Here is a 144,179-nt window from a genome sequence, read left to right on the forward strand (position 1 = left end):
AAATCAAAGAACAAGTCTAGGAGTTCTGAAGCCGATAACACTGATGTAGGTGAAGAGACGCTCTCCAAGGCAGGGTCTCGTCGACTGCCGGAACTTAGGGTTCTTCGCCGTGTAATCAATTTGCGATGGGCTCTAAGGGTTTGAGAGAACAGATTAACGGAGAAGCAAAACATACATAGCGGTCGGGGTTAAAATGGGTTTGAACATACATGGTTTTCACCAAGAGACCTTGGCTCTTGTAAGGGAGGAACTGGAGAAAGTTTGTAACCCATGCATTATTTATCTGTTAATATCAAAGGGGCAAGGGGTCTTGATAAGGCTCAGTGGGTTAGAAGGTTAGTTTGTGAAAACAACGTCTCGTTTCTCTGTGTTCAAGAGACATAGATGTTGGATCTCAGCGTCGAGTATTTGAGAAGTTTATGGGGAAGTTCTAATGTTGATTTGGTCTCGGTCAATGCCCACAGAAGGTCAAGCGGTCTATAATCTGTTTGGAGTTCCAGTTGTTTTTTTTTTTAAACTAACGTTATTTTGGATGATTTTTAATTATCGATTCGGTAATATTAGCGGGTCGAACTTTGTATTGAACGCTGTCAACATATATGCTCCTATGGAAGTCCAACAAAACGCAACTTGTGGTTGAAGTTACTTAACCTTCGCCAGTCTTTTCCGGGTCTTTGGGTCCTTATTGGGGTTTATAATGAGGTTAGGTTTCTAGATGACAGGTTGTACTCACACTTTGATAATAGGGGCTGAACTTTTTAATGATTTTATAAGAGGAACAGGTCTCAAGGAGTATGGTATGGGCGGGTGTAAGTACACGTACATGTCGTCTAATGGTTGGAGCATGAGCAAGATAGTTAGAGCTTTGAAGTGCGCCAATTTTCTGGATTTTTGGCCTTTTAACAATTTTAACGCGCTCTCGAGATTTTTATCGGATCATTCCCCTATTGTATTATCCTGTTCGGTGGTGGATTTCGGCCCCCTCCATTTTAGTTCTTTAATAGTTGGTTGGAAATCCTGGGAATTGGGGAAGTTGTGATTGAGGCGAATAATGTTTTCAAATGGGAAGGGGATGCTTTCGTTAATTTCTTTAGATTTCTTAAATTATTAAAGGGTCATCTAAAGAATGGAGGTCCAAAAGAAAGATGGCAGAGGAGTACGGAAATTGAATTCAGCAAAGGAAGATCGGAAAGCTCTAGATTCGGTTGAAAGGGATAAAATGTTGAATGTAATTTACGGATTAGAAGTTTTGATAAAAAGTGGATAGCCAATTTGCAACAGAAAGCTAAGTTACAATGGGCGAGACGGGGGATGAAAATTCCCTTTTCGACTATTTTTGAAGGATTTTTTTTTTGTATTTTAGATTTATTGGCCTGTTGTTGATAATCATCATCATTATCATTATGTGAAGTAGAACGTTTTTTCCTTTTCTCACCCTCTTTTAGTTTCTTCTTTTTTGGTACAGGCTCAACAAAGTCATCATCATCATCAGTAGTTTCTTCTACAGCCTTTTTTTCTTATTATTGTTCACTTTCTCAATGTGGATATAGACATCTCAAGTCACCATCATCATCAATTTCTACAAAATCGCATATTACTCTAAAAAGACTTCGCATATTATAAGAAGCAGACTAATGTGTACACAGGTATTTTGCATGTTATAAGAAACCACACTAACAGTTTCACATGTATTTCGCATGTTCTGTAAAAGCATGTTTCAAAGCACACATATATGCAATGTATAATCAAATTCGCATATTAGAATAACTCAAACATAAATCTTACATCTATTTTGCATATTATAAGAATCATAACCAAGATATATGCAATATATAATCAGAATTCGCATATCAGAATAATCAAACATAATTCTTACATCTATTTCGCATATTATAAGAATCATAAACAAGACATAACCTAATAGTTTCACATGTATTTTGCATATAGTGTAAAACCCTGTTTTCAGAATTCGCATATTCAGACAAAACCCTGACCAAACACAACTAATTTTTACATCTATTTCGCATATTATAAGAATTATAACTAAGACATAACCTACTCAAAACCCCCTAATCATACCAAATCACATAAATCACACTAAACCATTATCCAAACCCCCTAATCATATAAAATCGCATGTACCAGACAAAACCCTTACCAAACACAACTAATAAATCAAAATCGCTTGAGTCCTACAAAACGCTTATCAAAACCCATTATAAAATCGCATGTATAATCAATAACCTGGATTCATCTTCTTAGATTGTGGTCGATCGTTGTTGGTCTTGCTCTGTTCCTCCTTTATAACTCCCAAATCAGTAGTCCTCATTAACGTTTGTTGAAATCGCACCGGAAGAGTCGAACGGAGGTTGGGGAAGAAGAATGTAAGGTTTTTGATTTAGATTTAGGGTATGATTTTGAAGTATCTTCGCTAATTTACAGGGATTGTGATTTCGCAATGACGATTTTAACCTTGGCGGTATGATTTATATATATTAATTTGATTAATTTAATCATATAAATTAATTACGCCCGCGTTTAAATTATGGATGATCATACGACTGTGGGCATCGCGTACATATTGTACTATAAAGGCCATTGTACAACAACCGGCCTCTCTCTCTATATATATATATATATATATGTGTGTGTGTGTGTGTGTGTGTGTGTGTGTGTAGGGTAAGGAGAAATCCCATATTAGTTAAGAAAACTAAGAAACCTAAATGAATGGACCTTCTATTGTTACGTCTTACACTTTTTTGCAGACGTGTTACATGTAACAATCAAAGGGGCTGCCACGTGTTACGTAACGACTTTTACTTTTTCAGAAAAAGCTAAAAGTCTGCAAAAGCTGTTACACATAAAACGTGGCAGGCTCTTATTGTTACACATAACACAGTCTGCAAAAAAGTGTAACACGTGGAAAAAGGAGGGGTCTATTCATTTAGGTTTCTTAGTTTTCTTAACTAATATGAGTTTTCTTTCAGTCCCTCCTATATATATATATATATATATATATATATATATATATATATATATATAGGGCAAGGATAGTGTAAAAATGGCCTAAAGTGTGAGAAGTGTATTATAACACTATATATAATATTATATAACACCATATAAACACCGTATAACAATATGTAACACCATATAATACCATATAACACTATGTAACACTATATAACATTATATAACAAATATAACACTATACATCTATCATAGACATGCTATCAGACAAACTATAGTGTTATATTTGTTATATAATGTTATATAGTGTTACATAGTGTTATATGGTATTATATGGTGTTACATATTGTTATACGGTGTTTATATGGTGTTATATAGCAGCCAGAGCAGCCGGAGGGATGGGCTGAGCGGTCTTGCCGCTTCTTAACGTGATGGCCTTTGCAGTAGCATTTGGATTTGGCTCTGTGTTGCTCGGAAGGCCCCTTGTTGTCTCTCAGACAACATCTTGGCAATCTGGCCAACTTGGTTCTCAATTGTCTGCTTGGAAGCCTTTTGGCTTCTCAACTTACTCTCGTGCCTCGTGAAACGGCTGTCATACTCCCTAAAGCGCTTCTCATTCTCCGCTTTTTGAGTGTTTTGACCAGCTAAGATTTGACTAAGCATATCATGCACACTAGGATCGCTAGAGGAAGGTGCCTGCTGAGGTCGAGGTGGACCATATGCTCCATGAACCGGAGCTGTGGGACGAGGAGCAAATCCGGGTGGATGCTGGTTAGAAGCATCGGGCTTCCAACTAAAGTTTGGATGATTCTTCCACCCCGGATTATAAGTATTGCTGTAGGGATTGTTTTGAGGACGGTATTGGTTTCCCATGAAATCAACATGCTCGTGTGACATCTCTCCCGTTGGAAAATCACCTACCTGATATGCTCCCCCACTCGAAGAACCTCTCGAGTGCATTTCCATCACTCGATCAAATTTCGAAGATAAGGCATCCATACGTGCTGTCATGGCTGTGTAGTCGTCCACATGATGAACTTCCTGCCGAGAACTCTTTCCCCTCAGGGGCTGTTGCGTCCGGTTTTTCGCGGCACACTTTTCAAGAATCTCAAATGCCTCGGTGGCATTCTTCGTGCCGATATCACCACCCGAGTATGTATCAACCATCATCTGTCCCTGACTGTCTAAACCATGGTAGAAGATCTGACATTGTTGCCACTTGGGCAACCCGTGATGTGGGACCTTTCTCATAAGCTCTTTAAACCACTCCCATGCCTCGTAAAGGGACTCGTCCTCGTCCTGACGAAAGTTCAGAATCTTGGTTCTCAACCGAACAGTTTTCTCTGGAGGGAAATATTTCTGAAGGAACTTCTCAGCTAATAGATTCCATGTAGTGATAGATCCAGCTGGAAGTGAAAGAAGCCACTCCTTGGCTCCATCCCGCAAAGAAAATGGAAAGATTCGAAGGCAGATAGCATCCGGTGATGCATCACGAATACTAAACGTGGCACAAACCTCTAGAAACCCCGCAATGTGAACACTAGGATCCTCGTGCTCCTTGCCATAAAACTGTATCGCATTCTGCAACATCGATATGGTGCCAGCCTTGATCTCGAAATTATTATTGTTGATTGTCGGTGCATTGATGCTCGCAGGCAAACCATCGAGTGACGGTTTTCCAATTTCATTCAAGTTCCTATTCTCTTCCGCGTCCGCTATGTCGACTTGAACCTCGTAGAAAGTGTCGTCTCCTCCCGCGTCTACTTCGATCGCCTCGGCTACCACGCGGAACCGCTCCCGCAGTCTCCGGCGAAGATCACGCTCCGGCTCCGATGAAGGCTCAACGATATCAGCAGCGGGGGTTGAGGACATGCACGGCCTGTAGGGAATAAGGAGGAGCACAATGCACTATATATATATATATATATATACAAAAACAAAAACAACTAGCAAATAATCATTTTTTTTCAAATACTCAAGCAAAGGCAAATAAAACAAGTAGACAAAAACTTTATACAATTTTCACAAGTGGCTAAATAAGTAACTCAGATCGTTTTCAAGAAGACCGCATCCCCGGCAACGACGCCAAAAACTTGATGTGCGTGAATTAAATATATTTTTAATTGAGTTTTTCTTCACACAAATTTAGTTTTAAAAATGGTTTTTCACCTAAAAACTAACTACACACACAAAAGGGCAAGTGTACCCGTCGGGTGGTAATATAGCTAATCGGTAAGAACCGGATATCAATCTGTGGATACGGTGTCTCGATACTAAACTTTTGCTACTTTAAAGCCTTTTCAAATGATTGGGTTGATTTTTTCTAAACTAGCATGCAAATAAATAAACTACTAAAAATCCTAACAAAGAACAATATCTAAGAAAGGGTTGCCTAAACTAAGTCTCCACTAACAAACATATGACAACAAGGTGGAAGGTTTTGTGATGATGCAAGCTCTAAAATTTAACTAAGTCCCCAATCAAGGCTTCCTAGTCTATAATAGCTCTAAATTTAACTAAGTCCCCAATCAAGGCTTCCTAGTCTATAATTCTTAGGAAAACTAAAAATGAATTAACATTCTAATCACCTAAAAATTATTCTTTTAAGCTCACTTGCTAAGTTGATGTTAATCTTTAATCATGAGTTATTTGTTTGTCAAAACTCCTAACTCTACAAATTAGGGAAAACTAATATGAACAACACACTAATCACCCTAACTTGGTTTCAAGTAGTTGGCACTATCATCATGTTCTTGATATGAACCACAAGCATGGTCATGCTAGCTAACAACTTTGGCCTAAATCATCAAACTATCATGAACACAAACTATAGAATTCATAATAACAACTTTTGATCTTTCCAAATCTAGATGCAAGAATTCACACATAAGCTCAAATCATTGTTCATATCACATTAGCACTCACCATTCCTAGTTTCATGCTATGAATCATACTAACAAGTTAACAAGATTCAATAATCATAATCTCTACACGGGCTTTCCAACACAACTTGTAAATACTTATGAGCAAACATTCAAGAACAAGAACTTTAAGCATGCATATGAATTCCAAGAACAAGATTAAATGACAACATGAAGATTAACAAGAACAATCATCACATCTACTTCCATGTTATTACATGTTCATAAGCTTCAACAAAGTTTAGACAACTCAAATGTTTAGCCCAAAAGGCTCATGGCTACCAAATCAAGTGCAAAGAAACATAAATTGTTCATAATGTAGTAAGCTAACCAAGTTAAAGACAAGATTAAAATGGTGTTTGAGTAGATCTTCAAGTGATTTAGTCCTCTTCAAGGCTTCCTCTTGGCTCCAACAAGCTTCCAAGACCAGATTCTTGAGAGAAAAAGTCACCAAAATGCTCCAACTCCCTTGCAAATGAGCTAGGAACTCGTATTTAAACTCTGGGCGTTTGGCACTACCATGCCACCTTTTGGCACAGTCGTGCTTGGCAAGTGTCAGAACCACTTTCTTGATTGTTGACCCTGTTTGCTACCATTTTGGGAAAAATCCCGCTCAAATGTTCCCGAGGTCGCACGACCGTGCTCGGAGATGATCTGGTCGTGCGAGCCAATAGTGCTCGATAACAACTGAACCGATCTCGGAAACGAGCTAATCAGGGGTTGGTTTTGGCTTGGCACGGTCGTGCCAGTGGTTGCCACGGTCGTGCGTCCCCTGATTTCGATGGTTTGGCTGCTGGATGCTAGTGCTGGCTGAGAGTGCTGATGTCGGACGGCTTGGCACGGTCGTGCCACTGTTTGGCACGGTAGTGCCATATCTGGCAGTTTGCTGGAATGCTTCATTTTTGCTCTATTTTGCTCCAAAAGCCGCCAGCCGAAGCCCGGACCTGTATTTTCACAAACAACTCAAATGAGTACCAAAATCAATGAAAATACAAAGAGTTTTCGCATAAACGGGGTATATTTGACGTTTAAAAGATGTATAAATTCTTATACATCAAACATCCCCACACTTGAACTTTGCTTGTCCTCAAGCAAACTAAAATTAACGAAACTCTCTTAATGGCAATCATTTCAACTAGCATTTCATAAGCACAAATAAATAACTCGGGCTATACAATCAAGGAGTGCTCGAAATAAAGAAACAACCGAAAAGAGATATGTAAAATAAGTTTATGAGCAATGGTCCATCTTAGAAATCCCTACCAATTCACCAAGCATCCTCACAATGTTCACACACACTCGGCTTAATATAGGTGCACATACAATTCATGGAGTATGTTTAAAACACTCGATGCCAAGACGATAACTATGCGATATCATAAGCTTGTGGAAGGATCAAATCTAATCACTCGGCAAAAATATAGCATAAATCATGAGGTCTTGGTTGGGTTGTAACTTGGCTTGGGCTAAGGGTATGGAAGTGGATTTTGAAAAGTGGCTAAAACGGTTGTAACCCGACGATTTGACCAACTAAAAGCATAAGAAAAATAGAACTATACAACTAAATGATAACTAACCGAGAGCTAACTAACGAGTATTTCTTTTCGCTCCCAAAATCGCTCTAACAAAGCCATTTGATAAGGCTTTTTCAACTATATTTCTTTGGTTTTTTTTTTTTTTTATAACCCATGCTTTGGAGAGAACTAAGTACGTCTACTTAGCTAAAAACTCTTGATCATGAGGGATATAACAACTAAGAAGAAACTATACAAAAGCTACAAGTTAATCATTAACGAACCGGGCTTCCAACCAAAAATGGGTTAAAAATATAAAAGGCTAATTTGGCTAAGTGGCTATGTTTTGGGGTTTTCAAGAAACGAACGGGAAAGGCTCAAATTGGTTTGACTAGGGGAATAATTTGGGTAGGGAGGTAAAAAAAATGGCTAAAATGAAAAGGTTTCCTAATGCCTCAATCATTTCTATGCTTGTATTCTCGCTTTGTGGCCTCGAAATGTATACCTAACACAAGTTCTAAATCGCAAAAGTTATCCGGCACACTCAATCTTTGCCCGCAAAAACATGAGCAAAAATAATCCTAAAGCTATAAGGCTCAAAAATAACTCACGGAAACGGGCGTATTGGGTAAATATGCAAGGCAAACAAGTAGGTCAATCGCTTGATTTCTCATGCTCAATTTTATATAAAAAATTATTACTTGACGTTTTTTTCTTTTTTTCCTTACACGAGTGAACCCCCTTTTTGTGTCAACCCAATTTATTTATCAAAAATTTTGGTGCTTATTTAGATACTTATGTTGATTTGATTTATATGCCACAAAAATTGTTAAAAGAGAGCTTTGCATTATTATTATTTTATTTTATTTTATTTATTATTATTATTATTTGTTTTTTTTATTTTTTTTATTTTTTTATTATTATTATTTTTATTTTTTATTTTTTATTTTTGCTACTTTAAAGCTCAAGCGATAGACCACCTCCCCACACTTGAATTGTACATCGCCCTCGATGTACAACAAAAAATTGAATAAGCAAAAGAATTGCGAATTCAATACAAATAAAGGAAGGCGGGAACACGAAAAATCCCCTGAAACATAAGGCTAGGATCAGAACAAGATGAAGCAACAAGGAGCATCCACAACGAACCACCAAGCCAACACCTCATTGTTTATTCACCCGAATTTGAACCAACACTGCACATTTAGCAAATAAGATCAAATACATAAGAAGTTTACCCAACCCATTTTTTTCCTTGCCTTGTTTTATTGATTTAACCCACTAATAAAGCGATAAAAACTAAACACCTACGACGAAGGGGTGTACGTACGACAGAAAATGGCACACCCCTCAAACACGAAATGGTAATAAAAATACGAGATGGAAAGCGGGACTAAAACCTTTCACCGGTTCCCGAAGGACCGGCGTCGTCCCAGCGATCAAATCTGGATCTACGCGCAAAATGCGGTGGCGGCTGTGTGTATGGATGGTTGATTGAGTTCGCGATGTGCTGCTGCGAACCAAACAACCAATCCATGCTGCGTTGGGTCTGCTCGTACATTTCCTCCATAAAGTTGCCCTGCTGGTGTTGCTCCGCGCGTATGAGACCCACATCTCGCCTCACTTCTTCTTGGTCCAATGCCAGCCCGTCCATGCGCCTCCAGAGATCCATTGATGACGGCCCGGAAGGACCGTAGGCGCCATAACCACCATGCTCATAACCTCCACCACCAAAGCCACCATACACGTTTTTCCAATTCGGGCTATCAAACCCGTGAATCACCTGTCCAACCTGCATTTGGGGGTCCGCTCCTCCAGCGCCCCCATCTTGCCCCTGAACCGGGATATCGTGCATGTGCACATCATGATCGCCACCATCACCACGATCACCATCATCACCACCATCACCTTCCTCAACTACAGGTAGCGGGTCCAAATCCTTCCCATTCGGTCAACAAGCTTCGGAATCCCGTTCACTTTCCTAGTCAGATGCATCGAGTTCAACTGTTGCAAATCGAGAAGGCCGTAGTCGCAAGCTTCGATCAGGTGGTCTAACCGAACCCGATAGAATTTGGCAAGTCTAGTTGCAAAGGCTCCTCCACAAATCCGCGACGTGGGTGTCGAACCAACGCCTCGAAATATCGATTCTGCAACGCTGACAGCTAGCTTGCAGTTTGAACCAGAAATGATGCAGTATAGGTGAAAGAGGTCACGGGTGGTGATGTTCCCTGTGCTATCACCCCGACCTCCGATCACGTGGAAAATGGCGCGCTCGATGACTCTATGAAGCGGGTCAAGTATCCATGTAGCCTTGGCTCTACGAGGGTCCCAAATCCGACCCGGCACAGTGATCTCCTCCCAAAAGGCTGCCTTGCTTGTGTCTGGCTCCCAATCTTGCAGGCTCCCATGAAACAGTTCCGAGTCTATTTCATCGTCTTCGTACAACCCCAACACCGTCCCGAATCGACTCATTCATTGGTGATGCCATTTCCTCCCCAACCGGTATTTAACACCAACATTTTTGTCGTAGACATCCGGGCATGGGAAAGTGAATCGGAAGGATGCGAAAAACTCGATAACTAGCTCCACATACTGAGGTTCCGCGATCTCAAAAAGGCGGGACCAAGGGGGAGTCATCAGATCATTGAACCTCTCGGACTGTCCGAGAAGATCCAAATCAACCATCTGCAGCCTCCTCATGGGCTCAATAAGGTGTCTCCTAGCCCATAACCTCTCCACCTTCGGGATGCAATACCCTTCCCTGGCATTGTTGTGGAACCGCAAGTGCGGGTGATCCATTTGCAAGATTGAGACAAAATTAATCAGCAGCCAAAACAAATAGGAAAAAATTTCGGGACTGGACAATATGGCACGGTCGTGCCACCATATGGCACTACCGTGCAAGACCTGCAAATCAGTGAGTTTATGAAGATTTCTGGGAAAATTATGAAGTCTGGGTTTTTATTCCCCAGGAGCACGACCGTGCCATCCCACGGCACTATCGTGCTCGGCCGTAAACGACTATGATTTTTTTGAACCAATTTTTGGTGAAGCACTGTCGTGCCACCTAACGGCACCCTCGTGCCTGACCGATATCAGAGAACATTTACGAGCGATTTGAGCGATTAACAGGCACGCACGATCGTGCCATATGGAAACACGACCGTGCCGTTTGACTTTCTGGGGAACTTTATGAAGGTCCGACGAGTTCATGAAGGGCACGATCGTCCCGTTTGGAAGCACCCTCGTGCCATACCTGGGGTTCTGGAAAATTTATGAAGTTTGGATGAATTTTTGAAGATCACGAGCGTGCCATAGCAGGTCACGACCGTGCACGTCGGTACCCAGCCTCGGAAAATCGCCAAAATCACCCCCGAAACCCCGATTTTTTCAACTTTTTGCTTAGGGGTTTTGTAAATCGGTCCATTGTGGTTCAAACCAACACAAAAAACACGAAAAACGGGCTTGAATCGGGTGATTTAGACCAAGCCCTAAAAACCTAAAGAACTAACTATGAAGAACATGAAGAACATGATACCAAAACACATGAAACTAACTAGAAAAAGGAAGGATTCGTACCTAGAATGATGTTGGAATGCAAGAATTTCTTAGAGGAAGCTAGGAGATGCAGAGGATTCGTGAGTGCTTGAAGTGGGTTCAATGGAGGAAGAAGGTGTTTATGAAGAAAATAATGGTGGTGGTTGAGTTTTATTGAAGATGGCTCTATTATTGGCTGGAAAAGGGGCTGACACTTTCTGGTAGTGCCAGATTTTGTTGGTAGTGCAGCATTTTCGAATTTTAATTAATTTAATTTTTTTTGAGGGTTTAGAAAATAGACATCTTTATAGACAACCTCCTTGAACCCGGGGCACTCACGAAGCATCTCCTACCAAGAAAAAGAACCGAACTAACATACCTGAGAGCCGGTAACAAGCTCTAACATCCCTCACGACCAGAACGAACCGCAACCTGAAAATAAAAAGACAACCACACACAAAAATAAAAACAAAAATAATAAACACACAAACATGCTAAGTTTATTTACGAGTCTTCAGCTAGACTCACCACCCCGAATTCATTTGTTCTTGGGGTGGAGGGTAACAACCTCCTCACTCGGGTCAACGGGCCTTCCAACATAAGCCTTTAGCCTATGCCCGTTGACTTTGAACAACCGGCCATCCTCTTGGCCTATCTCCACGGTCCCGTAAGGAAACACTGAACGTACAGTGTAGGGACCCGACCATCGAGATTTAAGCTTGCCAGGAAACAAGTTGAGACGTGAATTATACAACAACACACGATCACCCACTCGGAATTCTTTCTTGTCCTTCAAGCGGGCATCATGGAGCGTCTTAGTATGTTCCTTGTACAACTTGGAGCTTTCATACGCATCGTGCCTAAGTCCTCAATCTCGTGAATCTGCACAAACCTGTTTTCACCCACAGCAGCCATGTCAAGATTAACTGTCTTCAAAGCCCAGTATGCTTTGTGCTCGAGTTCAACAGGCAAATGAAAAGACTTCCCATAGACCAATTTAAACGGTGTGGTGCCAATAGGAGTCTTGTAGGCTGTCCGAAAAGCCCATAGTGCATCGTCCAATTTCTCGGACCAATCCTTACGGCTAGAATTAACCGTTTTCTCCAAAACCGCTTGATACCCCGATTAGTAACCTCGACCTGTCCGCTCGTCTGCGGATGATATGGTGTAGAGAATCGATGTTGCACACCATATCGGGACAATGCTTTATCAAGCTGAGTAGTACAGAAATGCGTCCCACGGTCACTAATCAATGCCTTCGGGGCACCAAAGCGAACAAACAACCTTTTCAAAAACCTCACCACCGCCCTAGCATCATTAGTGGGCAAAGACTGTGCTTCGGCCCACTTTGAAACATAATCAACAGCGACTAGGATGTAGCGGTTACCAAAAGAGGTCGGAAAGGGGCCCATGAAGTCTAGCCCCCACACGTAAAAAACCTCACAAACTTGGATGCCGTTTTGTGGCATCTCATGGCGTGCAGAAATGTTGCTCGCCCTCTGGCAAGCATCACAGGACCTCACCCACTCATGGGCATCACGGAAAATAGTAGGCCAAAAGAATCCGACATCAAACACTTTCCTTGCCGTGTTGTTCGCTCCGTGGTGGCCTCCCGTGGGTCCTTCGTGACAGTGGCATAAAATATCTCTCGCCTCGTCACCATGCACGCATCGCCGGATCATCCGATCTGCTCCTACCCTAAACAAGTAAGGGTCATCCCAGAAGTAATGCTTGACATCTGCAAAGAACTTTCACTTCTGCTAATGGGTCATCCCTTGATCAGGATGCCAATTGTAACACCCGTGTTTTCGAATGTCAAAGTCCAAGTCAAGTTTGACTTCTTTGACTGTAATTAGTCAATTTTATGTTTTATTGTTTGTATTATGTGGATTAAGTGTTGTTTATCAAAGGAATCGAAGTAATCGAATGTTTAATCGATGCGAAACGCTTTACGACTATGAATAGTAGGAAGTAACAATGCGATAAAGTTAATCAGTCAATAATCAAGCTACTCGAATCATCAATCAAACTCGAAACTCGAATTATGCGAATTTGGTGTTATATTACGTGTGTGTGTATGCCTTATGTGTTACCTGTGCGTGTTTACTTTATGTTATGTGTGGTAATCAAATCGAATCGAAACTCGAAACTCAATCGAACTCAATTGAAATCGAATTATGATGAATGGTAGCGAAAGGATAGTGTGAAATATAGATGCTTGTATGTAGATATAGTGGTTGGGATTAAAAGTAATTTGAATTGGAAACTCTATCATACTCGTATCGTCTCCAATCGAAATCGAAATATCAGAAATCGTCGCACCGAACGCTCAACGCAGGCTGTGGATCGATCAGGCTCCCAGCCGATCGAATAGCCCAGCCGGTCGGACGGACTGTCCGATCGAGCAGGCTGTCCGGTCGGGATGCCTGGCCGATCGGCCAGCCCTTTCCCCTTTTGGAAGCCTATAAATAGGCCTGTCATTGTCATTCTTTCCACTTTTGGAAACCCTCTGACCGACTAGCTCATGTTCCTCACCATTTCTCAGAATTCTCTCAATCCTAGTAAGATTTCATCCTAAATCTTGTACTTTCTTGATCAATACACACTCCTACACCTTTCTATCTTTCAAATCTTGATTTCTAACCGTGAAATCATCAAGATCTAAGTATTCTAGGATGATGTCATCATGGTGTTCTTCAAGAACTTCATGTTTTGACCTCAATCCACCAAGAATCACTTGGATCTAGCCGATTTCTACACAAACAAACTAAGATCTATCACAGATCTGAACATTTACATAGTGTGAAGGATTGAAAGAAGGATTTCCAACTTTCTTTCAACTCTTTTACACTCAATGCCTTCAAAACGGTAGAAACGGAGCTTGAGCCAACTCGCCAATCATTCTAATGGTTGCATGGTTCAAGATTCGGATGCTATCTACAAGGTTCACCGATTTCGGGTTAAACTATAAACTCTGTTCCGAACCGTTCACCGGCCGGACTTGGGTGATTCCTGTCCGAGCAGGAGAAACAAGTAAGAACAAAGGTTCCATGGTTCAGCTCGTTGTCAAAATACCTCGATATAACGTCAAACAATCAAGACAGCCAAGTGTTAGGCGAATAGGCCGACCAGGTCAGAATGCTGACCGATCAAACAGGCTGTTCGAACGAACAGCCCAACCGATCGGACATGTCAGCCGATCGACCAGGCCAGCCGATCGGCTAGCATAGAGATGGGCATAATCGGGTATTTTTAAAACCCAGAACCGGTTCCTACCCGTACCCGGTCCCTCTCAAAGTTGACAGTACCCGGTTCCTCTCAAACCCGGTTCCGGTTCATACCCGGGTATTTGCCCAAAAAACCATAACCCGTTGTACCCGGTTACGGGTAGTATGGAACCGGGTCGAGTCGGAACCGGTTCTGTCGTATATGTGAAGAAAAAGCCGACATGATGCATGGAAGAAGGAACCGGATGCTCTCTGCATGTCCAGTCAAATCATATTAAAAGCAATATGTTGGAATTCGTAATTACAGGAACCGGTTGTCGTATTATAACCGATTTTTTTTATTTAACTCAATGTTTCAACTTTCATTTTTCATACTTTCAAACTCTTCCAAAATCATAGTTTCAACTTTCATTTTCATACACAGTTTCAACTTTCATTTTCACACACAGATATGGCATGCAACGATGAAGTAGTTATGGTGTTGGAAACAAAAAGGAACTCGGCAATATGGAAAAACTTTGATTTATGTTTAATGTCCGATAGCCACGAGATGGCAAGATGCAAAGGTTGCGGAAAATTTATGAAGGCGTCGGCTAACTCGACGCTAAAGAAGCACACCGAGAAACATTGTCCGTTGACAAAGGCGAAAAAAAGTGAAAATGGTGAAGGCTCCGGGACCGGCTCGTCTAAAGTTTAGGTGTTTTATGTAACCGGTTTGTTTGGTTTAAGATTATGTATGATGTTTTATGTTTTATGGTTTAAGATTATGTATCATTATGGTTGATGTTTTATGGTTTAAGGTTTTGTATCATTATGTTTGATGTTAAACAGTTGAACCGATTACATTAAAAAAAAATCATTGTGAAAAACATTTGAACCGATTACATTAAAAAAAACAGAACCGAATTACAAATTAACAGGAACCGAATTACAAATTAACAGAACCAGTTTATTTTTTCGACCGTTTAGTAGTGGCGGGTGCTACACTTTCACTTGCGGGACGCTTTGGTACGGGCACTTCGGTGCAATCGTCGTCCGAATCGTTACTCTCTACTTCGGTTGAATCGTCCTCCTCTTCGTCAATAATGTTGTGCTCCAATTCCACTTCGTCTTCTAGACTTGTTTTATCTTGTACACGGTCAACGGCGTCCAAATGATCTTTTAAACAAATTGCCATCTCTAACGATTCCGGTGTTAGTCTTGTCCTTCGAATAGATAACACCCTACCACTAAGAGAAAAAACACTTTCCGAAGCTACCGTGGAAGCTTGGACCGTCAGTATATCACGAGCCATGGTGGCTAAAATCGGGAATTCTGATTCTTTTGATTTCCACCATGACAAAATATCAAAGTTATTGTATTCCTCGGAGGTCATAGTATGCGAGTAAGAAGTTATTTTGTATCTACCGAGTTCGCTTGATGGTTCACTACCCCTTTGTTGTTTTGCCGTTTCATCTCTCACGACATTCAACATTGTTATGATAGGGTCGCTAACCGTTTCATCGTTTGAGGTCGAGGACCGAGAGTTAAACAAATTCGTATGATTTTTGTCACCATACTTTTTTAAATAATGGTCATAAAGTTTAGACAAATTCGAATTGAAAGATTCTTTAACTTTATCTTTTAATGTTGGATCCTCCTCGTGCATATCCAACTTGTCGTAAATCTCTTCAATAATAGCTTCAACACCCGGCACGTTTAAAATTGGATTTAAAGCGGCGGCACATAGAAAAACCGGTGGTAAATCCAAAAAATATTTTTAAAATTTTTTAATCATAGGTTTCAACATGTTCCTCAACATGTCGCTTGAATTTTCAAAGTTTTTAAAGTTCGTTGCTATCAAATACAATTCGGATAAAACTCTAGAACTTGTAGGATAATACACACCCGAAATCACCGTTGTTGATGTTTTAAAAACTTTTAAAAAAGTACTTAATGTTTTAATATTTGACCAAGCCGTGTCGGGAAAAGGGTCGACTTGGTAATCATCACTTAAAGTTGTATGAAATGTTTTTAAAGTGCCCATTTGTTTTAAAGCCATTTCAAACATATGACAAGTTGAATTCCAACGAGTTGGTATATCCCAATTAGGTCCAATCATTTTTTGGTTAACATCTTTACAAAGTTTTTTATAATCTTGATATCTTTCTTTTCCACTTTTGAAAACATCTTGTAGCATAACTCTAAAAGCTTTAATAAAATCCGAAACAAATTTATCTTTTAACCCGGTTTGCAAAACTAAATTAATAATATGTGCAACACAACGAGTGTGATAAAATGCACCATCAACAATCGGTTTATACTTCAACTTTAATTTTTCGATCGCCAATGTGTTGTTTGAAGCATTGTCAAATGATATTGAAAAAATTTTATCTTCCAAAGAATATTTTATTATTGTGGTGTTTATAATTTTATAAATATTTTTCTCCCGTATGAGGAGAAGGAAACTCGTCAAAAGCAATCGTACGCTTCATCATTTGCCATGTATCGGGATCTACCCAATGGGCGGTGACACAAATGTACGATTCGGGTAAACCATGTGGAGCCGACCACACATCACTAGTTAAGTTAACACTAGTTTTTAAATTTTTAAAACAAACAATTAAATCTTTTCTAGCATTTTCCCATAACTTCAAACAATGGCGTTTTAAAGTACGACGACTTACGTGTTTATAGCGTGGTTGAAGCATCTCTCTAATAAGATTGGTAAGATCGGGGTCGTCGAAGTGTCCAAACGGCAACGCTTTTTTAATCACCAACTTGGCCATCCTATCGCGAGTTACGTTATGTTCATAACGGAATATCGTACCGTCTTTTGAGAGTTGCACTTGACCGGGTGTCGCCTCCTTTAATGCCTTACAATACTTTTTAACATGCTTGGTTAACGTTGAGTTAGAATCCTTGCTTAACAAGGAGCCACAATGTTTGCATTGGGCCTTTTGCGAACCATCACTCAACTCGACCAAGTCCCAATTACACCACACCTCAATACTGCGATTGTGGGATAATGTTCCAACGACAAATGGAGCGGATTGATCACCATTGTTGACGGATTTGGAGTTTGTAACTTTGGAATTTTTGGTAGCCATTATAGAATAAGATAGAAGATTACGGAGAATTAATGTGTGATAATATTAAAAAAATTACAAACATTTTATAGGCAGAACCGGGTACTGGCTATTGGCTGAATTGTGATTATTACCGTTAGAACCGGTTCCAACGGTCAGATTTGTATTAAATGATGATTATTACCGTTAGAATCGATTAGGGAGATATGGGCTATGCTTTATGGGTCTGGCAGATTCTGTTAGATGGGCTATGCTTGATGGGATGGGTCTTGTAAACTTGAAAAATCAAGCCCAGCTTTATTAAACTTCAAAAATTATAGTGGCACCGGGTAGGCATGCAAACCAGGTACGTATAGGAACCGGGTACGGGTAGGAACCGGGTACGCATGGACACCGGGTACGGGTAGGAACCGGGTACGGGTTGGAACCGGGTACGGGTTGGAACCGGGTACGGGTTGGAACCGGGTATGGAACTTATTTTTTTTAAATATGGAACCGGGTAGGAACCATCGGGTTTTTTAAACCCGGAACCGGGTATGCTTTATACCGGGTTGGGACTGGAACCGGTTACGGGTAGGTTCTAACGGGTTGGGTTTGGAACCGGTTATTATGCCCATCTCTAGGCTAGCACATGGCCCCACACATTAACAATTTTATGCAGTCTAGTATTGAACGAAGTGTTGTTCGATCGAACTACGGTTTGGGTTGAATTACTCTTCGGATCATGAGATACTATGCTTCAACACTTAATCGATTTTTCAACTCGTTCGATGTATTGGAGTGCCACTCGATCGAACATGCTGTTCGATCAGGTGACATCCTGCTGAGGACTTGCTACTGAAGTGTTTAACCGATCGGTTAGGCCGTGTCACACCCCGATTTCCACGTGTCACCCGTGGGCCCGGCGTGGGGTACAGTGACGTAGTTGGCATCATCATAGACAATCAACACAATATAATAATGCACAGCGGAAGCAGAATAGATACATTTCAACTTTAATTAAAATGACATAATAAACATCATAAGTAGTTGAAACGGATCCACAGGCGGATCAAATAAAAATAAGAATAAAATTGTTCAACAGTTTATTTTGTCGTCCGAGCTTGCGAGACTATAGTGGACGCTCTTAGGAAACAGCCAGCCTAGTTCGTATAGTACCTGCACTTAACCTTTTGGGAAAAATACGTCAGTTTACACTGGTAAATACAAATCGACTGACTCATTTTGAAAATGATTGAAAATTGATTTAAATGCACAAGGCATACATATTTTTATTAACTTGGGATATTTATGCAATATAAACTTGTGAACGATTTACATGTACCCGTACTTATGGTGGCCCGGGATCTGCTGTCCGGGCTAAAGATTAAATGACACACCACATTAAAGAGTTATACACGCCGGGTGTACGCCTACACCCCGTGCTCTGGTCGTGGCCATCTCGTAAGATAATGCCAAGGATATCCGGGACACGGTCAATAACCCCCCAAAGCCTAAAGTAAGACAAGACTGTTTAAACGAGTCGCACAAGCTATTCAAGACTGTACACCCATAAGGTGCAGGACTTGTGCGCCCGATCAAGCGGTATTTTAAATACCGTACCCCAAGCCCGTATAGGGAAAATAAGTCAAAATGTATTTACCTGAGCAAGTATGAATCACAAACAGTAAGTGTAGGTAGCTTTTACTGGGCCTCCTAATCTGGAACAAAGGTTTATAATAACCTATTAGATTTCTAACGGGTCTTTTATTTAAGCCTAAGCTTTGACCGGTTAGTTTAAGGACGATACGGTACAAGCGCACGATTAAGCGAAAGACCGGATAGAATGTAATTTAGACCCGACAAGTTTGAATACTTGTATAATATGGGTATACTAAATACATTCTGGATTTTGAGTTAAAAATGATAACGTTTGACCCGTTTCGGTCAATTTACGCAAACTAGTTACGTAAACCGAACCGAACGCTAAAAGGGCGTTACGGGTAGCCAAAAGAGTCAAATGCAAGCTCCCTGAGATAATATGCTTGAAATATGATATAACATCAGTAAGTTATGTTCTATATTGCCCGGAATAATTTTAAACTCAATTTATGCCTTATAAGGGCATTTTGGTCATTTAAAAGATTATAAAAGAGTCATATTAGAAATCTGAGTTTCGGGTCTGGTTTATACAGTAAATATACTTTATTTAACATATTATAACAGTAGGGTATGACCCATATACCAAACTCACCATTTAAAATCAAACTATGCACCGTAGGGGTATTTTAGTAATTTCACAAGGGCTAAAACTGCCAAAACTGGAAACCTGAGTTCAAACATTTATACTTACTGTTATTATATGAAAATATACTAATTACATCAGTAGGTATGAGTCTTATATGTTCAAAGTGAGTATAACGCTTACTATGCGTTAAAAATGCTAAAAATGCGATCTAGGGCCGTTTCCGGGTTTTCAAAAGAAAGCTGAGATTTTTATATTTCCAGAATGCTCAAAATAATTTATTTAACATATAAAATCAGTGGAAAAAGGTTTCGGGTCAAAAGGATGTATAAAACTCATTTTATGGCTTAAACGGTTAAAACCGGCATAAACCGAAATAACTTAGCGATCTACGATATGATCAGCCAAAAATTAAATAAAAATCATCTAAAATCCCAAAATATTATATAACATCAGTGGGTAAAAAGTTTTGTATCAAAACGTGGCTTGAAATGGGTTATATGCGGAATACGCCGTTTATTAAACATAAAGCTTTATTTTTACGCTATTGGCCATAAGTCAAAATCTGGACCACCAACTGATCCGAAATTTTCGGTGCAAGTTTATATATTAGTAATAAAGATTTCTACTCTTTCACTTTTCCAAAAATCATGTTTTATATCAAAAAGGGCAAAATAGTCAACTTTTAAGCATAATCGGAAACATGCAAATGAATCGGCTAAGTATAGACTCAAGCAACAAAATTCCAGAGAGTCCTACCAAAATAAAAATGGTTCAAAATACTCTCCAATACAGATCTCAAACATGCATGTACGAATCCGAATCGATAGTCTACGAAAAAGTCGTTTTACAAGACTTTCGGTTCCGATTCGTATTTATACTAAAGATTGTCGAGTTGATGATGATAAAATACATTCTCATATCCATTATAAGTTATTTTTGATGATCAAATGGATTGCATGTCATCTACATTACCATTTAAGCTTATTTTTGCAAAAACAACTTCTGTTGACTTTTTAGAAACAAGTTTGACTCGACAATTAGCATGCATAAAGTGGGAATCAGAGAATACCCTTTTGAGGGTTTGTTTCCCACATAAATACCAACATATATGTGGTTTCAATTTGAGAAATGACTGAGTAAAACTCGTTTGATCAGAAAGTCAAAGTATAAGAATAACAGTTTGACTTTTAGCAATAATCAAAGCAAGAACGAATTTGAGACTGATATAGAAGCTTACAAAGGTCCTATTGATGCTTAGTTAACACTTAGAGGTGGCCTTGTCGTTCAGATTTGCTCCAGAAAGTCTTGAGAGTGTTCTTGAGAGTTGAGAGCTTCTTGTTACTATCACAAGTGCTCATGAATGAACAAATGATCTGAATTTAAGAGGAAATCAGATGTTATAGTGAGTTCTCAGTAGGCTAGGCATGCAAGACCATCCATTGGTGCATTTAGGAGGTGGTATGAGCTGTTATGCACTTCAAATTCGGACCAAAAATGCAATTTTCGCGAATTTCTGTTACTGGGCAGGCCATGCGGCCCGCTTAAGGCAGCCCAGGCGGGCCGCCTGGGGTTCTGCAGGTCCAAACATTTTCAAATGTTGGCAGTTTTGGTCCCTGTCTTCGCACGCGAGGTTTTGGCTGCTTATCTTGACTCGTAAACCCTAAATCTTGGTTTTTAAGAACCTTGGGACATTTACCAACATGGTAATGTCCTCGGTTAACTTTGCGCTCAACCGAAAAGCCATGAAATTCGACGTTGACGCTTTTAGCCCCTCAAGTACGGTTTTGGCCATAACTTTCTCATACGTTATCAAAACTTCACGAAATCTTTACCACATATTCTAGTGAGTATATTTTAGCTTTATAAAGCTTCGGGTCTGCCAAAAGTTCACTCAGAGGTATAATTTCAACATGTTGACACTTTTGGCCCCTATAGTTTGTAATTCCTCACTTTTGGGCATTTTCCGCTTCGTATGATCCATGAACCATCCGTTTAAGGTTATGAACATTATGTAGGGTTATCATAGAGTCTATTTATCCATTGTTGACACTTTGGACCCTTACGTTCCATAGTTTTCACCGTTTGTCACTTTTAGTCCCTCTAAAGTTTGTTTTCACATACCGGAACCTTATGACACGTGTCAAGACATTATTGGACGGAATTTTTCGAGGTGTTACATCCTCACCCCCTTAAAAGAAATCTCGACCTCGAGATTTACTGAAACAAATGAGGATATTTCTCTTGCATCGTGGATTCCACTTCCCACGTGTATTCGGGACCTCTACGGGCATCCCATTTGACCTTTACAATAGGTATGTACTTCCTTCGAAGCTTTTTCACCTGTCGATCCTCAATCGACAAAGGTTTTTCCACGAACTTCAAACTCTCATCTATGTGTATATCCGTATGCGGTATAACCAGTGATTCGTCAGCGAAACACTTCTTCAAATTACAGATGTGGAACACATTGTGAATTGCACTAAGCTCTTCAGGCAAGTTTAACTTATAAGCGACTGACCCGACACGTTCGATAATCTCGAAAGGTCCTATATATCTCAGGCTTAGCTTGCCTTTCTTTCCAAATCGCATCACACCCTTCCAGGGCGATACTTTAAGCAATACGTTATCACCTACATCGAAGTGAAAATCTTTGCGCTTAGGATCCGCATAACTTTTCTGCCTGTCCCTGGCAGCTTTCAAACGATCGCGAATCTGAACGATCTTGTCCGTCGTTTCAAAAACGATATCTGGTCCTGACAACTGGACATTTCCAACTTCTGCCCAACAAATGGGCGATCTACACTTTCTACCGTATAAGGCCTCAAAAGGCGCAGCCTTTATGCTGGAATGGTAGCTATTGTTGTAGGAGAATTCAATCAGTGGTAGGTTCTTATCCCAACTACCACCCAAGTCGATCGCACATGCGCGAAGCATGTCTTCCAAAGTTTGAATAGTACGCTCACTTTGACCATCAGTCTGAGGATGATAAGCCGTACTAAAATTCAAACGAGTGCCCAACGATTGCTGGAAACTCTTCCAAAAATGCGACGTATATCTAGTATCTCTATCGGAGATAATAGATATAGGTATACCATGTAACGCGACAATCTTATCGACGTATAATTGGGCTAACATATCGGAGCTATACGTCTCCTTGATGGGTAGAAAATGAGCTGACTTAGTCAGTCTATCCATTATGACCCATATGGTATCATTTCCCTTTTTCGTCTTCGGCAACTTGGTGATGAAATCCATTGTCACCATTTCCCATTTCCACTTGGGAATCTCAGGTTGTTGGAGCAAACCTGACGGCTTCTGATGCTCAGCCTTGACTTGCGCACAAGTCAAACATTTAGCTACATGCTCAGCTACTGACTTTTTCAAACCAATCCACCAGTAGTTTGCTTTCAAATCCTGGTACATCTTATCAGCTCCAGGATGAACGGAATATTTAGAGCTGTGGGCTTCCTGGAGGATAACATCCCGAAGTCCTCCATAAACTGGAACCCATATTCGTCCGTTTAGTCGTAGCATTCCATCTTTGTCGTAGGATAACTGCTCCTCAGTTACTCCTAACTTCTCTGCAGGATAGTTAGCTTCCAACACAGCTTCCTTCTGTGCAGCTAACACCCTTTCATTCAAATTATTTCTTATTTCAATGCGCTTGGCATTGATTCTGATTGGTTTCACCCTTTCCTTTCTGCTTAAGGCGTCGGCAACTACATTTGCCTTGCCTGGATGGTATCTTATCTCGCAGTCATAATCATTTAAAGTTTCCATCCATCGCCTTTGACGCATGTTCAATTCCTTCTGATTGAACAGATGCTGAAGACTCTTGTGATCTGAATATATTATACACTTGGTTCCATACAAGTAATGTCTCCATAGCTTCAAAGCAAATACAACTGCACCCAATTCCAAATCGTGGGTGGTGTAGTTCTTCTCATGCACCTTGAGCTGGCGAGAAGCGTAGGCAATGACTTTGCCTCTTTGCATGAGCACACAGCCCATACCAGTGTGCGATGCATCGCAATACACTATGAAATCTTCTATGCCATTGGGCAATGTCAACACTGGCGCATTGCTCAGCTTCTTCTTCAGAATGTCGAAGGATTCCTGCTGCTTAGGGCCCCAATCAAACTTAATCTTCTTACGAGTCAGCGATGTTAGGGGCGCAACAATTCTTGAAAAGTTCTCGATAAATCGCCTATAGTATCTTGCCAATCCAAGGAAACTGCGAATCTCGGTAGGAGTCTTCGGCTCCTGCCAGTTCATGACTGCTTCTACTTTAGCGGGATCTACTTGGATACCACGCTCACTTACTACATGTCCAAGGAACTGGACTTCTCGAAGCCAAAATTCACACTTCGAAAATTTGGCATAAAGTTTCTCCTGATGCAGAAGTTTGAGAATACAACGAAGGTGTTTCTCATGCTCAGCTTGGCTCTTCGAGTAGATAAGGATGTCATCAATAAAGACGATGACGAACTTATCTAAATAAGGCTTGCAGACGCGATTCATGAGATCCATGAACGCGGCTGGTGCGTTTGTGAGCCCAAAAGGCATCACTAGGAACTCGTAATGTCCATAACGAGTCCTAAACGCTGTCTTGTGCACATCTTCATCTTTGACTTTCAACTGATGATAACCTGACCTCAGGTCGATCTTCGAGAAATAACTTGCTCCCTGCAATTGATCGAACAGATCGTCGATCCTGGGTAACGGATATCTATTCTTAATCGTGACCATGTTAAGTTCACGGTAGTCGATGCACAGACGCATCGACCCATCCTTCTTTTTAACGAACAGGATTGGCGCTTCCCAAGGAGACGAGCTAGGTCTAATAAAACCTTTAGCTAACAAATCATCCAACTGCGTCCTCAACTCCTTCATCTCCGTTGGTGCCAATCTGTATGGTGCTCTTGCTACAGGCGCAGCGCCTGGAATGATGTCTATCCGAAACTCCACTTGCCTATCTGGTGGCAAACCGGGTAGTTCTTCAGGGAATACTTCAGGATATTCCGAGATAACAGGGATATCTTCAATCTTCGGCTTCGGCTCATCAATGGTAACTTGTGCCATATAAATGACACATCCTTTCTGCATGCACCTGGATGCCTTGAGCATGGAGACTTGCTCCGGCAATCCATGCTGGGTGTCTCCTTGAATAGTAAGTGACTCACCAGACGGAGTCTTAACTATTACTTGCTTTCTATTGCACAGAATCTGGGCTTGGTTACTCGATAACCAATCCATGCCTATCACTATATCGAATCCAGCTAGCTTAAAAGGAAGCAAGGATAACGGGAAAGAATGATTCCTAATGGATATAACACATCCATCTAGAACAGTCGAGGCGGTTTCTATGGTTCCATCGGCTAATTCCACCTCATATTTCACGCTTAAGGTTTTAACAGGAAGGTTCAACAATTTACAAAACTTATCATCTACAAACGACTTATCAGCTCCTGAATCAAACAAGACTCTAGCAAAAACATCATTTACAAGAAACGTACCTGTAATGACGTTGTCGTCTAGAACTGCTTCCTTGGCGTCCATTCTGAAGACTCTCGCATTAGTCTTCTTTCCCTCGTCAGCTTTCTTTGCATTCTTTGGGCAATTTGGCCGGATATGCCCTTTCTCGTTGCAACCAAAACAAGTTGCATCCTTCATCTTCTTGCAATCTAGAGCTTTATGGTCTGTGGACTTGCAGATTCCACATCGCTTTTCTTGAGACTGGGATTTCGCTTCCAAACGACATTTCCCAAAATGGTGTCTCTTGCAGTTCTTGCATCTGGGTTTTTCACCCGACTGATCTCCTTTCTTGAACCCTGACCCTTTCCTATGGTCGTTGTTTCCCTTGTGTCGTTTCTCAGATCTTCGTGAGGTGTCATCCTCACGTTTCCTCTTGTTTTCCTCTGAGCTCTTCATAGCTCTCAGTCTGACTACATCTTGAGTGAGGGAGAGGGATAGATCAGCTACGGATCTAAATGTCGTAGGCCTTGAAGCCTTGACGCTTGCCTTTATCTCCGGTGCCAAACCCCCAATAAATCGAGCAATCCTTCGCGGCTCCGGGGTCACCAGATAAGGCACTAACCGAGATAAAGTGTTGAACGTAGTAAGATACGCTTGACAATCGAGGTTCTTCATAACCAGAGATACGAAATCCGATTCAATTCTTTCGACCTCATGCTGCGGGCAGAAATTCTCTTTGATCAGGGCCACAAACTGTTCCCATGACATACCGTACAGTGTGGCCTTACCGGCAGCTTGTAGGAGTGACTTCCACCATGCTAACGCATCTCCCTTGAACGACTGGGACACGTACTTCACGACGTCCCTATCAGCACACCCGCTGATATCAACCACAGTATCCATCTCATCCAGCCATGTCATGCAGTCAACTGCTCCTTTTTCCCCAGTAAAATCCCTAGGTTTGCAAGATACGAAATATTTGTATGTACAGGACTTGCTGTGCGTATCATGCTTCAGCTTGACTTCTTGCTTAGGAATACTACTGTGGTTGGAGGAGTGATTATCCTCCTCATCCTTCTTCGGCTCACTCTTTCTAGAAGGTGGCTTACTATGAGCCTCAGAATAAGTCTTGGGCTTTACGTGCGATACTGTTCGGGTCCTACTCCGAGTACCGCTAGATTCTCTGAATTGCCTATCCATAGCTTTGGCAACAGCGTTATCTATCAGTGCTTGCAATTCTTCACCAGTGACGTGAATCCTGGTATTATCTGGGTGTTCTCCAGAATGACTGTTGGTCTCCTCCGATTTGGCCATGTAGCTTTAAGCTACATAAAAGGACAAGGTCTTATTTAGAAACCTAACAGTATTATCGTTCTAGACGATTTATTAACCATGCTATTAAGAATCATAATAGTTAATTTATTTAATTTCATTCAAGGCTTTTATTAGCAACTATATTATGGAATGAAATATATATTGGCACAATGGGCCTAGTCACTTCGGACAATTACTAAATTATAAATTTAGATTTCTATAGGATTAGAAATTGTATAATTAAACAAATAATCCTTTACTAGGCAGGGAGTCATAAACCACAACTGCCACTATATGACATAGTCATAACCCGTAGGTATCAAGTCATTACCAGACTTGTATACAGATATAATCTGTAGATAATTTATTAAAAAGGGTGGCTTGTGTGATTTTACAGATCACGCTTGGCCAGGAATGTTAACATGTTTTCAGATGTTAACAGAGATTTGAATCTTTTCAACCAGGTTTTACCATATTGGCTAGGCCTGTAAATAAGGCATTCAAGCTAGGTTCTACCTTACTAAGATTCTTATTAAAATGGCAAATCAATTAAAAACTGATATTTTCCATTTATTTTAATATTATATTCATGCACATAAATAAAATGAGAAATTCAAATTAACCATTTCAATTTTTAAATAAAGTAACTAGTACATCTTTGCCCTAAACGGGACTTTAATTCAAATAACATGAATAACATGCCCGCGCAGGGGCTAAACCAATAACAAAAACAACAAATAAAACAAAACAAACCCACGCAGGGGTTAACAGAATAACATACCCACGCAGGGGTAGTATAAGAGAAATATACCCACACAGGGGTAGAATACAGGAATAAATGTCCACGCAGGGACATGAGTAAAAGAGCTGACAACACAGGATTTAATAATCCTTCTCACTCTTACCCTTAATCAAGTCAACCATCTTTTTGAACATACCGCGGTTGTGTCGGCGATCATTTTGTAATTCCCGTCGCACGTCGTGTATCCCTTGCAGGATTTCTTGGACTTGCGGTGGCGACATCATCGGCGCCGGCGGCGGTGGCTGATACTGCTGTGGCTGTGGAGGCTGCGGCTGCTGGTATCCCTGCGGTGGGAATCCAAAAGCTGATTGTCCCGTAGCCCAGGGACCTCCAAAAGCACTCTCCTGGTTGAGAGGGTTGTAGCCTAAAGCTAACCAGTAGGGATCTCCCGTATAATCATAACCGGGAGGAAAAGTCGGCTCGAAAGGGTTGAACTGCGCTGCGCTAGCATACGCAGGGATGGGCTCTCCAAAGTTCTGCGGCGGTAGTGGCGCAATAGTCGCAGAAGTAACCTCTGAGACGGGATGCTGAGACTCTTCCATCTCTGACTCCTCGTGGAGCGGCGAGTAGCGGCCGCTACCTGAATGTCGAGGGGTGGCAATGCGAATCCCTCCTCGCGTAGACATACGCGCGTTCATCCTTGGCCTCTGAGGCGGAGGAGGTAAAACCGGTGGTGGTGGTGGCGACGGAGTAATCACGTCGCGCCAGAAGGCCTCAGATGGGTCCTGCTGTAAAGGCGGCTGCTGAAGCTGCTGCTGCTGAGAGTGGTGCTGAGAGTGCACGGGAGAACCGTGGTAAGACTGGTGCATGGGAGAGTTGTGATGGCTGGGGGTGTAAAACCAATCATGCTGCTTAAACCTCTCCTCGTAGCTGTCAACACCATTGAAGGGTGATCCCCTGTATGGTGACCCATCCGATATCTCAATGGGATGGTTAGGCGTGCCGGACGGTGGCAGGGAAGGGTCAGTGTCCTCGTCAACCTCCATCTCGTTACCACCAGAGAAGTGGTCTTCCGGTCCTAGTGGGTTATGACCCACTGGTTCATCCAAGTAAGCATCAGGGTTGTATAGGCCCTGATAAGCTGGTGCTGGGTAGTGGTGAGGTGACTGGTGTAATGGAATGAAAGATCCATGGGAGTCATGGGGCCCATTTTCAGAGTGGGGCCCAAATGAGTGGGGTAGGGATGGCGAGGTGCTCAAAGATACCGAGTGCCTGGCTGGCTCGGCGAATGATCTCCAAAGATCATGGGCTGCAGTGTTGTGCGAAGCTGATGGGGCTCGCCTGTGTGAGGGTCCTGCCTCGTGGTCATGTGATGTGGCGAATCCTCCTCGTCCTCGCATACGTGGCGGCATGATGAACCTGTCAAAAATTAAACAAGTTGCACAACAAATATATAAGACAAAGCTAATAATAAAAATAAAGATAAAATAAACGAAATGTCGAACATTTCCTAAGTTCTTTGTCTAGACTCGAAAATCGAGGAATGTGCAATTGTGTAACTGAGATCAAACACAAAAGGCTAGTGTTTAATTCACTCAGCGTTGGCTCTGATACCAACCTGTCACACCCCGATTTCCACGTGTCACCGGTGGGCCCGGCGTGGGGTACAGTGACGTAGTTGGCATCGTCATAGACAATCAACACAATATAATAATGCACAGCGGAAGCAGAATAGATACATTTCAACTTTAATTAAAATGACATAATAAACATCATAAGTAGTTGAAACGGATCCACAGGCGGATCAAATAAAAATAAGAATAAAATTGTTCAACAGTTTATTTTGTCGTCCGAGCTTGCGAGACTATAGTGGACGCTCTTAGGAAACAGCCAGCCTAGTTCGTATAGTACCTGCACTTAACCTTTTGGGAAAAATACGTCAGTTTACACTGGTAAATACAAATCGACTGACTCATTTTGAAAATGATTGAAAATTGATTTAAATGCACAAGGCATACATATTTTTATTAACTTGGGATATTTAGGCAATATAAACTTGTGAACGATTTACATGTACCCGTACTTATGGTGGCCCGGGATCTGCTGTCCGGGCTAAAGATTAAATGACACACCACATTAAAGAGTTATACACGCCGGGTGTACGCCTACACCCCGTGCTCTGGTCGTGGCCATCTCGTAAGATAATGCCAAGGATATCCGGGACACGGTCAATAACCCCCCAAAGCCTAAAGTAAGACAAGACTGTTTAAACGAGTCGCACAAGCTATTCAAGACTGTACACCCATAAGGTGCAGGACTTGTGCGCCCGATCAAGCGGTATTTTAAATACCGTACCCCAAGCCCGTATAGGGAAAATAAGTCAAAATGTATTTACCTGAGCAAGTATGAATCACAAACAGTAAGTGTAGGTAGCTTTTACTGGGCCTCCTAATCTGGAACAAAGGTTTATAATAACCTATTAGATTTCTAACGGGTCTTTTATTTAAGCCTAAGCTTTGACCGGTTAGTTTAAGGACGATACGGTACAAGCGCACGATTAAGCGAAAGACCGGATAGAATGTAATTTAGACCCGACAAGTTTGAATACTTGTATAATATGGGTATACTAAATACATTCTGGATTTTGAGTTAAAAATGATAACGTTTGACCCGTTTCGGTCAATTTACGCAAACTAGTTACGTAAACCGAACCGAACGCTAAAAGGGCGTTACGGGTAGCCAAAAGAGTCAAATGCAAGCTCCCTGAGATAATATGCTTGAAATATGATATAACATCAGTAAGTTATGTTCTATATTGCCCGGAATAATTTTAAACTCAATTTATGCCTTATAAGGGCATTTTGGTCATTTAAAAGATTAAAAAAAGAGTCATATTAGAAATCTGAGTTTCGGGTCTGGTTTATACAGTAAATATACTTTATTTAACATATTATAACAGTAGGGTATGACCCATATACCAAACTCACCATTTAAAATCAAACTATGCACCGTAGGGGTATTTTAGTAATTTCACAAGGGCTAAAACTGCCAAAACTGGAAACCTGAGTTCAAACATTTATACTTACTGTTATTATATGAAAATATACTAATTACATCAGTAGGTATGAGTCTTATATGTTCAAAGTGAGTATAACGCTTACTATGCGTTAAAAATGCTAAAAATGCGATCTAGGGCCGTTTCCGGGTTTTCAAAAGAAAGCTGAGATTTTTATATTTCCAGAATGCTCAAAATAATTTATTTAACATATAAAATCAGTGGAAAAAGGTTTCGGGTCAAAAGGATGTATAAAACTCATTTTATGGCTTAAACGGTCAAAACCGGCATAAACCGAAATAACTTAGCGATCTACGATATGATCAGCCAAAAATTAAATAAAAATCATCTAAAATCCCAAAATATTATATAACATCAGTGGGTAAAAATTTTTGTATCAAAACGTGGCTTGAAATGGGTTATATGCGGAATACGCCGTTTATTAAACATAAAGCTTTATTTTTACGCTATTGGCCATAAGTCAAAATCTGGACCACCAACTGATCCGAAATTTTCGGTGCAAGTTTATATATTAGTAATAAAGATTTCTACTCTTTCACTTTTCCAAAAATCATGTTTTATATCAAAAAGGGCAAAATAGTCAACTTTTAAGCATAATCGGAAACATGCAAATGAATCGGCTAAGTATAGACTCAAGCAACAAAATTCCAGAGAGTCCTACCAAAATAAAAATGGTTCAAAATACTCTCCAATACAGATCTCAAACATGCATGTACGAATCCGAATCGATAGTCTACGAAAAAGTCGTTTTACAAGACTTTCGGTTCCGATTCGTATTTATACTAAAGATTGTCGAGTTGATGATGATAAAATACATTCTCGTATCCATTATAAGTTATTTTTGATGATCAAACGGATTGCATGTCATCTACATTACCATTTAAGCTTATTTTTGCAAAAACAACTTCTGTTGACTTTTTAGAAACAAGTTTGACTCGACAATTAGCATGCATAAAGTGGGAATCAGAGAATACCCTTTTGAGGGTTTGTTTCCCACATAAATACCAACATATATGTGGTTTCAATTTGAGAAATGACTGAGTAAAACTCGTTTAATCAGAAAGTCAAAGTATAAGAATAACAGTTTGACTTTTAGCAATAATCAAATCAAGAACGAATTTGAGACTGATATAGAAGCTTACAAAGGTCCTATTGATGCTTAGTTAACACTTAGAGGTGGCCTTGTCGTTCAGATTTGCTCCAGAAAGTCTTGAGAGTGTTCTTGAGAGTTGAGAGCTTCTTGTTACTATCACAAGTGCTCATGAATGAACAAATGATCTGAATTTAAGAGGAAATCAGATGTTATAGTGAGTTCTCAGTAGGCTAGGCATGCAAGACCATCCATTGGTGCATTTAGGAGGTGGTATGAGCTGTTATGCACTTCAAATTCGGACCAAAAATGCAATTTTCGCGAATTTCTGTTACTGGGCAGGCCATGCGGCCCGCTTAAGGCAGCCCAGGCGGGCCGCCTGGGGTTCTGCAGGTCTAAACATTTTCAAATGTTGGCAGTTTTAGTCCCTGTCTTCGCACGCGAGGTTTTGGCTGCTTATCTTGACTCGTAAACCCTAAATCTTGGTTTTTAAGAACCTTGGGACATTTACCAACATGGTAATGTCCTCGGATAACTTTGCGCTCAACCGAAAAGCCATGAAATTCGACGTTGACGCTTTTAGCCCCTCAAGTACGGTTTTGGCCATAACTTTCTCATACGTTATCGAAACTTCACGAAATCTTTACCACATATTCTAGTGAGTATATTTTAGCATTATAAAGCTTTGGGTCTGCCAAAAGTTCACTCAGAGGTATAATTTCAACATGTTGACACTTTTGGCCCCTATAGTTTGTAATTCCTCACTTTTGGGCATTTTCCGCTTCGTATGATCCATGAACCATCCGTTTAAGGTTATGAACATTATGTAGGGTTATCATAGAGTCTATTTATCCATTGTTGACACTTTGGACCCTTACGTTCCATAGTTTTCATCGTTTGTCACTTTTAGTCCCTCTAAAGTTTGTTTTCACATACCGGAACCTTATGACACGTGTCAAGACATTATTGGACGGAATTTTTCGAGGTGTTACAGGCCGACCGATCGAACAGGCTGTTCGATCGATCGACCTGAAAGGTAAGAACACTTCAGTGTTCTCAAATACTACAACGAAAACTTCAAAAGGACAAGCCATCATACACAAACACATCCTACTCAAAGGAAGAAACAAACCACTTGAACAGTCCAACCGATCGAGCCTACCGGCCGATCGAACAGGCTGCAGAACGGACTGTCTAACCGAACGAACAACCCATTCGATCGAACCTACAGTTCGATCGACCAGGCTATTCGACCCATCAGCACTTGTTTCCGTTTAACGCATTACTCATCGTCATGCTATCGAGCTATTCAGGCTAACCCTACTCTCAAGCGCTCCCTTCAATCCATCAATCAATCGCTGTAAATATACTCGAACCCTTTTTGCCTTAGCACTTTTGGGTGTTACATACGTTACTTAACTAAATCACAATCGAACACACTACTCAATTATTTTAACGCTAACCGTTATGCATGTATTACGTGACTAAATGAATGCTTGTTGTTATGTTTACACGTGGAATGCTGTCTACCTCCCTTAACGACGTAGTACTATAGTTTGGACTCAGCACCCATTCACACGGGGGTTGGTAAGGACAATTACTTGCATGGATTACGACGGTAATCATGTATTGCGAACTGCCTCGGGCAGTCAACCCGCAGTCATTGGTATCGATAGATCCATGTCGATAATTAACATGCTTCGTTTTCCTCTGTGTACGTGCTGGTTATGCGTAAACTATTTCGAACTCTATATGCTAGCATCAAACTTGTATGCTCATCTTTACATTTTATGTATTGACTTTATTTTAACGTATGTTACAGGCAATTAGGATGCTTATCTGCTAGGAAGGCGAGCTAGGAATAAGCGTCTAGAGCATAGTTGTCTGTAGATCTTGCAGATCGAGTCTCTAGAGGCATTTGAACAATATTTATATTTTTATTTAAATCTGAGTTGTCGGAACAGTATATTTGACTAGATGCTTATCTGTAATAACTTGTTTTATTATTTGGGATACGGTATGGGACGTATTATTTAAACTAAATAGTAATGATAGTTGTTGTGGAAACTTCTGGACAATCTGTTTCCCTTAGTGCCATGCCCCGATGATTCCGCGATCGGTTGGGGTGTAACAGATTGGTATCAGAGCCATAACTATAGGGAATTAGGCAAGACACGACCTAGTCCGGGTCGCTGTCTTAGAGACCTAGACTATAGTTAGGAACCAACAGACCAAGTTTATGTGCTACCTCTCGCTTATTCTACACTATCACTACACTCGAATTTTCAAATAGAGTCAAGCGATTTAGTCGAGATTAGGTGTGAAAGCGACAAACTCTCGACTGAATTGTTTGGTCAACTCTGATTTTATCAATTCATCAATGATTTCCTCATTATTTTCGATAACAAACGAGGAGAATTATACCAAATCAGGAGTGAAATCCATATTTTGATGAATAATCTCCTCAATTTTGCTAAAACAAGGAAGAAGTTGCTAAGCTAGGGGTGGAACCCTAACCTTGACAACTTGTTCCGATTTTTATTTCATCTCACCAAAGCCTCGATGGACTCCAACGACCTGAACGCATGAGTATGACCTAGGGAATGCGTGATTGAATGCCCAAGAATCGAGGCAGAAACACGAACCTGAAGTTCGAAACGTGACGACAAGTCTATTGTGAATAGTCGAATCGCTTTGGGTAGTCGACGTCTAATAGCCGCAGACAATCCATTTCTCGATTATATGTGTTTCGATTCTGAGCCCGCAACTGCTGACTTTGATGACTCGTTTATGTGTTTATGTGAGTTTGACTGTTTATGTGGTTAATTTTGATATTCACTCGATTTTTGCTATCACTTCGATCAACACACACGACTCGCATTGCTCTCCTACCTCGATACGCTAACAAGTCGCTGCGATATCTAGACAACATTATGATATAACATACGATTATACTATACTACTCGACCCGCTATACGACTATACGACGCTACTCGATATGCTATACGCGGTCGCTATATTCGAATAACTCGCAAAACTTAGATGCAGTCAGGATACTGTATGTGCTACTATGTGCGGATAGGAGAATTACGTGACATTAAACTGCATCTGTGATTAAATATGTATGTGCTTCTGTGTTTATATTTCTCTGTGCCCTACGTGTCTACGTGCTTATGTGCTTCTGTGATTACGTGAATCTGTGGTTATGTGCCTATGTGTTTATGTGATACGTGTTTCGACGTGTTCCTAAGCTTTAGTAAGTAGTAGACGTGTGAGGTGAGATTCGATTTGTTGTGTCTGAGACCTACGATGATGTCTGTTGCAGACCATGTCGACATCTGGACACCGAACCCCTCTTACTCGCCAAGAAAAGAGAGAGGCGTCTCGCTGCTATCATCGCCAAGCAAGTGGCAAAAGCTATGAGCGAGGTGTATGAAAACGTCAGCAAATCGTCTGAGGAGTCGCGAACTGATGCTCCTAAAGACGCTAACAAGACTGTTTTCAGCTTCAAACAGTTCAAGGCATGCAGACCAAAAGAATTTACCGGAGAAGATGGCCCTACCGCCATGTTTCAATGGTTTGATTCGGTTGAAGTCACTATGCGCCAAAGCGGCTGTCCTGAAAATCTCCGTACCCTCAATGCGACCAGTGTCTTCCTGTCCCGAGCTCTAGACTGGTGGACAGCCGAACGAAACAAACGCGGGAATGGTGCAACTTATGAGCTGACTTGGGAAGAGCTGAAGGCCATCATGATGGACGAATTCTGCCCTCCCCATGAACGCCAAAAGCTGGAGGACGAGTTTTGGAACATCAAGCAGAAGGATGGAGACAACGCTGCTTTAACTGCTCGCTTCAAGCAGCTTAGTATTATCTGTCCCAATCAAGTCAAGACGCCAGACATGGCCATCAAGAAGTACATTCGAGCTCTACCCGATTGTGTTGCCGACTTTGTTCATGCCGCCAAGACGTCATCAATTGAGGATACCTACTTGCTTGCCGCCGAGATCAATGACAAGCGAGTAAAAGCTGGTTTCTAGGATAAGCCATCCAAGTCTCTGCATCAAGCTACTACTGCACCAACCACCAACTCCACTGCTCAACCCTCCAAGTCATCACGCCGAAAGAAGAAGCACAACAACAGCAGCTCCAGCAACAAGAACTGTGCAGTCACAACAACTGCTGCCCCTTTGCAAGCCGTACCGGCTCAGCAGCAGTCTCATCACCGACCAGCTCCAGTGACCAATGCACCGCCAGCAAAGCGTGCTTACACAGGTCCCCACCCGCTCTGCCCGACGTGCTCATACCATCATCCGGTGGGAATCGCCTGTCGTTTCTGCGCTCACTGCAACCTCTACGGCCATTTCACTACGAACTGTCGCTATGGTCCCCGCAACACCGCAGCTCCTACCGCCGTTCATCAAGCTCTACTCCCAGCCCCTCAAGGCCAACCCGCAGCTCAAGCACCCACGTTCAATGCTCGAGTCTGATTTGCATGTGGTGACCCTAACCATTTTGCAAACATGTGCCCGAACAGGGTTGTGAAACAAGAGCCCCAGTAGCAGCAGCAACAGCAGCAACCTCAGCAGCAGCAACAAGTAGGACGTGCCAGAACCTTCAACATCAACGCCCGTCAAGCCCAAGCTGACAACAATGTGGTTAATGGTACGTTCCTTGTGAATGGTATTTATGCATCATGTTTGTTTGATACTGGAGCCGATAACTGCTTTGTGTCGTTTGAATTCGAGAAGCTCCTTAGTCGTAAGCGCTCTTATTTCCCCTCGTCATTCGAAGTCGAAGTCGCTACTGGAAGAACTATCGCCGTTAACTCTGTTCTCCGTGATTGTACTCTCGAGCTCAACAATCACATCTTCCCAATCGACCTTATTCCTATGCAACTCGGATGCTTCGATGTCATAGTAGGCATGGACTTTCTTCGCGAAAACCATGCTGAAGTTGTGTGCTTTGATAAAATGATTCGATTCTCGCTCGCGAATGGTGATTTATTATGTGTGTACGGTGAAACAGCTTCGAAAGGTCTCAAACTCATGTCATGCATCCAAGCTAGCAAGTATCTCCGCAAGGAATACAGAGCTTTCTTAGCCAACATTGTAGTAGCGGAGAAGGAAAAGAAAAAGAAGGTTGAAGTCAAAGACGTTCCAGTGGTCCGTGAATTTCCTCAGGTGTTCCCTGACGATCTTCCTAGACTACCGCCAAGTCGTGATATCGACTTTCGTATCGACCTCATTCCTGGAGCTAACCCTGTTGCCAAAGCCCCTTATCGACTCACGCCATCCGAAATGCGGGAACTTTCGAACCAACTCCAGGAGTTACTCGAAAAAGGCTTTATTCGCCCGAGCACCTCTCCTTGGGGCGCACCAGTCCTTTTCGTTAAAAAGAAGGATGGGTCGTTCAGGATGTGCATCGACTGTCGGAAGTTGAATAAGCTAACCATCAAGAACCGCTACCCTTTGCCTCGAATCGATGACTTATTTGATCAACTACAAGGTGCCAAGTGCTTTTCGAAGATCGATCTACGTTCAGGCTATCATCAATTGCGCGTTCAAGGGGAAGACATCCCTAAAACCGCTTTTCGAACTCGTTACGGCCATTGTGAATTCATTGTTATGCCTTTTGGTTTAACTAACGCACCCGCAGTTTTCATGGATCTGATGAATCGTGTGTGTAAGCCATTTCTAGACCGTTTCGTCATCGTGTTCATCGACGATGTCTTGATCTATTCTAAGTCGAAAACCGAACACGCGCAACATCTACGTTTGGTTCTCGAGTTACTCTAGGGGAATCAACTCTACGCCAAGTTCTCCAAGTGCGAATTCTGGCTGGAGGCGGTTCAATTTCTGGGTCACATCGTTAATAGTCAAGGAATTCATGTCGATCCCGCGAAGATTGAAGCAGTTAAGAGCTGGATTACGCCTAAGAACCCGTCTGAAGTTCGTTCTTTCCTCTGACTAGCGGGCTATTACCGACGATTTATCGAAGGATTCTCTAAGATCGCTGTACCGCTTACCGCCCTTACCCATAAAGACAAGCCTTTTGTTTGGGGAACCGAACAAGAGTCTACTTTTCAAACCCTCAAGCATATGCTTTGCAATGCTCCTGTTCTCACATTGCCCGACGGAAACAACGATTTCATTGTCTATTGTGATACTTCCAACCTTGGTCTTGGCTGTGTCCTCATGCAACGGGACAAGGTTATAGCCTACGCATCTCGTCAACTCAAAATCCACGAGAAGAACTATACAACCCATGATCTCGAGCTAGGCGCAGTTGTTTTTGCATTGAAGATTTGGTGACACTACCTGTATGGTACCAAGTGTACGATCTTCACCGATCACAGGAGTTTACAACACATCTTTAATCAGAAAGAACTTAACATGCGTCAACGCTGATGGGTAGAACTTCTTAACGATTACGACTGTGAGATTCGTTATCACCCAGGAAAGGCAAATGTTGTTGCCGACGCGCTCAGCAGACGGAGTTATTTGCTCAGTATTCGCAATACCCAAGCCCAGCATGATCTCAAAACCCTCATCCGCGAAGCCCAGCATGCTTGTTTAAATGAACGCACTTTGAAGAAGGAGAGGATTTATCACGATGGAGCTCAGCTTGTAAGCAAAGCAAATGGGATCTTCTATTATCTGGACCGAATTTGGATCCCTAAGCGAACCGATTTGCGAAAGATTATAATGGACGAAGCCCACAACTCCCGATACTCTATTCATCCCGGTGCCGATAAAATGTACCAGGACCTTTGTTACAAGTACTGGTGGTCGGGTATAAAGCGGGATATCGCTCTTTATGTTGGAAGTTGCCTGACTTGTGCGAGAGTTAAGGCTGAACATCAACGACCTTCTGGCTTACTCGAACAACCTCCAATCCCCATATGGAAGTGGGAGAGTATAGCTATGGATTTCATAACCAAACTTCCGCCCACGCCTTCAGGTCATGACAACATTTGGGTTATAGTTGATCGTCTGACCAAATCAGCCCACTTTTTGCCCATACGGGAAGACTACAAGGTAGAACGACTAGCCCGAATCTACACCAACGAGATCATTTGTAATCATGGTACGCCTCGTGACATCATTTCAGACCGTGACGCTCGGTTTACCTCGCGATTGTGGGAAACGTTTCAAGCAGCTCTTGGTACGTCGCTTAACTTGAGTACCGCATTCCATCCTCAAACCGACAGACAGACTGAAAGAACGATCCGTACTCTTGAAGACATGCTCCGCGCGTGTGTCATAGACTTCGGTGGTAGTTGGAACAAATACCTACCGTTAGTCGAATTCTCGTACAACAACAGCTATCATGCCAGCATACAAATGGCACCATTCTAGGCCTTATATGGAAGAAGATGTCGTTCACCTATTGTGTGGCACGAGATCGGTCATTCGCAATTAACCAGTCCCGAGTTACTACAAGAAACGACTGACAAAATCCTTCAGATTTGAGACAACTTGTCGAAACCCGGGGATAGACAGAAAAGTTACGCCGATAGAAGACGCAAGCCCCTTGAATTTGACGTTGGCGACTACGTACTCCTAAAGGTATCACCTTGGAAGGGTGTGGTCAGATTCGGCAAGAAAGGGAAACTAGCGCCTCGATATGTTGGACCTTTTAAGATTCTGGAAAGGATCGGCAAAGTCGCCTACAAACTCGAACTACCGGAGGAACTTAGTAACGTCCACCCGACTTTCCATGTGTCAAACCTCCGAAAATGCCTAGCTGATCATGATCTAATTGTACCTCTCGACGACCTTCAAGTCAACGAAACGCTACACTTCGTGGAAAAGCCTGTCGAAATCATGGATCGCCAAACCAAGCAACTTAGACGCTCGCGCATCCCTATCGTGAAAGTCCAATGGGAAGGCAAACGAGGCACGGAGTTTACTTGGGAACTCGAAAGCGACATGAAGGCTAAGTACCCGCAGTTGTTTGAATGAAGATCTGAAGCGAGAAATTGGTAAATCATACACGGTGTTGTGCAGCTTTCAGCCTAATTTCGGGACGAAATTCCCTAAACAAGGGGAGGCTGTAACACCCCGTGTTTTCGAATGTCAAAGTCAAAGTCAAAGTCAAAGTCCAAGTAAAGTTTGACTTCTTTGACTGTAGTTAGTCAATTTTATGTTTTATTGTTTGTATTATGTGGAGTAAGTGTTGTTTATCAAAGGAATCGAAGTAATCGAATGTTTAATCGACGCGAAACGCTTTACGACTATGAATAGTAGGAAGTAACAATGCGATAAAGTTAAGCAGTCAATAATCAAGCTACTCGAATCATCAATCAAACTCGAAACTCGAATTATGCGAATTTGGTGTTATATTACGTGTGTGTGTATGCCTTTTGTGTTACCTGTGCGTGTTTACTTTATGTTATGTGTGGTAATCAAATCGAATCGAAACTCGAAACTCAATCGAACTCAATCGAAATCGAATTATGATGAATGGTAGCGAAAGGATAGTGTGAAATATAGATGCTTGTATGTAGATATAGTGGTTGGGATTAAATGTAATTTGAATAGGAAACTCTATCGTACTCGTATCATCTCCAATCGAATCGAAATATCAGAAATCGTCGCACCGAACGCTCAACGCAGGCTGTGGATCGATCAGGCTCCCAGCCGATCGAACAGCCCAGCCGATCGGACGGACTGTCCGATAGAGCAGGCTGTCCGGTCGGGATGTCTGGCCGATCGGCCAGCCCTTTCCCCTTTTGGAAGCCTATAAATAGGCCTGTCTTTGTCATTCTTTCCACTTTTGGAAACCCTCTGACCGACCAGCTCGTGTTCCTCACTATTTCTCAAATTCTCTCAATCCTGGTAAGATTTCATCCTAAATCTTGTACTTTCTGATCAATACACACTCCTACACCTTTATATCTTTCAAATCTTGATTTCTAACCGTGAAATCATCAAGATCTAAGTATTCTAGGATGATGTCATCATGGTGTTCTTCAAGAACTTCATGTTTTGACCCCAATCCACCAAGAATCACTTGGATCTAGCCGATTTCCACATAAACAAACTAAGATCTATCACAGATCTGAACATTTACATAGTGTGAAGGATTGAAAGAAGGATTTCCAACTTTCTTTCAACTCTTTTACACTCAATGCCTTCAAAACGGTAGAAACGGAGCTTGAGCCAACTCGCCAATCATTCTAATGGTTGCATGGTTCAAGATTCGGATGCTATCTACAAGGTTCAACGATTTCAGGTTAAACTATAAACTCTATTCCGAACCGTTCACCGGCCGGACTTGGGTGATTCCTGTCCGAGCAGGAGAAACAAGTAAGAACAAAGGTTCCATGGTTCAGCTCGTTGTCAAAATATCTCGATATAACGTCAAACAATCAAGACAGCCAAGTGTTAGGCGAATAGGCCGACCAGGTCAGAATGCTGACCGATCGAACAGGCTATTCGAACAAACAGCCCAACCGATCAGACATGTCAGCCGATCGACCAGGCCAGCCGATCGGCTAGCACATGGCCCCACACTTTAACTCATGCAGTCTAGTATTGAATGAAGTGTTGTTCGATCGAACTACGGTTTGGGTTGAATTACTCTTCGGATCATGAGATACTATGCTTCAACACTTAATCGATTTTTCAACTCGTTCGATGTATTGGAGTGCCACTCGATCGAACATGATGTTCGATCAGGTGACATCCTGCTGAGGACTTGCTATTGAAGTGTTTAACTGATCGGTTAGGCCAGCCGATCGAACAGGCTGTTCGATCGATCGACCTGAAAGGTAAGAACACTTCAGTGTTCTCAAATACTACAACGAAAACTTCAAAAGGACAAGCCATCATACACAAACACATCCTACTCAAAGGAAGAAACAATCCACTTGAACAGTCCAACCGATCGAACAGGCTATCTGAACGGACTGTCTAACCGAACGAACAACCCGTTCGATCGACCAGGCTGTTCGACCCATCAGTACTTGTTTCCGTTTAACGCGTTACTCATCGTCATGCTATCGAACTATTCAGGCTAACCCTACTCTCAAGCGCTCCCTTCAATCCATCAATCAATCGCTGTGAGTATACTCGAACCCTTTTTGCCTTAGCACTTTTGTGTGTTACATACATTACTTAACTAAATCACAATCGAACACACTGCTCAATTATTTTAATGCTAACCGTTATGCATGTATTACGTGACTAAATGAATGCTTGTTGTTATGTTTACACGTGGAATGTTGTCTACCTCCCTTAACGACGTAGTACTATAGTTTGGACTCAGCACCCGTTCACACGGGGGTTGTTAAGGACAATTACTTGCATGGATTACGGTGGTAATCATGTATTGCGAACTGCCTCGGGCAGTCAACCCGCAGTCATTGGTATCGATAGATCCATGTCGATAATTAACATGCTTCGTTTTCCTCTGTGTACGTGCTGGTTATGCGTAAACTATTTCGAACTCTATATGCTACTATCAAACTTGTATGCTCACCTTTACATTTTATGTATTGACTTTATTTTAATGCATGTGACAGGCAATTAGGATGCTTATCTTCTAGGAAGGCGAGCTAGGAATAAGCGTCTAGAGCATAGTTGTTTGTAGATCTTGCAGATCGAGTCTCTAGAGGCATTTGAACAATATTTATATTTTTATTTAAATCTGAGTTGTCGGAACAGTATATTTGACTAGATGCTAATCTGTAATAACTTGTTTTATTATTTGGGATACGGTATGGGACGTATTATTTAAACTAAATAGTAATGATAGTTGTTGTGGAAACTTCTGGACAATCTGTTTCGCTCAGTGCCATGCCCCGATGATTCCGCCATCGGTTGGGGTGTGACACCACTAGCTAGGTAGTTTGCAAAGTCAACAAACCATGGGGAATCATCACTAGTCTCAATCCTCATGAGGAACTCGTGGGGGAAATTGTCATTGATGTTAGGCCCACGAGTTTCCTTTCCCTCGGAATGCTTAAGTCGAGACAAATGATCGGCTGCCAAATTCCCAGCCCCTTTTTTATCACGGATTTCAATATCAAATTCTTGCAGCAACAAAATCCAACGTATCAATCTCGGTTTAGCATCCTGCTTGCTGAAAAGATAATGAAGTGCTGCATGATCCGTGTACACAATGGCCTTGGAAAGGACAAGATATGACCGAAACTTATCGAAGGCAAAGACCACAGCTAGGAGCTCTTTCTCTGTCGTGGTGTAGTGCTCCTGAGCGTCATTCAAGGTCTTGCTCGCATAGTAAATCGGGTGAAAGTGCTTATCTTTCCTTTGACCCAAGACAACCCCGACTGTGAAGTCACTCGCATCACACATCAACTCAAATGGCAGCTCCCAGTCGGGAGCAACCATGATCGGGGCATTCACCAACTTCTCCTTCAACAACTCAAATGCCCGAAGGCACTCATCGGAGAAAACAAACTGGGCATCCTTCTCAAGGAGCTGAGTCATGGGACGGGCGATTTTGGAAAAGTCCTTTATGAATCGCCGGTAAAAACCTGCATGACCCAGAAAACTCCTAATAGATTTCACGGATATGGGAGGCGGGAGCTTCGAAATAGTCTCGACTTTGGCTCGGTCAACCTCGAGCCCTGCCTGTGAAATCTTGTGCCCAAGCACAATGCCCTCCTTCACCATGAAGTGGCACTTTTCCCAATTCAACACAAGGTTGGCTTCTTCACATCTAGCCAACATCTTTTTTAGATTCCCGAGACACTGATCAAAAGAACTACCAAACACAGAAAAATCATCCATGAAAACCTCCATGGAGTCCTCGATCATGTCGTGAAAAATGGCCACCATACACCTCTGAAATGTGGCTGGGGCATTGCACAGTCCAAAGGGCATCCGCCGGTAGGCGAATGTGCCATAGGGACATGTGAATGTCGTCTTCTCCTGATCCTCAGGAGAGATGGGAATCTGAAAATATCCTGAAAAACCATCAAGGAAGCAGTAGTACATCCTTCCCGACAACCTCTCCAACATCTGATAAATGAAAGGGGGTGGGAAATGATCCTTCCTCGTGGCATCATTGAGTTTGCGGTAGTCAATGCAAACTCTCCATCCGGTGACAGTACGAGTAGGAATCAACTCGTTTTTCTCATTGGTCACCACTGTCATGCCTCCTTTCTTCGGGACTACCTGTTGATGGAGAGTGTGAAACATGGGTGCTAAAGTGTTTATCTTACATGATTTAATCCATTTTATGTGATTATATGACGTGAATGTGATAACTACGAGAGCTTATGGTTTTACAGGTTAATCACTTTATTTGGTGAAGTTAAGATGTTTAAGAGAGGAAGTTGAACAAGCAGGATAATAATCAAGTGAATGGCATTAAGTGGGACTTGTTCGGATTGAGAAGCACAACACATCAAGCCAACATAATCATCATCATCATCAGACATGGGAATTGGATGGCATTTGGTATGTGTACAACAAACATCACGTGACATTGGGAGGCTAGCACTTGAATTGGCAAGATCTCTTTTGAGAAGTAAAAGATAAGAAGGGCAGACTTCTTATACGTGAATAAGAAAAAAAAAAGAACAGAATGATTGAGTTGTGGCTTTGTGATTCATGGGGTTTACGGCTTATATCTCAACTACCAGGGTGTAAAGTGTAAACAGAGTGATCACCTTTTCTCATCATTGTTTATTACAACTCAATCTAAACCTCACTTTTAGTTCGTAATTTTTAGATAATCAATCAAATCCAACAACTGAGTTTTATTTTTTTTAATAGTAGTTAATCAAAACTGAGCATCACACACTTTCCACAATCCTCCTCTGGTTCGATATCCGACTTATCCTATCTACTGGTTTAGTTGGTTTTTACATGTCACTAACGACAGACATCAAAATGGCGCCGATGCCGGGGAGCTAGTGCGCTTAGTATTTCATTGCTTGTTCGATTTTAGTTTAGTTTTTTTTTTCTTTCTTGTATATTCGTGATTTTACTTTGGGTGGTCGAGCTTGTTTATGCAGGTAGATGTTTTGCAGGTACCATCTTTCAATATGAATTGGGTAGATGATGATCCGTGTGAGTGTTGCGGAAGCGGAGAGCACTATTTAGAGGATTGCTCTGTTTTCTACGAAAAAGTTCAAGCCAACAAGGAACGGGAAGACTACCTCAGCGGATTGTTTGAATATAGGAGGGCGGATTATGAAGATTTCAATGGTCCATCCTCATATTATCCATACACTAGACCACCTCTACCACCGGAGCAAGAAAATGAATGCCCTTGTTGTGGAAAAGTTCACATACATGAAGATTGTCCAGTGTTTTGGAAAGATCCAGTGTTTTGGAAAGGAAAAATAAAGTCCGGTTACAAGCCATCTTCATATCAAGAATACTACCATTTAGAGATGAATTGCCACTATGAGCAAGAGCGGGATTACAACAATTATGAACCCGAATTGCCACATTTCTCAAGTTACCGGGAGGAGTATGATGATTATTATAATGAATACCCTCAACCGGTATCCGAAGAACCTCAAGATTCAATAAGTTCCAAGTTCGATGCAATCATGAATGCTATCATTACTTCAAATCAAGAGATTAAGATGGAACTGAAGAAGGAACTTGAGGCGAAAGATAAAGCTAATGAAGCCTTGGCAAAGAAAGTGGGTCAACTCGCCGAAGAATTGGCTCAACTTAGACGAGACCAAGAGGTGTTGACTAATGGTACAATGGTGGATGGTGATGTGGTGGAAGAGGTTATTGAACTTCCGAAGCAAGTAATTGAATGTTTGAACTGAGCGGAAGACGTGACACCACAAGACGAATCGGATTTGAAGGAAGCTTACGTTCATATTCATCCTTCTTCCAAACGTATCACTCTAACCAACAAAGTTGGGGATGCGGGTTTGTGCATAAGGATTCGAAGGGTGGCATTGCAAGACATCGGCCATGTTGTTAAGAAACGACCCCGAAGTTGTACATTACGCATGCCGAATAGAAGAAAAAGAGAGTGGATTCGGCATGCCAACTACCGAGCGTATGTTGGAAACTCGGTAGGCAAATGTTCACTTCGACCTCCATGAGAGGCAATTCAGGTATAATTGTTGTAGAGTTTGTATTATTATTCGTTTTATTTTATTTTCTTAGTTAAGTGAACGTTGTGGGTGTGTTCCCTATATAACCCTCACGAGACCTACTCGTCCTCCCGAGCTATCGGTAGGTTTAAAAGGGCTTGTTGCATAAGCTAAATGCAACCGTGATTCCTACGAAAGTGAGTTAGGTTTGTTGTTATTGTAAATTATTTTTCCACACAAATTAAAGTAAATTAACGTATGACTTGGTAATATTTTCATAAAAGTGGTAGAACTAGGTAACTAACAAGTTTTAATGGTTGTGAGAAGCATGCTTCTACACAAGGGTTGAGATTTGTAGGTACATTATGTTCGTGAGACGACCGCTTTGTCGAAAAGATGAAGAGTAGACGAGGCACTAGCAAGAAAACCAGGTGCATACGTTTCTTTTTGTCTTTGATTTTTTTTAGTTAGCAAATAAGTGGATTGTAAATTGTATTTTATTTTTCGGGTCAAAATTTTGGGGAGGTTAGTCATGTCACATCCCTTGTGCGTTTTGAAAACTCTAGTTCTTACAAATTGAGGACAATGTTTACCTCAAGTGTGGGATGGGGGAGTAATAAAAGTTTTTTTAATTTTGACCCGCTCATTTAAACATTACACATTGAGGACAATGTTTACCTCAAGTGTGGGGATGGGAAAAAATTTCAAAAATTTTTCAAAATGTCTTTGTTTGAAGCAATCTAAAAAGCACAAGTAACTAAGTTAACGAGGGATGTCACAACCCATTTGGTCTTTTGTCATGGTCAAGTTCAAGTTAATAGCATGAAGGGTATTTAGCGGGTGGTTATTTGGGAATAATTCGCCTAAGAAACTAGCTCATCACATATCACATACCATACCCTTTATATATGTGAGGTTTGAGCCACTTTTACATCATAGAGTTACATATTTATGTTTCTTTTTTTGAGTGGACCATTAGTCATGTATTGTAGAACTTGCAACTTTTGATACGTTTGAGACCATAGACCGAATACAAGTACAAGAATGATTAAGGCATTAGGTAAACCTTTTCCTTTTACACCATTTTTTATCCTTACCCAAAAATTACCCCTAGTAGCCAATTTTGAGCCTAAGCCTTTCGTTTGACCACCCTATAGCCCATAACCTTAAACCTTTTTCTTTCAAACCTGTGTGATGGAAATTCGATTATAGGAGTAAAGTTGTATAGTTGTGTTTGTTTGTTTGCATATATATATGTTTGAAAAAAAAAATCAATCAATCAGAAAATGTTGCGAAAAAAAAAGAGAATAGAAAATCGTTGAGAAAATACAAAAATATGAGTTATTAGTTGTTGAATAAAAGGGCGAAAAAAAAATCGTTGCCTCGTAGTTGATGTCTATAATTAGTTTTGTTTAAAGTAGTTGCTTTGTAATAAAAAATCGAGTTTTCATCACCTTAGCCACTTTAAAACATCCTATTTCCTACCATTCGCTTAGCCCCATTACAACCCTTCAAAGACCTTTTGACTTGTGCTTAGTATTCGTGTTCGGTAGTGGAGAATGATTGAGTTGCAAACCTATGCGGGTACGTGTTCTAATCGGTTTGAGTGATTATTTCAAAAGCGCTAATGCATCAATTATTAGCCAATTTTAAACCGAATTGAGAGAACATTGTGAGGGATGTGCATGATTTGTTGGTTTCAAGGGCGGGTTAATCTTGGATAACCATTTTATATGTGATTATTCACTTTACCGTTAGATATTTTGTACATTGTAAAAAAATTGAACCGGGTATGACATTAGACCTTAACCTTTGTCTCGGGAATGAGAAGTGTGTTTCTTGTTCGACCCACGTGAAAGTGAAAGACAGATTTGCTTGAGGGCAAGCAAACGACAAGTGTGGGGATGTGATGGAGAGTGTGAAACATGGGTGCTAAAGTGTTTATCTTACGTGATTTAATCCATTTTATGTGATTATATGATGTGAATGTGATAACTACGAGAGCTTATGGTTTTACAGGTTAATCACTTTATTTGGTGAAGTTAAGATGTTTAAGAGAGGAAGTTGAACAAGCAGGATAATAATCAAGTGAATGGCATTAAGTGGGACTTGTTCGGATTGAGAAGCACAACACATCAAGCCAACATAATAATCATCATCATCAGACATGGGAATTGGATGGCATTTGGTATGTGTACAACAAACATCACGTGACATTGGGAGGCTAGCACTTGAATTGGCAAGATCTCTTTTGAGAAGTAAAAGATAAGAAGGGCAGACTTCTTATACGTGAATAAGAAAAAAAAAGAACAGAATGATTGAGTTGTGGCTTTGTGATTCATGGGGTTTACGGCTTATATCTCAACTACCAGGGTGTAAAGTGTAAACGGGGTGATCACCTTTTCTCATCATTGTTTATTACAACTCAATCTAAACCTCACTTTTAGTTCGTAATTTTTAGATAATCAATCAAATCCAACAACTGAGTTTTATTTTTTTTAATAGTAGTTAATCAAAACTGAGCATTACACACTTTCCACAATCCTCCTCTGGTTCGATATCCGACTTATCCTATCTACTGGTTTAGTTGGTTTTTGCATGTCACTAACGACAGACATAAAAAAAACCCTGTTTATAGGTAAAGTTAGGTTATTATTTTTGAGTGGCCCACGACAGCCTCATCAAATGGCGTCGTTGCCGGGGAGCTAGTGCGCTTAGTGCTAGTTTACTTTTGTTTGTTTGTTTTCCTTTTGCATAAAAATAGATTAAAAAAAATCCAAAAATATTTCTTTCTAGTTAGTTTTTATTTATTTATTTTTTTTTGTTTGTTCAGTACCACTGTTAGCTTGTTATTTGTGCAGAAATAATGGCATCAAAATATGATTATGACCCATGCTCATGTTGCGGGAGCTATTATCACTGGGCTCAAGATTGTCCACATTCTGAACAAGGGTACTACCAACCGGATTATGGCTCCAGAGGATATCAAAACTACAATCAATCCGATAAAGGCAGGGACAGGCACAATCGTAACTCAAATTCAGATTTCTTGGAAGAGTATGGTTACGAGCGCAGTGATTATTTTCAAGAACGTGATCAAGTAGGTTTCGCTAAAAACTCTCCAAATGAGGTAGATAAGATATTACAAGTAATCAAAACCATCGTCAAGCGTTTAAAGGAAATCTACCAGTCTTTCGATGAGCAACAGAAGATCAATGAATCACTTGCCCATCAAATTGGACAGCTAACTGACCAGTTTAATGAATGTTTAGAAAGAAAATCTGAGAGGTTGGAGACATTAGAAGAAATGCCAGTTGAGGAAGTAACTCCGGTAATAGTAATGGTTGATGATGTTGCTTCAGGGTTCAAAGAGAATATTTCCATTGCTACAGTTAGTATGGTTGAGGATGTTAGATTGGAGAAAGATAGAGAGTTAGGAGCACCGCTTATCCCAATCCAACTTGGGGATTTCAAGACGGATAACGCTTTATTGAATTATGGAGCTAGAGTGAGTGTTCTTCCAGGGTGTGTTTATGACAGGTATGAATTGGGTCCATTGCAACAGGTTAACGCTTCTATGGTGTTAGCTGAATACTCAGGAAAGAGGGCCCGAGGTATTTTGAAGGGATTGACTGTCAAGGTGGGTGATTTCTATTACCCAGAAGATTTTGTTGTGTTGGATGTTGAGCCGTATATAGAGAAGGAACAACCGAGGGTGATACTTGGTAGACCGGGTTCTTGGGCACTGCAGATGCTCAAATCAGTTGCAGGAATGGTACAGTTGATATGACCTACGGGAGCCGTAAGCTTTCTATTGATTTTCTTTCACATTCTTTTGATTATTCTCTTACAAATACTTGTCCATGGTCTTTTATTACTAAAAAGAGCCATTCTCCAATGTGTGACGATGTCCCGAAAGAGAATGTTGCCATGATTGACAGGTCGAAGGATGAAAAGGTCATGAAGGATAAAGTGGTCAAATCACCGTGGTGGCTCAAGATGAGAAACAAAAAGATATCAGTCAAGTTAGAAAAGGAGTCAACAAAGGATGCAACCAAATCCAAGAAGAGACCACTTGAGGTGAACAAGGGTGAATTCTCACAGTCGACAGATTTCGATAACCCGGATCATTTGGATGCCATATGGAGTGAAGGATGGCTGTGGGATACTAACCATTCACCAGCACAAGTGTTCTTTGCACGAGAGATGCCATTTAAACCACCTTGAGCATATCAGGTATGGTCTGGCTGAAGACCTATAAACTTAGCGCTCTCGGGAGGCATCCAGAGGATGTAGAGTAGTGTATATTTGTTTTGTTTTGCGTGAGTATTTTTGCAGGTTACCAGGTTATTAATCTCTACGGATGCAATGGTCCAAGTGTGGGGATGTTTGGTGAAGTCCTCGTACGTTCTAGTTGCAATTGCGGACAATGCATGGAATAGAGTTCAGTCAGAACCGTCCATACTCAATCTCCATTTGGACGGGGATGATTTGCACACTAATTGTAGAGATTGACCTGAGTACTTGTTGGACACGACCGCAAATGAAATGCTATACGGTCGTGGTGGAACATGACGCATGAGGCTTCTATGCTTTAAACCAGGGGAGTCTGTTCCATTTTCATTTTGACGTGACCGTGTCGTCCCGATCAGTCAAAAACCCAATTAAACCTAGGTAGCTAGGGTAAGTCGGGTATCGAATCCACGAAGAGCATGTGGTCAGTATCGCACGACCTGTTCGACTAGTTAGACTATTTACAAAAATGTACAAATTGATTATGAAGCTTGCTAATTTTTATTTGTTTATTTGATTTGAAAAGAAATCGGGTGAACCGATAAATGACTATTATCTAAAACACTTTTGATTAACTAAAATTGCAACTAAAATACTAACTAGAAAGTTAAAACAAGAATTGAGAATACGGATCACACCCGGTTCGACAATTGCAAGACCTAGGGTTCCTATATGTTTTAACTTGATTCAATTGATTTGATAATTAACGCATTTAGTGTCACGTGGCGTAGGTGCCAAAAGCTATCAACGTCAAAGACAACGGACTGCAGTGCACTTCTTTACCAAGAACATGTAAATCCTATCTATGATAAGGCATAATTACGCATATTCGTTTCACGAAGTCAAATTTCATTACTCACTCGACAATTCGTGAATTCAATACAAACGTAAGACAATTATCATAAACTTCAAATAGTCAAACACAAATTGTCACGGAATCAAATCAAATACAAAATGTCGAAACCCTAGAATTTTTACAATGTCTACACAGGGGCGAAACGCTAGGAGATTAGCCGCGCATTACGTTCAAAATCGACAACCCAAAATCCTCTTTTCTTTTCTTGGTCCCCGTGCAAAGCAGCCAAGGGCTGTTACTTGTGCGACCTCTTGTCCGAACTCATAACCGTCCCCCACTAATCGATGATAGATGATTATATTGTCAAGACTTTCATTAATTTCTGTTGACTCCCTATGCCGCCCAATTATTCACACATGTGCGGCCCAAGTACACAAAAACAAATAAAACATAGGATAGATAAACACATTCACCTTATCAGAAAACAAGTGAGTGTTTGTATTGGTGTAGCTGCTGCGATCTAGCCGGAACATACGCCCCTCATGGATTCTTTGAGATCTCACCGGGGATGTTGCCAAACATCCCCACACTTGATTCATTGCATCCGTGAAGATGGAACGTAGAAACCTGTCAAAACACAACACACCAAAACAAAACAAAAAAAAACAAATACAATACAATACTCTACATCCTCTGGCTGCCTCCCGAGAGCGCTAAGTTTAAAGGTCTTCAGCCAGACCGTACCTGATTTCCGCTACGGTGGTCTTAGTGCACACTTACCCAAAACATTTCCAACAAATGCCCGGAAATTTACATGCCATCTCCATAAGCTCGTCAGTATAATTGGCATGTTTAGAAAGCATATGCGGGTTTCGCGGATCCACTTCACGAGATATACACCGACGTCTTGTAGCTTCACCCTTCTCATCTTCTTCCTCGAACCCTCTTCCCCACACTTATTAATTTGAATGATTGATATGGGGAGAGGTTCGGTACACGCATTCATCTCATCAGACTGCTATGCCTCCTCATCCTCACACACCATCTGATCCACCAGTGACTCTTCATCAGATAAAGGATTCATTGGTGTGGTATTATCCTCCACAACCTCCTCCTCCATGTGAGAATAATCTCTAATATCAACAGGTAATGGTAAGAGACGCTCTTCTATTTCTATCTTCACCTTTAACTTCTGACACTTGGAAACTAGGCAGCTGATTCGATCTTCATCGGAAAGGTTGGGCGCTAATAAATACTGCTCGAGTTTGGATAAACTCGCTTCCAACATAGCAAGCTTTTTCTCCTCTCGGTCTGATAAGCATAGACACCCTCGGGCTCAGGATATTCCTCGGGATGATACTGTCGGTATCCCTGATACGATGTTGAGATGTACACATCCATCATTTTTTTATTCCAATACTCTGGATTTTCCAAATATACCGCGCACACATCATCATAAACAGAAGTATGATTACGACCACAACAGAAACATCGTCCATCCGTCCTTGGTTCTTAATAAGCATCCTCGGGATGATACCATCCGTCAGAGTAATAACCATCCTCCACCGTTGTATCATAATCATAAAAATATGGTGGAGGGGAAAGATTATCATAGCAAGGCATCGGTGATTCTGCCAATTTCGCTCTTTCCCATCTAAATCGGGCCTCGTGGCAACCGATACACGGGTGAAGTGGTTCCCTACACAAAATGCATCTAGAAGAGCCGCAGAATATTGTAAGATCTTTCATCCTGCACAAACACAAAAACACAAGCACCACGCATAAATCTGAACAAAACAAAACAAAACAAAACTGACACTATTTTTGGATTTTTTTTTTATTTTTTTTAAAACTAAAACTTAACACTAAACACTTTGTGCACGCCTCTCCGCCAGCGGCGCCATTTTGACGTGACCGTGTCGTCCCGATCAGTTAAAAACCCAATTAAACCTAGGTAGCTAGGGTAAGTCGGGTATCGAATCCACGAAGAGCATGTGGTCAGTATCGCACGACCTGTTCGACTAGTTAGACTATTTACAAAAATGTACAAATTGATTATGAAGCTTGCTAATTTTTATTTGTTTATTTGATTTGAAAAGAAATCGGGTGAACCGATAAATGACTATTATCTAAAACACTTTTGATTAACTAAAATTGCAACTAAAATACTAACTAGAAAGTTGAAACAAGAATTGAGAATACGGATCACACCCGGTTCGACAATTGCAAGACCTAGGGTTCCTACATGTTTTAACTTGATTCAATTGATTTGATAATTAACGCATTTAGTGTCACGTGGCTTAGGTGCCAAAAGCTATCAACGTCAAAGACAACGGACTGCAGTGCACTTCTTTACCAAGAACATGTAAATCCTATCTATGATAAGGCATAATTACGCATATTCGTTTCACGAAGTCAAATTTCATTACTCACTCGACAATTCGTGAATTCAATACAAACGTAAGACAATTACCATAAACTTCAAATAGTCAAACACAAATTGTCACGGAATCAAATCAAATACAAAATGTCGAAACCCTAGAATTCTTACAATGTCTACACCGGGGCGAAACGCTAGGAGATTAGCCGCGCATTACGTTCAAAATCGTCAACCCAAAATCCTCTTTTCTTTTCTTGGTCCCCGTGCAAAGCAGCCAAGGGCTGTTACTTGTGCGACCTCTTGTCCGAACTCATAACCGTCCCCCACTAATCGATGATAGATGATTATATTGTCAAGACTCTCATTAATTTTTGTTGACTCCCTATGCCGCCCAATTATTCACACATGTGCGGCCCAAGTGTGATGATAATTTGTTGACAAGTAAGCCCAAGTCCCACATGAGTGACTTTGCTTTGTCTGCGTTTGGTGTTAGCGGCCCAATCAAAATAATCCACAAGTTCTGTTATCAATATGGCGGCCCACTCTTGTACAAGGTTACATGTATGCTCCAAAGTCGGCCACTCCCTTTTGTCTTCACGTCTAATTATGGCAGCTCCCCAAAGTCCATTTTCTTTTCAATTGATGATGATTATTAAGTTGACTTTTGTGTGCCATGTTGCCTCCTTCACGTGTTCCATGACTCCACTTTTCTAATGTGATTTTCAATTAATTCCCACCTCAAGATGTCAGGTCCACAAATAATAATGATGTTGATTTATTAAAATAATAATCCCCAAATCTCCTATGTTAGCCGCCAATTATGTGTTGATGTGATGATGATTTTTAATTAAGTAATGTTGACTTATCAAACCCTTCTCTCCGTCTTTCAACACCCACTTGTGCGCTAATCGGTGTAACTCTGCGATATTACGTGTTTTACCTGTAAAACCATAAACACACGTAGTTAACATATTCGAGACACATTATCACTGAAAATATAATAAAACACATAAATTAATACACTTTAAGGCACGGGTTTCACACCCTCCATCACATGTACAGGGCTAACCCATGGTGAATCAGAGATCGGATATATCAAACCTGCATCAAGTAGTTTGATGACCTCTTTCTTCACAACCTCCTGCATGTTGGGGTTCAAACGCCTCTGATGCTGTACTACAGGTTTAAAGTCCTCCTCCATCAAGATCTTATGGGTACAAAAGGATGGATTGATCCCTTTTATATCCATAATCTTCCAAGCAATCGCCTTCTTGTGCTGCTTCAGGACTTCAAGCAATTGATCCTTTTCTTCTTTCAATAATCCAGCAGAAATGATAACGGGCAGATGAGTCTCACCCTCCAAGAAAGCATACTCCAAATGATCTGGAAGCTCCTTAAGCTCAACCAAAGGTGGATCCTCAATATAAGGGCGTGCTTTAGGCTCAGTAACGTGATCCACAACCTCAAAAACCTCGGGACACGGGGGAGACGCGTGACCTATCAGACAGGTCACCTCCTCAACTAATCGGTTCACACTGGGCGAACCAAAGTCTCCCCTCCTAGCAGCTGTGTGTCCACAACATCCTCCTCGAATGTAGCATGAAGATGATCACTCACATAAGTATCGATAGTCTCAATAAAGTAGAGTGTATCATCTTGACTTTGTGAGTGTTGCATGGATTTCCCAATGTCAAAGGTCACCTCCTCATCGTCAACCCTAAGAGTAAGCCTACCGGTGCAGACATCAATCAAGGCTCTCGCAGTGGCTAGGAATGGGCGACCTAAGATAAGTGGAACATTTTTGTCCTCATTCATGTCTAGAATCACGAAATCGACAGAAAAGACAAACTTGTCGATTTTCACCAGCATATTCTCAACTATGCCTCGAGGGTACTTCACTGAACGGTCGGCTAGCTAAATGCTCATACGAGTCGGCTTGGGCTCTCCCAAGTCTAGCTTAGCAAAAACCGCATATGGCATGAGGTTTATGCTAGCTCCAAGATCAGCTAATGCATTGCTGACCGACAAACTACCAATCAAACACGGGATAGTGAAACTCCCAGGATCATTCATCTTCTTCGGTTGTTTGTTCTGAAGAACCGCTGAACACTCTTAATTCAAGGTCACCTGCAAAAGCTCCTCAAGTTTCTTTTTGTTGGATAGGATATCCTTCAGAAACTTGGCATACTTAGGCATTTGAGCAAGTGCCTCAACAAATGGTAAATTTATATGAAGTTGCTTAAAAAGCTCAAGGGATTTACCATAGTGTTCTTCCATTTTCTACTTCTTCAACCTCCCCGGATATGGAATGGGAGGGACATACTCTCTCACTGGCTCCTTGGGTCGTGCGGTACTTGCTGGGACTCGCCTTTGTTGCACCTCACCCGGAGACTCAGCCTCAATCTCCTCATCAACCTCATCGTCATCGTCCGGCTTTGCTGGAGCAGCCAGAGGGGTGGGCTGAGCGGTCTTGTCGCTTCTTAATGTGATGGCCTTTGCAGTAGCATTTGGATTTGGCTCTGTGTTGCTCGGAAGGCCTCCCTGTTGTCTCTCAGACAACATCTTGGCAATCTGGCCAACTTGGTTCTCAATGGTCTGCATGGAAGCCTTTTGGCTTCTCAACTCACTCTCGTGCCTCGTGAAACGGCTGTCATACTCCCTAAAGCGCTTCTCATTCTCCGCTTTTTGAGTGTTTTGACCAGCTAAGATTTGACTAAGCATATCATGCACACTAGGATCGCTAGAGGAAGGTGCCTGCTGAGGTCGAGGTGGACCATATGCTCCATGAACTGGAGCTGTGGGACGAGGAGCAAATCCGGGTGGATGCTGGTTAGAAGCATCGGGCTTCCAACCAAAGTTTGGATGATTCTTCCACCCCGGATTATAAGTATTGCTGTAGGGATTGTTTTGAGGACGATATTGGTTTCCCATGAAATCAGCATGCTCGTGTGACATCTCTCCCGTCGGAAAATCACCTACCTGATATGCTCCCCCACTCGAAGAACCTCTCGAGTGCATTTCCATCACTCGATCAAATTTCGAAGATAAGGCATCCATACGTGCTGTCATGGCTGTGTAGTCGTCCACATGATGAACTCCCTGCCGAGAACTTTTTCCCCTCGAGGGCTGTTGCGTTCGGTTTTTCACGGCACACTTTTCAAGAATCTTAAATGTCTCGGTGGCATTTTTCGTGCCAATTCACCACCCGAGTATGTATCAACCATCATCTGTCCCTGACTGTCTAAACCATGGTAGAAGATCTGACATTGTTGCCACTTGGGCAACCCGTGATGTGGGACCTTTCTCATAAGCTCTTTAAACCGCTCCCATGCCTCGTAAAGGGACTCGTCCTCGTCCTGACGAAAGTTCAGAATCTTGGTTCTCAACCGAACAGTTTTCTCTGGAGGGAAATATTTCTGAAGGAACTTCTCAGCTAATTGATTCCATGTAGTGATAGATCCAGCTGGAAGTGAAAGAAGCCACTCCTTGGCTCCATCCCATAAAGAAAACGGAAAGAGTCGAAGGCGGATAGCATCTGGTGATGCATCACGAATACTAAACGTGGCACAAACCTCTAGAAACCCAGCAATGTGAACACTAGGATCCTCGTGCTCCTTGCCATAAAACTGTATCGCATTCTACAACATCGATATGGTGCCAGCCTTGATCTCGAAATTATTATTGTTGATTGTCGGTGCATTGATGCTCGCAGGCAAACCATCGAACGGTTTTCCAATTTCATTCAAGATCCTATTCTCTTCCGCGTCCGCCATGTCGACTTGAACGTCGTAGAATGTGTCGTCTCCTCCCGCGTCTACTTCGATCCCCTCGGCTACCACGCGGAACCGCTCCCGCAGTCTCCGGCGAAGATCACGCTCCGGCTCCGATGAAGACTCAACGATATCAGCAGCGGGGGTTGAGGACATGCACGGCCTGTAGGGAATAAGGAGGAGCACAATGCACTATATATATACAAAAACAAAAACAACTAGCAAATAATCATTTTTTTTTCAAATACTCAAGCAAAGGCAAATAAAACAAGTAGACAAAAACTTTATACAATTTTCACAAGTGGCTAAATAAGTAACTCGAATCGTTTTCAAGAAGACGGCATCCCCGGCAACGGCGCCAAAAACTTGATGTGCGTGAATTAAATATATTTTTAATTGAGTTTTTCTTCACACAAATTTAGTTTTAAAAATGGTTTTTCACCTAAAAACTAACTACACACACAAAAGGGCAAGGGTACCCGTCGGGTGGTAATATAGCTAATCGGTAAGAACCGGATATCAATCCTTGGATGCGGTGTCTCGATACTAAACTTTTGCTACTTTAAAGCCTTTACAAATGATTGGGTTGATTTTTTTCTAAACTAGCATGCAAATAAATAAACTACTAAAAATCCTAACAAAGAACAATATCTAAGAAAGGGTTGCCTAAACTAAGTCTCCACTAACAAACATATGACGACAAGGTGGAAGGTTTTGTGATGATGCAAGCTCTAAAATTTGACTAAGTCCCCAATCAAGGCTTCCTAGTCTATAATTCTTAGGAAAACTAAAAATGAATTAACATTCTAATCACCTAAAAATTATTCTTTTAAGCTCACTTGCTAAGTTGATGTTAATCTTTAATCATGAGTTATTTGTTTGTCAAAACTCCTAACTCTACAAATTAGCGAAAACTAATATGAACAACACACTAATCACCTTAACTTGGTTTCAAGTAGTTGGCACTATCATCATGTTCTTGATATGAACCACAAGCATGGTCATGCTAGCTAACAACTTTGGCCTAAATCATCAAACTATCATGAACACAAACTATAGAATTCATAAAAACAACTTTTGATCTTTCCAAATCTAGATGCAAGAATTCACACATAAGTTCAAATCATTGTTCATATCACATTAGCACTCAACATTCCTAGTTTCATGCTATGAATCATACTAACAAGTTAACAAGATTCAATAATCATAATCTCTACACGGGCTTTCCAACACAACATGTAAATACTTATGAGCAAACATTCAAGAACAAGAACTTTAAGCATGCATATGAATTCCAAGAACAAGATTAAATGACAACATGAAGATTAACAAGAACAATCATCACATCTACTTCCATGTTATCACATGTTCATAAGCTTCAACAAAGTTTAGACAACTCAAATGTTTAGCCCAGAAGGCTCATGGCTACCAAATCAAGTGCAAAGAAACATAAATTGTTCATAATGTAGTAAGCTAACCAAGTTAAAGACAAGATGAAAATGGTGTTTGAGTAGATCTTCAAGTGATTTAGTCCTCTTCAAGGCTTCCTCTTGGCTCCAACAAGCTTCCAAGACCAGATTCTTGAGAGAAAAAGTCACCAAAATGCTCCAACTCCCTTGCAAATGAGCTAGGAACTCGTATTTAAACTCTGGGCGTTTGGCACTACCATGCCACCTTTTGGCACAGTCGTGCTTGGCAAGTGTCAGAACCACTTTCTTGATTGTTGACCCTGTTTGCTACCATTTTGGGAAAAATCCCGCTCAATTGTTCCCGAGGTCGCACGACCGTGCTCGGAGATGATCTGGCCGTGCGAGCCAATAGTGCTCGATAACAACTGAACCGATCTCGGAAACGAGCTGATCAGGGGTTGATTTTGGCTTGGCACGGTCGTGCGTCCCCTGATTTCGATGGTTTGGCTGCTGGATGCTAGTGCTGGCTGAGAGTGCCGATGTCGGAAGGCTTGGCACGGTCGTGCCACTGTTTGGCACGGTAGTGCCATATCTGGTAGTTTGCTGGAATGCTTCATTTTTGCTCCATTTTGCTCCAAAAGCCTCCGTTTCAACACCGGGCTGAAGCCCAAACCTGTATTTTCACAAACAACTCAAATGAGTACAAAATCAATGAAAATACGAAGAGTTTTCGCATAAACGGGGTATATTTGACATTTAAAAGATGTATAAATTCTTATACATCATATATACAATTTGATTATTATACATATATAAACTACTCTTAACAAGTATGTAATCATAAAAATACATATGATAAATGATAAAAGTACCATAAATACAGAAATTTATATATAAAATAATTGTTTATTAGGAGTTTTGTAAGTTTTGTAATTATTTAGAGTTCTAAAATGATCCTCAGCCTATATATATATATATATATAGAGAAAGTATATATATTCTAGTAAGGTAACCGCTCGTTGCGGCAGGCGACGGGAATACAACTAGGGGTGCTAAACGGGCCGTGTTCGTAGGTTGGTGGGTTCAACCCGACCCGAACCCAAAAATCATATCACACATATGAACCTGAACACGGTCCGAAATTTCGTGGGTTGACCCGAAAATGACCTGTTCAACCCGAATTTTTGAACTTTTTCTGAAATTAATATATCAAAATTAAAATTTACTTAAAAACACAAATGGATATAATAATATCATATTTAAATTATAAAATCCATGTTAATTTCTCTTTTTAAGTTATAATCATGGCATAAATACACACTCCATTTAATTTATGACATAAAAGATATCGTAAAAAAATATAATATAATATAAATGTGTTAAACGTGTCAACCCGCCAACCCGAGCAGGTTGACCCTTACCCAACCCGTTAACCTAAACGGGTTCGCGAGTTCAACCTGAAACTGACCCGAACTCGTTTAGACTAAACCTAAACCCGCGAATTTCGTGTTAGGTCCGTATCGAGTTTTCGGGTCGTGTTAGAAATTCACATCCCTAAATACAACAATTAGGCAATGTTTTCATAACTGGAGGGGAGATCTAACCGATAGCCATATCATCCAATGTTCCCGTGTAAATCCAATTGATACCTCCTTTGACAACGATTGATATGAAGGTGCACGGGGTAGAGCGGTAAAGTGGTGCAGTGATGGAGTTTACCCCGCGGGGAACACCGTCGTTGACAAACTTTACCGCGCAGGGATGGGATGATTCGGTGATTAATCACCGCATTGAACAATGATCTATACATCATTGGGGCCTAGTGGTAGGGAGGCTTCGGTTCTCCGATAAAGACCCAAGTCTAGTCCCTCCTTTGTGTCACTTTGGAGGATTAGTCAATGATGGATAGAGCCTAACCTCGTTGTAGAGGTTCCATGTTCTATCCTGAGCCACCCAGGTTTTTGACCCATGTGTGTTATGTCAGAGAGTATTTAACTCTTGTGGTGGCATAACGGCTGTCAAGTGGCAATCGACGATATGATTTCTGGGGGAACGGCCAAGCCAAAATCTGAAGCCAACATGGGCTTGGTTAAGATAACATAGTTTGACCGGAGTGGAGTAACGGGGCTCTTCATTTTGGTGAGTGTGGTAGCCGAATACAAGAATGTATTCGTTCTAAAAAAAGATAATAACAAATCTCTTAAAAGTTTTGGTATCTCACGTATTGGTGGCATACACATTTATTAGTACTCAGGTTAATACTTAATCATATTAATACTTAAACATATGCTATTACTAAATGTTTTAAAATCGCACCTCAAAGTGTGTCTCACCACAAAAAACATGAGCTGTTACTGGACATGAGCACAAGCACCTCTACAAGAATGAAACTTAGTCAATCAATACACAGAAGCTTACATAGATAGAAAATCATATTAATAAGACATAGTGTCATACAATAATTAATAACAACGTGTGTTCATATTTCTTTTAAAAGCATGAGAACCCCATCGATTAGAGTTGTTTTTGGCCAAAATGGTTTGGGGGTAGAAACCGGGTTGGGCCAAATATAAAATGACCTCCTAGAACCGACTAGGGTTGGGAAAACAAAAACATTTTTTGTATTATTATTATTTTTTTAATATTATAGTTTTAGGTTTATTTTATTAGTGCTAGTTTGAAACTGAGTAGAACCGGGTTTTACTGCAGTGGGTCTTCGGGCGGGTGGGTTTTCCCCGGAACTGGTGGCTCAGGTATGCATCAAACTCTGACCGTTATGGAGGCGGGATGCATTTGCTCGATTAAGGGCATCCCAAGATGCTTATCCGGTGATTTAGTTGCCGGCTAAAAAGTGTTATTTTTATGTTTCGGCTACATTTCAATTTAAATTTGTTTGAAATCACGGTCAGAAATGCGGTGGGCCACTTCTAAAGTGGGTTATGATTTATTCGGTTAACAATCTCGCTCTTATTCATTAATGTCTTGGGCTATCAAATACTTTATTATGATTCAAATACCAGTCAAGTTGATTATGAGACTATTCAAAGACCCTCATAGTGAGAAAAAAAGCAACATGAAGTACGATAAAGTGAAATAATTTGAGGACTCAAAACAGTTAACCAGAAAAAGGTCATCAAGTATGAAGATTTCTGAGGTATTTGCAGCATATATGCTTGATCGAGTCTTAAATTCATTGGATCTAACATGTAAAGGTTTATAATTCTTTATTCATTTTTAGATAAAAGGAAAAAAAACAAAATATATATATTTATGTTCATATTGGTGACGTCAACATGAAAAAAAAAAAAAAACCAAAACTGGTGATTGACGTCAATATGAAAAAAAAAAAAAAAAACCAAAAGTGGTGATTTAGTTTGGTGAAGTTTTGGGCTTGGGCCCACATAAATCACAAAAGAAAAGGGTTTTGACTTTTGGTTTCTGCCCTCTTGCCGTCCAGGGCCGTCCCCGAAAATGTTAAAAGAAATTTGGGCCCTGTGCGAGACAAAAGAAAAAGGGCCCTACACGCCCTAGTAAAACAAAAATTCAGTGTCGTTGTTGTGTCACTCAACAATTCGATCAAACCCGAGTACGAGTACTATAACAAACCGAACAAATTCAGGTCGATTCGAATAATTTGTAAAAAAAAATATTTTAGAAGTTAAGGAAAAAAAATAAAATATTTTATAATTAATAATAATATTATACAATAAAAGAATTTGGTAAAAAAAGAAAAAGAAAATTTAAGTGAATAGAAAAAGAAAACTTAAGTTAAACATAGCAGAAGAAAGAATACTTCTTTTGTCATTAAATGAAGTGTTGTGGGCATTTAATTTAGGACACTGAGTACGAAAATTGTAAAAAACGGTGTCTGCAAGCTTCGATCTCGTAACCAACGACTTAAAAACCATCTTTTCTACCACTCAACTGCAACTGTTACTTTATTATAAACACAGGTTTTTATTTTTATATATATTGAATATTATGTAAAAATTATATAAAAATTTACGGGCCCTTTTGCGTTTTTGGCCCTGAGCCGTCGCCCATCCGGCACATGCTCATAGCCGGCCCTGTTGCCGTCTAAAGTCAACGAAGAATTTACGCAATTTTGAAGACAAGAAAAGTTGCAGTTTATGGTGGTACCCCTTGTCTTCTTTTATCTTATTCCATATACATGAAGGCTTTAGTGGTATGTGGTTTTACTCTCTTTTCGAGAGGTTTCCACCCTAAAATTTGGTGTCTCTTTGTTCTTACTTTTATACATATCTGTTTACGGTTCGGTTCAATCGAGTTGGGAAAAGTTTGGTCAAACAAAGTGACCTGGTTTCGCTTTTTTCCCATCAGACTGGAGGCAGGTTCGTATCAAGAAGAAAACATGAACCAGCACACTATATGCTCAAGATCGAGTCCTTCTCCCTTCTTATTGAAGCTAAAACGCCTAAAATTGAATCTGATGTTTTTGAAGCCAACGGTCATAAATGGTTAACTCTCTTTTTTTATAACCCTTTCATCATTAAAATGTAGTTTCTATAACTCTTTAACATCTTTTCATCATTAGGAGACTAGATTTGTATCCAAACGGAAATGATGAGGAAAACAAGGGCAGCCGCATATCTTTATATGCAGTAATATGTGACACTGAGAGTTGCCTCAAAGGGTGGGAGGTCTGTTTTGATGTCTGTTTCTTTGTTTATGATCACATACATCACAACTATGTAACAATTCAAGGTAAAATTTGAGTTTTATACATATTTACAAGAATGTCATACAACCAAATTATTAATGCATGCGTTTATAGATACTAATGGGCGCGGGACAAGGTTTCATGAGAAGAAGACGACATGTGGTTTTGACAAGGGTGAGGGTATTGGTACATCCCCCAAAAGTAATGACAACCCCCCCAGGGGCGGACTTAGAATGTTAGTAGGGGTAGCACAGGCTACCCCTCAACCCCGTCTACGTAGTGTAAAAATACCCCTTAACTCCGTTTTCGTAGTGTAAAAATACCCCTCAACTTCGTCTCCGTTATACAAAGGATACCCCTGGTCTAAAAATTAAAAAATTGGGATACCCCTAAATTTTTGGGCTAGTTCCGCCGCTGAACCCCCCCCCCCAGCAGCCCCATATAAGGCAATGAGGGTTGTATAGGGTTTGAGTGCATTAATTATGTCAGAAAAAGTAAAGTTATACGACCCTCATTGCCCTATGAGCGCTGTATTAGAAAGGTGGTAGTTGGAGCATTAAACCCTATACGCCTCTCATTGCATTATACACTGCTCATTGGTACTATAATCTCTGAATTTAAGGTATATTGCTGACAAGACAGCTGAGTTCAGACTGAAAAGGCTGAAAAGGTGATCCGCATATACGCGCTCATGGCCCTATATGCTGCGTATTGTTTCGAATTTTTTCCTTTTACCCCAAGCTTACGGGATTTATGTAATACAAATGTTCAAAAATCCCAAAAAAGTGATGAAAATGATAAAAATTTTCAAATAAACGGTCTGGTTAAATTAGATTCGAATCACGATGTCAAATTGGGACTTTGGATATTTTTTTGGTGAAATTTCGAATGAGTCATATGTCTCCGAAAGCGTTTGGTTACCCGGCGTTGATCGAGGTGAGGAGGAGGTGGTTTCCGTGCGTCCGCAACACGCCAGAACTTACCATTCGCATCAGGAAGGGAGTGTGCGGTCCGTGGTGCCTGATTTGAACCAGGTAAAAAATTCATATTGTCGTTTTGGTTATTTTAGTATAACCATTAAGTTGTTTCAGGTCGTAGAGGAGGCGGGACCATCTTACGTGGCTCAAAGCTATCCGCAACAGGAAAAACATGCATATGGGACTTACCATTCCCATCAGGAAAAACAACGCAAGCTGAAAAAGTCCGAGGAAGGTGCTTTGACATCGAGGAAGACGAGAACGAAATCGAGAAAGGTGTTACACACTTCGAGGAAAGTGATCAAGACGAGGAAGATGGTGGTGGCTGGGACGATGGTGGTGGCTGGGACGATGGTGGTGGCGGGGACGATGGTGGTGAAAAGGACGATGGTGCTAATGACCCGAAAAAACAAGGAAAGGTATAACATTACCGTCACTTACGTGTTATTCGTTATGTATAATGTTTATTAAATTTTAGACAATTTTGATTTTGTATACGTGTTATTCGTTATGTATAGGTTTATTAGAAGGGTGCCTATTAGAATTTAGAAAAAGTTGATTTTGTTTACGTGTTATTCGTTATGTATAAGGTTTATTAGATTTTAAACAAATATAGTTTTAAACATAGTTTTAAATTACCGTTGTTTCAGGTATTTGCGACACTTCACGAGTTAAAGAATTGGGCTTACAAAACAGAAATTGCGAAAGGTTACGTCATTGTGACCCAACGAACGGTAACAAAAGGTGAAGATTCGTCAGCAAGGATAGTGAAGATATGGTTGCAATGCGACCATGGAGGCACATGCAAAAGTAAAGCAACAGTTCGGCGTTCTGGTAGCAAGAAGATTGGGTGTCCTTTTAAAATGATAGGGAAACTAGACGCAAGTAGTGGCAATTGGAGCTTAGTGGTGAAGCAAAAGGATCATAACCATGAGCCTGCGGTATTTCTCGAGGGTCACGCGTTTGCAAGAAGGTTGACCCCAGACGAAGAATTATTGGTAGAGAGACTTTATATTCAAAACATGGAGCCTACGAACATACATTTAACCATAAGAAAACAAAACCCACAGAGCGTGTGCATTCTACGAGACATACAAAACGTGATAAAAAAGATTAAAGTCAAAATGTACGGTGATCGGACTCCAATGCAGATATTGGAGCAAATGTTGCATGAAGGAAGGTATGTTTACCACACCCGGGTGAATCCCGAAACAAATGCGGTCGAGGAGGTTTTTTTTGTTCATCGGTACTCGCACGATATGTGGCGTGCTTTCCCACATGTGTTGATGATTGATACCACTTACAAAACTAATGAGTATAGACTTTCGTTTGTTCAAATTGTGGGTGTGACATCGACACACAAGTCGTTTTGTGTCGCTCATGCTTTTATCTCTAAAGAAAAACAGGATAACTTCTTGTGGGTCCTACAGAACCTCAAAGGATTGTTGGAAGAGGGTATGGAACCGCGCATGATAGTAACAGATTGCGATAAAGCTTTGATGAATGCTTGCGATAAACTATTCCCAAAAGCATCCAAATTGCTATGTCGGTGGCACATCTCACAAAATATTCTAAAACACACCAAGGCAAAATTTGCAACGGCTGAAGAATGGAAAATATTCAAGCTTTCTTGGTCTCGATTGTGTAATTCTCCCACTGAGACGCTATACAATTATAACTTTGAGCGGCTATTTACGCGACTGACTGACGACCATAGATCAGGTACGTATTATATTACAAACTATAGGGGCCTATTTTGACATTTTATGAAACTATAAGTTGAGGGACTTGTTTGTCATTGTTTGAAACTTGCTTAAAAAATGGTTAAAACCAAGTCCAGGGACTAAACTGTCATTTATTGAAAGTTATAGTCTAGGGGTTATTTTGACATTATTTAAAAGTACAAAGTATTGGGCATAAAATGTAATTATTGAAATCTAAAGTAAAAGGGTTGAAATAGCCTTGTTTGAAACTTATTTTAACTCTAAAATCTTAACCAAGTTAAATGTTGAATAAGAAATCCTTAAAAAAAATTAACTTAGTTAACTATGTTAATTAGAATAACAAAAATGGTTAAAACCAAGTCCAGGGACTAAACTGTCATTTATTGAAAGTTATAGTCTAGGGGTTATTTTGACATTATTTAAAACTACAAAGTATTTGGGCATAAAATGTAATTATTGAAATCTATAGTATAAGGGTTGAAATTGCTTTGTTTGAAACTTATTTTAACTCTAAAATATTAACCAAGTTAAATGTTGAATATGAAATCCTTTAAAAAAAATTAACTTAGTTAACTACGTTAGTTAGAATAACAAAAAAGGGGGGTTTCTTGTATAACCCGCCCCTTAGCAAGGATCGAACCCGGACAACTCGTGTAAAAGCACCCCTTCTTTACCAGTTTATCCTCCTGTCCAGGAGCTGATATATACCCTAACATTAGTTGTTTTATACTTTAAAAAAGAAGTTAACTTAGTTAACAACGTTAATTAGAATAACAAAAAAGGGGGGTTTCTTGTATAACCCGCCCCTTAGCAAGGATCGAACCCGGACTACTCGTGTAAAAGCACCCCTTCTTTACCAGTTTATCCTCCTGTCCAGGAGCTGATATATACCCTAACATTAGTTATTTTATACACTTCTTAAAATCCAACCGGGCACACACCTTTTATTTTATTTTGTACGTTTTTTATCGCTTTTATAAAAACTAACATTTTTATAAACTCATATACATCAAACCTGTTTTACTAAAAATATAAACTATAATTATTTCCGGTTTTATCTAATTATTATGAATTAAGTTAGTTTTAATCTTATTAAATTCAATAAAAATAGTAAACTAATTTTATAAAACCTGAAAATTTTTATATAATTATTTTAACATCAGAATGATGTTCGAAAATATAAAATTGATATTTTTCCCAAAATTCGATTTTTAACCAATTTAATCCAATAATTACATAGTTGTATTTGTTTAATTAATTATTTAAAAATAGTTAATTTATCAGAAAAAATTTGTTTCAGCCTTTGGTTGGGGTGTTACAATACAAACATTACAAATCGTTATATTCTGTTTTTTTTTTCAGGAGTTTTGGACTATTTGTATACTGTCTGGCTACTACCCTATAAAGAAAAGTTTGTTACAGCCTGGACTAACACACGCCCTAACTTTGGTCAACATACAACCAACAGAGTTGAAAGCCAACATGCTAAGTTTAAGAGATACCTTAAGGGGCCAAACAGCTCGCTCCATAGACTTGTGTGGCTTGTTGACAAAGTTGTAGAGTCACAACGCATACAAATAAATCTCACTTTTCAGGATAGCCGGTCCTTGAAAATGGGGGACCACATGATATCATTCTTTGATAACCTACGTGGTAATGTTTCCCTGAAAGCACTAGATTTGTTGCTGTGGAGAAGAAAAAGATACGTACGTTGCTCGCAGCAGGGGGGACTTGTGGTCATGTGCTTTTTACGAGTTGTGGGTTGCCATGTGCTTGTCGGATGGAGTGGTGGGAAAATACAAGTAATAAAAACAGGCTTCAACCGCTTATTCTACTTCATATGAATACCCACCCCCGCCCTCATTTCTAACTATTGTTTTTAAAATACAGATTGCAAAACTCCTCTTGCCACCGTAGACAAATTCTGGACAAAACTAGATTTCAATGTTGAAGAACTTAAGGAAGACGATAATAATCTTCGGGAGGAAATGGACAGAGTCATGCAACAACTGAAGGCGCAACCACCGATAGTGTTAAAAAGTATGTTGTCGAAGATAAAGGAGGTGGTGAATCCAAGTATGACTGACCATCAACCGCCTGAGGTACAACAAGATACTCGGGGGCGCCCAACCTCTAAAGCACAACAAAAAAAGAAAAAGGAGGTTGCGAGACGTAAAGATACCCGGTCCGAAGCAAAAGGCAAAAGCCAAAAGAAGGACGAGGACGCTCAAAAGTCAGCAGTGCAACGCAGTCGTTCAAAGAAAAATAAGGCTAAAAAGACAGTTGAAATTATAGATGAAGATTTTCCACTGTTGGTGGGGGATAGGTACGTCAACAATCATTGACCTATATAATATCCTACGTACTTCCATACATACATTTTCCCTGATAAAGATTTTCCACAATATATTTTACAATTACAGGTACAAAAACATGATCGATCATTTTAAGGACTGGCTTCCATCTATGTATCGAAGATACATAACACATATGGAAGATGCCCAGCCTGACGGTAACTGTGGGTTTCGAACGGTGGCTATGGGTTTGGGGTTGGACCAGAATGCTTGGATGTGGGTCCGCCAAGAGCTACTGGATGAGATGTTCATTAACAAAGCCCAGTGGATGCCTCTTCTTGACTCTTTTGATCCGGGATTTTACACTACAGTATATCGATCAATAAACTGGTTGCACGTGGAACCTGCACCAATGGCATGCTGGATGTTCTTGCCATACGCCGGATTGTTGGTGGCTCAAAAATTTGGTGTGGTTGTTCAACATTTAAGCAATGGTGTTTGTCAAACATACTTTCCCATGTTTGATGGTCCGGCGGAGGGCCATTCTGTTCTTTCGATTGCCTATGTGAAAAATGGCCATTTCATCATGGTTAAGTTAACGGATGATGGTCCGATGCCTCCACCGAATGGACTATGGAATATGTATCGAAGTACTGAAGCTATGGAGTGGGAGACAATATACATGTCTCGTCTTTCAGAGGGTAAGAAGTTACTTCCTAGTAATAGAAGTGTACGAAGAGACTTTATTAACTTGTTGTAGGTTCTCGTTGTAACACGTAAAACTGTTTAATCGTATTATTATGTTTTATTTTTTTATTTTACATTCTATTATCTTTTGAATATAGTGTAAGCAACATTTATTTTATAAAAAATGTTAATTACATTGTTTTATAATGTAAAAACACTTATTTACATCACTATTTTTATTAAAAGAAAGGCATCATATGCAGCATATTGGGCAATGAGAGGTGTATACCAGCCTCTATATGCCGCTCATAGCACAATAAGCGGCTGCTGGTAAGCAATCTATAAGCCACGTATTGGCCAATGAGGAGTGTATACCAACACAAACAACATTTCAGCTCACTAAAGAGGGAAAACTAGATCAAAATCAATTCAAACACACACACACCAAAAACACACACAACTCTCTCTCGTATACCATTTCTATCCCGTATCGAACCATACGGTGCGAATTTCCACAAGAGGTTAGTAACATCTTCATCTTTCCTTTTTGTTATTGTTTTTTTACGGGTTTTTTTTTGTTTATTCTGAAATATTTTGGTTGTGGTGTTTGGCGGTAGAGGTGTTTGACGGTGGTGGTTGTTAGAGTGGTTTAGGTTAGGACGGTGGTGGTTGTTAGAGTGGTTGAGGTTAGGACGGTGGTGGTTGTATCTATGGGTTAGGGTTTGACGGTGGTTGTGGGTGGGCTGTGGTGGTTGTGGGTTCGCTGTGGTGTTTGTGGGTTGTCGTAATTTTATTAATATTCTGACAAAATATTAACTTTTAATTGTTGCAGATATGTCGTCAGATGAGGAACAACAGGCACCAAATGGTGGTCCGGTATTCAATCCGATGGCCGGGGGTAATTGTGAGCAGTACGATTTTTTAGACTTCCCCCAGCGCAGTATGGAATACAGACATTTTGCCAAGTTCCGGGGTATGAGAGTGAGGCAGCAGAGGGCGTTGTGTTGGGACGCGTTACGGGAGTGTGACGAGGAGCAGAGGGCCCGGGGTATAATCGGGGAAAATAACCCGTGGGATCGTATGTTTTTTTATGCGGCTGGGCCTTCTTATAGGCCTATGGTGGTGGAGTTCCTCTCCACGTTTATCTATCGACCACGGCCTGCTGAGCAGCCTAACTCAGATATGGACGATCCGATGGTGGAACCACCCCCTGCCGAGGTAACTTTCTGTTTATTCGGGGAGCGACAGAATATGTCGCTGCGTCAGTTTGCTTTGGCCACCGGATTCTACACTGATGAGGAGTTGGTTCAGGATATTTATACCACCGCGATCACATCTATGCCTGATGATCAGTTGCTTGCTTGGTGGCCCACCCTCTGTGATGTACCCTTCGGTCATAAGGCCCGTGTCTCGTTGATTACTGACCCACTCGTTCGCTACATACACCGTTGCATTGCCACGTCGATATCTGGGCGTGGCAAAAGCAACGAGTGGGTCACGAAAAACGACCTGTTCTATCTTTACTGTTTATTCACGGGGACGCCGTGCGCCCTCCATCGCTGCATGGCGGAATATTTCGCCTCATTTTCCCGACGTCAGAAGCGTGGCGGATTGCACGGAGGGGCGTTCATCACGCGTATTGCCCAGCATTGCGGTCGGTATTTTCCATTCATCGGTGAGTTGCCACCGCCTGCCCCTTTCGAGTATTTGGGTATTAGGACGATGAGAGGGATGAACTTGGCGGTGAACTTTCCGAGCATTGGTTATCGGTTTGTCGGTGAGAACGATCAGATTTTCGTAGCCCAGCCGTTAGTACATCAACATCTGTTGGACGCTGCGGAGGTGGATATGCCTCATGTTGTTGATGAGCCTGTTGGAGAGGGTGACGTCGAGCCTGAGGTTGAGCAGGGGCATCCTCAGGAGCCGCCACAGCATCCTCGGCGCGTCTATCATGCGGTGAGGTTGCCTCAGTCCACTCAGCGTCTCCTCGAGAGGCTTGTGGCGGGTCAGACGGCTGTGATGGGGAGGTTGGCGCTGCAGGATCGGCGGATGGACCGGATGGAGGATATGATGGAGTGGATGATGGCTAGCGAGGCTGATAGGCGTAGCGAGGCGGGGTTGCCGGTTCGAGACCCGCCACAACCACGAGTGTATCCGGGGTCCGGCTCGGAAGCCGGCCCGTCCCGCACGCAGGCAGGCCCTTCCGGCACGCAGGCAAGCCCGTCCGGCACGCAGGCAGGCCCGTCTGACACGCAGATGCAGTTGATACGTTATGAGGATAGTGGTTCTGATGACGGTGATGAGGAAATGGCTTAGGAGTAGTATTTATCTGTTTCGTTTGGTTGTATTTTGACGTTTAATGTGGTTGTACGAACAAATATTTATTGGTCTTTTGTTATTTATGTTTAGTTGTATGCCCGGTTGTTTTTGTATAAACCTTTAATCTTTTATCGCATGTATGGATGGTAACATGTTTAATATTTTATCAGCATCTATGTTGTATTTTGGGTTTAATGTGGTTGTACGAACAAATAGGTATTGGGATTCTTATAACGAAGGGGTATATTGGTTTTTTTAAAGGTATTGGGATTCTTATAACGAAGGGGTATATTGGTCTTTTTTAAAAATGCTAAGCATGTGCAGAAGGGGTATAAACGGTTATAAGAATTTCAGGGACTGGATTTGAAAAATTAGAATTACAGTTAGTTTTTAATAACTGTGCAGGGACTGTTCTTGTGCAAAACAAACCTCAGGGACTGGATTTGAAAAATTATAATTACACAAAAAAAGGGAGGGGTCATGTGGTTGTACGAACAAATAGGTATTGGGATTCTTATAACGAAGGGGTATATTGGTCTTTTTTAAAGGTATTGGGATTCTTATAACGAAGGGGTATATTGGTCTTTTTTAAAAATGTTAAGCATGTGCAGAAGGGGTATAAACGGTTATAAGAATTTCAGGGACTGGATTTGAAAAATTAGAATTACAGTTAGTTTTTAATAACTGTGCAGGGACAGTTCTTGTGCAAAACAAACCTCAGGGACTGGATTTGAAAAATTATAATTACACAAAAAAAGGGAGGGGTCCTTCTGTATCGGACCGGCCTCCCATGGGATTCGAACTCATACACCTCGCATAGAACACACAAGCCTTAACCAGTTTATCCTCCTGTACAGGAGCTGATAAATTGGTTATAGTATTTCATTTATACACTTCATACACTTTAAGGTGCTCATTGAACCATACGGCTCTCATTGAACACAAACACTTTCCCAACTTCAATAAAGGGGTAAACTAGATCTAAAATTTGAAAACTTACCCTAAAACACCAAGAACACACACACAAACGCTCTGGACCACACGATTTTCACAAGACAAACTCTGGACCACACGATGAAGGTTAGTTTGTATTTCAAATTTTATTGCTTAATCTTCAAACTTTTTTATATTTTGGTTTTATTTCCGCCGTTTGTGGTGGTGTTGGGGTTCACGGTGGTGGGGGATTGGTGGCGGTGGGGATTGACGAAGGTGGGGGATTGACTGTGGTGGGGAATGGTCGTGGTTGTGGTGGTGGTGGTGGTGGTTGACGGTTGTGGTGGTGGTGATGGTTGTGGTGGTGGTGGTGGTAGTGGTTATGGTTGTGGTGGTGGTGGTTGTGGTGGTGGTGGTAGTGGTAGTGGTTATGGTTGTGGTGGTGGTGGTGGTTGTGGTGGTGCTGGTGGTGGTTGTGGTGATTGACGGCTGTAGTGGTGGTGGTGGTGATGGTTGTGGTGGTGGTGGTAGTGGTTATGGTTGTGGTGGTGGTAGTTGTGGTGGTGGTGGTAGTGGTAGTGGTTATGGTTGTGGTGGTGGTGGTTGTGGTAGTGGTTATGGTTGTGGTGGTGGTGGTTGTGGTGGTGGTGGTGGTGGTTGTGGTGATTGACGGTTGTGGTGGTGGTGGTGGTGATTGACGGCTGTGGTGGTGGTGGTGGTGGTGGTGGTGATGGACGGCTATGGTGGTGGTGGTAGCGTAACCCTACCCGACTCCCAGCCCGACACGTTTGTCGGGTCTAGACTTATATCATCGTTTTTTTTAAATGTGCATATGTTATTTTTATTATTATATTTATTATTTTTAACAATATATTTTCGGATGTCGGGTCTAATGCTATAATTGTATGTTTTATTAACAGGATATCGAAAGTCGGTGTTTTGACGGTGGTGGTAACGTAATTCTTATGAAGAAGTACACTGCGTTCATATTTCAGATTCAAACGCTTAACTACGTTCGTATTCCAGATTCATGCACCGGAACGTCCACCAACGACAATGCTTCTGCACCCACAGTCTGTGACGGTGGAAGTAGATATTTACCGGTGACTGTGAGGGTGAACTGGAATGTTCTTCCACCTCTACCAATGACAATGCTTCTGCATCAGCAACCTCGAGGGGTTCTTCATGTTCTGGAACCGGTTACTGAGAATTCTTCAGCAACAACGAGGGAGTGCCAGATCAGGTCGAAGGTTTACCATGGAACATATCCTTAAACTTGATAGCAGCAATATGGTGACCGAATAGAGATCTGAATAACCGATACAGTTTGCAAGAATTTAATAATATGTAACAGTTAGCGATTTAGGGTTTAGGGTTCAGGGTTTAGTCGTTACATTTTGTATTAAAATGACATGTTTTGTGTATTAATATAAAACGGTGTTTCGTGTTTTGTGTACCCAATAATTAAAGACATTATAATAATTGGTAAATAAAAAATTTGACATTTTATAATACACAAAATTCATTTCATAAGATATAACATCGTTTTTTTAAATGTGCATATGTTTTATTATTATAAGTTGCATAAACTCTCAAGACATAACATTCCGCTAAATAACCAAAATACGAGAGTCATTACATTCGTTTACATAAGTTGCATAAACTTAAATACGGCTAACGACAAATACAAATACGGACAAAAAAAAACAAAATCCAACAGATTATCAAACAGGTGTCCCTATTAAGAACGACCCTTGGATTTTTATTTTCCATTTCTGCTACTTGCTCTTTATACATTCGAACCTCCTCTCTCAAAAACTTGACTTCGTTTTCAAGTAATGCTTTCGTATCCATCAAACCTCGAATGACTTGAACTGACCGAGGACACATGGGAGGGTCGATCCACGCAAAGAATTTGCACCGAGAACGCTGAAACCGAAGGCGAATTAATATATATCATTACCACTATACAAACCATAATGCATAAGTTACAACAACCATTGTATCAAGATGTTTTTAAAGTACATACCAATTGCACGCAGGTGTAAAATTGACGCCCAGGATTAATATTCGTCCAAGATGTTTTTATCCCAGCTTGCCTTCCACATCTACACATAACCATTGTGAATGTAAAAATGGATATGGATTACACTTTCTCGTACGTAATATTAGAAAAAAAGAATCAATACGCCACTCATAGCACAATGAGATGCGTATAAAGTACAAAATCCAACCACTTTTTCAGAAAAAGTAAATACATATGCCTCACATAGTGCTATGAGGTCCGTATAAAAAAAGTTAGGTGGTGTATATGCCTCACATTGACCTATACGGTCGTATACACTGACACCTTTTCAGAAAAAGTAACCGGTTACCCTTTCTTTAACTAATTTACGGAGGTTAAGGCTCATGCTTAGTCAGATATTCACCCAACTAGATCCCCAAAAAGTTCTTGGACCACACGAGACCAACGTTGGACCACACGATGAAGATCCGGAAGTACACACACGCACAGATTCTTTGTCTCTCGTATTGTTATTGCTCTCGTATCGCTCCATACGCTCGGAGTATTTAAGGTTTGTTCGTATTCTGTATTTTTATGTTTAATTTTCATTTTTTCTCTGATTTTGGTGGGTTTTTGTGGTTGACGGTTGTGTTGTTTTATGGGTGGTGGGCTGTGGTGGTTTTGGGTGGTTAGGTGGTGGTTGACAGTGGTGGTGGTGGTGGTGTTGTGTAGTCAGTGGTGGCTGTTGTGGTGTTGTGGGTGGTAGGCTGTGGTGTTTGTGGTGAGGTGGTGGGATGTGGTGGTTGAGGTGGTGGGTTGTGGTGGTTGAGGGTGGTAGGTTGTGGTGGTTGACGGTGGTGAGGTGGTGTTGTGTTGTGGGTGGTAGGCTGTGGTGGTTGAGGGTGGTAGGTTGTGGTGGTGGTGGTGTGTTGTGGTAGTTGGGATGGTGGTTTTGGTGGTGGTTAGGTTGTGGGTGGTCGGCTATGGTGGTGGGTGGTCGGTTGTGGTGGTAGTGGGTGGTCGGCTATGGTGGTAGTGGGTGGTCGGCTATGGTGGTAGTGGGTGGTCGGCTATGGTGGTGGTGGGTGGTCGGCTGTGGTGGTGGTGGTGGTGTTGGTGGTGATGGTGGTGTTGTTTGTTTATTATATTTTACAATATAATTTCTAATATCGAGTCTAACACTATAATTCTATGTTTTTTAACAGGATATCGAAAGTTGGTGTTTTGACGGTGGTGGAAACGTAATTTTTATGGAGAAGTGCACTGCGTTCATATTTCAGATTCATGCGCCGGGACGTCGGTCTAGGGTGAGGTGCTTGGCGGTGGGGGATACATCATCCAACATCAATAGCCAAGTCACCCGGTGTAGTCTTGATAGCATCTACCGACGCGCGGCAGTTCCGTCACCGGCATCTACCGATGCCTTGTAGTTCCGTGACCACCATATACCATTACGCGTCTGAACCGGCTTTTAAACCGGACGGAATCTACGAAGAAGTTGTTCGATTTCACGGTTTGTTTGAGAACCTGATTCAGATAGCAAAGAGACCGTTGTGTATCTGAATCAGGTTCTCAAACAAACCGTGAAATCGAACAGTTTCTTCGTAGATTCCGTCCGGTTTAAAAGTCGGTTCAGACGCGCGATGAAATAACCGATTCTATTCCCAACTCACGACATTGCCTTGTATTTAAAATCTCAATTGATGAAGGGTTTGTCATAAGAACAGGTTCATCAAATCGAGAATCAACTTCTTCATCATATTTTTCATGCATTTCCATTAGCCACAGTTGTACGAAGAAACTGTTCGATTTCACGGTTTGTTTGAGAACCTGATTCAGATACACAACGGGTTCGTGTGAATCTAAGTAATAATATGTAATAGTTAGCGATTTAGGGTTTCGGCTATGTATTGTATTAAATTTTGTATGAAAGTGTTGTGTTTTGTGTTATTTTATCAAACAATGTTCACTTACATTTGCGTTTTGGATTATAGAGAATTTTACGTTTTATAATAACACTAGATAAAAAAATGTAGAAGTTTTATAATACTAATTAAAAAAAATGGTGACGTTTTATAATAACACTTGATAAAAAAAATGTAGAAGTTTTATAATACTAATTAGAAAAAATGGTGACGTTTTATAATAACACTTGATAAAAAAAAATGTAGAAGTTTTATAATACTAATTAAAAAAAATGGTGACGTTTTATACTAAGAGTTGATAAAAAATGTAGAAGTTTTATAATACTAATTTAAAAAAATGGTGACGTTTTATACTAAGAGTTGATAAAAAATGTAGAAGTTTTATAATACTAATTTAAAAAAAGTTGACGTTTTATACTAACACTTGATAAAAAATGTAGAAGTTTTATAATATTAATTATAAAAAATATTGACATTTTATAATAATAATTAACTAATAAAAATGTTGCCATTTTTCTAAATATATTAAATAAAAAATGACATTTATATACCTTCCTTTTATAACAATAAATAATAGTAAATATAAATGTTTATATTTTTTTTATTTTAACAACAATTTAAAAAATATATATATATATATATAAAGTTTTTTTTAAATAATATTTCATCCCAATGAAAACCCACACATCCCCCCCAATTTTATTCCACACAAAAGAGGCAATGATTGGGCAATCATTGGCTGACACCCAATCATTGACAATTAATAGGATGTGTGAAAAAGTAACCAAAAAGTAAACGTATAGGGCAATGAGGGGCTTATCAGGTGGGTCCATTTTCAGGCGTATAGGGCAATGAGGGGTGTATAGGGTTAGAGGATGTGTAGATAAATTTAGGGGATGTGTGGATAACCAGACCCTTTGACAAACTAATTCCTATGGAGTCTTTTATGGAGAGTACAAATGGGTTCCTTTTCAATGATTCATGTGTGTTTGGAGCTGAGGTTATTACAGTTCCTGTTCCAGAGTTTACACAATTAGACCGGTGTCTATCGATGATAAAGCCTTTAGCAACCAAGAATACTTACACTTGGACCATTAATAATTTTTCAGCTGTAACAGAGAGTGTTTTGTATTCAGAGATATTCAAAGTTGGCAATGTCAAGTGGTACATCTTCTTAATCCATAAGGGTTTCATTTTGCTGCTGTTATTTATTTATTTTTTTTTTTTTTGGTTTCAAACACTCGAACATCAGATTGTTAACGACCTAGTATTTATATATATATATATATATATATATATATATTGCTTTCTTGAATCTAGGCACTTAGAACTTTATCCCGAAGGGAACAAGATAGGCAAAGGTACACATTTGTCAATCTTTTTGGCTGTACATGATGCTGCTTCATTTGCTGATGGTTGGAAAGTTTATGCAAAATTCAAGATTTGTGTTAAAAGTGGGGATGCTGAAAATGATATGGAGGGAGGTACACTCAATATTTCTGTGCCACATTTTAACGTTACGGGTCTGTTTAACATAATAATTAATAACCAAGGATGTTATATATGGTTGATCTTAGTGATTGAAAATAACATTTTCAAATACAACATTAGTGCATGAGAGATAGTTTTATGTTGTTGTGTTATGTCTCTTTTGATAATTTTCTTTTCCATTTTTAATATGCAGAATGCGATGCCTGGTTCCACAACTCAGCTCTTGGTTGGGGTTTTCCATCTCTTATTCTATTGAGTGAACTCATTGACCCTGAAAAGGGTTACTTGTTGAATGATAATCTTATTGTTAAAGTCGACATTTCAGTGATGGGGACGCTAAGATATTTCATTTGAAAGATGGCGTTCTTGGTTATTTTTATTTTTGCTAGCTATTTTAAAGCTGATGTATGATATTCATATATTAGTGTAGACTGTATTTTAACAAGGGAGGAGTTGTAGTACAAGTTTACTCTACTTGCGTATGTATTTTGCAATATTTAGATTAATTCGGTTTTTGGTAGCTGCATCATTGTGATTAATTATGAGATTTGAGTTTAAGTGAATGCATGTGCATGTAGCTACATGTCACCAGCAAAATTCCTCATTAATGGTCTACCTAGTATACATGTACTCGTTTTCCTCATTTAAGTTTAACAAGGCTGGCAACTCTTTGATTGTGGATTTACACATTTGAAACCACTGCAATGGAACTCTTAAATGTTTTTTTACAAAACCAATAATCAAGATATTTCTGATGAGTTTCAAAACAAAACATAAACTGAAAGCCAAATTTCCTTTTCTAGTTCTTGTCGGACTTCTCTTAGGCTGCTCGGTGTGGAGACGGCCCGTCCAGCCATGGCGCTGGTCCCCAACACCATTTCCATGGGTGCGTGGTCATCGTGACCGTCTTCCCGAAGACGCACTACAAGAAACTATCACTTTTAGCGGCGACACCATTAGCGGCGACAGGCCAAATGTCGCCGCTATTGGTCGATCCACGTCCCGGAGTCTGAAACCAAACCCCAGCCGTTGATCTTTATCCTGATCTAACGGTTGGGGATTTAAAAGGCATTAGCGGCAACAACACCAAGGTCATTAGCGGCGACAGTTGTCTTCGCTAAAAGTACGTGTTCCACATTAATCCCCAGCCACACATATCTTATCCTGGTTAACCTAATAGCGGCGACAAAGATCTCAATAGCGGCGACAACCCGTCGCCGATAAAGCTCGAATCGTATCAGACTATACAGCGCCTTTTCCTCCCTCCTTCTTCAGTTTCCCCCCCAAAACACTTCCCTCTACCGCCGGAGAAACTCTTTTTTGCCCAAATCGGTTAGTTTAACTTTCTTTTTGTTAAATTTCTTCTCTATTTTGTTATATACATGTTATAGCTTTAATTTTTGCTCATTTTTGTGTTTGTGGAAGAAAATTCGGATCACCACCATCTCTTCTCCGGTCACCACCATCACTTCTCGGGCACCACCTCGTCTCCGTGGTCTTTGTCTCCTTGAAACTTGAAAAAACGGTTAGTTTTATATGTATTTTTTTTTAAGTTTAGAAATTGTATAATTTTTGGTTTAGGTATGTAAATGTGTATGTAAGGATGAATGTTTTTATGTCAAATGCATAATGTAGGTGTATTTGGTGAAAATGAATATATGGAAATCTATGTATTTGTGTATGTAGGTGTATGTAAGCATGTATGTGGGTATGTAAGTCTATGAATAAATGTATGTAGGTGTATGTTAGTATGTAGGTGTATGTAAATGATGAACAATTGTGCATGTAAATGTTTGCGATTGGTGAAAAATGTGTATGTTAGTATGTTTGTATAAAGTATGCAAATGTGTATGTAAGTATGTATAAATTTTGTGGTTTTGGTCAAAATGTGTGTTTGTAAATATGTATGTGTATGTGTAAGTATGTAAATGTGTTTTATAAGCATGTATGTGGGTTGGTAGTATTTTAATATATGTGTATAAAGTATGTAAATTTGTGTATGTAAGTATGTATAAAGTATGTGTTAATATGCATAAATTATGTTTAAGTTTCATGATTTCTATGTTTAGGGTTATGTTTGAAAAAAAAAAATATGTTTAAGTTGATGATTTTTATGTTTATGTTTAGGTTTGAGAAAAAAATATATTTAAGATGATAATTTGAATGTTTATGTGTAGGTTTAAAAAAATGTTTAAGTTTGATAATTTGTATGTTTAGGGATAATGATTTCAATATTGCTTATATTTGCGTATCTGATGGCGGATGTGGCCCCATGGGGACACCGGGGTGACGGCGCTGGTGATCCACCGCCTCCTGGTGGTTTTTTGAGAGGCACACATGAGACGGATGGTAAGTCTTTTACTAAATTATTTTTTAGTCCTTATATTTGATATATTATAAATGTTGTTACTAATTATTTTTGTTTTAATTGCAGCGGTTCCCCCGAAGAGGGTTAGGGGGAAAGCCAAAAATAAAAAAACTACGGCGTATGGTAAAAGCGGGGGGGGGGGGGGGGGTATCGCTTACATTTGACAAAGAGGTCACGTATACCCTCATTGGTGTAGCAAAAGATTTGTTTTCAAGGGAGGCCGGTTTGTATATGTGGCGGACCATCCCGTTTGATAAAATTGGATGGGATAAAGTTTCGCAGCCGCATAGGAAAGCCATCATAAACCACTTAAGGGTAAATAAGTTATATACAAACATAAATAAACAACTACCGATAAATATTTGATTTTGTAGCATATAGTTACCTGTCACAAAAAGGGAAAAAATTCAGTAACCAATTTCCTAAATACTCTATTAAAGTTACTCAAACATACTATTTAATAGTTCAATTTTTTTCAGTTTTAGTTAAATAAAATAATTATGAAATTTGGTTATTATTTAATGAATATTTTTTAAGAGATTCTCTTAATTATAGTAGTAGGCCCTTCTTTTGAAGGTGACGTTACCCTCAACCCAATGGTTTGAGTCAGCAGGGATACAATCCCAAAGGGTCGGAATATTGAAAGACAATTAAGTAAGTTATTAATGCGAAAAGTGGTAGGCCCCTCTTGTGAAGGTGACGTTACCCTCGGCTAAGTGGTTTGAGTCAGCAAGGATACAATCCCAAAAAGCTGGTTTAAAGTATTAATAGTAGTTTACATATGAGGGGTTCAAGCTATCCGCACCCCCGCCACCCAATACCGTTGGGCATTGAAGGAGGTCCTAGTAAGCTTGAACCAAGTCCTCGCATGATCTATGCACTGAACGAGACAAGAACTTTACTAAACCACCCTCCTAACCCCCTTCCAGGTAGTTAACGCACTTTATATAGACCGTAAAGACACGAATGATGACATCATTTACTTTATATAAACAGTAAAGTAACCTCAAGACATCTTGAAGAAATGGTAAAGAAAATTCACTTTCAACATAAGAAACTAGTTATTAAAGTCATTAATACAAACACAATTAAAAAGTGCCGAAAGATTAAAAATCAAAAGTAATACATTAAAAATTTGTCTTCACCGAGTGATGTAAGAGGCTTAGCCAAACATGGCCTTTGATTGACAAGAACTCTTACAATCAATCTTGGATCCCAAGACTACTACACACTCTAAAGATGGATGATGGATGATGGTGGTGGGTGTTGGTGTTGTAATGGTGGTGGAGTGGTGGCAAAGTGAGAGAGTAGTGATTTGCCAATGGAAGTCTTTCGAGTGAACAAAGCACTCCCTTTTATAGCCAGAACAGAGCCCTGGCTACGGCCCCGTGTCCAGCCAACACGGCCCGTGGCCATCATCTTCTCTTCCTTCATTAATTGCAATTGTCAGCAGAGGGCCCAACACGACCCCGTGTCTCCTGGGCATGACCCCGTAGTCAACTCTTTGTTGTACTATCAAGATTCTGCGTATCTTAGAGTTGACCACGCCCCGTGTAGAGCTGGGCACGGCCCCGTGGTGGGCGTAGAAGCTTCTGCAGGTTTGTCTTGTTGTGCAGGCTCCTGACCACGCCCCGTGTAGAGCTGGGCACGGCCCCGTGGTCAGAGTTTGTTTCCTTGTTTTATCTTTGGGGATGTTGCCGAGGGGTCGGGCATGTCACGTTTATTCCTCTTTTTTGTATTTATGTTGGTTTTGGCTGCTCATTTACTCCTTTTGTTCTTTTAAGCTCAATTAGTCCTGTAAATTCAAAAGGAAGAAAGAAACGTGCTTTTTCCAACATTAGTACTAAAAAATGGTTAGTTTTATGTCTCATTTGATGTAATTTATATGTTACATTTTGCACACATCAGTGGCCTCGCTAGCATGGTAACGGAGATCATTTGGCCAGATCGAGGTACGTTGGTCAAATGTTACCGTTGGGTAACGTTCAATTTAAAAAAGAAAGTTTTTTTTTTAATTCAAATATAGATACAAACCTATCCCAAACTAAAACACATACCAGTCACAAACTAAAACACACACCAATCACATAAATTCTACCCAATCATTTTTAAGAATGTCATCCGATTCTTCGAGCTCTTCATCCGAAGGTGTTCTTGACGATATGATTATCGCAATTACGCAGGAGATGATTAATTATTTGCTAGAAGAAGCTCAATCCTCTACATCGTGTACCAGACAACCGGCTCTTGAACGAGATCGGTTAGGTGCTCATGAACGTCTAATGCAAGATTATTTTTTTGTGAAAATCCGTTGTACGACGATGTTCAGTTTAAGCATAGGTTTCGTATGAGCCGTCGTCTTTTCCTTAAAATTTCTATCTCACAGACGGTATTTATCCCGAGTGGGCGACGTTGGTAAAAACTCTTTCAGTGTGTTAAAAAGAGATGGTCTATCATCGCCTAGCCGGCGAGGATACTTGAAAAAAGTAAAATGAGAAACGTCATGTATACGTGCATCATTTTGCATAACATGATATTGGAGGACTCGGGTAGAGCGTTTTGTGGAGAAAGTTATAATGAAAGTAACCAATCGACGAACCCACTCCTAACATACGCTGAAAAAGAAGTTATCCGATCGAAGATACGTGACAGGAACACACACCATAACCTTCGAGCTGACCTGACCGAGCACCTATGGTTTTATCGTGAACAAGGAGGAGACGACGAGTGACTTTGTATTTTTTTTTATTTAAATTATGACATTGTATTTTTTTTATTTAAGTTATGGCATTTTATTTTTATTATTCAAATTATGGCATTTAATTTTATTATTTAAATTATGAGTTATAAATTAATATATCAAATTAAATAATGTTTAATTCTAAATAAAAAATTAATTAGGTAATGATGACGGGGGCTTTATCCCATACCCTGCAAGTTAAGGAAGGGCGTGATAAAGCCTCTTGGCTGATGTGGATCTGACGTTGCTTGATAAACCCCTAGGGACTTTATCCCACACCCTCCAGCCTTCATAATGCTTTGGTTTGATTCGGTTTCAAATTCCAACAAGTTGATTCTGATTTACAAAAGGCGCCCATGACTAAGAGGATGAAATACTCCATAATATTTTGAAGTTTGTGATTAACTAGTTGATGCCCCGCTCGTGTTGCGGGGCGATGCCCGAATACTTCTCAATCAATTAAAAAAACATTACTATAATTTTGCTAGGAAAAAAAACAAAAATGATGATAAGACCGTAATTTTGGGCTCAGGGCAAAACTGTAACTTTCAGGACTAATAAGCCCGTGTTAGGCAGCTCCTTGACACGAAAAAAAATTAAATCATGTAAACAAATTAAAACAAAAAACCTTTATACTTTTGCTAAAAAAAACTAAAACGATGGGAAAAACATAATTTTTAACTGAGTGCGAAATCATAATTTTATTTCAGGGATAAAATCGTAAAATAAATGGACCAATGGGAGAGTGCCAGAAAGCTGTCGGCATGAATGTAATTTTACACTGGGGGCAAAATTGTAATTTCACCATGAAAACAAACAAAAACGGTGGACAAAATGTAAATTTAAGTTGAGGGCAAAATCGTAACTTAGCTGTGAGAAAAAAACTAATGGCAAAACTATAAATTTATACGGGGAAAAATCGTAATTTTGAATTGAGGGCGAAATTGGAATTTTTAGCTAGGAGCAAAAGCGTAAATTTATTTTCAAGTGGGGGTAAAAACATAATTTTGAACTGATGGCAAAATCGTATTTTTAAGGGAAAAACAAATGGCAAAAGTGTAAATTGAAATGGGGGCAAAATCGTAATTTTGAACTGATGGAGAAATTGGAATTTTTAGCTGAGAGCAAAAGGATAAATTTATTTTCAAGTGGGGGTAAAAACATAAATGGCAAAATCGTATTTTTAAGGGAAAAAAACTAATGGCAAAACTGTAAATTGAAACGGGGCAAAATCGTAATTTTGAACCGGGGACAAAATTGAAATATTTTGTTGGGAGCAAAAGCGTAAATTAATTTTTAACTGGGGGCAAATACGAAATTTTGAACTGATGGCAAAATCATAAATTTAAAGTGGGATAAAATCGTAAATTTATTGTGCCAATAGGGAAGTGCTAGGCAGATGCGTGACACTATTCCCATGCCGCCCCTTTCCTCCAATGAATGAGAATGACTATTTCCGCCAACATTGTGTTTTGTTGTAGTTAGAAAATAGAAAATGTGTGGGTCAAGGGTATGAAGCGGGTATGGCTAGAGATATAACAAAAAAAGTACCATTGGTCTAGTGGTAGTATAGTAATCTGCCACGGTATAGATCCGGGTTTGATTCCTGGCTGGTGCATGTTTGGACTGTTATGTTTATACCTTCTTTGTTGGTTGGATCCAACAGTTGATTTTGATTTGTTTTAATGGTGTGGTTGAAATTTTCTTTTTCTTCCAAAGTCCAAACTTATCAACAGTTTGGTCTTCTAAGCATCCGTATTAGTGTAATCGGGGATTGACTTGGTGATCAAGGTGAATAATAATACACATCAAGCAAGTTATAAGGTGCGGGAGTACACGCTTGTTTGAGTTATTATAATTCGAAGTGTACGGGCGGAGCTTGTACTCTGCGGGGGTTCCAAGGGGGCATTGCCCCCTTGGCGGGGGTTCCGGGGGCAGCGCTCCTGGGAGCAAGGTCCAACGGGCGGCAGCCCTTGGCTGGGTCCAAGAGGCAGAGCCCCTGGCTGTGTACGAGCTTTATAAATTGCCTTAATGAAACTGCATCAGAAAATTTTTATTTCTGGAATTTGTCACATTTTCGAAATGATAAAAAATGGCAGTTTTTTGGCAATTTTGTCTGAAAATAGAGGTAACTGCCATTAGGCAGTTACATCCCAAAAAACCCAAATTTCGTAGAAAGTTTTGGTTGCATTCTTCCGGGTTCATACAATTTTTCACAGACAACCATACACTAGTTCTTTTTCTCGAAAATCAGAGTTGTATCCGATTGAATTATTCGGGTGAACCACCGAAATAATTTGACCTGAGAGTGACATCACGCCTCTCTGATCATCCGGCAATCTGAAAATTCCCCAACATGCAACTCATACAATTAATTCCTAATCAACTACAACACAATTAATACCATAAACCTAATTAATCACAATAATACAAAATATACTTGTACAGTAGACTTGTGAGAGAATTTTTCAAGTACCCATTTTTTCATCTCTTGTTGAAATGCAGTCTACTATTCTAACATCAACTCTAGAATAGCTAGCAAAACATACCAAAAACACCATATTTCAAAAGAAATATCTGAGCGTCCCCATCACCGAAATCTCAGCTTCAACCGTAAGATTATCATTCAACAAGAAGCCATTTTCTGAGTCATTTAGTTCACTCAAAAGAATAAAACCACTGAAACCCCAGTCATCAGCAGAGTTGCAGAACCAATTATCAGTTTCTGCAAGGTACCATGAGAAATAAACCATCAAAAGAGAGACATGAAACACATAATGTAATACACAAATAACTAATAGTGAAAAATAGAAATTTTAAGCCTTAAATTTGATATTTGCGAAATATAATTTGGGAGGTTTTATACTTTAAAATACACTTTTAATCCATTTGACATATCTTACTTTTACCTATATATATATAATATATATATATATATATATATATATATATATATATATATATATATATATATATATATATATATATTACAATCATAACTCGTAAATCTAATGTGGTGTGGAGATATGAGTTTACCTTCCTCTATATCACTTTTAAGACCATGTTTTTTAAGCCGCAACTTGAATTTCGCATAAACTTTCCAACCATCAGGAAAGGAAGCAGTATCATGTACACCTAAAAAGAATGACAAATGTGTACCTATACATAATCCGTATCCTTTGGGATAGATTTTTAGTTTCCTGAAATCAAGAAAGCAAAAGAAAGTAATTCATTAGATCCTTAAAGATCTAAATTTAGGGTGCTTCAATCAAAAGAAGGATAAAAAAAAGTAATAAATGCTGAATATGATAATGTACCACTTGACTTTTCCAACTTTGAAGACCTCTGAATACAAAACATCCTCTGTCACCGTTGAAAACTTATTGATGGTCCATGTGTAAGTATTCATAATTGCTGGAGGCCTTGTCATCAACAGGCACCGATCTACTTGCGTAAACTCTGGAACTGCAATAACCTCAACTCCAAACACACATGAATCATTCAAAAGGTATCCATTTTTACTCTCCACAAAAGACTCCAACGGTATTAATTTGTCAAAACCCCATGTCATCTTCTTCTCATGGAACCTTGTCCTATGCCCATTTACATCTATAAACGCGCACATTAACATTATATATAGTTAATATTTTTTCAAAAAATATACATAAATGGAAAAGGAAAATAGATTTACCTTGAAAGGTTACATAGTTGTGATGTATATGATCATACACAAAAAAACAAACATCAACAGATATCTCCCATCCTTTTGAGCAAGTCTCGGTGTCACATATTACCACATATAAAGAAATGTGGCCTGCCCCGTTTTCCTCATCGTTTCCATTTGGGTACAAATCTAGTCTCCTAAATAGTTCAAAATTCAATAATGAAAAGATATTAAAAGTTCATAGAAACTTAATTTTAATAACAAAAAGCTTTCAGAAGTTGACCATTTATAACCGTTGGCTTCAAAAACGTCTGATTCGATCTTAGAAGTTTTAGCTTCCGAAAGAATGGAAAACGACTCGATCTTGAGCATATAGTGTGCCGGTTCATGTTTTCTTTTTGATATGAACATGCCTACTAGTAGAGAAAGATATCAGATATGATACTAGTTAATCAGTTAAAAAAACAGAAGAACATATACACTTGATCATCTACCTTAATTGTCAATCTTAAATGTTTATTTTCTTGCTAGTTAATCAAACATCTATACTTCCGCCCTGTTATAGAACTTTTTAGGGCAAAATTGACATTTCACTTAATTTTAAGACACCTGCTACAGGCATTTTTGGTATTTAATAATTTTCATGTCATGACATACTTTTGTTAGAGCATTCATATTGGAGCTTTCGTCTCCATCTATATAAAACCTACTTTTCTCTAAATTTATTTAATTTTTCAAAAACATCTAACATCCGACTCTCTGTCTTTATCTATTTCTTACTCACTCACAAACACTTATTTTATTATTTTTTCTCTTTCTTACACACTCACAATAAAAATATAAAGGGTTGAATAATACCTCTAAACATAGTTGTCAAAAGGCGCGCGCTCGGGCGCAGCGAGGCGCGCCTATAGCACCTGGTAGTAGCTTAGGCGCAAAAATGGGTTTTTTTTTGTAAAAACGGTGCTCAGGCGCGCGCCTAGGCGCTCGGGAGCAGCGAGGCGAGGCGAGGCGAGCCGAAGCTGAATATCCAATTGATGTTGATGGAAGTTCTGATGACTTTGATGATTGTCTTGATGGTTGATGATGAACTATAAGTTTAAATGTTTTAGTAACCACAAACGTTTGTATAAGTCCTAGTAACTTTTGGTATCACTACGTGTGTATAAGTCCTAAACTTTTGCTACTAACTATTAGCTACATGATCTTAAATGGCATATATAATAGTTTTTTCTTTTTAATTTTATATGTGGAATCTTATTTATTTTCAAAGCATAACATATTTTTTTATATTTTTTTTTCTCTATGTGCGCTTTTGTTAAAAAACCCACGCTTTTTTTGCGCCTTGCGCCTAGGCTCCGGGCGAGGCCCATGCGCCTTGCGTCTTTGACAACATAGCCTCTAAATATAGTGGTATACTTTACTTTCTATATATTTTTCTATATTACAAAGATTCCAATGTGACCGTGTTTTAGTTGTTTCCGTTCCTCTATTATTTTCTATATATTATACAGAACAGAAGCTCCAATGTGAATGCTGTTATGCAACTTTGGTCTTTAAACAAAATTTCTTTAACACTTTTGTATTTACGACATGAATTTCTTATTTAACTCAATTATGGTATTTAAAAAAAACTAAACCAAAACAAAGACAGAAGCAATTCATAAACAAATAGAAAACAAGTACAACGCTGTAAATTATCGACTCTTTCGCGCGCGGGTTCCCCACTATTTAACCCATATAGGGCTCCGTTTTTTGAGCTAAAGCGAAAGGGGGCATATGCCCTAGGTTTAGCTTAGTTCACAATCTCAAGCCCCAGATTCCCAATTTTCTTTCAGTTGAACATGAAATTATCATTTTCTTCTTGTATGATGTTTCGATTTTAACAAAATAATAAGTTAATCTTATAATTATGGAGTGAAATCAAACATCAGTTAAAGTCACGATTAAACTGATGAATCTAACATGTAGATTTTACAATCAAAATTAAAGATTACCTCAGAAATCTCCGATGTAAACTGGACTTTATGATGATCTTTCGCTTTCTCGTAACTGAAGTCGCTTTCTCTCCACGAGGGTGTTTGAATCGTCAACTTGGAGTGTGTTGAAGGATAAAAAGTTAGAAAGGTAAATAATCGCACACCTTATGAAAGTGGTTGTTACCGAAAAAAAAATTAATAATGATATAAGCTATAAAAATATTATTTAATTAAAAAATAAAGAGAAAAAGTAGTGATTGTTAGTGTAATAATAAAAACAGAAGAAATGAATTCATTGTAAGCCTGTAAACGAACACGAACATATAATCAAACACATTTTTTGTTCGTGTTTGTTCATTAAGAAATCAGGCATGTTCGTGTTCGTTTATGTTCATTCGTTTAAAGCCTAAAAAACAGTTCACGAACACAAACGAACATAAATTAACATGATTGAACAAACATAAACGAACACAAATGAACGTAATTGAACAAATATAAACAAACACAATTTAACATTAGTGAACACAAACAAACAAATCTATATATCTAATAAAGCAAACCATTGGGGGACACATGTCACCCAATGGTGCAAGCCAACTCAGCAGGCCATGTCAGCATCTATGTGGCACACCTCATAGTTGAGGATTGAACCAAGACTTCTCATTTACGCTTAAACCTTCTCTCTCCTCTCAAAACCCTAAATCGGACTCTCTCTCTCTTTTTCCTCTCTGAACGAAGACGGCGAACACAGGAACTATAATCGATCCAATAATTTTGTTCAAGACTCATCGGATTTGAAGTCAGATCGTCTACGGTACTATCTAATTATAGTATTTCATGATCGATTATATGTTTTGATATGGCTAATTTTGCAGGAAATCACATCGGCGGGGATCAAATCGGTGATTTAGTGAAGAGGTATAACCAATCTTTTTAGGTAACTTTCTTCATCGATGGTATTCATGCTTCATTCCGACAACCCCATTAGTTACATAAGATTTAGTTTTCTTTGATTCGATTTTCGGATTCAATGGTTTTGTTAGATTGTTCGTTTGTGAGTAGTTGATGTTACTGATTGTCATAGCCGATTAGGGTTTTAATTCATTTGTACAGTTTTTTTTATGGTCTCTAATAGTCGATTCTGATGTTTGGTTTTTTTTTTTTGTGTTTTAGGGTTTTAAATTCGTTGTTCATGTATTGTTATTTGTTTATGTTACTGTTGTTGGTAGCCGATTAAGTGTTTAATTCCTGTGTACAGTTTCTTTTATTTAGAATCTGTAATAGTGTATTTCGATTTTGATCATTTGTTGGTTTTAGAAATGGTTGATTTTAAGATTTTTGAATTGAGTTTGTTTAGCTGTAAGCCTGCCCTTCTTACTTACCTGCCTGAAGTGTGTGTTATAAAAAAAGAACCAATTGATGACTTAATTTAAGTGTTTGATGAATAGGTGCGTAATGCGGTTGTTGCGCCTGTATTTGAACAGTGTTTATGACGAAGTACCGGTTACTTTTGTTTTTGACAACGTTTATGTAAGTTTTTATTATTTAGGTTTTCATAATATTAATGTATGTTTTGTAAATCCAGTTGAAGTCATTAGTTGTAGGAAAACCAGATTTAATGGTAGCTATTATTTAATCTTATATTCTGATTTGTAGAGTTTGAAGAAGAAGTGGGCACAAACTCATGGATTGGATCGAAAGATGGATTTGACCATCAAGGACAGCGCTGGTCAAACTTGGAATGTGGCTATTGGTAAGGAGTTCTCACAATGCTGTCTGCGATTCAATGTTACCGGTATGTGATAGTTTGTTAGAGACAAACGGTCTGGTATTTGGTTCTTCATTTCAGATGGTTTTTGTTAAAAGTAAAGGTATGTTGCTTTATAACTGAGTTGGTGAAGGTACATGGTATTATTTGATAGTATTTTTTTTGCATACACGGTTCATCGTTAGAATACATTTAGTGGTATGTTTTTGGTATGGTTGTTACGTAGATCTGATGTCATGGTAGATGTTGGTGATACTTTTTTTGGGCCTTTTATATTTGTGGCCGAAGTACTTAGTTTTGAATGCTTATATGACTAGACTGTGTTTCTGTTTTTTTCTACATGTTTTTTATTAGTATCCTATTTTTAGTGTAATCAACATTTAGTTTGATAATTAAGAAAATTAGTGATCATATTAAACTTCATTAACGTAATTTGTTTGAAAAAATTGTTTATGCCGCCACTTTTCAAAAAGAAAATGATATAAAAATAAAGTTTCGTATGATTTTGTTTCCTATTTTAATTTTGTAACCCACGATATATATTTAAAAAAAACTGCCACATTCTATAGGATTACCTATAATTAGGTTGAATTTATGTTGTTTCCTTTTTTACACGCATATATAAACTTAAGAATACTTTCCATTTAAAATTTTTTTATAAAAATAAAAAAAGGTTGGTTATTGAAATTAAAAGGTTTGAAATTAGAATATAGTTTTTTTTATATTTGTGTTTGAAATTCTAAATTATATTTGGCTGTTTTATTTAAGTTTTTAATAAAATATTCCTAAGTTTTGTTTTTAATGATGGAAAGTAAGAATCGTTTTTTAATATTTTGTATTGAAGTTTTGTAAACCATTACAATCATGCCATATTTAATTAATCAATTAACTTGAATAAATAAATTCCTAAATCTTTAAGATGATTTGTAGTTTAGAAATGTAAACCCATTTCTAAAAATAAAAATGTCTTTAATTTCGGGCAAGATTTTGTTTTCTAATATATTTTCGAATTTACAAAAATAAGTAAACTAAATTTGTATATATATATTTAGTTAATACATTCATTTGATTTCATTACGAATTATTTTCTAACATTAATCATCTCAGTTCGGCTCAAATATCATACAAATGGATGAAAATAATGTTACTTTCTTAAACAATCTTGATTGGAGATCCAAGTTGTTTACCATCAAAATCAAGGTGTTAAGACTATGGATTCGTGTGAATCGAAAAAGAAAAGGAGAAATCCTTGGTACTGAAATGGTGGTCATGGATGAGCAGGTTGGTTTGAATGTCATTTGATTTTTAAAATGTAGCTTATTTTTTATATTTTTGTCTATACTTACCAATTTTTTTCTGTTTTTATTAGGGTACCAGGATGCAGGCAACTGTTTGGAGCAAGTTCATGAAAAAACATGAAATTTTGCTTAATGAAAACGAGTCTTATTACATTTATAAATCTCAACTTTCTGTCATTAAGTCAAATTTCAAACACTTTGATAAGGAACATGCTATTAGCTTAAACTTTGATACATCTGTTAAAAAGTGTGCGAACTTTGATGGAAGTTTATATGGTACTAGTGCTAATACCCGCGAATTTCGTGGTGTTGAGAAATGATATGTTTTTTTAATGTTAAAAGAAAATATTATGATTTTATACGCGTTAAAATACAAACAAACGAATATATCAGAGTACAACGACAAATTGAAATACGTGAATATGCAACGATCACAATTCGTTGAAAAACACTTTATAAACCATATTAGTTGTTTTATCTGTAAGTTTGACGTTGTTGTCAAGTATTAGTTGTTTGACTTCATCTTGTATTTTTACCCTTGATAAAGCAATTCATCAAAATAGTTTTAGAATTTATAATATTTTATATTATTTATATACCCATAAAAAAGTTTAGTATAGAAATATATATTTGGTGGTTTTATGCATAAAAAGCTACAATTCGGGCAAATTATCCGTTTCCTTTTTTTTAGAGTGACTTTCTATGTACATGACTTGCTATCACTAGGAGTTTGTCAAAGACAAACTCCCGTCAGCCCCGCACTTGAAGACGCGATGTTCTATAGGGCCCCGGCCCCTGCGCAAGCTGATCTCTCCCCGGAAACCATACTGCCCTCACATGAGAGACTCGTTGGGGTAACAGCTAGGTAAAACCGGGTGTGCCCTTAGGACCGCACCATGCCTCGGTAGGATACGATCCATCATTGGGACGTTCCCCTCCCCCCCCCCCCCAATGTCGCAGCCGAGAGTCGAACCGACAACCTCCCAAGAAGGAAACCGGCCCAGCCAACCATATGGGTACCAACTGGGCTAGGGGACCGTTTCCATTTTAGCTAATGTCTTTTTAAATTTTTTAGCTAATTTTTTTAATTTTATTTTTAACAATTTGACTTGTTAGTATGACCTATTCACAAATGAAATGGTCAAAATTGTCTTATTAAATACTTAGTAAAACTTTGTGAAAAAATTGTTCTTTAGACATTTTTTATTTTATGTCAGTTAATATTTAACTACACGACTTATATTTGAATTAACAAATATTTAAACAATAAAACATGTATAATAATATCGTATTATATGTTGATGTTTTTTAATGGTTCCATATTGTAATATAAAGAAACTAATGTCTAGAACTCTAGATACTCTATATATTTAATGGTTTCATATTAGAAGAAATTGTATTTCAATGTGGTGAATTTCACCAGTAGCTCATTTGGAAGATTTATTGACCATTAAAAAAAATAGTTAAAATAGACTACAAATGCTTTGTATACCTTATTTTTGGTGCTTTACAAAGTCCTATTAATCATTTTAACCAACTTTTCTTTCTTTATCTTCTCTTGCTTTTAAGTTAATTACATTAAATTAAAAACATATGTAAAAAAGAACTAACATATTTTTAGATTTAAAAAGAAAAAATTGTTGACACCATTACTAAGAACATCTAGAAAGGATATAGGCAAAAATGGATCCAGTCATAACTGCTAACCCAACTTGTTTGGGCCTAGCCCTTTGAAAAACAAAGCTTGTTAGAGCATTAAGTCTCGATTTAAAATCAGTCCAACAGTCCAACTACATATCAAAAAATAAATGTCCATGCCTGGACAAAGCAAAAGGCCAACTTCTCAGAACTAAGATATTACAACAACTAAGTTACGCGTCACATGGAGCAAGAGAATCCCCCTAGCACGGTCACGAGGCGCGTAGGAGCAATAGGACATATCCATTTATTATGCAAAATGCAACATATTAAGGTGTTATGAAAATGCCATTTTAATGAAAGTTGGATAGCCAAAAAAAAATATGCTTACATTTGGAAGATTTCATAAAAGATTTCATAAAACAGAAGTAAAAAGTGTACGGCGTATCCAACAGAAACAGTATACAAAAGTTGATAATTACCTCAAAATTCTCTCTACTATGTGTCTTGTTCTTTTAGAAACTCCAGAGTTGGGTATGGCGTTGATCCAAACCAAATGCTTATCTATATTAAAAACCAACTAAGATGAAACTGAGTGCCAAATGAAATGCCACACCCCTCCAAAACCCCACCCTGCCTTGGAGGTGTGACATGCCCAGGATCATAGCCACCAATCATATTGAACAAGCATGTAGTTTATTTATAAAATCCAACACAATACAATTGGTGTCAAAACATAGTTTAAGTTTACAGTGGAAGCAAAACATAAGTTTAATATAAGTTTTCCCACAATGACCACGCCTCCTTGTGCAACCTCCTTAAGCTAGGGATCTAACGACCTGCAAGGCATGTAACGAGTCAACAACAAAGTTGAGTGAATTCACAGTTGGTTCACTGGCTTACTAGCCCGTATCGCGGTCTCCCAGACATGTGTGCGAAGGTTAGTATTCGTATCATATCGTATCGTATCGTGGCCCTACAGGCAGGTGTGCGAAGATTAGTGGAGTGGCATCCTACCTCTGGAGGATGGCCGTGCCTTGTAGAAAGTTCGTGAACTCACCTTTGCTTTTGCTTTGCTTGGTTTGCTTATCTTCTTCGATTGTAAGGGTATGGGATAGAGTTTAGCCTACTGATAAGCCTAATAATCTAACGCACACGAATTTAGGTAAGTAACCAATACAGCATTTACGACAATTCACGAGATTAAACCCTCACAACGATTAACAAAGTGCAATACTTAACAATTCAGTGGATTCACAACGAATAACAGAGCATAGTCTGAAATTGGATAATACTCAAATATTCAAGTCGAAATCACGACGAATAACAAAGTATAAACTCAATTTGAGCAGCACTTAATCATACGTTGGATAGTTTCAATCGATCGGACGTTGAATGGTAATAGCGATCGAGTTATTACCCTGATTGTGCCAGCGATTCGTGAATCGTGTGTGTTGTGGAGTATTTCTGCTATAACTCAACGTGTACACTGAATTTTTCCGTCGTTTTTGTGCCAGAAATCAAGTGCCAATGCCCTCTGTTTATACCCGAATTTTGACCCCCCTCGCGTGACGCGACGGGGTCACCTATGGGCTTCGCGTGACACGACGGGTCTCAACCTATCATAGGGTAGCCACGTGTCCAACTAGCCTTGGTGAGTCGACGGTTTTGACCAATTAGATTTCTACAACGAGTTATGTGGATAATCGTCAAGTAGGGAATACCCCCCTGAGTTTTAGGGGCCCTGATCCTATTTCTGATTGTTTTGAAAATTTTAGGGTTTGTGCAGAATCACTTGAGGATCTTAATTAGGGTTTCCTATTGGACAATAAATCATAAGAAATAGTAATTTTTAATGAGGGTTGTTACATGAACCTCCTCTCAATCTCACCTACTTCTATTTTATCAGCCCCAAATCAACCTACAAAAACACAATAATAATTAAAGCTCAAAATCAACAATCAAATTCAAATTAAACACTTCACCATCGTTAACTAAATATTTGTATTCAAAATCAACTAATTATTCAAATAAAACCGATAAATACCTTATACAAAGCCGTCTTCAAGAATTCCTGTTCGAACGGCTGCCCAATGGTCGAGTTGTCTAATATCGCAGCCGCCACCACCATTAAATATTCAACCTAGTGAAACAATTTTGATCTTTCTCATTCTTCTGGTCCTAAACTTCAACCCTCCGACTTTATGTTCTGTACAACCTAACAAAATCGAGGAACAAACATGATGAAACTGTACAGAAAGAACATCAATCAAGAAAAAAATACCCAAATCGTTACACTAAACAATACATTACCAGGTCGCTTCTAATCTTGATTGAAGATGAAGTGGATTTAGCCTGTTACACCACTTATTACCACATGTCCTTCAATTTCAGTTATCACTATCCAACATAATTTTTTAATTCAACGAAATTTTGTAAAATATATGCAATGTAATAACCCATTCTTCGCATATTAATTATTCACAAAGGAACATTTGCATAATAATCAATTCACGCCCACATAAGTTTGCTCTTTGACTTTGCATGTCTACTAAAAAATTAAGATTAATGTCATGTGATGCAAAATTATCTATCTGCAAGTAGTGACCTGACATCATACATATTTAACCCTGATCATTTAGGTTCTAGCTCTCTCAATCAAGATTAATGTCATATGATGTTCTAGGCAAAAGTGAGGACCAAAACTCACATGTATTCCCCGTTAATCGTTATAACAATTGAGGAACCACCATACAAATAATTAAATACGAAGCTAGAATATAACTACTTTTGTTTACTCGTAAGCACTCAGAAGAAATAAAAAACAGAGAAACCTGGATGGCTGGATGACAAAAAGAATAGATGCGAGCTAATTTCTTGATTCATTGACAGGACTTGTAAACACAAAACTTTAAAATCTAAATACATCTTAACCAATAAACCGTAAATCCTAAACAATACATCAAAAACTTGTGTAAATAACTATAAATTAACGGATTAAAAAGCGAGTAAAATCAAACTTTATAAAACGATAACGCCACAGTAGAGGAATGATATCATGCTCAAGTACGTAATCAAAAGATCCAAGTCGACTAAACCGAGACGAATCATTGGTAAAACACTCTCATCCAGGTACTGCATAAAACACCATCGATAAACATAGCCAAGCCGAGCAAGCTCGTTTACTACTGAGCCAATTTCTAGAATAAAACAAATTAATCACATCGAAAAGCGGACCCTTTTTTTATCTCGACAGACAGAATGGGAGAACCCCTCATAATCTAAAATAAATATTTTAATTTTAATATATTAACTTTTGGGAAAATATTAATAATACAATAAAATTCGGGGTGAACGGGTCGTGTTTGAGTCACCAAGTGAATATTCGGATCGTGTTCGGGTTCGTGTAAATTTTTCGAGTTCGGGTTGGGATGAACTCGCCAACCCACGAACACGGCCCGTTTAGCACCCCAAGCAAACGATCAAAAATCACAAAAAAGGAAAGAAAAATAAAGGTGTACCAAATAACCGTAGTCGTCGTAACCGATGCACAACCACCTACACTACTCAAATCCACCTGCATAATAAACAAACACAAAGGCCGATTAGTACATGTACTCCCTTGTCTTTCGGCTATCAACGCCGCCACATGATGTGCATTAAAACATCATAATATAGATTAAAAATATATAAATTTTGTGGTCAAACTTGATAGCAAAAAATACCTATTGTGTGACTTAGAGCATTTAACACAGACACCCATCTGCCACTTAACATCTTGTTCAGCTATTTTGATAGCCAAAATTAGTAAATCTTCAACTTCAGCCAGCCTAACAATATCGATTGGAATACACTACAATAACATTAAAACATATGTATATTAATAATGTATATTAAATTGTTGAATATTGTAGATAAATATAACAGAATTTACAAAGCACTTGAGGCATGTGTGAATAAAGGCGGAAATTAAGAGGCAAAAACTTATAATATCAAGAGCGAATTATATCATGAATAAGATAACATGTGGCAAATTATCATTTTATTTCAACCCCTTTTCCAAGATTTTGGTCAGAATGAAAAGATTGATATGTGTAAGGTTATAAAATCAAACTCCAAAATCTAATATCAATTTTTAGAACAGTGGACTTAAAATGTCGATATGAGTTGTACCCCAGGTCGGTTTAATCTTGTATAGTTTTTCTTGTTGGAAACCCTGCCCTTACCCTTAGATCATGCAAAAATATGCTTATATAGAGAAATGATACTACCTAGCATTCTATTGATGATTAGCTTCAAAGTCACTTGTTGGCAATAATCTTTTTCCGTAATTTCTTTGCGTATTTGACAGCAAACAAACCTTGGTGCAGCTACATTCATATATCAGCCGAGTAAAAAAGACTAATAAGTAATAACGAAGATGTTTACTATAGTGTTGATATATAACTATGTAGCTTGAATTTTTAGTTTGCTGTGCTCATTGAAGAGAAAAACTATTTTGAGGGCCATATCAACCCGACCTGCTCGGTCGTTAATTCCCCTATTTACCCAACTACTATTATCCTATCGAATTAATGTACATGAAATTAAAACATATTATAAAGCCACTGTTACACAAAGTAGATTAAATCAAAAACAAAAACTCAGATACAATTATATAAATGCAAGGCATAGTCACATACGATTGGTTGATGTGGATTACAACTTAGGAAACTCCAACACGAAACCATGGAAGCCTGAGAAGAAATCAAACAAATGCTGATAAACATTAGATCCAAGAAGATGATGAAATCGAACCCGCATGCAGGACACGTGGAAGCCGGAGAAGAAATCAGACAAATGGTGATTAACATTACTACATTAGATCCAGGAAGATGATGAAATCGAACACGCGTGCATGACATGTGGAAGCTTGAGAAGAAATCAGACAACTGCTGATTAACATTAGATCCAAGAAGATGATGAAACCTTCAACCTTGCAACCTAGTCTGATCAAAATGAACACAAAACAAAACAGAATGAATTAAATCTTAATCCCTAAAAAAATGTTATCGATGACATAAGGCCACGAAGCAGCGAACATTAAAATAAAAAATTATAGGTAATTAACGTATACAAACATGTTGATTGAAGACGAATGAAGGATCGAATGTATGTGGCAGATGGATGGGATGAGAGAAAGGGGTTTCTGGAGAAAACCCTAGGATCGAGAGTGAAAATCAAATCAAATCAATTTAAACAAAGATTGAATGTTAAAGAACGATAAAATCATCACCTTTAATCGAAATTATGTGTGATCTAACCTTTTTTTGAAGATTTGATACGAAGATCTGTGGGTGCGATGCGAACAGAGTGAGAGGCAAACTGTGAAACCCTAATTGCTGCAATATATACGGAACGAACAATATGACCCGAATCACGTATTTGGATCCCGTGTCGGGTTTCATGAGGAGAATGAAGGGATTGCAAAAAAATGGCGGGAAAATGAGGTTTAGAGGCCTTAGATGGGTGACATGTGTCCCCTAATTAAGGCTTTTATTAGGTTGTATAGATTCGGTTAGCATCTTTTGAGTCCATTAAAGGCGATGAAGTCGATGTCAAGTATCGAGTTGGTTTGTACTTCATCATATATACCAACAATATTCTAAATTAAGAAATATATAAATATAGATTAATTTTTAAATTTTTTTTTTGTGCTGATTACATTATTTATTAATCAATTTTTTTTTTCAGATTTTATTGGATATGTAGATGAGTGGTCTGAACCAGAGATGACCAAAACGAAGATGGGAAAAGATAGCAAATACATGAACTTGCAATTGCTGGATGAAGAGTCTGTTAATTAAATTCTAAATTAAGTTTATTGTAACTGTAGTGTCAAGTATCTTTTTTATTACATGATATCCTCTGATATGTTTATTTTGTATTTATGTAGGGGTATCAAGTTAAACTGCACTTTATGGGATGAGTATTGCGATGAGATGTTTGGTTACATTCAGAGTCATAAAGAAGAAGTTCATGTTGTTCTGCTTGTGCAGTTTGGTAGTTTCAACAAGTATAAAGGTATTAAATCAGTAAATACTTTTTTTATTTTATAAAATTTTTATATCATTTACGAAGTTGAATATCCTAATATCTGATATTAATTTTTTTACACAGGGAAGACGACGCTATCTAATGCTTTCCATATAACAAGGCTGTTTATCAATGCTGACATAGAGGAGATTCGTTCATTTAGAACAAAGTAAACAGTTTCTAAAATAATATGAACTACTTATTGATGTTGTTAAATTTTTTTGCTTCCATTAATGTAATCAGGTTTGTTGAGAAGATATGTAAAACATCTTCTAATGGTCAGAAATCAATTGGTTCATCTGGAAGCATAAGCGTTGCGGATGACTTTTTAGTGAAGCATCCGTTTTCCAATTTCCGTGATATTACGCTCTTGGATAAGGTTTGTGTCTACTTTTTAATATTTTAAATAAATACATTACACAAAATTTGTTTCAAAAATTCATTTTTATAACTCTAATGTCTTACATATAATTTCAGCCTTGTGAGGTCATAGTTCTTGGTACGATCATGGGTGTGGATGATAAAGATGATTGGTACTACCTTGGTTGTGAGGAGTGCACTCGGAAGGTTGAGACAACTATGGTCATTGAGGATGCTGAAGACGGTGCTGAAGAACCGAAGTTTAAACAGGTTTTAGTTTGCTCAAATCAAGATTGTCCTAAGGAGGTTGTGGCTGCGACGCCGATGTAAGTTACTAATATTATTTGTAATTATATTATATTTATGATTACTTTATTTTACTTTAGGAATGTAAAATGTATTTATTTTGTGAATCAATTTTTGTGCATTTAGTTTTAGGATTCCAATAAGAGTACAAGATTATGCAGCTATTGCCTCTTTGACTTTGTTCGACCGTGAAGCTAGAAAAATGTTGGGTATGACAACAATTCAATTGCTTGAGAAGTGTAAAGTGGATCAGGTAACGTATTTCACATCAGTACTTTCTTTAAATTCGTATACAAGATACATATTATTAATGTTTAAATCTTATTTCTATGTTCTTTTCAATAAATTTTGATTCATGTATATTAGGCATCTTTGGAAGAGAAAACCATTCCCTATCAGTTTAAATCTTTGAATGATAAGAAGTTTGCCTTCAAGATTCAAATTAGTCAATTCAATATTGACAACCATATTGATGGTTATGCTGTTCATAAGTTGGTGAATGATGCAGCAATCATTGAGTCCTTGGAGAGCCGAATTCCAGCTGATCAGGTTAACACTTACAAATCTTTGAATTAAAGTTATGTTATGAGATTTATTAGTTTTGTTGTGCCTAGCCTTATTATGTTTTGAATTGTAGGGTGTGGACGAGGCGGCTGCTGATGTTTCACTTAGTGATATGTCAACTCAAAACCCTTTTGCTCTAAAGGTATGTATTTTAAGTTAATGTTACAAAATACCAAATGTTTTAAACATTTAATATACTTTCTAATTTTGAATATATCATTCAGGATGCCGTGGATTCTATTGGTGATAGCTTCACACCCGATTGCACATCTAAAGATTGTTCTAAGACTTCGTCTTCGGAATTGAAGCGTAACCTTGCTGACGTGTATGAAGTTGAAGAAAGCACATCTCTATCATCAACAAAGGTTAAAAAAGCTGGTGTCTCGGATGTTCAAGTTGATGATGGAACGATTTTGCTGGTTCCAAAGTTGGAGAAGTAGTTCATGGTTGAAGTAGGTTTAAGAAAAACAATTTATTTTTTTTCCGAATATTGCTGCTTTGGTTTCGTTTGCGTGTTAGATTGGTTTCGATTGTTTTGTCATGGTTGGTTTGTTTGTTTGATTTTGAATTTTAAACATATGGTTGTTTGGTTTTTCATTTGATGCATGGGTTGTTGGTTCTTTATTTGAGACATATGATTGATTTTTTAGTTGAGACATATGGTTGGTTTGGAATGTTTCCTATTACTTATACTTCTTTAAACTTTACCTTTTGTTACTTTATATTTTGTTTAGAAAGTATAATTTTTAAAAATATTTATATTTTTTTAATATTTAAACTGTAAATAGAAATTTTATTAACCGATTTTATGTAAATAAATTTGTTGTAATCATTATGTAATTATTATTATTATTATGTAATTACTATAATCATTATGTAACTACTATATATAAAATTGTATAATAAACCTCCACTTTTTTTAAATTTATCTAAAGATAATAATTTGTATGAATTTGTTTCCTTTTATAAATTGTATAACCAACAATTTAAATTTTTTTTTTTAAAAAAATCTGCCATTAAATTTTATAGATTTACCTCCATTTAATTTTAATGGTAAATTGTTTCCTTTTTTACATTTATAACCGAAATTTTTAAAAAAATTTTATAGTTTCCTTTTTTATAATCACTTCCAATACTATAAAAAACCTCTACTCTTATTCATAATACACACTCAATGTTTTATACTAAAGGTTGTACAAGTCTAATCAGAAAACTCTCTCCCCACATTCATAATTTTTGAAGTTTTGACGTTTGGTCATTTCTCATACACGTAAGTTTTATCTTTTTACATTATACTTGTACGTTTATATTGTTCTAACAGTCATTTTAATACATTGGTATGTTATATATGATACAACTTTAGGATATGCCAAAGCGTGCAAAACGTCAACCTTTACCTTCATTTCCACTTCCTATTGGTGTTGAACCTTCCAATAGTATGTACTTTAGTTTTATATTTGTTTACAAATACAATAAAAAATAATATATTAGATAACTATGTTAAGTAATGTTATTTTCACTTAAAATTTTGTAGGTGCTGTTGGTAGAAGACCTTTGTCTAACATTACGAATGGTAATGTTTGCAATTTTATAGAAATGAATTGATTGTTTTTTTATAAATACTTAAAAAAGTACTATATGCATTTTATTCTTCAGTTGATCATAATCAAGTTGAGCATCAAGACTATGTTGAACGTAGAAAGTTAAGGAAACTGTATTTGGACAATAAAAGAGGAAATGCAAATAATAAATCGTCCACTTCACAAAACGTCATTCGTTCAGCCAACGTTTCATTATCCGATACAAATGTTTGCCATGTAGTAACACCGATTCGTGCATCCTCTTATATCAATAACATGGATGGACGTATTTTGCCAACCACACCTTTAACAAATCCCTACGTGGCGTGTAAGTCACTTTTGTGTTTCTTTACTATGATTATGTGTTTATTTTTTTATTTTTAAATCAAAAATTATGTAATACATAAACATATTTGATTGGTACATTGGAGTTTATTTGTTGCAGTTCAAGCTGGAAGAAGTCCATTGACTAATATTACAAATTGTAAATTTTTTATTTTTGTACACATGAATATAATGTTTCATTTAAATTTTTTTTAACATTACAAATGGAAAATTATTTGTTTTTCTATAAAGGAATTCGTTTGTTAATGTATAATTTGATAATTTATGGATATCAATTTTTTTTTAGTTGGTTATAATGATGTTGAGAATGAAAAATCAGCTGAACGAAGAAGATTAAAGAAACTACATGAAGATAATAAGAGACATAATGTGACCAACAAGTTAAACACAACAAAAAAACATAATTCGATCATCCAATGTTTCAGTATCCGATACAAATTCTTGCATCATCTTATATCAATACCATTGATCGACGTATCTTGCCAACCACACCTTTAACAAATCCGTACAAGGCGTATACATCAGGTTGGTGTTATTTACTTAAACATTTGCTTATACTAGACAAAGATAGGAATGTAACGAGTAAAACAACAAATGTAGTCTACAAGGAAGTTTTTTCAGGAATTTGAATTGTTTTTTGTTTTTTTTCTTCCAATGTATGCGTATGTACAAAATATTATATTTCAAAGGAAATAATATGGTTTTGGATGAAGCCGCGCATCGCGCGGGCATTAACCTAGTCTAATATATCACAGTTTATCCGAAAACACATTTAAATTTGGGTTCATAGATGCTAAAATTAAGTAGGTTTTTATATAATTATTAAGTAATGATCGAAGAAAAATTTTAAAATTTCATTTTTTTACTAGAAAACTTAATTACTAATTAGTTATTTGTATAAGTAGTTAGAAAAGCTAATATTCATATAAAGATAACTATTTATGTATTTACAAAAATTTAAATGAACATTCACAAACATAAATAAACAAGCATAAACGGACGTTCACGAACATTAATAAACGAACACAAGGTGTTAATGTTCGTTCATTTAACTAAACGAACAAAATTTTGTGTTCGTCTTCATTTGTTTGTTAAATAAACGAACATAAATGAACTTCCTGCCGAACAAGTTCACGAACAGTTCATAAACGTTCAGTTCGTTTACAAGCCTAATTCATTATGAATGCTCTAAGTAGCGAGATTTCTCACCACAAGGGAGTACCTAATAAAGTGAGTATCTTTAATATCTAAGTAGTGAGATTTCCCGCACGATGCGGCGGGAATTTGACAAGTATCAGCCGGTTTCATGACGGTATCGATATGATACATGATACTGACACTTGGTCCAAATGTCATGTTTTTTCAACAAAGTTCATACATGAACGCCAAGAAAAATATATTAAACAAAGATATCTTTAAAACTAAAAAGATAATGAATGCAAGTTATTAGAGGAAAAATCAAATTAAATAGAAACAAAAAGGGTTAGAATCGTATATTATTTAAGGTATAATGGGTGAAACTGGAAGATAATAAAAAAAACACTAAAACGATGGCATGACTGTAATTTTACACTGAGGAGAAATCGTAGTTTGACAGGGGAAAAAACAAAAAAGATGGCAAAATTGTAATTTTGAACTGAGTGTAAAACTGTAATTTGGCTAGAAGAAGAATAAAACAAAACCAATGGCAAAACTATATATTTAAATATGATGAAATCGTAGTTTAGTTGGACTAATGGGAAAGTGCCAGGTAGCTGCTGCCTGACACTATTCACTCTCATGGTAAATGTATGTATTTAAAGTTAAAATTTAAAATTAGAATTAAAATTAATAAATATAATATAATATAATATAATATAATATAATATAATATAATATAATATAATATAATATAATATAATATAATATAATATAATATAATATAATATAATATAATATAATATAATATAATATAATATAATATAATATAATATAATATAATATAATATAATATAATATAATATAATATAATATAATATAATATAATATAATATAATATAATATAATATAATATAATATAATATAATATAATATAATATAATATAATATAATATAATATAATATAATATAATATAATATAATATAATATAATATAATATAATATAATATAATATAATATAATATAATAATTTGTGCACGATGGGGTGGGAATTCGCTTGCTACTAGTTTGTTTCGTAACAGTATCACTATTTTATCGACATTCGGTTTAATGTCAATGATATGCACAACTAAATGTGTTTTACTTTAAAAACCATGAAAAATGAATGCAGTTATCGATTCCAATAATAACAATACCGATACCGATAGAGAATCATAAAAAAATAATGGTATTGGATTCCATAATAACAAACAATAGCAGAATCGATACCGGTATCGGTTCGATTCACCACTAAACTATATTAAATAGAACTCTTTTTCTCAACAAAATTTATACAGACACGTCGATAAAAAATATATCTAACACAATCCCGTATTTTGCTAGAAAAAACAATGAACGCGAATTATAGGAAAATGATCAAATTAAATAAGAATTAAATTGATTATAATTTAATGTATAAGTAAAAAATTTTGTTTTACTATTCATCGCATATATATATATAGAGGCCGGTTAACGTACAATAGGGCTTATCGTACATTACGTACGCGATAACCCTAGCCGTCAGATCTTCATCTCCCATGCGATTTAATACCTCCATGCGAACTGTACGAGCTGTGCGAATTCAATCTTCCACATGTGATTTTCTCCATCTACACACCCCATGCCATTTTTCACATTACCCCATGCTAACCATTTTTTCACATGCGATATTCAATTTTCCACATGCGATTTTACACACCTCATGTCAGTTTTCACATTACCCCATGCTAGCCATTTTTTCACATGCGATATTCAATTTTCCACATGCGATTCTACACACCCCATGCCATTTTTCACATTACCCCATGCCATTTTCTCACATGCGATATTCAATTTTCCATATGCGATTCTACACACCCCATGCCATTTTTCACATTACCCCATGCCATTTTTTCACATGCGATATTCAAATCTTTCACATGCGATTTTGTCCATCTACATACCCCATGCCATTTTTCACACTACCCCATGCTAACCATTTTTTCACATGCGATATGTATTGAATTCGCACCAGATCTGCACCTGATCGAAGGGCTGGGATGACCGCGTACGTATCGTACGATAAGCGCATTTGTATTTTACTCTTTACCTACATATATATATGTTGAAAGAAGGTGATTTTCATTAAAAATAAATGAACCCAAGCAAGCGGCCCACAATAAGGGGGTGTTTGGGATTGCTTATAAAACAATTTATTTACTTATAACTAAAGGAATCTTTTTTGAAAATGATATTTGAGTAATGGGTTAAAAAGGAGATTTTAAGGCTTTGAAAAGGAGAAATAGAAAAGTTAAGAAGGAGTAACCTTTTGAAAAAGGAGATAAGGTGATGCAAAAGGATATACGTAGTTTTTCATAAGCAATCTCAAACACCCCCTAAAATTACACAAGGAGTTTCCAAATGATTACAACCAAAACATAGAAAAAGGAACAGACCATTATGCGCAGCTCACCTTAAATTCACACCAAGACTTCCACTGCAGCTGCAAATTTTTTGCCTTTGAGTTGATCCATAGAAATGATAATGCCTATCTCACTGATTAACTTCTGTAATTGCTTGGGTCTGCTGTTAAAGATCAATTCGTTCCGCGTCCTCCATAACGAACTACACACGGTTGCAAGGATCGTGTAAATCGCCTTCTTTTTATTGCCCAAAAGTTGCAAGCTTTGTGCATATTTAAGCAACTCAACAAACGTTCAATAGATACCTAGGCAGGGGCATTTTCGTCCACAATGAGATCCCTACCCATACCTGTTGCACGAACTGACACGTGACAAGTAGATGATCTGCAGATTCTTGTACCATGTTGCATAGCACACATGACTGTGAAGGTAAAGTAACCTTATGTCTAGCAAGAGCCTCCCTTGTGGGTATGCGGTTTAGAACGACCCACCACATAAAACAATTGATTTTCTTTGGTAACCAGCATAACCATTTTAGTGCTTTTGTTTCAGGAATCACTTGCATTGTATCCAGCTCATCCCTCAATCTGCCCACCTAAAACAATTCGACTAGACTTTGCATCATAAATTAATATCATATCTATTACAATTTTAAAAATCATTCTAAAGGAAGTTAATTCATTAGTAAAAACCACTTTTACGTAACTGAACATACACTTTATTTCATTTGTTTGCAAGGAGTAATAAATATGTTGTAATTGGAATAATTTAATGTTTTCTTATCTTCTTTGCATTATCAATTATTAATATCATCTTAAAAGTATTTTATTCATTAGTAAACCACTTTTACGTAACTAAAAATACAATTTATCTTCTTTTGTTTGCAAGGAGAAATAAATATATTGTAATTGAAATGGTTTGATGTTTTTTAGCTTCTTTCCATCATATTTCAAAAGTTAAGACATAGTAATGTTCAAGGCTGGGAGTGAAGGAATGGGGTGGCTTGGGAGGATAAGTTACAATTTATCTTCATAGTAATGTTTCGTGTTTGTGAGGTTCTCTGGTGTGGCTTGGGAAGAGAAGTTACATGAGATTTTCGTGATGGGGCAAGGCTGGGAATGAAGGTGGCAAAGTTTGGGAGAAATGGTAGAGCCTTCTTGAGACCTCGGAAAATTGAAGAGAGCCCAAGTGGCGAGGACACAGGGGTTAGAGATGAAGGGGGAAGCCCCTCCACAACAGTCTTCGCATGGAGCTGTATGAGCTACTCGCTCCGTTAGGGATGTGCTTCTGGGCAATAATACTTCCAAAGTCGAAAGGTCTCAGTGGTATTAACTTGTCGGCGGTAGGTGGAATTTAGAAACTGGGCGTATAGTTTGTTAGGAGGCAAATGTATAGATCTTGATGCACCGGAAAATCTGAAGGATATGTTGACAGAAGAGATGACGTCGGGGGTATTAGTGAAATACATGGGTGGTCTTAGGGTTGTGTTTACCTTCCCAGATCCATGCTTTTAAATATAACAAAAACATCCCTCACAAGGATTCGACTAGACGTTGGCCGAATTTCGGTACTAAAAACTCTTGTATCCTTAGACAATCTTGGTATCTTGTGTCCGCTATATTACGCCAGCCAGTGGCGGAGCTAAAAGGAAAATTTAGAGGTATCCCAATTTTTTTTTTTTACCGTATATTCATATAATCCCTTTTGTGCTAGAACCGTGGCGGAACCAGGACTCTTTAAGTTGAGGGGTATCCCGAGCTACCCTTGGGATACCCCTAGATCCGCCTCTCTCGCCAGCCATGGGCACTTTTCCTCGTGTATCGTAATGAGTGATTGAACCTTACCGTGGTACAAATTTAAAACTTGAAATTGTGTTGAAATTGACCAAATTGAATAATATTTATATACCACATAATACATATCATTGATTATGTGGATTTGGTGAATATTGAAAAATTCTATATATTCTTGAACTAGACGACTTTGCACAAGAGCTAGGTTATGTTGGTGAGTCGGATTTAGACTTTGGATTGACACCTCTAAGTAACTATCACAATCTAGTGAGTACGATGAAGCAGGTTTCTGATTATAATGAAAGTTTTGTTTATATTGAAGTTGGGGAAACAAGGGTAGGGATTGAACATGATAAAACTGTGGAATGGAGGACAAGTGTATCAATTTATAGGTATATTGATGTAGATGAACAAGTTATTGATGACGATAGGGATGTCGATGTAGATGAACAAGTTATTGATGAAGATAGAGAAGAGAATACTCTGATGAAGACTGACTACATTGTTGGTGAAGTCAATGTAGTAGATGGAGGGGAAGTAGATATGAAGGATTTCAATGTCAATCTACATGAAGCTAATGGAATACATGACAAATGTATCAGTTTATAGGATATTGGGGAGAACAATGTGTTGTAGACATGCATTCCTTTCAAACATGTTGTTGCAACTAATTGGACCATCATTTTAAATAAACAACAGGTTGATATGCCAGAAACATGGCTTGTGTTTGTTGGGAAAATACTTGTAGTCTTTTGAAATGGTTTAATTAGCAGTCTCAGCTGGGTTGTAGTATTTTGAAATGGTTTAAGTAGTAGTCTTTTGGTTCAAGTACTTGAACTCTGTTGGGTAATTCCTAGACCTCAAGATTCCCGGAAGGATTTCAACATATCGTGGACACATGGGGGATCAGTCCAAGCAACGAATTGACAGTTTGATTGCTGGAAATTAATCGAAAGAATACTTTTAGGGCAAGAATGAACAGGGGCGTCCAGTGGTTAAAATTCTTACCGTTTAGTGGCAACAATATAAACAACGTCCAGAGTTAGTGTTAGTCCACGAAGTTCGGATTGCAACAACTCTTCCACAAGCACAAATCACCATTGTTGTTCAAAGGTAGGGAAATCTGAAGTCGCAACTCAAAGATCCAAAGGTAGTTAGTTATATACCTAGTGGCCCGCCAAGTGCGTCATCGCATTGCAAAATCTAATGCGCAAGTCCATAAATCAAGTAAGATGTAAAATATATTTCCTCTCTGGCCGGCCAAGAAAAAAAGTAAATATGTAAAATCCTTCTAATCCAAATTCTCTTAAAAAGCCCCCCCCCCCCCCCCCCCTCTTCTTCAGTAAACGTATTTTAACTTCACCTTCATCATCCTACCATAGATTAATAATAGAAAATAAAAATGATTTTTCTCAAATTTTAGAAAAGCAGAAAAAAAATTAATAAAAAATCTCACCAAATCGAGGTGAATGACTTGGTGATTGCAGAAATGAGCACCAGTAATCCCACGTTTAGCGAAGCTTAACAAGATTTTTTCTTATTGCTCTTAATGCCACACGGGGTGGTCCGTTATACCACCCCATCACTCGTTGAACCATCACGGAACACCGCCGCCTCAAATTTATAACGCGTTGGAAAAGTATAACGCGTGCTTTATATAACGCGTTGTATTTAGTAAGGGCCAAATGTATTTGTCGTTTTGCAATTGAATAGCCCCTCAAATTTAGTGATATTCAGACAAAGATTCCTTTTGAACCCCTCAAATCCACTAAATATTTAGACATTGATTTATTGTTTTAATATTAAAATAAAAAATTAAAAAAATTTGGGAGTGATAGAATTCCATCACTAGTGATACCACCCCCCTACATTTCTATCACTAGTGATAGAAATTTGGTTGATGACATGACATGATTTGATTGGATAGTGGGAGTGATAGAAACTATCACTAGTGAACCACCCCTCCTCCCCTTAGCGAAGCTTAACAAGCTTTTTTCTTATTGCTCTTAATGTCATCTAAACTTGCATTTTTACAAACTTTCGCTCACACCCTCCAATAACCTATAGCCACTCAATTTGAATGGCGAGGACTGAAAGCTGGCTTTATCTGACAGTCGGGAACTGATCAAAAGGCAGTTAGACGCACCACGATAAGGGCAGAACGTGTGGTTCCGGAAAAACCAATGTGGTGCCAATTGCATGTCTTAGGTGACATGTTTTCATTGGGCTGAAGAGGAGCTTTATTGACTTTTGAACCGACAAGGAGGGTTAAGATCTTAGACCTCCTTGCCGTAAATTAATTACAAAGGAAATCTCACCTTCAAATGTAATTGAAATCGGCAAGTGCGGCCAAACCTATACTGCCCGGCCCTTTGGTGCTGAGAACAAGCAATGTAGATGGCCACTACGGATGAATGAAAAAGTAAATATTTTTTGATCCTGCCCTAGTTTAGTTGTGATATTGTTTATTTGCAAAAGCATAAAAAGCCGAATTACGTTTGTTCAAAGTATACGCATCCTGCACTAAATAAAAATATTAGTGAGCCTCAAATAAATCGCCCTGCATCAAATAATTGGTTTGTTTACTCTGCAACATCTTAAAATACTTTATATAAAACAATTATTTTTTACTCCTAATCAAGCTTAATGCGTCCATTAGCTATGGATTACTTATTTGACCCGTTACCTAACCCAATGTTGAATACAACCCCCAAAGCGAAATTATTCAGGATAATGAGACCATTATTTTGCTCTTACTCAAATTTAATTAGTTCAATACTTGTTGAAAGGTCAACCCTACTCGACATAACATGTTATCCGTACCCATATTAAAACCCTTCTTATTTTAACCCATTACCCTCCACATATGAAGCAAGCCCCATCAACCAAACCGACGAGTACGATCCCAACACCGATGACCAACATCAACCACCCTATAAAAGGAAAAGACTGATTAGTCGGGACACTACTTCGTGTGAACCAGTTTTTCACACAAGTGCCGTATCGATGGGTATGAACCATGCTTGTCTGCAAGCCATGGCTACGTGGGTTAAGGTCCATTACGGTTCTGTAATCAATTAAAAATAGAGGTGGAGAAAAGACCAAATAGGTGGATTTAGTTGTATTATAAAAGATAAACATTATGTAAACAACATAACCTTGATTACAAAAATGAAACCTGGCTCCTAAAAAGTTTCCAATTTCACAAAACCATAATCCTCACATGATTGAATTTGGAATTGAAGACAAACTTGTTGAAAGCAAAACATTAACAATGCTCTTTTTTAATCATCTCATGCTAATTATAATATATGATTTCACAGCTCAACCTTTTTCAGCATTTTCTCTATGTCATCCTTGGACACATTTCCACTCCCAGCGATTACTATGCTTCTTTTATTACCAGTTGATAACAACTCAGCTGAGACATCAAGAATACCATTAGAATCTATGCTTAATCGAACCTTCATTCCTTCTGTACCTTTAGGAGCTGGTGGAACATCATGAAGATTAAATTCATCAAGGAAGATGTTGTCTTTAGTTTCATCGCACTCACCTTGATACACGTACAGCAACCTTCATGCGTACCTGGTTGTCATACATTGTATAACGGTTTTCCTCCTTCATGGCGGGTATCGGTGTGTTCCTTGGAATCATGATTCTCATATATCTTCCCTGGCTTTTGATACCAAGGGACAAAGGAGTCACATCCAAAAGTGTCATATCCTTCACGGCTTTATTGCCATTACCACTTAAGTTTGCAGCCAACACCGCTGCACCATAAGCAACAGCTTCATCCGCATTAATGGTTTTGCAAAGTGATTTCCCATCAAAAAATTCTCTCAACAATTGTTGCACCTTGGGAATCCTAGTCGACCCACCAACAAGAACAATATCATCGACATTATGTTTGTGCATATTCCCATCTCTTAAACAATTTTCAACATTCTCAATGCACTTCTCAAAAAAACCAGCATTCAGCATCTCAAATTTTGCCCGGGTGACCTTTATGGAAAAATCAGTTCCATCATAGAAGCAGTCAATGTCAATTGAAGTTACAGTTGTTGAAGAAAGATCCCTCTTAGCTTTTTCACAAGCAACTTTCAATCTCCCCAATGCTTTTACATTTTTACTGATATTTTTATTTTGCTTTTTATTAAACTCTTGTACACAATAATCAACCATTGCCTTGTCAAAATCCTCTCCACCCAGACGAGTGTCACCACCCACTGCTTTAACACTTATGGCTCCATCCCTGCTGATAGTGAGAAGTGACATATCGAATGTCCCTCCACCTAAATCAAAGACCAATACATTTTTATGTTCAGGGTGGTTTGGGTCTGACATCTTGTCTAGGCCGTATGCAATGGCAGCGGATGTGGGCTCACTGATCAAGCGCATGACATTGAGACCAGCCAGTGTACCGGCATCCTTCGTTGCTTGTCGTTGCTTGTCGCTGAAATACGCAGGAACAGTAATCACCGCATCTATAACTGGTGTTCCGAGGTATGCCTCAGCAGCTTCTTTCAACTTCTTTAGAATCATTGAAGATATTTCTTCAGGCGAAAATTCCTTGTTGATACCCATGTGTTCAAGTACAATCATTGGCTTATCAGTAGGTCCTTCAACAACCTTAATAGGCAATGATTGTATGTCTTTCTGCAATTTGACATCGCTGAATCGGCGTCCCATTAGACGCTTAACATCTAAAAATTCAGCAAAAATAAAATTAAGTTTTATCAGTTAGCAGGCTGTATACTAAATGACTAGTGTTAAATATCTATGAATTTTCTGAGATAAATATAAACTAGTTCGTGAAATCGACTTACCAAACACAGTGTTAGTGGGGTTCCTGGTGATTTGATTTTTGGCACCCTCACCTACTAAAAATTCAGTGTCGTTAGAAGCCACACATGATGGGGTGATTTTGTTTCCCTGTTCATTAGGAAGGATCTCAACACGGTTGTGTTGATCAAACCAGACAGCAACACACGAGTATGTGGTTCCAAGATCAATACCAACTGGAGTTGTTTTTACACTTCTAGACATCTTGAAATACGTAGCTGTAAACAAAGCCAAAATAAGGATTGTCAAAAACATTGTAATCTAAAATACATACAAACTATGGACTCCATGAAATATATCATCTTTGTTTTGTCAATTACAGACGCCAAGCAAAAGGTTTAAGGAAACTAAAATTAATTAAAAATCAAACAACCACTTTTTCTAATCAAATGCATGTAATATACCATAATAATGATATGTTCACAAATCACAATTGTTTGAGTATAAAGTCCTTGCCTCTTTCATTCATAATAATTCAGTATAAAACTATAAAAGATACAATCTCTATTTTTATGTATATCCTATATCTATTAACAGTGTTACCTTTCTGGATAAACACAACACCGTTCGAAACTGAACCTCGAACACTTTTACGTAATCCTTGCAGTTTACTTGAAGGGTTCGTTAATATAGGGAGTTGTTTTCTTGATGTCCTGGCATAACCAGCAGCGCCGACCGAGTTTGAACGGTCCGACTGTTTCTATTCTTCGAGGAGAGGAAAGGTCAACATTACTTTACTTTTTTTTTTGAACCGTCATTACTTTACTGATATTCTTCCTTCTGTCTTTTTTATCCCATTATTGTCCCAAATGTAATTAAGCTTTAACTAGAATTGCAACCCGCCGTAATATGACGGAGATTATTTAGTTATAACTAAGTCGATCTAGAACTCAAACGTTATGTTAAACCTGTCAAACGGGAAAAAGAATAGACGATGTAAAAACGTTCACCCACACACGCACGTTGCGTCGTGTTAACTCACAAATTTTAGAACGAAACGTAAAAACGTTAAACCAAAGACGCACGTTGCGATGTGTTAAGTCACAAAATTTAGAACCAAGCATAAAGCGAAAAATGAAAACTATAAAGGATCAAAGTTGAAAGTAAAAAAAGTTGTAAGTATAGATTGCAAAAGATAAAAAGTTTTGGGTTAAAAGTAATTTATGAAATACTTTTGGGTGAAATATAAAAATAAATCATTTTTTTTTGGAAAACCCACAAAGCCAATGTTACAAAAACCATATGCATAACCACTTTTTCTTTGAGAAACCCCCAAAGCACACCCCACGTTGCGGCGGGACGTAAAACATTTTCAAATTGTACTAATGCCAACAACCGTCATCGACCACCAACACCGACTTGACCTAGGATCTGCGTGTTGCGACGAACCTGTCAAACATGGAAAAATAGAGGTAAAAACGTTGAACCACACAAGCACGTTGCGCCGTGTTAACTTGCAAAATTTGAAACAAAACATAAAAAAGTTGAACCACAGTCGTACGTTGCGTCGTATTAACTCGAAAAATTTAGAACTATACGTAAAACGAAAAGTTGCGAAAGATGAAAAGTATAAGTGACAAAAATTGTGAAGTTAAATTGCAAATAATGAAAAGTTTTGGGTTAATGTTAAAAAACAAATTATGTAGGGTTAAAATTGCAAAAGATAAAAACCTTTGGATTAAAGTAAAAAATCAATTTTTTTTTTTAATCCCAAGGCACAATGTACAAGTTGTATTGCATATTTCTGATCGTTATTTATAATAACTAGTGGGGAACCCGCGCGTTGCGGCGGAGTTGATAATATGGGTGTGAATATAATTCAAACCTTAACGCGCTTTGCGGTTAGATTAATTACTTGTATATTAACATATTAATATCTTGAATAAACCCTACATGGAATGCTAGGATTCCCCTTTCAATTCGTAAAAAGAAGAATAATAAGTTGCATAAAGGAGTGTAAACAACATAATTAGTAGTGCTAAGTTATTCTTTAAATCCGTAAAAAATATCATAAAAAGCCAGTTAAGATGGACCATTCAATAAATGCCAACCTTCATATAATTCAATCAACCAATTAAAAGTAAGTTTGGATTCAACAATAAGCCTAAATTTCATTACTTTTGGAATAGATGAATAAATGTAGACCAGCAAAGACCTAGTCTTATGGTATGGATCCATTGGTTTTTTTTTTTTTTTTTTTTTTTTTGAACGGCTGCAGACTTTATAGAAAGGAGCTAGCAAGTAGCTAAAACCCCAACCACAAACAAAGAAACACAAGCATAAAAACAAAACCAAAACAGTACATGCTCTCCATCCCCTATACTGTTAAGACAAAAACTATAGGCCACTACAGAAACCAATCCTGCTCCTTTTCCTTCATTCTCTTCTTTACCCATAGTGAACTCAGAAGTTTTATCTAAGCCAAAAGCCGTGACACCGACACCGTCTTCTGACTCAATTTCCACAGAACAGGTGGAGTATTTTGCATAATAAAAAAGTCAATGTTGACCAACCTCAATGAATTGTGTGCAGTAACGGGGAAGACTACGCTTAAACCACAAAGGATGAGATGGCATCACCAACGCCCATTCCCTTTTCCACGATCATGGACATCGGTACCCCTGCATAGCAAGGCTCTTCACCTGCAGATAAAAATAATAATAATCATTACCTAAAAACATTTAAGAAATGCATACCCCTAAAAGTCTCATGCAACACATTCATATTTCATACATCTGTCATCAGAAATGGTTGAAATAATATGAGTAGGAGCCCGTACTTTCCCGCTCTTAATTGCTGTGTTAAGGTCCTCGGGGATTTGCGGAGGGGTTATTTCCTTGACGGGGGCAATCTTGCCCTCTTCAAACTATAAAAACACGAAAGAAACTCGAGTTCGTAAAGGGCAAAAAGGGAAAACAAAGATGGAGTAAAATGCATTTTTTCGTCCATGAGGTTTTTCAGTTTTGCGACTTTCGTCCAAAGGTTTGTTTTTCCGTATTTGGACCCAAAATGTTTGAAATCTTGCCATAAAGTAAAAAAGACCATATTGTCCTTTAAGTTAACTTAAAAAGACGAAAATACCCATGACTATACGGAGAAAAATGGATGGAGTTCATGAGCCGGGTGAAAATGGCAAAATTTCAAACTTTTTTGAACCAGATGCGGAAAAACAAATCTTTGGACGAAAGTCGCAAAACTGGCCAAACCTTTAGAGACGAAAATGGCATTTTACTCATAAAAATATAAGATTTCAGAAATGAGGCTTACCAACTTCTCAAATGTTTCCTTGATTGCGCTTTCGAATGCTTCGTATGAAGTGGGGACCACTGCCCCGGCTTCTTTAAGTGCTTTGTTTTTAGCTTGCGCAGACTCCATTAAACCGCCACTTTTGGCCCCCTGATTGTTGGATAAATATTAACCACGAAGGAAATCACCATATTGCCCTTTCGAGTTTCAAAAAGTTATGATAAAGTAAAAGAATAAGCTTACTGCGTGACCGAACTGGACTTCCGATTTAAAGAGGCGTGTACATGTTCCACTAACCCAAGCACATACAGGTTGTAGAATGGTCTTTTTGCCAAAAAAAAAAACTAATCTATCTTACAAACACACATAAAGCTCACGCATGTTATGCTATATCACTAAGCAAATAACAACCAAATCTGAATCTTGTAATTGTACTCAACGAATTTACATAAAAATCAGATCTTGGTTATTATTGACCCCAATACTGCTCACTAAACTTAATAAATTTAAGAAAAAAAAAAAAACAAGTGAGCTCGTTAAAAATCACCTAAATTGCGAAGTAGCTCATGCATGTATACAAGAAAAAAATAAACTAATCTGGTAGCTAGATTAGAGTACGTACTACACCCTCCATATACGTACATTTCTTGCTAGCAGAACCCGAACCCGCAATCTTTTCAAATAACTGCAAAATTCCAATAAAAACGAACCATTAGAATTTACTTTAATCAAAGAATAACTCAATATGAAGGATTTTTTAAATAAAATCTAGTTAACTCATAACATTGCAACCTGTCTCTCACCGTTTCGACCCGACAGGTACCGTCTCGTTGTGGGCGTCACTTGTCCCACATTCACTCGACCTTCCTCAACAAACAACTTTATTTTGAATAAAAACAAAACACGAAGGAGGAATTTACGCCTTGAAGAAAAATATAACAACATAACTAACTTCAATTCAGTTTGTAAAAAGCGTTCAAATTAGGTCAACAAACTTGAAGAAAAATATAAGAAAAAAACCTGATTCTTTGCATACTTCATCAGCTTCATCTTTGACCATGAAATTTGAATCTTTTGAATTCAAACCTATGAAATCCCTTTCCATCTTTCAACTACAAATAATAACTACCATGAAAATTAAGTAATTAAAAACGCCCAAGAATCTAAACAGAACCCATAAATTTTGAAGAACCATTGAATTACCTTGAAATATAAAACCCGGATTACAGCTCATCTGTTGAACCCCTCTGTCGGAACCCTAGATGACTGAACTGGCATCGCTTTAACCCCTGTTAATGCCCGCTCACGCATCTCCTTCTCTCTCTGTGTTCTCTGGTTCTCCTTCCCTCTCTTCTCTGAATATGCAATCGGAAGCATCAGAGGGAACACCGGATTTCCCTCTTTGTCACTATAAAATGCGTATTCACCGGAGAAAATTACGATACAACGACAGGAAAAAGGTCGTTTTGTATAGACAGAAGGTGGAGGAAGCTTTAGCGGTGGCATTAAAGGGGAAGAGCACCATTCGATTAAAACTAATTGAGGGAAGGAGAATCGATTGGGGCAATTCAAGAATCAAAGTGCAACAATTGAAGGGAACGATTGAGTTCTGATGATAACATTTGGAGGGTTTCATGCAGAGAATGAAGGGCAGAATGGGAAGAAAAATGTAAAAATATTGGGTTTTATTTAAGACTTTTAGCCTGCCATCTTAAAAAATTAGTGTTAAATTACTATTTTGTACATATGAAATGCTTATATATAGTATATAGATATAGATAAAATAAAATATAAAATATTTTAACGTTTATAACTTAATGATTACCACATTTGTGATTTGTATACTTGCAAATCATAATTCACATATATTTGTGGTTTTTTTTAAATAAACTTCATTAAAAACCACCTTCGACCCAAACGGGCAAAAGGCCAAACAACCAATAACGTCCCCGATCCAAGCGGGCAATGGACAAAGAAATTACAACATATACAGAGGGAATTTACACCAATTCGTCCATCTAATATAATTACCATGGTTGCAAAAGTCGCTAGGCGCTCCCTAGTCGGATTCGGGAGTACTCGGTTATTAATTACAATAAGATCTATTTTTAATCCAAGCAAAACCTCTCGATTTTAACTCCCCTAATCTCGACTATTGTTCAATCCTTGTACAATCTGTTTTTTACTAAAAGCAAAGATGGTGTGATGGTTAATCCTCTTGTATTCACGTATATTTGTATGAGAGAAATAAGCTCTCCCGTGATTGTGTTTATAGTATTTACTTGACAAGTTAGACGTTGATATTTGAGTGTTTATAAATTATCCAAATATATTGGTTTTTTTTTTTAACATTACCTTAATACTCTACACGTCTACACATTTATGGTTTACCTATAGGGATTTATGATTGATATAGTGATTTTAGAGATATTATTATACTATAACAATTAGAGTAGATGCTTGATTACAATAGAAAAACTGGTCATGCTATGGATCTTATTTACCATAATGCTTGTGGCGAAGTTTAAAATGTCCAATAGGAGATTCAAAAAACTATATACCTAAAAAAATTATAAAACCGGGGGTCGAAAACATATATACCAAAATTTATACGAAAAATATATACCGGACACTACTGAGCTAAACGTTCAGGGGTAGGGGGTCGGGGGCCCCCCGGCCCCTACAAAGCTGCGCCCCTGCATGATGCCATAATTCCTTTTTTGGTCAAATAGAGAGTGAGGACTAGAGAATCCGTTATCTATAGTTTTATACATTGTTTGCCTGCTTGGTTGCCATATTTTTCTTTAAGTTATTTACTGATGATACATTAGTTTGTTTTGTTGCTTGGAAAATGATTCACGAACTATTATATGTTTGTAATAAGTTAATAGCTTAAAATGTATAGAAAAGTTTCAACTCGGCTCTATCGTTGAAATACCTTTTTATCTGGTCTTCTTTATATGAAATATATATGACTAAATCGAAGTTATGTGCCATCACATATAATAAAGTGTAAAATACAATATTGCTTAACGTACGAGTGTACGCTGTGACATTACGCACGTTATAAAATTTAAAACTCTAATCACACATGGCATGGAACACTAGCATGCATTACATAATTGTCATCCCAAAGATTCCACTAGCTTAATCTTGTCGTCGCAACGACAAAACCATTTTTGTATAACTTAACATGACCACAAGAATACGGGCGGTTTGCTACTCCTATAGCTCTATACATGTTAAAGTAGGCTCGTACGAAGTTAATGACAAGAATAGTGCAAGAATGGCTTCTAGCATGTATGAATTTCTAAGCATCACCTATTAAGCATGTATAAAGGATTGTTTGTTTGTGTCAAGCATGTTTATGTTTGTATGTGATTATGTAAATTTAGTAAGTCATATGTATTGCACCCCAAAAGTATCTAAAATTAAAAAAGGGTCATGTACACTCACGGTTTGCAAAGCTTCCAAATGACGCGCGAGTAATGAGTCTTGAGTTGTTGGAACACCGAAGTTACCCTAAAGGGAAACAGAGGTTTGTAAGTTACGGTTTTTGATCAATGGATTGGATTAGGAATTTTAGGATGTATAACATAACCTGAAGTAAAGTAAGGTACCACAAAAGTGGTCATGCAAGGAGGTAGGATGATGAACATCCATTGAACCTCATTATATGATTCACCAAAGCACAAAGTCACCAACGTAGTTGATGGCTCAGTTGGTCATGAATAAAGTAAAAGTATAACTAACTATGCTTGCTAAGTAGCCAACTAAGAGCAACCCATGCATGTTATACCTAACATGGCAAATGATAGAGGCGAAACGGGGTTGACTTACTTTGATTCTTGGAAGCTACTTAGTATTTGTCTAAGTCACTTAAACAACTAAGTGAGCTAGCTAGATGCGTTCATCACAAGCATGGAAAGTCTTTGGCGACGTGATGCAGCCTTGTTCACTTTATGTCTAGGAAGTTGTTTTAGTGACTTAGTGGTAAGAATACAAGTAACAAACCAACAAGTGAGGTAGTGGAACTAGATTGGAAAGCCAAGGCTTCCACGGTTCACACTTTTCACCAAAACACAAGTTTCACATTGAAGATCGTGAATCTTGGATGGCCTCAACACTTGTTGGTTGTTTAAAACCTTATTGACACGGAAAGTTTAGAGGGTGTTTTCACCTCTAAACTTATAGAAATCAACCACACAAGATCCATAACCACGGGTTTGGCTAGAAGCAAGGTAGGTGCAAGATTGAGTAAGTTTGAACATGTTTAATAAAGTTTAAGTAAAGTTTTCATCAAAACAGAAAGTTGGACCTCAAAATATTGATGTTCCACTTTAGTTTACCATGGTAAACTTGTGGAAACACTCCTAGAGGTATTCAAAGCTTGTAAGAAAAGAAAAGATGAAGAAATATGGAAGAAAGTGAGGTAAATGCTCACTTTTGGACTTAGATGAATATGCCTTCAACTTGTATTTTCAACTGATTAGAGAGTGTATTGTGAGTGTTTAGAGAGTTAGAAAGGTGAAATGGAGATGTAGGAGACTTGGTTTTATAATGGCGGATTAGGGTTTGAATTTTAATGGAGTTATAAGGTGATTGGGTGAAAATGGAGGTGGAAAATTGGCCAACCCGTATACACAAAACAACATTCTGCAAAGTATGCCTTCTCACCATCCGCGCGCCGAAAGTCCTATCTTCTCACCCCCCACCAGAAGGCCATTTTCATCCAGAAGTTTGTTTTATCACAATTTAGCCCCCAAACTTTGATATGTTTACCAGTTTATGCCATTTTCTTGTATTTTAGCCCATTTTTTGGTATTTAAAGTGTATTAAGGTATTGTATGAGTGCAATGCATGTATGATTATTATTTCTACATATGTCGTGTCTCAGTTTTGCGTATAAATATGTATTCAATGATTGATTGCGTATAACACAAGTATAACAAGCGTAAGTATAAAAGTAAATTTCCATTATGATCGAAGTCTCGGATTACAAATTTGGAAGTGAAATACGAGTACATTATGAATACAAATTTTCAAAAATAGAAGTAGGATGTCTGGTGTAAGCAAAACTCAGATGTTCAAGTGTTTCCTAATTATGTCGAATAATTAAGGTTAGTGTGTAATGAGACTTAAACGGAAGATTGGATAGAATGTGGTTTCGTTAACCAAACGAGCGAAGGATCTCGTGTAATATGGTTTATTTAACCTTACATTCTAATTTGGAAATGTCTAAAAGTGTTTTGACCCATTACGACTTGTTAAAGTGGTTTACGCCACTTTAACAGGTCGTATGCGTAACTACGGGTTCAGATGGTCGCATGGGTCCTTTGACGAGTCGAACATGTTAAAACAAGTTTACTTATGTTGTATGATCAGTTGATAAGTCAAAACAATGATCGTATATGTTTAAAACCAATTTTTGTGCCAAAGGGCATTTTTGAAATTTTAAAAGTATATATAGTTGACTCATCATTTGACTAACCAAACGGCATGACCATATGGTATAAAATCAGAGGGTTATTCTCTATATTACTATGGTCATATAAACAGGCTTGGTCAGATTCTAAGATTGACCAAACGGGTCAGATAGTAGAAGTCAAACCGCTCGACTTTTGACTAAGGAATAAGCACTAAACTAGAAATGACGAGCTAGACATGTTAGAACATGTCTAATTATGTTATAAAACTTATTTGGTGTCAAAACTTTCAATTTTAATTCCCGAAAAACTTATTCATCATAAAATGCGTTTTTATGCATTTTTTACTTTTATTGCGTAAAAGTTTGACTTGTCATTTCGCCTACTAAACGTGATGATCAGAGGGTGTAATCGCGGGGGGATTAACACCTTCATTATTACGATCACGTAGCAAAGTTCAATTTGAACTTTGACTTGACCAAAATGGTCAGAACTGAAAGTCAAAGTAAAAGTCAATTTGCTGGACTTTTGGCTCATAATTAGCCAAAATAATGAAAAAACCAAGGAAGAACACTTACTTATGCTCAAGAAGAGCTTAGAACTTCACTAGGAGGCATCTATAAGCAGAAGCAAGCTCTAATAGAAGAGAGAAAGGAAGACTGAAGGTGCAAGTTGAAATGGCTCAAGATCACCTCTATTTATACTCGCATCAAGTTCATGAGATCATGCCAAGTGTTGGCATTGATTCTTAGATGTTTACAAGTGTCTAATGAGGTGTTTGAACCGGAGAAATGGTGGCAAATTCGGTGCTAGGTGGCAAAAGATGGGTATAGATGGCAAAACTTGGTGAACAAGCAAATTTCTGCTACTGGGCACCCCTTACAGACCGTATGGCTTTAGGTCTTACGGTCCGTAAGTAGGGGTGTTCAAAACTATCCGTATCCGAAAATCCGATCCGAAATATCCGATATCCGAATCCGAAATATCCGAAAAATCGGATATCCGAAATTTCGGATATCCGAAATTCGGATATCCGAATTTTTCGGATTCGGATAGTGATTTTCAAAATTTTCGGATATTTCGGATATCCGAAATATCCGAAAATTTGATTTTCATTTTTTTTCGGATATCCGAATATCCGAAAATATCCGAAGTATTCGAAAATATCCGAAATATCCGAAAAATATCCGTAAATATCCGAAAATATCCGAAAAATATCCGAAATATCCGAAAAATATCCGAAAACTTATATTCGGATATCCGAAACTATCCAAAATATCCGTTTCCGAATATGAAAAAAATAATAAAAAAATAAAAATTAAATAAAAAGTTGGATTTTCGGATATCCGATTCACTATCCGAATCCGTATCCGAAATTTCGGATATCCGAAATTCGGATATCCGAAATTTCGGATACGGATTCGGATAGTGAAATCTAGTATCCGAAAATTTCGGATATCCGAAATTCGGATATCCGAATTTTCGGATATCCGGTTTTGAACACCCCTATCCGTAAGGCCTTCTAATAAATAAGTTTCTATTTTTGGCAGTTTTGGCCCCCGGACTTGCAATTTCACTTGTTTGCCATTTTTAACCCTTCTAACTTGTAATTTAAGCTATATGAAGGGTATAAAGGCATATGTAACTTGGATTTTGTTCCAGAACTGTCGTGAATATTGTTCGCTCGGTTGTATGATTACGTATTTCGTAAATAAAATATAAAATCGTATTAAATACGACAAACAATTGAAAGTGTATAACGGTTGAAATTTTGCAAATGTTACAGTCTCCCCTCCTTTGGGAAATTTCGTCCCGAAATTTATCCATAGGAGACTGTTGGATGAACGTTTCCAAGTTCGAGAGGGAGTTCGAGTTTTTTGGCTACCTTTACGATGTCACACCCCTAATTTCCACGTGTCACCGGCGGGCCCGGTGGGGGATTATCGTGACGTAGTTGATATCGTCATAGTCAAACAACACAAATTATAATGCACAGCGGAAGCAAGGATAGATTTATTTCAACTTAAAATTTATTGTAATATCCAAGTATCACAAAATGTCGAAATAAAATCCACAGGCAGAATCAAACAAAAAGGAAACTTCATTTCAACAGACTTCATGCATCCTAAGCTTGCGAGACTCTATGGATGCTTAAGGAGTGACCAGCCTATTTCGCGTAGTACCTGCACTTAGTCTTTTTGGAAAATACGTCAGTTTACACTGGTAAATACAATTCAACTGACTCATTTTAAAAATGTTTAAAATTGATTTAAATGCACGTGGCATAAAACTTTTTATAACTTGGGATAATTATTTGCTTAATAATCTTGTAAAAGAATTACATGTTTGTTCTGCGTTCAGTAGCCCGGGTCGTGCCGGGTTAAAGCTCAATAGACACACCACTTAATATAAAACGCCGCGAGACTCCTCCCGTGCCGACGATTATATGCAATAAAATGCACTACGGGTGTACGCCTACACCCGTGTGCTAAGGTCGTGGCCATTCATGGAATGATGCCAAGGATATCCGGGACATGGTCATTAAACCCCCAAAGGTGTTAAACAAACAAAACAACATTTTCAAACGAGTTATTTTGACAGCACTTAACCATCAGCTGGTTAAGGTCAATTCCCCGACCAAGCAGTATTTTATATACCGTACCCCAAGCCCGTATAGGGAAAATAAGTTAAATGTATTTACCTGAGCAAGTATAAACCAAATATAACGAGTGCAAGTAGCTTTTACTGGGCTCCTAGATCTGGAAATTAAGGTTTTAATAACCTATTAGAATCCTAACGGGTCTTAAGCTTAGACCGGTTAGTTTTATATAAAGATTACGGTTTTAAACGCACAATAAGGCGAAGACCGTTTAAGAATGTGGTTTTGACCCAACAAGCTTGCACACTTGTTTTATATGTGTAATATAATCACATTCTGACTTTTGAGACCAAAAAGATATGGTTTGACCCGTTTCGGCTATAAGGGTCAAATTAACCACATAAGCCGAACCGAACGCGTATAATGCGTAACGAGTAACCATAGGAGTCAAATACAAGTTTCTGAAGTTATTATGCTTAAAATATGTTGTGATATCAGAATGATACCTTCCATTATGCCCCAAATGATTTTAAACCAAACTATGCCTCATAAGGGCGTTTTGGTCATTTTCAAAGGTGTAAAAGAGTTAAATTAATGACCTGAGTTACAGGTCTGATTACATTAGTAAATATACTTAATTTACTAAGTAATAACAGTAGGGTATCAAAATTATGTGAAATTTATTATCTTTAACCTTACTATGCACCGTAGGGGCATTTTGGTAATTTCACAAGTGCCTAAAAGGTCAAATCTGGAATTCTGAGTTCAAAACATTTGCGTACTGTTTAAAATATAAAAACTTGCTAATCACATCAGTAGGTTCAATCCCTTAGGCTTAATAAGGTTCTAATGCACACTTATGTGTTAAAAATGCCTAAAAAGGCGATTTGGAGCCATTTCCGGGTTTTCTGTAAAAAGCTGATATTTTTAATATTCCAGAAGGCTCAAAATAATATATTTATCATAACAACTCAGTAGAAATTGGTTTGAGGTCAAAAGGTTTTGTAAAACTCATTTTATGGCTAAAAAGGGCAAAACCGGTATAAACCGAATAAACCTTAGAACACTAAGTTATGCTCAGCCTAAAAATAAATAAAAATCTTCAAAATTCCCAAAATATTATTTTATAACAGTGGGTAAAAAGTTTGGTATAAAAATTTGGGTTTTAATAGGTTATACGTGATTTACGCCATTTAATTAGTAAAGAAGCTCTTAATTACGCTATTGAGCATAACTCTTAATCTAGACCTCAAACTGACTTCAAATTTTGGGTGCAAGTTTATAAATTAGCAACTAAGGTGCCTACCCTTTTACATTTTCAAAAATCACGATTTAAGGTCAAATGGGCATAATGGTCAACATATAAGCAATTAACGGAAACATGCATGTGAATAGGATATCTATTGAACCGGGTTGTATAAACTCAGAGAGTTATACTAATATGAAAATAGGTTCAAAAAAAGCTCTAAGGCAATCCTAATCTTGGCTTAAACGGGTCAGAACTGAAAGTCAAAGCAGAAGTCAAACTTTGCGACTTTCGGTCCCAAACCGAGCCTAAACTGAAAATTGTCGAGTTGAACATGTTGGAACATGTTCTTACATTAATTACCAAGTTATTTTAATGATCAAACAGATTGCATGTAACCTACATTGCTAATTATAAGTTAATTTGAAGTTAAGCGTTCTGTTGACTTTTTATAGTTAGCTTTGACTCGACAATTTGCATGCTTAAAGTGGGAATCTGGAAATACCCTTTTAAGGGTTTAATACCCACTTAATTACCTACTTAAAGGTATCTTTAATTCGTGATTTAACAGAGCACATTATAAGTAATCACGAAGTCAAACCTTAATTACGATGGTTTGACTTTTAGCTAATTAACTAAGCTAAAAGTAATTAGAGGGGTTTAAGGACACTTACAAGAGTCCTAAGAATGCTTAAGATGCCTAAGAAGATTTGTTGTAGTCCAGGAAAGCTCCAGAGATCTTGAACAAGAGTGCCAAGTGAGCAAGTGAAAAATGGTTACACACAAGCTCCTTTTATAGCAAACCAAGTGCCTTAGGATCTTGCCAAGTAACTCTAGGATAGTTAGGAGATGATCCCAGGTGCCCCTATAAGACTAAATACTGCCTAGCAAGCCCCTGGTTTCAAATATTTACGTTTTAAGTCGGTTAATCAGGTTGAACAGGCAGCTGTCCAAAATCTGCTGCCAGCGACCTCCTTACGGACCGTAAGCACATGGCCTTGCGGTCCGTATGCGTTTCTTACGGACCGTAAGCTTTAATCTTTACGGTCCGTAACCGACCTTGCTGTAAACTCCCAGGTACCCTCCTTACGGACCGTAAGCCTAAGGCTTTGCGGTCCGTAACCGATGGCCAGAGGACAAAATTTTGTGAGCTTTTAAGTCTTAACCAAGCAATCAAACTAACTCTGAAATCAGTCCCTCTTTTTCAGATGTGGGACCATCTTGATCAGCCATTGCATGCCTAGCATGCTCTTACATGTTTCCCATTCAATTTCAACTCTTGAGGGTCTTGCAAAGTGACGGAGATTACCAAGAATGAGTCTTGGATTCCCATAATAGTTGGCCAAGGAAAATAATTATATTGATTCCTTTTTACAAGGATTTTATTTAACATTTTCAGTAGTAACAACCTAAAATTCCAAAGTCCTTAATAAAGATGCAACTTTATTTATTTGAGAGTAGCCGGTTATCATATAAGATGATTTTCAAAAGATTTAAGGATCTTGGGATTTATAAAAATTCGGGTCGCTCAGAGGTGTTTTAATATCATGCCGCCCTCGGGTCGTTCAGAGGTATTTTAAATAACATGACGCCCTAAAAATCCTACCAAACATCTTTTATTTAATCCGGCTTTTCTGACACGTCTGTCTCTCGTGACACGTGTCTTTATTTCAATGGACAGGAATTTCCGAGGTGTTACATCCTCACCCCCTTAAAAGAAATCTCGACGTCGAGATTTACTGAAACAGTTGAGGGTATTTTTCTTGCATTTTGGACTCTAACTCCCATGTATATTCAGGACCTCTACGAGCATCCCATTTTACCTTGACAATAGGCACAAGCTTTCTCCGAAGCTTCTTTACCTGTCGATCCTCAATCGACACAGGTTTTTCCACAAATTTTAAGCTCTCGTCTATATGCACATCCGTCTGTGGTATGACTAGCGACTCATCAGCTAGACATTTCTTTAGATTGTAGACGTGGAATACATTATGAATACCATCGAGCTCCTCAGGTAAGTTCAATTTATAAGCCACTGATCCTACACATTCGATGATCTCGAAAGGTCCTATATACCTTGGGCTTAACATACCTTTCTTGCCAAATCGCATCACCCCCTTCCAAGGTGATACTTTGAGCAAAACCTTATCGCCAACCTCAAACTTGAGAGGCTTTCGCCTTTCGTCCGCATAGCTCTTCTGCCTATCTCGAGCAGCTTTCAGGCGGTCGCGAATTTGGACAATCTTGTCCGTTGTCTCGAAGACTAAGTCAGGACCTGATAATTGCGTATCTCCCACTTCTGCCCAGCAAATGGGCGTTCTGCACTTTTTACCATATAGTGCCTCGAAAGGCGCAGCCTTAATGCTAGTATGGTAGCTATTATTGTAGGAGAATTCGACTAATGGTAAATGCCTGTCCCAACTTCCTCCTAAATCAATCACACATGCACGCAGCATGTCTTCCAACGTCTGAATGGTACGCTCACTCTGCCCATCCGTCTGGGGGTGGTAAGCCGTACTGAAATTCAATTGAGTGCCCAGAGACTGTTGGAAACTCTTCCAGAAATGAGATGTGTATCTAGTATCCCGATCCAAGATAATTGATACTGGCACACCATGCAAGGCCACAATCTTATCTACGTACAATTGGGCTAGCATGTCAGAGTTGAAGAAGTGTGCTGACTTAGTCAGTCTATCAACTATGACCCATATAGTATCATTTCCCTTTGGCGTCTTAGGCAATTTGGTGATGAAGTCCATCATCACCATTTCCCATTTCCAAGTGGGAATTTCAGGCTGTTGCAGTAAACCTGACGGCTTCTGATGTTCAGCTTTGACTTTAGCACACGTCAAGCATTTAGCTACATAATCAGCTATAGACTTTTTCAAGCCTATCCACCAATAATTTGCCTTTAAATCCTGGTACATCTTATCAGCTCCAGGATGGACAGAATACTTGGAACTGTGGGCTTCCTTGAGGATAACATCACGAAGTCCTCCATATACATGAACCCATATTCGTCCATTTAATCTCAACATTCCGTCTTTATCGTAGGACAACTGTTCTTCAGTTACTCCTAATTTCTCCTCGGAATAGTTAGCTTCCAACACAGCTTCCTTTTGTGCAGCTAACAACTTTTCATTCAAGCTGCTCTTAATTTCAATGCTCTTGGCATTGATCCTTATCGGTTTCACTCTTTCCTTCCTGCTCAAAGCATCTGCGACTACATTAGCCTTGCTTGGATGGTATCTTATTTCACAATCATAATCGTTCAAGGTTTCCATCCATCGTCGCTGCCTCATGTTCAAATCCTTCTGATTGAACAGGTGTTGAAGGCTCTTATGGTCGGAATAGATTACACACTTCGTCCCATACAGATAATGCCTCCAAAGCTTTAGTGCAAATACAACGGCACCCAACTCTAAGTCATGGGTGGTGTAATTCTTTTCGTGCACCTTTAATTGACGTGAAGCGTAGGCTATAACCTTGCCCTTTTGCATTAACACGCAACCCATTCCGGTGTGTGATGCATCACAATACACCACAAATTCTTCAATGCCTTCAGGTAGAGTCAGTACTGGAGCGTTACTCAACTTCTGCTTCAAGATATCAAAAGATTCTTGCTGCTTAGGCCCCCAATTAAACTTAATGTTCTTACGTGTCAACGACGTTAAGGGTGCAACAATTCTTGAGAAGTTTTCAATAAAACGCCTGTAGTACCCAGCCAAGCCTAGGAAGCTACGAATCTCTGAAGGTGTCTTTGGCTCTTGCCAGTTCATAATAGCTTCTATCTTTGCGGGATCCACTTGGATTCCACATTCGCACACAACATGACCAAGGAACTGGACTTCGCGAAGCCAAAACTCACACTTTGAAAACTTGGCATAGAGTTTTTCTTGATGGAGTAGCTTGAGAATGCACCGAAGATGCTCCTCATGGTCAGCTTAGTTCTTTGAGTAGATGAGGATGTCGTCAATGAAGACGATGACAAATTTATCTAGATAAGGCTTGCATACGCGATTCATGAGATCCATGAATGCGGCAGACGCGGTAGTGAGCCCAAAAGGCATCACTAGGAACTCGTAATGACCATAACGAGTTCTAAACGTGGTCTTATGTACATCCTCCTCCTTGACTTTCAATTGATGATGTGACACCCCAGGAAAAACCAGTGAACGAAACCAGTGAACGATAACTTACCTAGCTTCCTCAGTGAGTGCATACCAAATTTCGGGACGAAATTTCTTTTTAGTTGGGGATAATGTGACAACTCGTATTTCCAAACCGACCTCTGTACTTTGATGTAACGTTACGTGCCTATGTGATACTTTGATTTAATGAAGGTTATGTTATTAGGTGCATTATGTGTTATGTTATGTTATGTGAATGTTACTCGAACCGGACCGCACAACATATATCAATCGCACAAGGCCATTGGGCTGGATTGATAGTGACCGAACCCTTAAGGGCGACCCATGCATGGGTTCGGCCCACCCACCTTACACGCATAACACTTAGAGTGTTTGTAACTTTCTCACATTTTGCAAAATACCACAAAACACACAAAACCCTAGCTCTCTTTTCTCTCACTCGAAGCCGACGGCACCAAGGTTCACTGTTTGGATCGTCTCACATTACCTCTCAACCGGTTAGTGTTTATAGTTATCGATTGTGTGTTGAATGATGCTTTGATCTATTTGTATTACACGGTGATTTAAGGATGATATATGCTTGATTGTAATGTAAATTGATGATATATAGTGTTCTTGATAATCGGCTTACATGCATACCTGATGATGTTCATACCATTGAACTACATGAGTTAGAATTAGAACCGAACATCATATTAATCGGCTGTAACGAGTTCTTGTGCGGATGATTTGTGAAATTGTTATGGTAGTAAATTCATGCTAGTAATCAAGATTATGAACCGTGATAATATGTTTAAGTGTTATGAGGATCGTTCATGATTTGGTTATGATTAGGGTTCTTGAGTTTTGGTTGTAACAACCCGGTTTGATCGATGATTGCTAGAATAGAAACTGTTAATTGATTATTGTAAACTTGGAATCTTTGAATAATTGTAACCGATTGCTTGAATTATGGAAGTTAGTTAAACAATCGCACAAGTCCAAATTACACACCTAGAATCGCACAACAGTTTCAGTCGCACAAGTGCAGCCCGGTCGTACAAGGCTCACTTTTGGCGGATCACGCTTTTGGGCCGAATATGTCTGGGCCGAGTGTTATAATTCGGCCGCACATGCCTGTTGCACAGCCCAAAGGCCAATCGCACAAAGGACACTGATCGCACAAAGTTATATGAATTGCATGAATCGCACAAGTTGAAATGTCTGCTTATATGTTGGGCCACACACACACGCATATGTTAAATATTGCTAAGCTGTTGGGCCGGACAGCCCAAGTCCCCACTCGCACAAGGCAACTGGATCGTACAAGATTCCCGGATCGCACAAATCACTTATACGTTGTTTTTATTTGGGCCGATATGTTTTGGGCTACTTATGTTGCTGGGCCGGGTACTATTGAACTTCATCGGGTGGACCGCACAAGGATGTTGGGCTTGTGCGAGTCCAAATCCTACATACGTTATTAACTGTTGAACGTGTTAGGGTATGTTGCCATGATCAGTGTGTGTTCTTTATCTGCTAGCTTATGTGAAACATACGTGCATTACTTAAGTCAAAACCTGACTTGTATGGTAACCCTGTTAGGACGTGGTTGACCACCCTTAGTTCAAGAATCTTTTGTGTATCTGCCGAGCAACCCAAGGTGAGTTCACACAGCCAAGGCATGGGGTTCCCAGGGTGGGAATGGGATTGGATGATTATTTCGTGCGTACATAGTTAATGGAACCTAATGATATGGTCCTCAGGGTGAGGATGGTAAATGATAAGATACGGCTAGACTAGTATACCTACTTGAACTGATCTTCGCACACACGCCAAGGGTTGGCTGCGATATTATGACTGATCTTCGCACATATGCTTCAGGAAGGCTGCGAACTATACATACTAAACTTCGCACACATGCCAGGGTGGCCAGCGATATAAATATACATAGTCTAGAATACTTGAGAACTTTCCCTAAATCTTCACATACATGCCTCGAGGGCTGCGATACGAACTAATACGATACATGATTAAATGAACGAACGCAATGCTTACTATACCATTATTGTTACCGAACATACTTTCTGTGAACTCGCTCAACTAGTTGTTGATTATCTGCTGCATGCCTTGCAGGACCTTAGGTACTAATTGGAGCTTGCACAAGGAGGAGCAGGTCGTTGTGGGCAATGGAACGTGAACGCTTAATAAACACTTATAACATTTCATACATTGAATACTTATGATTGGGTTTTTACATTAATGCTTCCGCTACATTTATTTATGTTGGTTTTGATAAACACCTTTCGTATTGATGGATAATTATTACTATTTATTTACATGTTCAATATGATTGGTGGCTTGATCCTGGTCATGTCACGCCTCCAAGCGGTGGTACTCCGCGTGTGGATTTTGGGGGTGTGACAGATTGGTATCAGAGCCATTGGTTATAGAGAACTCGGTTTTAATATGGGAAAACGTTTTTATTAAAACCAGACTATAACCAGAACAGTGCTCTCAACGATCCACAACGACGCTTCGCTCCACGTGCAAGACTCGACATCCTAGGTAATAAGGTTTATGTTTATTGCCTGCATGCTAGAACTATATAGAACTTTGCTCGCATTACGCTTAGATACACATGACTTTATTACATGAGAATACCTACGTGCTTACGCTTTTCTGTCATCACCATACTCACGAACCACTCTCACTTACGTTACTTTTACTATGAAGATCATGTCTGGACGAATTAACATGACTCAAGCCCAGCTAGAGGCTCTCGTTCAAGCTCAAGTTGCTGCGGCACTTGCAGCTGCACAAGCAGGTAGTATATCCTGTAGTTATAACTCACACTAGGATCTTTAGATCCTACACTCCTAAACTAGCCCTTGTATTTAAACTTTGCCCTATTCGTACACAATAGGTCAACACGCGCAGCAACCTGTCTGCACTTTCAAGAACTTCATGGACTGTCGTCCAAGTACTTTCAGCGGCACAGAGGGGGCAGTGGGACTCCTCCACTGGTTTGAAAAGCTCGAGTCTGTGTTCGAGATGTGTGAATGCCCTGAGGCTCGCAGGGTGAAATACGCCACTGGCACGCTAGAAGGAATAGCACTAACTTGGTGGAACGCCCAAGTTCAGATCTTAGGGTTGGCAGCTGCTAACGCCACACCCTGGAACGACTTCAAGGAACTAATCAAGAGAGAGTACTGCACTCGGGAAGACATTCATAAGTTGGAAAATGAGTTGTACCATCTGAAGATGACTGGATCGGAAATCGAAGCTTACACCAAAAGGTCAAACGAACTGGCCGTGTTGTGTCCAACTATGGTGGACCCTCCAGTGAAGCGCATTGAGTTGTATCTCAAGGGACTTGCGCCAGAGATCCAGAGCCATGTTACATCGGCAAACCTCGACAACATCCAAGACATCCAGCGTCTTGCTCATCGACTCACAGATCAGGCAGTAGAACAGAACAAGCTGCCCAAACGCGTCAGTGCAACCACTACTACAGCTGCTACTTCTGCTACACCCAACGACAACAAACGGAAATGGGATGGGGATTCCAGCAGGGGATCAGTTTCCGTTCAGTCTCAAGCACAGCAGCGCAGAACGAATGACTACCAGAATTCGAGTCAGCAATCATCTGGCAGTCAGGGGCAGGGTGGATACCGGGGAGTTCACCCACTATGTAACAAATGTAACAGACACCACAGTGGAAGGTGTCGTAAAGAACGTTGTCAGAGATGTCTCAAGCTAGGGCACGAAGCCAAAGATTGCAGGAGCTCACGACCTGCGAACCAGAATCAGCAACTTCCGCCACCGTTTCCTCAAAACCCACAGCAGCAGCAACCACAGCGTGGAAACCGGGGATGTTTCCAGTGTGGGGCAGAAGGCCATTACAAACGCGATTGTCCTCAGTTGAACCAGAACCAGAATCGCAACAACAATAATCAGGGCAACGGGCACAACAACGGTGGGAACAACAACAACAATGGCAACGAGGCAAGGGGTCGAGCTTTCGTGTTAGGACGAGGAGATGCAATGAACGATCCCAATGTGGTTATGGGTAAGTTTCTCCTTGACGATATTTATGTTACTGTTTTATTTGATTCGGGTGCGGATACAAGTTATATTTCTGTGAAAGCCAGTAAATTGTTAAAACGTACATCAACTCCCCTAAACACCAAACACGTCGTAGAACTAGCTAATGGTAAGAGTTTAGAAGCCACGCAAATAGTCAGGGGTTGTAGTATTGTCCTAGCCGGTCAAGCTTTCTCCATCGACCTTATTCCCATAGTCTTGGGAAGCTTCGACATCGTCATTGGGATGGATTGGTTATCCCAGCATCAGGCAGAGATCTTATGCAGCGAGAAGATCATTCGTATTCCCCGTACTGGTCAAGAACCTCTCGAAGTTCAAGGTGACAAGAGTGGTGCAGTGGTCGGCATCATCTCTTTCTTGAAGGCTCAGAAATGTCTGCGAAAGGGTCACACCGCAATCTTGGCGCTCGTTTCAGATGCATCAGTGAAGGAAAAGAAACTGGAGGATATCCCTGTTGTACGCGACTATCCTCAGGTGTTTCCTGAAGACTTACCTGGCTTACCGCCTCATCGTCAGGTCGAATTTCGAATCGAGCTCGCTCCAGGAGCAGCACCCATAGCTCGCGCACAATATCGCCTAGCTCCATCAGAATTGGAGGAACTGTCAAAGCAACTACAAGAGCTCTTGGAAAAGGGCTTCATTCGTCCAAGCTCTTCGCCTTGGGGAGCTCCAGTGTTATTCGTGAGAAAGAAAGACGGTACGTTCAGAATGTGCATCGACTACCGTGAACTGAACAAGGTAACGGTGAAGAACCGTTATCCTCTTCCACGCATAGACGACTTATTCGACCAGTTGCAAGGGTCGTGTTATTACTCCAAGATAGACTTGAGGTCTGGTTATCATCAGCTGAGAGTCTGAGAGGAGGACGTCTCCAAGACAGCATTCAGAAGTCGCTACGGCCACTACGAGTTTCTTGTCATGCCGTTCGGGTTAACGAACGCGCCTGCCGTATTTATGGACCTTATGAACAGGGTGTGCAAACCCTATCTTGACAAGTTCGTCATTGTTTTCATCGACGACATTCTGATCTACTCCAAGAGTCAGGAGGAACACGAGCAGCACTTACGCCTTATTTTGGAACTTCTTCGAAAGGAATAGCTGTACGCTAAGTTTTCGAAATGTGACTTCTGGCTTCGTGAAGTCCACTTCTTAGGCCATATAGTGAACAAGGATGGGATTCATGTCGATCCATCCAAGGTAGACTCGATCAGGAATTGGCCTTCACCACGTACGCCAACGGAAATACGCCAATTCTTGGGTTTGGCGGGTTACTACAGACGGTTTATTAAGGACTTTTCAAAGATTGCTCAGCCGCTTACACTACTGACACAGAAGGGTGTCACCTACCGTTGGGGCAACACTCAGGAAACTGCTTTTCAGCACCTAAAGGATATCCTTTGCAGTGCACGTATCCTCTCATTGCCAGAGGGCACGGACGATTTTGTGGTATACTGTGATGCATCCATCCAGGGTTTGGGATGTGTATTGATGCAGCGAGATAAGGTTATTGCTTACGCTTCACGCCAACTTAAGATTCATGAACGGAACTACACGACGCATGACTTAGAGCTGGGAGCTGTTGTTTTCGCGCTTAAGATATGGCGACACTACCTGTACGGTACCAGGTGCACGATTTACACCGATCACAGGAGTCTCGAGCATATTCTTAAGCAGAAGGATTTGAATATGCGTCAACGGCGATGGGTCGAGTTACTGAACGATTACGAATGCGCTATCAAGTACCATCCAGGCAAGGCCAATGTTGTGGCTGGCGCTCTCAGTCGGAAAGACACTTTACCTCGGCGCGTGCGAGCGCTACAGCTTACGATTCAGTCTAGCCTTCCTGCACAGATACGAGATGCTCAGGCAGAAGCATTGAAACCAGAAAACGTCAGGGCTGAAGCCCTACGCGGCTCACGACAACGAATGGAACAGAAGGCAGACGGCGCCTACTATGTAACGGGGCGTATTGGGTCCCACTTTATGGCGGTCTACGCGAACTTGTAATGGACGAAGCACACAAGTCTCGCTACTCGGTACATCCAGGGTCGGACAAAATGTACCACGACATCAGAACTACTTATTGGTGGCCTAGCATGAAGGCCCACATTGCTACTTACGTCGGCAAGTGCTTGACCTGTGCGAGAGTCAAGGTTGAATACCAGAAACCAGCGGGTCTACTTCAACAACCTAAGATACCGCAATGGAAATGGGAAGAAATTTCCATGGATTTCGTTACAGGCCTACCTAGATCTCAGCGTGGAAATGATACCATATGGGTGATCGTGGATCGACTCACCAAGTCTGCACACTTCCTAGCTATAAAGGAAACGGATAAGTTCTCCACTCTCGCAGACATCTACCTTAAAGAGGTTGTTTCGAGGCACGGGGTGCCCACCTCCATCATTTCGGATCGGGATGCACGATTCACGTCAGACCTATGGCAAGCAATGCACAAATCTTTCGGCTCACGATTAGACATGAGCACAGCATATCATCCTCAGACGGATGGGCAGTCTGAGCGAACGATTCAAACACTTGAAGACATGCTTCGGGCATGCGTTATTGATTTCGGCAACGACTGGGAAAAGCATCTCCCTTTGGTGGAGTTCTCGTATAATAACAGTTATCACACCAGCATACAAGCCGCTCCATTCGAGGCATTGTACGGGCGTAAATGCCGGTCACCTCTCTGTTGGGCAGAGGTGGGGGATAGTCAGATCACGGGTCCAGAAATTGTAGTGGACGCCACAGAAAAGATAGCACAAATACGACAACGCATGGCGGCAGCATGCGACCGTCAGAAAGCCTACGCGGACAAGCGTAGAAAGCCTTTGGAATTTCAGGTCGGGGACCGGGTTTTACTTAAAGTCTCACCCTGGAAGGGTGTGGTCCGTTTTGGCAAACAGGGCAAACTCAATCTGCGGTATGTCGGACCATTCGAGATCATAGAGAAAATAGGCAAAGTAGCCTGCAAGCTAAATCTACCAGCTGAACTCGGTGCAGTTCACAATGTATTCCACGTGTCGAATCTGAAGAAGTGCCTGTCAGATGAGACCCTCATAGTTCCTTTCAAGGAACTCACCATCGACGAGCGGTTGCAGTTCGTCGAAGAACCAGTTGAAATCACGGACCGGGATGTGAAGGTCCTCAAAAACAAGAGAATCCCTCTTGTTCGAGTTCGTTGGAACTCCAAACGTGGTCCAGAGTACACCTGGGAACACGAAGACAGGATGATAGAAAAGTACCCCCAGTTATTCGGAACCAATGCAACCACTACTGAGGCTGAAGCTACTACTGCGGAATTTCGGGACGAAATTCCAGATCAACGGGGGGAGGATGTGACACCCCAGGAAAAACCAGTGAACGAAACCAGTGAACGATAACTTACCTAGCTTCCTCAGTGAGTGCATACCAAATTTCGGGACGAAATTTCTTTTTAATTGGGGATAATGTGACAACTCGTATTTCCAAACCGACCTCTGTACTTTGATGTAACGTTACATGCCTATGTGATACTTTGATTTAATGAAGGTTATGTTATTAGGTGCATTATGTGTTATGTTATGTTATGTGAATGTTACTCGAACCGGACCGCACAACATATATCAATCGCACAAGGCCATTGGGCCGGATTGATAGTGACCGAACCCTTAAGGGCGGCCCATGCATGGGTTCGGCCCACCCACCTTACACGCATAACACTTAGAGTGTTTGTAACTTTCTCACATTTTGCAAAATACCACAAAACACACAAAACCCTAGCTCTCTTTTCTCTCACTCGAAGCCGACGGCACCAAGGTTCACTGTTTGGATCGTCTCACATTACCTCTCAACCAGTTAGTGTTTATAGTTATCGATTGTGTGTTGAATGATGCTTTGATCTATTTGTATTACACATTGATTTAAGGATGATATATGCTTGCTTGTAATGTAAATTGATGATATATAGTGTTCTTGATAATCGGCTTACATGCATACCTGATGATGTTCATACGATTGAACTACATGAGTTAGAATTAGAACCGAACATCATATTAATCGGCTGTAACGAGTTCTTGTGCGGATGATTTGTGAAATTGTTATGGTAGTAAATTCATGCTAGTAATCAAGATTATGAACCGTGATAATATGTTTAAGTGTTATGAGGATCGTTCATGATTTGGTTATGATTAGGGTTCTTGAGTTTTGGTTGTAACAACCCGGTTTGATCGATGATTGCTAGAATAGAAACTGTTAATTGATTATTGTAAACTTGGAAACTTTGAATAATTGTAACCGATTGCTTGAATTATGGAAGTTAGTTAAACAATCGCACAAGTCCAAATCACACACCTAGAATCGCACAACAGTTTCAGTCGCACAAGTGCAGCCCGGTCGTACAAGGCTCACTTTTGGCGGATCACGCTTTTGGGCCGAATATGTCTGGGCCGAGTGTTATAATTGGGCCGCACATGCCTGTTGCACAGCCCAAAGGCCAATCGCACAAAGGACACTGATCGCACAAAGTTATATGAATTGCATGAATCGCACAAGTTGAAATGTCTGCTTATATGTTGGGCCACACAAACACGCATATGTTAAATATTGCTAAGCTGTTGGGCCGGACAGCCCAAGTCCCCACTCGCACAAGGCAACTGGATCGTACAAGATTCCCGGATCGCACAAATCACTTATACGTTGTTTTTATTTGGGCCGATATGTTTTGGGCTACTTATGTTGCTGGGCCGGGTACTATTGAACTTCATCGGGTGGACCGCACAAGGATGTTGGGCTTGTGCGAGTCCAAATCCTACATACGTTATTAACTGTTGAACGTGTTAGGGTTTGTTGCCATGATCAGTGTGTGTTCTTTATCTGCTAGCTTATGTGAAACATACGTGCATTACTTAAGTCAAAACCTGACTTGTATGGTAACCCTGTTAGGACGTGGTTGACCACCCTTAGTTCAAGAATCTTCTGTGTATCTCCGAGCAACCCAAGGTGAGTTCACACAGCCAAGGCATGGGGTTCCCAGGGTGGGAATGGGATTGGATGATTATTTCGTGCGTACATAGTTAATGGAACCTAATGATATGGTCCTCAGGGTGAGGATGGTAAATGATAAGATACGGCTAGACTAGTATACCTACTTGAACTGATCTTCGCACACACGCCAAGGGTTGGCTGCGATATATGACTGATCTTCGCACATATGCCTCAGGAAGGCTGCGAACTATACATACTAAACTTCGCACACATGCCAGGGTGGCCAGTGATACAAATATACATAGTCTAGAATACTTGAGAACTTTCCCTAAATCTTCGCATACATGCCTCGAGGGCTGCGATACGAACTAATACGATACATGATTAAATGAACGAACGCAATGCTTACTATACCATTATTGTTACCGAACATACTTTCTGTGAACTCGCTCAACTAGTTGTTGATTATCTGCTGCATGCCTTGCAGGACCTTAGGTACTAATTGGAGCTTGCACAAGGAGGAGCAGGTCGTTGTGGGCAATGGAACGTGAACGCTTAATAAACACTTATAATATTTCATACATTGAATACTTATGATTGGGTTTTTACATTAATGCTTCCGCTACATTTACTTATGTTGGTTTTGATAAACACCTTTCGTATTGATGGATAATTATTACTATTTATTTACATGTTCAATATGATTGGTGGCTTGATCCTGGTCATGTCACGCCTCCAAGCGGTGGTACTCCGCGTGTGGATTTTGGGGGTGTGACAGATGATAGCCAGACCTGAGATCTATCTTGGAAAAGTAACTCGCTCCCTGTAGTTGGTCGAATAGATCATCGATTCTAGGCAAAGGATATCTGTTCTTGATAGTAACCTTGTTTAGCTCACGGTAATCAATGCATAGACGCATTGACCCATCCTTCTTTTTGACAAACAGAATTGGCGCTCCCCATGGAGATGAACTAGGTCTAATAAAGCCTTTAGCTAGCAAATCATCTAGCTGTGTCCTTAATTCCTTCATTTCCATTGGTGCTAGTCTATATGGTGCTCTAGCCACTGGTGCAGCTCCGGGGATGATGTCAATCCTAAACTCCACCTGCCTATCTGGCGGCAAACCAGGTAGTTCCTCCGGAAAAGCTTCGGGATAGTCAGAAATGATCGGTATGTCTTCGATCCTGGGCTTCTTCTCGTCAATGGTTACTCGTGCCATATAAATGACACAACCCCTACTCGTGCACCCGGATGCCTTAAGCATGGCCACACGCTCTGGCATTCCGTGTTGAGTATCTCCCTGAATAGTTAGTGGCTCACCAGATGGGGTCTTGATTATTACCTACTTCTTGTTGCATACTATCTGGGCTTGGTTATGCGATAACCAATCCATCCCTATTACTACATCAAAGCCTGCTAGCTTAAAGGGTAACAAGGACAAAGGAAAAGAGTGGTTCCTAATGGATAGGACACATCCATCTAATACAGTCGAAACTGTTTCTAATGATCCATCAGCTAATTCCACTTCGTATTTCATACTTAGGACTTTAACAGGTAATTTCAACAGTTCACATAACTTATTATCTACAAAGGACCTATCCGCCACAGAGTCAAATAAAACCCTTGCGTAGACATCATTAACGAGAAAAGTACCTGTTATGACATTATCATCCTGTATAGCTTCCTTTGCATCCATGCGGAAGACCCTTGCATTAGTCTTCTTTCCCTCTTCTGTTTTCTTGGCAAGCTTCGGGTAGTTGGGTCTAATATGTCCCTTCTCATTACAATTGAAGCAGGTGGCATCTTTAAGTTTCTTGCAATCTAATGCCTTATGATCCGGGGACTTGCAAATCCCACATAGTTTCTGCTGAGATTGGGACCTAGACTCCTGCCTGCATTTCCCGAAATGGTGCTTCTTACAAACCTTGCACCTGGGCTTCTCACCCGACTGTTGATCTCCCTTCTTGGACCCCGACCCTTTCTTGTGGTCGTCATTACCTTTCCGCTTCTTATCTGAGCGTCGCGAACCATCATCTTCGCGTTTTCGTTTCTCGGCATCTGCGGCCCTCAGTGATCTCTGTCTAACTGCTCTTTTGTAAGGGACAGAGATAGGTCAGCCACCGATCGAAAAGTAGTGGGCCGAGAGGCCTTGACGCTTGCTTTAATTTCTGGGGCCAGACCCCCAATGAAACGGGCTATCCTCTTTGGTTCAGGTGTTACAAGATAGGGAACTAGCCTCGACAAGGTATTGAAGGTTGTGAGATAAGCCTGGCAGTCCAGGTTTTTCATAACCAGAGATAGGAAATCAGACTCTATTCCCTCGACCTCGTGCTGTGGGCAATAATTCTCCTTGATTAGGGCAACAAATTGTTCCCAAGACATGTTGTATAGAGGTATTTTCCCGGTGGCTTGAATCAATGATTTCCACCATTGCAGGGCATCACCCTTGAAAGATTGCGTCACGAACTTCACAATATCTCTTTCAGCACAGCCACTTATATCCACTACCGTCTCCATCTCGTCAAGCCAAGTCATACAGTCTACTGCCCCCTTCTCCCCAGTGAAATCCCGGGTTTACAAGATACAAAGTATTTATACGTGCAACCCTTGGCACGTGGGGAATCATAAAGCACAATCTTCTTGGAATGATTATCATTTTCATTCGAAGAATGTCTATCATCCTCCTTCTTGGAGTCCTCCTTCTTGGATTCCTCCTTTTTAGACTTGGGTTTGACAGAAGGTGGCTTGCTGTGAGCCTCTGAATGAGTCTTAGATTTATTATGCGGTGTAGACAGGGTTCTACTATGGGTCCCGCTGTACTCACTGTACTGTCTTTCTAAAGCCTTAGTAACCGCATCATCTACCAGTGCTTTCAACTCTACACCAGTTAACTGTATCTTTGCATTATCGTGGTTCTCCACCGGACGACTTTTCACTTCATCCGACCCCGCCATGTAGCTTCAATTGCTACATATAAACAATAATGGGCAAGGTTTTATTTAATAGTTAATACAGTATTTTATGTATTTTATTAACCATGGTTTTAAATAGCCATTGCAGGTTAAATTATTAATTAAACATAAATTCAGGGTCTGCATTATAACCCTATATTATATTTAAGAATTAACATATAACTTAGTCACAAGGACAGTGTTAGCTTATAACCCGGATTCTTACAGAATCAAGGCATTAGGGTTTGAATCACAGTTCATTACCCTATTCTAGACAGTGAGTTGCAGACTCAAACTGTCTTTTAGTTCCTAGGACATTAATTACTACCCGTAGGTACTTCATTCTTAAGGAATGGTCATTTACTTGCAGGGAATCTTAATTTAACCCAATTTTCAATGATGGTCTATGTGACTTCTACTGGGTCACAATTTGCCCAATATGTTAACATACTTACAGATGTTAACAGAATTTGGAATCTTTTAGACAGGTTCTGCCATCTTGGCCATGTCTGCAACGACACGTGGCTAGGCTTTTACCCCTTAGATTCTCTTTATAACGCAGATCAATCCTAAGTTGAGACGTTAATTATGGACCTGAATCTAATTATGGAGATACCATTTTGGCCTTGTCTTAAAAATGACATGTGGCTAGGTCTTGTCTCCTTTTAGATGTTGCCATTTTACACAAATGGTAGGTCTTCTTTTATTTTAGGAAATGTTATTTTCATTTTATTTTAAGTTTATTCATATACTTATTTATAACAACAATCATAAAATTTAAATGCAACATTTCACTAAATCAAGATTTAACAGTACATCATTTGCCCAAAACGGGACTTCTACAACAACATGCCCACGCAGGGGCGAAATACAACAAATAAATCAACAAACAAACCCACGCAGGGGTCAACTGAAAGACATGCCCACGCAGGGGCAGAATACTAAAAGACAAGCTCACGCAGGAGCTGAATACAGAAACATAAAGTCCACGCAGGGACTGGTTACAACTAAGCAGACAAACATCAAAGGTCCTTAATGACCCCTCCTCTTAGACTTCCCCTTTAGCAAGTCTGACAGGCCCTTGAAGAAGCCTTGCCGCTCCCTGCGGTCCTCTCGAACTTCCTGTTCGACTTGGTGCAACCTCTCAAGAACCTCCTGCTGATGTTCCGGCGGAATCAGCTGTGGCTGCGGCGGCTGGTACATAGGTTGAGGAGGTGGTGGATGCTGGTACCCATAAGTCGGGTAACCAGTGGTCCATGGTCCTCCGTATGGTCCTTCAGGATGAAGAGCGTTGTAGTCCCGAGCTACCTGATATGGATCGACCTCCGCATAGCCGAAGTTGTAGTGAGTATGCGCTGGCTGCTCAAAGGGGTTATACGCTGCCGAACCAGCGTATGCAGGGATTGGGTTGTCAAAACCCAACGGAGGTGCCATAGGCACTGAGTTGATTTCTGGAATGGGGCTTGATGGACCCCCCATTTGTGGTTCTTCCTCTTCCTCCTGAAGTGGCGGATAATGGCTGCCACTTGATGGTTGGGGTGTGCTGATGCGGACACCCCCTCGCACGGACATCCGTGCGTTCGATCTCCTCCGCCTCGGTGGCTCCGGAGGTGGCTGCTGTTCCACTGGTGGTGGTGGTGGCGGAGTAACTGCCACGAAACGAGAATCCTGAGAAGGGTCCTGTTGCGGTTGCTGCTGCTATTGCTGCTGCTGGTAGGGGGACGAGTGGTGTGAGGGGGTAAAATACCAGTCAATGTTTCGGAACCTCTCCTCGTAGCTGTCTGGACCGCGATAAGGCAATCCGTGAAAAGATGATCCGTCAGAGATCTCTATCGGGTGGTTGGGCGTCCCTGTAGCAGGCTCCATAGGGTCAGTATCCTCGTCCATATCGTTTTCCCTAGAGAAGTGGTCTTCCGGTCCAAGTGGGTTAAAACCCACGGGTTCTGGAAAAATGTTGGCCGGGTTGAACCGGCTCTGGAAGGTTGGGGTTGGGTCACCAAAGGAGTGGTGAGAGTTGGATCTCTGCAGAGGTATGAAAGAGGGTGGTTGCTCGTTGGGCTCATTTTCTGACTGGGGCCCAAATGAGTGCTGGTAAGAAGGTGAAGAGCTAAGGGAAACTGATCGTCTCCCGGGTTCAACATAGAGCGTCCACGGCTCTTGTGGACTAGTGCTCATGGTGACGGACGGGGTACGCCGGTGCGAAGGCCCGGCTTCGTGGTCGTGACCCGTGACAGGGGCCTTGCCTCGTCCGCGAAGAAACCTTGGTGGCATATTGACCTGCATACAAGTTTTAGATAACCACAATATAATAATATAAGACCCAAAAATAAAACAAAACAGAGTTTGTCCTATGTTCTTTGTCTAGACATCGGAACTCGAAGAATGTGCAATTCGTGCACTGAGACTAAACACAAAAGGCTAGTGTTTAATTCACTCAGTGTTGGCTCTGATACCAACCTGTCACACCCCTAATTTCCACGTGTCACCGGTGGGCCCGGTGGGGGATTATCGTGACGTAGTTGATATCGTCATAGTCAAACAACACAAATTATAATGCACAGCGGAAGCAAGGATAGATTTATCTCAACTTAAAATTTATTGTAATATCCAAGTATCACAAAATGTCGAAATAAAATCCACAGGCAGAATCAAACAAAAAAGAAACTTCATTTCAACAGACTTCATGCATCCTAAGCTTGCGAGACTCTATGGATGCTTAAGGAGTGACCAGCCTATTTCGCGTAGTACCTGCACTTAGTCTTTTTGGAAAATACGTCAGTTTACACTGGTAAATACAATTCAACTGACTCATTTTAAAAATGTTTAAAATTGATTTAAATGCACGTGGCATAAAACTTTTTATAACTTGGGATAATTATTTGCTTAATAATCTTGTAAAAGAATTACATGTTTGTTCTGCGTTCAGTAGCCTGGGTCGTGCCGGGTTAAAGCTCAATAGACACACCACTTAATATATAACGCCGCGAGACTCCTCCCGTGCCGACGATTATATGCAATAAAATGCACTACGGGTGTACGCCTACACCCGTGTGCTAAGGTCGTGGCCATTTATGGAATGATGCCAAGGATATCCGGGACATGGTCATTAAACCCCCAAAGGCGTTAAACAAACAAAACAGCATTTTCAAACGAGTTAATTTGACAGCACTTAACCATCAGCTGGTTAAGGTCAATTCCCCGACCAAGCGGTATTTTATATACCGTACCCCAAGCCCGTATAGGGAAAATAAGTTAAATGTATTTACCTGAGCAAGTATAAACCAAATATAACGAGTGCAAGTAGCTTTTACTGGGCTCCTAGATCTGGAAATTAAGGTTTTAATAACCTATTAGAATCCTAACGGGTCTTAAGCTTAGACCGGTTAGTTTTATATAAAGATTACGGTTTTAAACGCACAATAAGGCGAAGACCGTTTAAGAATGTGGTTTTGACCCAACAAGCTTGCACACTTGTTTTATATGTGTAATATAATCACATTCTGACTTTTGAGACCAAAAAGATATGGTTTGACCCGTTTCGGCTATAAGGGTCAAATTAACCACATAAGCCGAACTGAACGCGTATAATGCGTAACGAGTAACCATAGGAGTCAAATACAAGTTTCTGAAGTTATTATGCTTAAAATATGTTGTGATATCAGAATGATACCTTCCATTATGCCCCAAATGATTTTAAACCAAACTATGCCTCATAAGGGCG

The 144,179-nt window shown here is 39.2% G+C and overlaps 4 protein-coding genes and 1 long non-coding RNA gene across 15 annotated transcripts; 1 reads left to right on the forward strand and 4 right to left on the reverse strand.

The window, feature by feature from the left end:
• The first annotated feature begins 63,373 nt into the window (after positions 1-63,373).
• Positions 63,374-64,978, forward strand: LOC118490454. The gene is made up of 4 exons (XM_035988108.1): positions 63,374-63,464; positions 63,620-63,924; positions 64,156-64,751; positions 64,912-64,978. Exons 1-4 carry the CDS (start codon positions 63,374-63,376, stop codon positions 64,976-64,978), a joined length of 1,059 nt encoding a protein of 352 aa, XP_035844001.1.
• A 19,410-nt stretch (positions 64,979-84,388) lies between these two features.
• Positions 84,389-87,820, reverse strand: LOC110929113 (ubiquitin carboxyl-terminal hydrolase 12). Of its 5 annotated transcripts, none has more exons than XM_022172238.2 (7): positions 87,653-87,789; positions 86,514-86,746; positions 85,939-86,071; positions 85,683-85,852; positions 85,309-85,600; positions 85,151-85,191; positions 84,389-84,716 (listed from the first exon to the last, which is right to left on the reverse strand). In XM_022172238.2, the coding sequence occupies exons 2-7, from the start codon at positions 86,521-86,523 to the stop codon at positions 84,556-84,558; spliced, it is 807 nt and encodes a 268-aa protein (XP_022027930.1). In that variant the 5' UTR covers positions 86,524-86,746; positions 87,653-87,789; the 3' UTR covers positions 84,389-84,555. The 5 variants fall into 5 exon arrangements, with proteins under 5 accessions (XP_022027930.1, XP_022027927.1, XP_022027926.1 ...); XM_022172235.2 differs by having other exon boundaries at positions 85,028-85,191; positions 85,939-86,068; positions 87,653-87,785; XM_022172234.2 differs by having other exon boundaries at positions 85,028-85,191; positions 87,653-87,785.
• A 6,415-nt stretch (positions 87,821-94,235) lies between these two features.
• LOC110927732 lies at positions 94,236-97,804 on the reverse strand. 4 transcript variants are annotated; one of them, XR_004888485.1, is made up of 6 exons: positions 97,642-97,804; positions 97,459-97,538; positions 97,198-97,326; positions 97,021-97,074; positions 96,064-96,191; positions 94,236-95,915 (listed from the first exon to the last, which is right to left on the reverse strand). It is a non-coding gene; the product is annotated as an uncharacterized LOC110927732 (long non-coding RNA). The 4 variants fall into 4 exon arrangements; XR_004888486.1 differs by having other exon boundaries at positions 94,237-95,473; positions 95,860-95,915; positions 97,021-97,326; XR_004888484.1 differs by having other exon boundaries at positions 94,237-94,556; positions 94,652-95,915; positions 97,021-97,326; positions 97,642-97,803.
• Positions 97,805-110,080: 12,276 nt separating this feature from the next.
• Positions 110,081-112,542, reverse strand: LOC110929117 (heat shock cognate 70 kDa protein). Its single transcript, XM_022172239.2, is given in 4 exon segments — positions 110,081-110,506; positions 110,508-111,646; positions 111,770-112,003; positions 112,329-112,542. Coding segments are annotated over 3 exon segments (1,608 nt in total). The 5' UTR covers positions 111,990-112,003; positions 112,329-112,542; the 3' UTR covers positions 110,081-110,257.
• Positions 112,543-112,971: 429 nt separating this feature from the next.
• LOC110931563 (ATP-citrate synthase beta chain protein 2) lies at positions 112,972-116,664 on the reverse strand. Of its 4 annotated transcripts, none has more exons than XR_004888487.1 (6): positions 116,235-116,664; positions 115,275-116,156; positions 115,053-115,181; positions 114,519-114,651; positions 114,299-114,427; positions 112,972-113,174 (listed from the first exon to the last, which is right to left on the reverse strand). XR_004888487.1 is itself a non-coding variant. In XM_035987527.1 (5 exons), the coding sequence occupies exons 3-5, from the start codon at positions 115,158-115,160 to the stop codon at positions 114,336-114,338; spliced, it is 333 nt and encodes a 110-aa protein (XP_035843420.1). In that variant the 5' UTR covers positions 115,161-115,181; positions 115,275-116,143; positions 116,235-116,641; the 3' UTR covers positions 113,926-114,335. The 4 variants fall into 4 exon arrangements, 2 of the variants coding, with proteins under 2 accessions (XP_035843420.1, XP_035843419.1); XR_004888488.1 differs by lacking the exon at positions 112,972-113,174 and having other exon boundaries at positions 113,905-114,427; positions 115,275-115,910; positions 116,052-116,156; positions 116,235-116,659; XM_035987527.1 differs by lacking the exon at positions 112,972-113,174 and having other exon boundaries at positions 113,926-114,427; positions 115,275-116,143; positions 116,235-116,641.
• Positions 116,665-144,179: the final 27,515 nt, after the last annotated feature.

The sequence above is a fragment of the Helianthus annuus genome, chromosome 3 (genome assembly GCF_002127325.2).
Source record: "Helianthus annuus cultivar XRQ/B chromosome 3, HanXRQr2.0-SUNRISE, whole genome shotgun sequence".
Lineage (NCBI taxonomy): Eukaryota > Viridiplantae > Streptophyta > Magnoliopsida > Asterales > Asteraceae > Helianthus > Helianthus annuus.

Coding starts and splice junctions, on each gene's coding strand:
- LOC118490454 (XM_035988108.1), top strand. CDS start 63,374: ATGTCAAATTGGGACTTTGGATATTTTTTTGGTGAAATTTCGAATGAG. Junction 63,925..64,155: donor ACCCGAAAAAACAAGGAAAG/GTATAACATTAC, acceptor CCGTTGTTTCAG/GTATTTGCGACACTTCACGA. Junction 64,752..64,911: donor GAGGTTTTTTTTGTTCATCG/GTACTCGCACGA, acceptor AAAGAAAAACAG/GATAACTTCTTGTGGGTCCT.
- LOC110929113 (XM_022172234.2), bottom strand. Junction 85,853..85,938: donor GAAGCCAACGGTTATAAATG/GTCAACTTCTGA, acceptor TGAACTATTTAG/GAGACTAGATTTGTACCCAA. Junction 85,192..85,308: donor AAAGTTGGAAAAGTCAAGTG/GTACATTATCAT, acceptor TCTTGATTTCAG/GAAACTAAAAATCTATCCCA.
- LOC110931563 (XM_035987527.1), bottom strand. CDS start 115,160: ATGGAGTCTGCGCAAGCTAAAAACAAAGCACTTAAAGAAGCCGGGGCA. Junction 114,652..115,052: donor AGGAAACATTTGAGAAGTTG/GTAAGCCTCATT, acceptor GTGTTTTTATAG/TTTGAAGAGGGCAAGATTGC. Junction 114,428..114,518: donor AACCATTTCTGATGACAGAT/GTATGAAATATG, acceptor TTTTATCTGCAG/GTGAAGAGCCTTGCTATGCA.